Below are 136,364 nucleotides of genomic sequence, written 5' to 3' on the forward strand. Positions count from 1 at the left end.
CTCATCAGACAGAGGAGCTCCAGTTTAGGTTTGTATTGCGCAACTGTCCACGTGCAGAGACATGCCTTCCATCGCTTTGTCATTTTTATGCCCCACATGTCAGAGAGTTGAATTATACACCAATGCAGCCTCATGTAAAAATGGTGGTAATGCTGTATAATGTGTCTTTGAAGGGGTGAGTAAAGATCAGCAGATAGAGGATTCCTCAACCTCCTGAATCACAAACACTTTATTCTGGACGCCCTCATTTTTACCATTCCCCAGTGGCAGTTCCATGAATGGGGTGTTAGGCGAGCCCCGCATCTCTATATGGTTTCACCCGGTTCCTGGGCGTTCACATCTCCTCTGACCTCCCCTGACTATGACACACCTCATCCCAACCTGGTGGTGAAGAAGGTCCAACAACAGCATTTCTTTTTCAGGAAACTGAAACAGACCAGACTTTCCACTACGGTGTTAAAAAAAAACTTCTACAGAGCTACAATTGGAAGCATTGTATGTCTCAATGTGGCATGGAAGCTGCACAGCGGAGGAGAGGAAGGATTTAGCACAAAACAAACCATCAGTCCAGTTCACAACCTATTACATGTTATAAACATACTACTGGTTACATGGGTTTCTGATCTGATGTAAATCAAAGCATATGCAGCTGCCTTGTACTTGTGAAGGTGTATAAACACACTCAATCTCTCAAGAATCGTCTGTTTATACACCCATGCAAATCTGTAACTAAATTCATTGCACAATATTTTAGGCTGCTGGAGGACATCAGGGTCCATTTCTGTCACTCTGCTGAGTTCTCCTACTGTTCTCCAATTTGCATTTTTTGTTGTTATTTCATCTTTTAACTTTTTTGTTCTCTCTCTTTTTTCTTCATAGTAGGTACACCTGGTCTGGCGTTCTGTTAGCTGTGACATCATCCAGAGAAGACAGATCACCCGCTACTACCATCTAATGTAGAACAGATTACTGGATCAATGTGTGCTTCTGTGCTTTGTTTGACCGAGGCAGATGACCGTTCATGCTGATCATGGTTCTGCTGGAGGTTTTTCCTACCCCGTTGATAGGGGAGGTTGTCTTTCCTCCACTGTTGCTTGATGCTGGCTCATATGAGGGATTGCCTGCAAAGCCATTGGGACAATGCAGACAACTCTTCCCCTGGGGCTACTAACGCTTCTCCAGGAGTGAAGTGCTGCTTGTCGGGACTTGATAAACAATCAACTATGGGTTCCCTTGGAGAGGAACTTATATGACCAATCTGTATATCTGAATTTACTTTGGAAAGTGCCTTGAGATGACATGTTTCATGAATTGGCGCTATATAAATAAAATTGAATTGAATTGAATCACATAACTAAACAAAATTATGGTATGTAACTAAAGGTGCTGAAAGGAACAAAAAAATAAAAGGCAAATAAGGAAGGAAGGAATGAGTGGGAGAAAAAAATAAAAGGAAAGAAAGACAGAATAAAAGAAGAAATGAAAGAAAGAAATGAAAGAAAGAAATAAAGAAAGAAAAGAAAGAAAGAAAGCAGAAGAAAGAAAGAAGAAGAAAGAACAAATGCAGGGAAGATGAAATGGACAAAAAGGATAGAGAAAAAAGAATCAAACGGAAGTAAGGAAGGATTGGAAAGGAAGGAAGAAAGGAATGGAAGGATGGTTGGAAGTGAATAAACCAAATAAAGGAGAGAACAAAGGAACAAAAACGGAACGGAAGGGACAACAGAGAGGTCCCGAGGCAAAGGTTAAATAGCAAGGAAGTGACGATCAAAAGATGGATTAGAAGATTAAAAACAAAACCAGATTAATGAATGGTAGAAGGAAGGGACGACAAATTTAAGAAATGAAATAAAGGAACAAATGAAGGCTGGAAGAGAAAAAAAGATGGAGGGTGACTGATGGACAGACGGACGGATGGACACAGCTATAAAACAACAAAATAAGGAAGAAAAAGTGTTTTTCCTGTCTCTATTTTGCTTTCTCCAGACTTGGTGTATCTTATTTCACACTTTTCATGGCTTCCCAGACAGAGTTTGATCCAATATTGAGGATTGGATCAGGAAATCTCTAAAGATGTTTAAGAGCCATCATTTGAATGTCATCTTTATAGTACAATATATGAAGCAATATGGCTAGTTTTAGCTCTGTTTTACTAGCCCACATACTTTGGCAAATGAGACGACGCCTGGAACATGTTGTTAAATATTAAAGATCTTCACTTTCTTTAAAGGCAATTGATATTTAAAAAAAAAAGATGCTACCAACTTCTTAAAACCTGTTTTCCTTTTCTAGTTTCCTAAAAACTATTACAGGGTTTACAGGGTAAACTGATGCAAGTAAAAAAGACCACAATTATGGTCTTAAATCTAATCCTCAGGATCCTTCAGAGGGAAATGAGAGGTGACCAGAGATGATAAAGAATAAAACAGGAAGAATGAACAAAGGAAGAAAAAAAAAACACAAGAAATTCGACAGCGAAATAAAGATAAACGATGGAGAGGGAAAGTACTTTTTGTCTTTCAGTGAGTCATTACAGGCCGGTGACCAGCTGGGTGGGGGTGTTTTATTTCCCCGTCCTTTAAATAAGTGTTGTAATTATCTCCTTATCCGTGTGTGGCTGCAGAGGGAAACCAGAACACCACCGAGGTCCATGAAAGATTAATGCAGCCCGGCAGAAAAGCTGCTACAGACGATAAGAAACTGGTGTTATGTCAACAAAACCTGAGAGTTTTGACTTAAAAAAATGATCTGATGCATAAACGCAACAAAACACGGCCTTCTTCGTACATCCTTAAGCTGCTCGCTGCTTCACGTGCACCACAGCACCGCTACAGCAAAAAAGTTGGAATGTAAGAAAGTCGCCTCATCTTCTTTGTCCAATCCAAGTTCTCTTCTCGGAGGGATTTTCCCGGAGGATGCCCCCCACACCCCACCACCACCACCACGTTGTTATTTCCCTCATGGAAAATGGGTCACCTTCGTCCCCGTCAGGAGAACGGCTCCGACTTCCTGTGTGTGCTTTTGGCTGTGCAGGATTTTACTATCTGCGGGGGAAGGCTGGCTTACAAGCACCGGGAAAATGGAGGGAGGACATTTCTGGAGCTCATTAGAGGAAAACTTCTTGAAGTTTTTTTAAGACGTTCAGCACACAAGGCTGAATTAAAAATTGTCTCGGTCTGATAATTCAGTGTCGGTTCTTTGGGATGTGCAGACGTGTTTCTGCACAGCTTTGGTCTCGCCACATCGCTTCAGTCACGTCGTGGTCTGAACTTTGACTAGGCCTCTTTTCTTTTTCACTCATTCTGGTTGTAGATTTGGGATCATTGTTCTGGTGATGAGCCAGTGTTGATCACCGGGTTCTGTGCTGACCCATGGCTGCAAATCAACTCCACATCGTCGGCCTCCCCCACCCCCCACCCTGGTGCTTGACATTTGCTGTGAAGTATTGGTGCTGAAGTGATGGGTTTGTTCAGTCTCTGTGTCATGCTGACAAATTTGTCATTTAGTCTCAAAGGAAACTGATCCAGAGTTATGCAGCGTATAAGATGGATATTTCTGAATATCTCTGAGCATTGTACAGTCTGACCTTGGGGTGAAATTTGCTGGAAAGTCCAGCAAATTGTGAATAATCCTTATTTCTCTGTAAAACACTGGACTTCAATCCATTTTAAGACAACCTCATAACAGATGGAAGGAAGAAAGGCAGCGAGAGTTGCTGCTCTGAGGGTGTTTTCACACCTGAGGTGTTTAAAACATTAATTCGTTTAAAACAAGCGCAGGTCGTTCCTGAATCGAACGGCTGAATGACCTCCCTAGTCTGCAGCCCTGCTAATGACCTGATTAATTAACTCAGGTGTGTTGGACAAGGGACACATAAAAGGTACAGGACACTGGCCATATAAGGTGAAATGACTTTAAAGGCATTTTACATGCCTGTGCAAATTCTCAGTTCTCCGGGTCGTGGCAACAGCAAACCGCCTGAAATCGGAGGCAACCGGACTTTCGTTAAGTTCTTTCTGAAAAAGTTTCAACACCTATGCAGGAGTCTTCCTCAGGTCTGAGCAACCTGCAGTTGGAGCACTGCTGCTTTTAAACACATGGAGGCCAATTCTTCTAGGTGCATTCCAAGCCAGATGCAAATCAATGACCAGATTTTGGACAGAAAGAACCGACTGGTTGAAAGAGGGTTCAGAGAAGCCATCTTGGTGAAAAGAGAAAATCCCTCACTAAACAGAGGGGAGGATTACGTCTGCAGTACTCCAGTGTTTACAGCTCGGTCCTCCTACACGTTCCTAAGAGATTACATCAGCATCTGATTCATGATTCAGGTGACCGAGTTCTCCATTCACACCAAGCAATAGCTTCTAACGACCCAGGACAGTGACGGCAGGTCATTGATTTGTATCTGACAGGGAAGACGGGCCTCCATGTCCTTAAAAACAGCAGCGCTTCAACCGCAGGCAGCTCAATGCGAGCCGCCAGCATCGACTCCTGGATAGGTGTCGAAAATTTTTCAGAAAGAACTGAGCGAAAGTCTGGTTGCCTCTAATTTGAGCCTGTTTGACGGCTTTTTACACGTTAACCCAGGGCAGCTAGTAAATGCGGCCAAAGCTGGACAAAGGTCAGAGACAAAAACTTAGAAATGATGCAAAGTCTGGCTGGTTACCTGCAGAACCAAGCTATGAGGATTGGTTTGAATGAGTGAATTCAGCTACAAGCTGCACAACAACGAGAAGCAGGCGGAGCCAGGGGTCAACATGAAACACCGCGCCGTTTCCTGGACAGCTGAACGGCGCTCTGGTTCTGGATCTGTGACAGCATAAGCAGGGGTTTTCATCTCCGCTTTCCTTCTGACCTGTTTTTGCGTTGTTCTACTTGACAGAAGGCTCCTCTCTTGTGCTCAGGCGGCGCGCTACGCCGGCACAGCTGAACGGACTGTGAAGTGAACGCTTCACTTCAAAAAAGGTCTCACACGCTGTTCCTGTGCGCCACAAGGGGAGGGGGTGTTTTCATTTGGATCCCGTTAGAGAGCGCTGACGATCTGCGCTTCAATCCACCTGTTAAATCTGAGGCCCGGCTCTGACGCTTCTCCCCTCGCATCAATCCAAAACAACCCTGAGGGGGTTCTGTGAGAGCCGCTTTCAGAGGCGGCGGCATACGCGGGCTGCTGAGAGCCGGAGCAGGAGCCTGTTTGATACGCAAATGTTTGCTGGCATAAAACAAAGGCTCTGAAGTTCCCGCCGCGGTGTGATGGCTCCCCCTTTTTGGTGCCTGTGCCGATAAGCAACAATCACAGAAGGTATCCTTAAATGAAATTTGACATGAAGATGAAACTCGGATAGAGAAGCGTCTTGCTCACAGATGAAATACTAATCCGTTTTTGTTCCAAAAATTACCACCTCCATGAGCATATTTAGGCCATAAAGTCCGCAACCCGCAGCTCAGAACAATGCATGTTACATTTATGCCTACAAACCTGTTGTTTTAGCATGTTTTCCACCTGCATTAATGCAACGTGTGTTCAAGCCAAGTTTTCTATACCCACTTATCCTTACAGGATCACAGGAAGCCTGCCGTCAGTAGGCAGGAGGGGAATTAAACCAGAGGACCGCACAGAGATCCACTATACAAACAAACCATGCACAAGGGCAATTTACAGCGTTGCCAAATAACCCAACCTTCATATTTTAGGAATATGACAAGAAGCTGAAGTACCCGGAGAGAAGCAATACATGCACGGGTAGAGCAATCACACAGAAACGGGATTCAAATGTAGCAGCAAGGCAAACAGGCTAACAACTGCTCCACCCTGCATCTCAATAAATTGGAGTTATTATTGAATAATCGTATTATGCTTCCTTTGAAACATTTAGGCTAGGTCTGTGGGCTGTAAAAATCATGTTCACTACATTTTTCTTTCACAAAATCATTCCTAGATGAAGAGATTTCACCTCCACAGCTCTGCATGTTCAGCTCCTTTCACAATGAGCTGCTTTTAGGGTTTTGTTACTTTTATGCAAATGAGCTGTAGCTGGCCACGCCCCCCAGCTACACGTTTACACTGCACTTTATACATAAATAGGTCCCCTTTAATAAAGAAATGTGTGCTCAATGAAAAGTATGCTTAATACACGTAATACTTTTTAAAGGTACTTTTAATCGGACAAGCGAGCCTCAACTGAGTAGATTACTTTGCTGTATCTGTATCATGAAAACAAAACATGATGATTGTTTTTACAACCTATTGTTTCACTTAAATAAAAAGTTAGTTCGTTTCTGTGAGGAATAGAGAGGTGGTACTGTAAATTCCTCAGTGGAAAGCCTCAGAATAAGTCTTTACCCTGACAGCAACTATTTCATAAAGACTTTAGGATAATATTTAATCTATCTTACTTAGGTTCATGAACACCTTAAGGGAAGACAACTGATCCTCTGGGACAATTTACATATATTTCAAGTGGTGCTGTCAAACGATAAAAAATTTTAATCGCGATTAATCGCATAATGTCGATAGTTAACTCGAGATTAATCGCAAATTAATCTCATATTTTATCCTTTTATTTCTGAAAGTGTAATAGCCTGTTTGGGCATTTTAATATGCAATTTTGCAATAAATGACACTAATAAAATACGTGCTTGTACAAAAAATATTTTTATTTTGTTATTTTCAAGCACTTTCGAGAATTGGAATGAAAACATCCTAGTGCCAAATGTTAAACTCTGGACTATAATGGCTAAATGACTAATCATGACGCCCTGATGTTTACACAATGTGTAAACAAATGTGTAAATAAATACCTGTTTTCATGCCGATATATATTTTTTGCCTCTTAAACAAAGATAGACATGGTATTCTGCACCATGTAATCTACTTTCAGCAGTTATCACCGGTTATTGCACCGTAAACTGCAGAAAATACGGGCAGAGTTGCTCTGTCTGCCTTTACTACCGTCGGCTCCTATGGCGGAGGGATATTTCAGCTGGATACAAAGTGTGCAGGCAGGTCTCATAATAACCGCTGTTTCGTCACTTATTTTAGAGCCCAAATAAGCGATTTCACTTTCAGAAACCTGCCCAAAAAAACCGCAACCCGTGACTCATGAAATTTAGAAGCGCTTTTAGAAAAAAGAAGCCCAAAGTCGCATCTGTCCGAAGGTAAAACAAACTTTGCGCTCACACGCAGCGCGGGTCTGTTTTGCTGCAGTTTATTAGCACTCTTGAAACTACGGAAAGCGCCGAGGGTAAAAGAAACACAGTCCGGAGAGCGCGGCGGGGGAAAAAACATTAGGGAACCGTGTGTGTGACAAAAAAATTGTCGGCGTTAAAATGGGTTTACGTTAACGCCGTTAATAACACGTTTAACTGACAGCACTAATTTCAAGACAAAAAAGAGAAATCTTCCTCAGTAACTTGCTCTTGTATTTAAGTAATATTTTATTAGATTATTAAATTGAGTCAAATGTTAAAAACTTGTAATGTTAATGTGTTGTAAAATGTGTTTTTTTGCTGTTTTGTTTTATCAAACAGGTCTCTCCTGAAAAAAGAATACCTGTATAAAGCTTTGATAAAAATAAATACAATAAGGGCCAAATTTCCCTGAACAGTTCTGCCAATAGTTGTAGATTAGAGAAAACAGTTTGCAACAACGTCTTACCATTTGATGAGATCATGAAATATGCTATTTGCGGATCCGCTCTCTTCCCGTTGAAGCGACTACCGCCAGCTTTCAGGAGACGGTAAACGACGAGTTAAACGGCTCGTCACAAACAACGCCGCTCTTTAAAAATCGGGTGCTTTTTTGCCCCGCCAGTCATCAACAATACCTGTTCACCGTTTCACTTTAGACGGCAATAATTGTTCATATAGACAGGAGCAGAGAGACATTTTTTTATTTTTTGCTTGGCAGTGCAATTCAAGCAGCAAATCTTCTGCCGCCGGTTCTTTGACTTTAAACGCACACGAGCTGGTTCGTAAGTATTGAAAACAATGCAGCACAAACATTAAGTCAATTTTTCCCAACCTGAATACAGCTTTACATCATTTTAGTATCAGCAGCAAATCTAAAGCTGTTTCACATTATAATGTATGTTTTGAAATGAACCGAACAGCTTTATGATGAGGGGAATCGACAGGTGGTCCCTTGAATAAAAAGAAACACGTTGCACTGCAGCTTGCTGCTGATGTAGCAGAGGTGGCTGCGACGACTGCTATTACAGGTATTACATCTGAGCCGATTTCAGCATGAAGTATTGGTAGAAGGTGGATATAGCGTCGAATGAGGCTATCAGTGTTCGGCCTGGTGTTCAGCTGAGTGATTTTGCCACACAGACTGACTCTGAAAGCTTTCATAAGCGCAGGGAAACTGTGAAATATGCGAACATAACTTCTGCTGCGAGGGGGAGGGGGTGTGCAATGTGTCGGAAAGCATGGTTCCTGACACTGGGCTCATCTGAGTCCGTGGGTGTAAAACCAGCAGCGAAGGAGGGGGGGGGGGTCATTCCTCCAGCTGGAGCGTGTATAATGGAATCACATATCGAGTCTTTAAGGCAGGGGTGTCAAACATACGGCCCGCCGAACAATTTAGTCCGGCCCTGTGGCTAAATGCATTATCATTATAAAAAAAAAAAAAATTTTTTTCTTTTTCCAGTGTCCTGTCTGGCAACGCGGCAATAAGATGTCACAAAGAGCTCATCAGATTTGACTTTCACAAGTGGACAAGATAAAAGGAAGAGAATGATAAAACAATTGTTGAAAAAAACATGTACTACGTTTAATTGAAAATCTGCAGTTCCTATATTGTCCACGAGGGGCGTTGTGTTTTAATTAGCAGATTAAGCTTCAGATGTGGAAAAAATTCAAATAATTTCTTAATTTTTATCTGTTTGATGTATTTTGTCATGCAGGACAGTGTTTTTAAGTTCCAAAAAATGTGAATAAATGTTTTTCAACATTGTATAATCACTGTGATCAGTTCATATGCATAATGCACAAGTAAATGTTTAACTGAGTAAAAGTATTGTTGAAATTGCACATATTTTTCTTAAAAACGCTGAGGTTATTCATAATATATTGTGTAAAAGTGAAATTACCTTAATATAAAAATCAACAACAAGTCCACTTTTATTAGTTCTATTTAATCTTGCAATGAGTTTACTCGTGTGGCCCTCTTGAGATCAGATTAAGCTGAATGCGGCCCCTCAACCAAAATGAGTTTGACACCCCTGGTTTAAAGTCTCATGGCTTCAGAGTAAAATATGTGCTGACCGTACCGAAGTGTAGAGGTAGCCCTCGCTGTTCATGGCGATGTAGAGCCCCGTCTTGGTGCTCTGGATGGCCACTATCCTGAGTCCCACAGGAATCAAGTTGAACTGCACTGCAGGACACAAAGACGAACAGATGGTGTTAGGGACAAAAACCAAAAAAGAAAAAAAAAAGCCTTCTCCCCATGTGTTTTAATGTGGCATGAAATGATCCCTCCACTTCCATGTTTCCAACTCAGACGCTCACCCACACGAGACAAGAGCTATGAGACAGCGATAATATGAAATGTGGGGATTAGAAAGGAGGACGGAAAGGCACTGTTGGTGCTGACGGACTATTCAAGCTTGGACGTGGCATCACGGAGAACACGGCGGCTGCAGAGAGAGAGAGATGCTTCAGCCGGGAGCTTCGCAAACTCAATAAATTACAAAGTGACATCTTGTGAGCCTGCTGAAAATTGATTTTATCTTTACTGACACAGTTAAACTCACTCTATGATGCAGTTTACTGGATCCCCTCTTCAGGAACCTTGGGTTCTTATAGCTCTACAGATAAACCCAAAAAGCAATCAGAGCTGAGGAAAATGCCCACAGGAAATTATCGGTATCCCCACAAGCTTATAGAATAGAACCAAAACAAAAGAACTTAACAGCAAAACATAAAATAACATATATAGAAAATAAGGTTTAAGTATAATGAAATAGAATCCAGTAGAGAAGAAAATGAATAAAAAAGATAGAAGACAATAAAACAAAACCAAACAGATTAGAACCCAAAACAATAAAAAAACAGAATAGAAGAGAACTGAATAGAGTCGAAAGAAATGGAGGAGAATCAAATGTAAAAACAAAAAAAACTACAATAAAACAAAACACGATACAACAGAACAGAGAAACAAACAGATCACATCTGGGGGTAAAAAACTGATTTAAACAGGTTGGAACCATATAGAATAAAAGAGAACAGTGAAAACTCTAACAAAGCAGAATAAAATAAAACAGAACACAACAAAACAAGATAAAAGTCAACAAACTAGAACAGAACAGGACATAATAAAATAGCATAGAGAAGAAGAGTAACTAATAGAAAAGGACAGAACAAACAATGGAACATAGTTTTAATCTAACCTTATGCATTCAGTCTCTATTATTGTACTTGACTTTAATTGTCTTTGCTTGAATTGAATTGTCCTTTTGGATTTGGGGTTTCAAAGTTTTGTTTCTGTTCCCCCATAAAGAAGAGACACTGTCTGTATCTATCAGTTTTCTGTTCATAGTTTGCTCCTTCATGCTACACCATCTCATGACAGCTCTGTGGTTGGAGATCATTGCTATTTTCATATCTGTTGAGTGTAAGTCATCTAAAAGAGTGTCTAACAGGGTATGACGCGGTGAACTGAGTGATCCTGACATTTACAGCCTCTGGCATCCAGCTGCTGTGTCACAATGTCATGAAGCACATCAAAACTAGTGCATCAAACACACCACTATAATAATTAGATAAATAAAAGTTTGAGAGTGTGCTGCTCCACTTGTTCTTGCAGATTTGTCACGATGGGCAGAAATTTTATTTTGGATAAGGACGCAGCTCTTTTAAAATGCAACTTTGGGTCGATAAAGATTTTTTTTTTCTTTATCTGCAAAGAGAGGGGTCATATTTATCCAGTCCTGGCAAAAGTTTTATAGCTATAATCCACATAAATAACCAAAAAATTCTCTAAATGATAATCCCCTTGTTCGATTTTGGCCAGAAAGGTAAAGATGATTAAGGCAGAAAACTATTCAAGCTGGTCATTGAAACTGGTAATGATTTTATACTTAATTTTATATCATCATTATTGTCATTCCTTTGTTAAGTGCCTTTTAAAAAGATGATTCAGAACCTGCCATTGCACGGCATTAGTGCAGTACATTATAAGAGCCCAGCCTGGATATGGAGGCACAGATCAAGCTGAGTCAGTCTTCCTGCCCATAACAATCTAAACCCTCCTCTAGTACCTTATTATTACCTTAGATTTGAATTTTGTTTAAAAATGAAGATTGTCTGTAAATGTCAACTGCTATTGGACTGCTGCTCAGTTTTATTTTTAAACTTTTGATTTAGCTCAATAAACTAACTTTAATCAGGTATGTGTGCCCTTTTATCCATAGTTTAGCTCTTAAAATGAGCGAGAAGTTGTACTTAAAATCTTAAGTATTAGTGCCCCTGTCACACTACTGTATATGTGGTGTGACTCAATCATGTACAAGGATGTACTTTTTTTTAGGTAAAACAAACTGCTGCATAGACTTATTCTGCATGTGACACATTGGGAAAGACAAATTTCATCTCCAGCACAATTAGAATCAATATGTTGGACGTATTCTGTGACGTTTTAACTTCAAGATACTATATTTACACATTTTCAAATTCCTACTCAAAAGTATCAATGACCTTAAAATAACATAAATAAATCCCATGCTACGCTATGCATGTACTCAGTCTGCGCTAATGAAGATTCACTCATCTTGGCATGCCAAGTTGAAATAGCTCCAACGGCAGGAGACCCAATCTACTTCCTTTTTAATCCAGCAAATAACTTATTTAACCTCTTGGAGTGCTCATAAACTGTTTACATAATTTCTTCGCAATCAGACTCATGTAAATTGTGTTTTATGTCAGTGAGAATACAGTAAACAGTGCGACTGCAGTCTTAATGTCAGTTGATCAAATTTACCAAATTGATAAAAATCTGTTCTTTAGGCTCTAAGGTGGTTATTTGGTTCTGTTGTATGGCTATGTTCCCCCTCATTCCTGGAACAGAGCCAACGAGTGGAAGAAGAAATGTTATAATAATAATAATAATGATAATAATAATATAATCTTTTATTGTCATTGAAACATACATTGAAATATACATTACAACGAAACTTGTTCTCTGCTTTTAACCCATCACCCTTTGGGAGCAGTGGGCTGCCATGTGCGACACCTGGGGAGCAATCTGGGGTTAAAGGTCTTGCTCAGGGACCCAGAGTGCAGGCGCTGGGAATCGAACCGGGTATTTGCATCCTTCTCTGAGTGCAAGCGCGCTCAGAGAAGGAACCAATTATGGTGTGTTATGTTCAAAACAACACGTAAGAAGATTTACGTGAAACACAAACTTGGTCTAGATTGTTTAGAACTTTCACATAGACACCCGATGAACACACCCTTAAATATTTGGAAACCTGAGATTTTTTTATGCTGCTCAGAAAAGTGTATGAATGCACACAAAAAAAGTCTCCCGTGTTGGCTCTGAAGGATAAAAAGAATCAGCATCCGCTTGATTATTAAAAGCTATTTTATGTTGTTCTGCAGTTACAGAAAAACTTCTACCTCCGGTCTTTGGCTCCTCACAACTGCTATTAAGCATTTTTATTAGGATAAACCTTAAATACACAATTGCACTATCGCTAACACAGTTGCTTGGATCCAGGTACTTCTATACAAAAAACCCTCTCATTAGCTTTAGCTGTCACTTTATACGTCTCGTATTAAATAATATTGTGTATTTTTCAGTGATGTTATCAAGGCGTTGGTTGTTTGTACCTGTAATTGGTTTGTTGTGCTGTGCTTTTTATTTCTCATTTTGCAGGTGTATAAGCAGACAGATGTTACGTTGTTCTCTACTCTTGATCTCCTCTGTTTTAGTCACTTTTCTCCCTCTTAGTCTGTTGTCTCATCTTTTACTCTTCTTTTTTACCTTCTACTTTCCTGTTTCTGTGTCCACTGAACATGAATTAGTCCCAGAATAAAATCTAAAGAACCTTTTTGCACATATAACTGAAGCGGAGCACTTTGGCAAAAGCAGTAATGCTCCACTTGTGAAAGTAAAATCTGTTGGGCTCTGTCTTGGCATTAAGACAACATACTGCCCATTCAGGACACGTTAAAAAAATTAAATAAAGCTATTTTTATGTTGTTCTGAAGTTACATAAAAACAAGAATGAAACATTGTAAAAATGTGAAAAAAAACCCCACTAAAAATCTCTATAAACCCTAACACTGAACAACATAATGTCTGTTCAGAGAGGAAAATCCTTTGTTTTCCGAATTATAACTGACATGTAGATAAAATCCAACTTGGGGATTTATCCAGTTCAAACCCTTCAAAGCATATGGAACATAATTTAAAACCTGAATAAATGAAAACAACCTTGCCGTGGCTTTATTTTGGGGTTCAACAGCAGCGTATTAATCTTTTTTTCTTACTTACCTCTACGGAAAGAAAACCAAACGTAAATGAAAGAGGTTACTTATCTATGTAACAGTTACGATCTTTAAAATAACTCTCAAGGGAAATTTAAAAGTCTAATTCCTCTGGAGCTCTCTTCCACGTTTTATAGTCTTAATCAACAGAAAGCACTTTATCGATTAGTTTAGTTACTCTCTAATGGAAGCATCTGTAATATCCATCTGTAAACGAAATCTAGGCGCAGTTGTTAAAACCTCATCAATTGAAAATTCAAACTTCTGGAAACGTTACAGATTAATGTTGAGTTATGAGTCTGCCGAAACGTTGCCAGGTCTGCCTTTACAAATAAAAGTTTTCCTTTTAAACTGTATGAAAATGGGCTTATCACCAAAGCTATGTCATAAACAAACACTCCCAGGTCTATTTTAGTGGTAAAGTTGGAAAATCACTGCATCTTTGCAGGGAGGTTGGTGACGTTTTTTCTGCAATCGACTGTTTTGTCAGTCTGTATAGTGATGTGTGCCTACTTTCAAGGTTGAAATATTGGTAATAAAACCTGCACATAAATCTCAAACCTGCACCTTTGCTTTCTCTACCTTTCTTCTCTTTATCTCAAGGGCTCGGCTCTTCTATTTGCTCGATCGATCGCTGCATCTCAAACAGCGGGTTTCGCAAATGAACAAGGTGTCACCAAAGAGTGCAGCCGGGATGACAAATAGATCAGAAACTCTCACTCTCTTTCTCTCTCACACACACACATACATACACAAACAAACAAAGTCTCTTTCCTCGGTCCAGTCTTTTCTCCCTCTTCGTCTTCCCACTCAGTAAACTCACAAAGTGCACAAACACATAAAAATCCCCCATCTTGCAAGGCACTGCTGTGCCTTCTTCTTTTAGGAAATAAAAAAATGAATAGAGAACCACTGAGCGTGGCCATACTTCTTACCAAATTGGATTCAGACATGAAATTCTTCAACAAACTAAAGAAATACGTTACAAAGGAAGAATGAAACAAAGCAGCTCTAACACAGGCTACCAATTAGCCTAACAAGCGTACAGTGTCAGTGATAAAATGAAGATGACAGCATTTATAAAGCAACTTAATAACATGAAACGTTCCTTATTCATGCCTGTTGGCTTTTGGAACTCTTTGCAAATTAAAGAGCTGCATGATCAGACCTTTTAAAGAAAGGAGGAAAGTGTCTTTAAACAGAATCTGGAGCTAAGCAGCTCACTCTTATAAAATAAAATAGTGAGAAAGCAATCATTATGTATCTTACTTAAACAGATCAGACAAAACTGAAGTTATGTGACGTATTTGCAAAGAAAGGGGAAAACTCTTTAAAATAGGTTTTGTCATTGGTAGCTGAAGCTAACTAGCTTCTTTTTTTAATGCAAAACCCAAAGAAAGCAACAGATGTCAAGAGCTGCTCCCCCTAAGCTAATTGTATTCTTGGATTTTGTAATTATTTACAAACTAACAAGCAACATAATCAAATAAGTAAAGAATAGAAACTGTCTTTGGATGACTGCTGCTGTTTTCAGCTAACTAGCTAACAAAGCTAACAAAACTGTTAGATTAAGGTGACCAGATTTCTAAAATCAAATCTGGGGACATTTCTTGCTCGTGGATAAAAATCAATACATCTAATCAAGATGAAATTAGGAAACGGGGTAGGTAATGGTTTTGTTTATTTTTACATGTTTATTAATATTTAAACAATAAAAATCAAGTGTAAAAGACAGGAATGTGCCTCTCCAGACCTTTAGTGCATCCTAAGATTAATAAAATCAATAAATAGTGTTATTAATAGAAACTAGAACTGTGTCTCTGGGTTGGGGCAAAGTGGTGGGAGTGGGAGTGGAGGGGTCCAGAGTGGTTAGCAGGGTTTTCCAATTTTGTGGGGCTCAAAGAGCTCTGCCACCCCCTAAGGGGAAAGTGACATGAGGAAAAGAAAAACCAGCAAATACAAACATTTAGCCTGTGGCTGTCTGTGGAGACAGAGTCCCCCAAATTTAAAAAAACTACAACAAATACTCATTCTGTTCACGTCTACATACCAATGAGAAATAGGTTTTTCTGCGTCAACATCAAAAAGTAGCAGTCAAGCCCGCTGGTAAAGGATGATATATGTTTCTTACTGTCAACTGACCACATAAGGGTTCTGTGCATCACAAAGCAGATTAATTTCTCCCACTAATGAGCTATAAGCACATAGAGCACATAGTGGTTAGAACCTGTTTGGGACAAGACATTGTCCAATGGATTGTGGTGATGTGAGGTAAAACAAAGGCACAGACTTGGAAAACCCCTTGACATGAATGCAAGTGATTTTGTGTGTAGTGCAGCATGAGCATGTATAAACTTACATAAAGTGTGTATAACTACATTATGTGTATGGTAGTAGTTGATGTGCCAGTATATTGTTTGCTCCTATAAGGTGAGTTAACTCCGGTCAGTGAGTCAGCTAACATGAGATCATCTCTGGTTTCTTCAACGCGTTCTGTGTCTGAAGAGCATCAGCCACGGTATCCAAAGGTCTGGATAAAATAAGAGGAGAAGAGGATATAGTATGTGCAGAACTGAAATTTTTAAAACACAAGAAAAAAACAACAACTAAACTGCCTCTTTATTGTGCCACAGCTAGGGAAGTGCAGTGAAACTCATGTTCAGTGCAGACTCAGAAAGAGGTTATATCCTCAGACAATTGGGCTTCTCAGCTCAAACCTGAGTATATCATGTCAGAGCTTTATCACTTGAACTTTATTAATACTCTAAGTAAATATTTCTCCCTTCTCGTCAATCATTCTTTACATCAATATTCCTATTTACCTCCACTCTCATTTAATCTCCTTACTGTCTTCCTATTCTCTTCCTTTCACCTCTTGTATCAATCTTACATTATTCTAAAACAGAGACATTATATATTTAAAATCACTTCCAAAAACATTAGATTGTACAACATGAAAATGTCCAATTATTATTATTATTATTATTATTATTATTATTATTTCCTCTGATTAAATATAAAAAATGCTAATTACCACATAACTAGGAGATACAAGCAAAAACAACATATTAAATGGACATTAAACAGGTGGTTATCTCTTCCTCCATCGTTCTCAGATCATGTAAATATTTTCTCATTCAGTTTTCCTGTTACTGACTCCTATTTTTTCATGAGGAACTTTCATAAATTCAAACTGAGCAGTAGAAAAGCTAAACCTAAGCCTGGAAGTCTATGCTCATAAATCACAACCATAAATCAGCAAAACAACTTGTAATAATAACTCTACTAATAACTAACTATCTGAAATATAAAGTAAAGGTCACCAATCAGTTCTAAAACATCTTTAGAAGAACCCTTGTTGATCCCTGGAGAACCAGCGAACCAGATTAGCGCCTTACAAAGAGTTTTCAATCATTCTGTTACATTTTATCTGAGAGTCTTTTACTCATGTGAGCAGCAACTCGTGGTCTTGTCTTACTTTTTATTGATTATTTTTTAACCTGGAAAAAAAAAACATTTCTCACAGGATCAGCTTGATCCAAATAAAATGAATCGATTAACACACTTACCATAACACAGCAGCTCCCCATCAGTTGCCACCAGTTGACGACTTTTCACTTCTTCTTCTTCTGTTTTAAAAGTGGTGCGCTCGTCTTCTTCTTCTTCCTCTTCGTGTTTTAATGGCATCTGACATCCAAAAGGATCATTACCGCCATCTAGTGGTGCGCTCTGTTCCTCGTCTTTATATTATCAGCAGCGCAACCAGCTACCGCAACACATTTTCCCCCTCGGTAAAATCGGGGACATTTCCGGGGACAGCTTTAGCCGGGGACAGGTGGTCCAAAACGGGGACAGTCCCCGGAAAACGGGGACGTCTGGTCACCCTATGTTAGATAACAAAAGCATAACTTAGCAAGGACTATATGCCTCACTTAAGCAGAAAAATGGTTGCATATTGTAAATCTTTCTAACAAAATTAATATTCAGGTGTGTAAAAAAAGGAGAAATGTGTCCTTCCCCAAAACAGGCTGCAAACTATCTCATCAGAATCTGCTTTATTTGCCAGGGCTGTGTACACATACAAGGGATCTGACTCTGGGTTGTACAATGCTCATGATGTACTTATACAATAATACAATAACACAATAATACAGAAATAAAAGTCAAACAGTCTGCAGCAGCCTATGGAAAACATGTGAACAGGCTATAGATGAGAGGATAGATTGAGACAATAGAGCAATGTTGCAATGAGCAGAGTGCAAATGCAGGAGTGAATATTATTCCCATTGTTATTGTTGACTACATCTTACACAACATCATCATTTGGCCATTCACAAATTACTACACAGTAATCTTAAGATCTTTAATATTCCAACTTTGAATAATGTCAACCCTCATTATTCTGGATTTTGACACCTACAAATAATTTTAGTAATCATAACCAGCCAAAAACTTGACTAAACTTAACTTGATTTCAACTCAGAAAGTAAAGAAAAAAAGGCAATGTGTGATTTTATATGACTGTAAAACATCTGATTTTCACTGTAGTTTCATCTGTGAATAAAAATGTATTGTCAAATTTGTGATTAGGGTATAAACTTTGACAAGATTGCAGCTCTATCTTAACTTTAAACCAGACTTTTAGGGACACTTTAGATGTGTTTTCAGCTCAGATGGTCTCTGAGCAGCTGTGTGTGAAACTGGGGCTTCACACACATAAAAAGTAGTAATTAAACCATCTGCAGAAACAAAGAGGGCAGCTCGCCACAATCTTTCATTCAATAGATGTATTTTCTTTTGTTTTAACTGTATTAATGTAGAATAATTGAATAAGCATTTTTATACTAGTCATCCACTCAATACTGCGTCTTTAATTTTGCAAAAAAAATCCCTGCTTACCTTCTGCTTAATTGAAATTTAAGCACCTACGTAATAAATATTGCAGATATTAAGGTATTACATATCACAAGAGATTTTTTTCACACCCAACAAAAGGACGCGTACTTAACGCATGGCTCACATAACCGTCTAAATTATAAAAGCATTAATTCTCCCATCGCCGTCTGTCCTTATGTTTGAATTATCTGCTTTCCTTAAGAGCGAAAAGGCGACTCCGGGTTTAATCAAAAGTCTTCGGAGGGAGGGGAAAGGGAGGAGCGGGGCAGTGAAATGAAGGAGAGGGAGTTGCCAAAACAATCCCCCGAGTCAATTTGGAGCCTGAGATCACCTGTATAATAAATAAACAAGGAGAAATTGGATGAGAGAAGGCAGCGCACAAGGGGAAGGCTGTACAGCGGGGCGGTTCGGCCTTCCAGAGGACGTTTGTGGGCCTGCATGCTGAGCTGCAGCTCTAAAGAGAATTTAACGCTCGGCACAGTTGTTCTAAGGTGAAGCAAGATCATTGTCACGTGTGAAAACCTCAGCTCACTATGTTGCTTCTTGTGTGAAACTGAGCAGATAAGAGGATTGTGATTAAAAAAAAGGCAGGAGAAAAAACATCTAAATGGACTCGCTCCATTTTTTTTATTTTTTTATCTGGACACAATTTTTCCAGCACTTTTTCCAGAATGAGCTGAAAACACATTGATTGGGCTCATTGGGATGCATGGTCGAGTTTAAAAGTGGCCAGGCCACTGGTGAGTCAGCACATCAGGAAAAATAACCTTTAAGACGTTATCTTAAAGCAACGGGACTCTGTGGAGCTCAAGTAGTCAGTCTCTGTAGCATGATTGCTACACCTTTTTTTATTTTAAGAGCCAAGGAGAGACAGATGAAAGGAAAAACAGATGGATGGACAGATAGATGGATGATGGACGAACAGACGGATGGGTACAACCTTTAGACGGCGGGCGTTTACTGTCATCTTCACAAGGAAACTCAGTTTTGTGTTTGAATACGGAAGCAGCAGCACAACGGCGAGAACCACGCTCCGTGTTTTCACCACTTTCATGTTTCATCCTCATCCAGACCTTGAAAATACTCAAATGAAATTTGTGACTTTTCCAGACCCAGGTCCAGGTCTTACCTGAAGTGGACGCCATCTCCGTCAGAACAAATAAAAAGATCTCAAACAGGAAAACTCCGCTAATTGGTAAGTCCAATAGTGGCCAGAAAGGCCAAAAGCGTAATTACTGACCTTAATTGAGCACTCTATCTGCTTTTGCACAATGTGTTTATGTGATTATAAATGCGGACATAAACCAATAAATAAAGGCCCATTAAAATCCTTACCTGAGAATTTTATCCTACCAGTATACGTCCATGTTTTCCCCCCTATAATTAAAATTCATGATATTTTATTTACTTCCTGATTCTCACTGTATAACAAACTGAAGTTGAGTCTCCAGGAGAGAGCGCTGGGGTTATTAGAATGAGGCCGGAACAAATAAGGAAGGAGAAATAAAGGCGGGTCTGGGTTGAAAACGGCTCTGTTTGCTAATTTCTGTCTAAAACAGCTGAGTTTTACATTTTGACTTGAGGCTGAGCTTCATGCCTGCTCTGTGGCTCTGAAGACGACAGCCTTCACTTTCCTGGTATTTACCTTCAACGTGCCCCTCAGGCTTTCTTCCTCAGAACTGATCATTCTGAGTCTCAATCTGTCTGCCTGTCATTTCCATCTTTCTCTTCAGTCTTCTGTCTCATAAATCAACAGCATATTTCCTAACTCACTACGTTGTATTTTTCATGTAGGGTACGCCATTCCCTTTTTCGTCGCCTTTTCATTCCCTCCGCCTTGTGAAACCGGTACTTTTTATTCCCATCCATTAATCGTTGTTCCGCGTTTGCCCTGCAGCCTCTCCTGCCTATCTCTTTGTAAAAAATTTCCTTGTATTTGACTGGTATCCTCACTTGATATTGTGATTGTTCTCTTTCTTCCTCTCCTTCATATGCCATAGCTTTATGCTTTTTTCACCCCCTCTGGAGGTCTGTTGGTTGCTGACAGAGGAATTTCTATTACTTGCTTTTAGCAGCTTCCCTTTCTCGCCTCTGATTAAGAGCAATATGGAGGTATCCCAGCAGATAGACTAAAAAAACGAACAGAGTAGACTTGTTCCGAAGCATGGTAAGAGAGACAATGCCCTGTTGATGTCAGAGGACAATCGGCAGACTGCTTTCAGAGGAAATAACCACTCGTTACAGCCAGCATACGCGGAGCTACCTCTCTGAAGAGACCGGACGTTGAGCCTTGAAGTAAATCGGCGACCACGGTCCGAAATTAACGCTCGTCAGACGCCAAATGCGAGTAGATTTTCCTGCTTGGCGAGGGCTAGCTGCCACATGGCGAGTAAATGATGCATCATCATTTGGGTGGATGCTTCTTTATGTTCCTCTGCTGTCAGCTCTTATGACGGCAAAGGTGCACGTACGCAAAGACTCGCACACGTGACGCGAGAACGACAGCAGCTACGTCATGTCCGTTTGCTAACAACTAGCTTTTAGCTCAGGCTAATTACGTAGCGGGATTATGTGGAGATATGTAGCAGGAGTCAGTCAGATTTACCTTGGCCGGTAAAAAATATGTTTGGCCGGTGAATCAGGAAGTTCATTTTGTCAACTAAGGACAGGCAAACATTTCACACAGACTCGCCAACATTCAACAGGAAATGATTGGGAAAACATGGCCTGGACTGGAATTTGCTGTAAACAACATGAACGCATGGATCCGTCCTACCCTGTTTCAATTTTAGAGCACATTTTGAGTCGCTTCATATTAGGTGAACACTGGTCCATCGTTTTACTATCATCAATGTACCCACCTTCTGAAGGTCAGGATAATGTGCCATATCTCACAGCTCAAATCATCTCAAACGGGTTTAATGAACACAACAATGGCTTCACAGCATTCCAGCTGCCTCCACAATCACCACATCTGAATCTAGCGACGCATCTTTGAAAATAATGCCCAAAGATCTCTGAGGAATGTTTCCAACGCCTCGTTAAATCCGCCTCTCAAAGAGTTCTGGCAGTCCTGAAGCCTAGGAGGGTCCAACCGGGTGTGCGACTTTAAAAGTGTACTTTGAAATCCACAGGTGCAGAGCGGATTGAGGAATTCGGTTTATTTAATGTCGCATAAGATATGACATGTGAAGGATGTCACTTTTACTTTCTTGCGTAGTTTAGCTAGCATGATTCAAGAAAGCCTTTGGGAAAGAGGATATTGGCGGTGGAGCTCGCAGGCAGGAGGAAAAGAGGAAGACCCCAGAGAAGATCCATGGACATACTGAAGGAGGACACAGAGATGGTTGGTGTAACAATTGCATGGGCAAAGGATAGGGTGGGATGGAGGTGCGGGAGGCACTTTGGCGCCCCCTGTGAGGGTCAGTCGAAAGAAAACGACGACCCAGGAAGATTTTTTGGTAATAAATCTCTACCGTATGATTGGCAAGATGCAGACTTCTTGAACCTGCATTGGTCGGGAGCTACCAAGTCCCGAGACTATTCAAGTTACCTGGCACCCATGTCTTGAGGAGGGAGTAGTTGTCGGGGTGCATTATGGGACATGCAGTGTGATTATCACGCAGCTTATATAATGACCTAGTGGCCAATTAGATATATGAGACATATGAAAGACATGAAAGGCTCTCACACATCCGATTTAACTGGGCTAGAGATTGCCATGTCTACAGTTGATTAACTGTGAGATCATTTATCCATCAGATCCTGTTAGTCATCCTCTAGATACGACTAACAGATGCAACCCATCGCCTGTTGATGCTTTTCAGGTTGCACACGTCTTCGTTTTCTCTCACACATCCACCTCTTTAAGAAAAAAGCCTGTTTTACACAACAGCTACAGGGAATGGACTAAAAATAATTTTTAAAAAAGCTACCAAAATCCAAAGGAAAACCCTGAAAGACCTCGAGATAACCCCCAGAAAGCCACTTTAAAACATTAAAAGTAAGGTCGGCTATTTAAAAGAAAACATAATGCCCCATATTGCTTTTGCAGGAGCTGAAGTTAAGCTTATTTGAATTTTGTGCAGCTGCCCATCTGGTGGCATAATTATACATTTAAGTTCCTGAAGTTTAGGGTTTGGTAATTACTTTAGAGCACAAAAGTTCATCAAGAGAAACTTTTCTTCTTTCAGCTAATTATGGATATTATGGATAGAAAATCAAACTTGAAGGCTCCCAAATGAACAAAAAACCTGTTCAAAGTGGACTGACGCCGCCTTCTTGTCCGCTTTTCTCCAAAACACAGTTTTACCGTCGCAGTCCCAACCTCTCAGTTATCTGGACCAAAGCGAGCCAGTAGGTGAGGAGGAAGAAAAAAAGAAAGGAGCAGAAGCCCTGAGGGGAACCGTTGGAACAAAAAAGGCGATGGGAGCTGGTTTAGTGCAGCGCTGCTTTAGTTGTAGCGCTTTTTTCATTCTTTTTTTTTTTCCCAGGAAGATCCCCCCCGGGGGCTTCCCTAACTAGGTGATAGTTGTCACAAAGCTGGAAGTGGCGCCGCGTTAAAGCACAAAGTGAGACGGGGAAGGAAACAAAAGAGCAAGAGGATCAGAGAGAAGGGAAGAAAGAAAGAAAGAACGGCTGGAGGAAAGCAAGCCAGCGAGACCAGACGGGTTGGCAGGGGAAGAGAGAGGAAAGTAAAACAAAAAATTAAGGTGAGAAAGATGGAGAGGAAAAGAACAAAGAGACACAGCAGCAGGTATGAAGCTGATGGCTCCTCCATCACTGTGTCTCCCCCTTCTGTTGGGAGGTCAGAGGAGCTCCCACCTCCTTCCCTGCCCTCCTCCTCTCTCCCTCCCTCTTCTTGGCTCTTTCAGGCTGTTATGTAATCGAGCAGAAAGAATAATGAGGCGAGGGAAGAAGAGGGAGACTTCTTCTTTTTTACTTAAACAGAAGGCACTTTTTTTTCTCTCCCACTTTTAAGTTTCACCTTAATTACTTTTTACCCTTATTTCTGAGAGCCGAGCGGCGACGGCTGACACGTTTCTCGACGAAGTGGGTCACGCTTTCAAGAAAACCCGCGTCCCGAACAACAGAGCACTTTGTCGTCTGCCGCACATCAGAAAACGCACGGCACAGGAGAAAGTGCGTTTCGCGTGTCTGTGGGACGCCAGTGAGATGGAGCGCTCCTTCAGATGCAGGAGATCAGACAGCATGTTGGAGATGAGCGGCGCCGCTTGATGCCAGAGCAGCAGGGGGACTCGGAGAAGTCGCTGTAGCTTCCCTGGTCTGTGCTGTCTCTCCTCCAGCCCGGTTGTACCGCAACAGTTTTTACACAAGACCTCTCACCGCCGTATCCGGAGATCCAACGGAGTCGGGACGCTTTGGCCTCCTTTCACGTTTCCTCTGTGTTCGCTTCGTTGTCGAAATTGGGCCTAAGAGACCCAAAGCGTGCCGTAGGAACATCTCCCCAACCGTTACACCTCCTTTTTGTTTTTTTTACTCACACTAAACGTTTTAAATGATCAAACATGCATTAATATCAGGCAATCAGGCAATGATAACCTAAGTAATTATAAGAAGCAGTTTTCATTTGATAGGATTTAAAGGATAAAGAAGTGAATGCTGCTTGTCGGGACTTAGAAGCAATCAACTGGTTCCCTTATATAGAAAATATTTGACCAATCTGTATAATATGATTGATTTTGACTTTGTAAAGTGCCTCGAGATGACATGTTTCATGAATTGGCGCTATATAAATAAAATTTAATTGAATTGAATTGAAAGGCCTTTGAAACCAATCTGGTCCTCTGAGAAAATACGATCGCTAAATCATAAATTACAATTTCACCAGCCACACACTAGGCTGATTATTCTCACCGCAGACCGCAGGACAGCGCCGGATTATTGAACGTTTCTAGTTAGTAGATGTCCAACGTTAATGTCTGATTACCTCGTCAGGATCTCGTTTCATGTTTCTTGGATTTCTCTGCCTTGCCAGATTTCCACTAAGCTTCTGTTTTCTGGACCTCCTCCTGGATTTTCCTGCTCTGTTTCTGACCACCTGTGCATGACCCGAGCCTGTTCTCTGGACTCTGATCAAGCCTCAGCCATCCGGCCTGACCGCTCAGCAGTGAGCAGCCAAGAGACCCACAGCAGCTAGTCAAAGTCATATCGAGATGTGGTGTAGCTATGGACCAGCTGTTCATGTTTGAAAAGCCTCCATTGTAGCAGAAAAAAATAAATTGTTCTGTATAGAGGATGGAGCAAACCCTCTTTACATCTTACAAACATTTTATGGCAGTTGTTAAGGGGAAAAAAACTTGTTTGCACCACCGCACGATTCAGTTTTGATACCCCGAGTAAAACCAAAATGCAGTTTTTAAATCACTTTGTTATTTGTGAAATGAAAAGTAGCCATGTAAGCTGACCTGACCTAGTGCGAAAAGCCATTTCACGAATTACGGCACAATTATGGAGCAATTTTACAACATGAAACAGATGCGAACAAGCAGCTTGAGGCCGCACTAAGGCATCCAACAGGTAATATATGGTTCTAATACTCCCCCTACCATTCACGAGGTGTTACAGGAATGCGGCTCTTTAAAGGCGATTTGAGATATTGGAGGAAGGATGACAGCTGCGGCTGAAACAGAAGGCTGTCTGGTTCAAAGAAACACTTTACAGCCGACGTCTCCACAGTCTCTTTCATGAATATCCCACTCAGTGCGGCAGAACATGCTCACGCAGCAATTTTTCCCCCTCCTCTTTTAATGTTCTGTGCAGTCAGGTAGATGATTGTGCTGCTGATTGATACCGGTTTCCAATGACGTGAGTGACTAAATAATCCGACTCAGGCAGGAAGGGAACAATTTCCTGAGCTGCGACTTCAGAATACAAAAAAAAAAAAAGGAGGCCACGGGTGGCTCTACATCTCATGCAGAGTCTGATGGAGTTCCAGCCATTATAAAACGAGCCGGCAGAGTGGGACCCACGCACGGCGCGCAGATGCGGGGGTGACCTCCGCTGACTGATGCTCGACGCTCCGCCACGCGAGGGAGCGGAAGCTGAGCGGCGTTACACAACAACAATCTTTACACCTGTCTGGGAAATGAGCCCCGCTCGCCTTCGGATGTGCCCTGCGGTATTACATGATGAATATTTCAGATTGGACATGAGACTGTTTAAAGTTCAGCCGCTGTTTCTCCCCGAGCGTAGGTGTGCTGTTACATAAGGGGCGGGAATAATCAGCGGCGGCAAAGCTTTCCGGACGTGTTCGATCACGGCCACAACTTTCCTCTCATGTCGCTTGACAGTTGCGCTTGTTGTGCGTGTCAAGAACAATATAAAGACATTGCAAAAAAAAATGGATTGATGTCTTAGATCCGGTTTGGTAACACTTCGTCCGCCACATTCTGACATTCTAATAAAGAGGCAGAAACATAAGCTTAACACAGAGTCGGACTGTTATTTCTCCACTCATCGCTGTAGGTTATAAATCTGAAATTGTGCCGACTGGATGTTTTCTGCCTAAAATGTTGTTTTGACAGAAAAAATGAAAAGAAAAATAATCTGCTGCGTTGCCACATAAGGGATATTGCATGCTGTATTATCGATCTGTCAGGGCAGGGCCGAAGGGATTGCTGCAGAGCGGGATACGATGGTTTTTAGTCAGTAATCACAGAGGAGGTGACCCAAAGCAGGCTGAGGTGTGATGATGTGTCTGTATGGAGACTGAAGATGAAAATAAAAGGGAAAAATGTTGATGTTTTATCCCAGGTCTCATCACCATTGTCTAAGCAAAATAATGAACCTTCAATAGTGGGGTGACAGATAGTTTTCTAACCCGTGATGATCCAGAGGTAAAGCCCAGATTTGCAAGAAAACAAAAATCCTCTTTACTTTGTGAGATGGTGCTTACTTATGTTGGGAGATATTACAGATCATCACCCAGAAATCCCTGGGTTGTTAGAGGAAATGGTCATTGAATTAGAATGAATCTGAATCAACCTTATTTTGGCAAGTCTGAGAATACAAACAGGGAATTTGACTTCAGATTCCAATGTTTGCGTTATGTAAAGCAGGAGTCACAAACTTTTTTGGTGTTGTGCCACATGAAGGGCTACCAGTACTGATCTTTGACCAAGAAGAGTCAGAGTTCACCTCAGCTTTATGTAAAATAAACATAATTTTCATGCTTTGTCATAGATATTGTCGTCTGTATAAATGCAAATGTGAATAAACAGGAAGAGTAATGGAATAAAATAAAGTTTTAGATGCAGCTGACTGGTGGATTGTGCTTTTTCTTTTAACAGACTCATGGGCACCGCATGTGGTCCTCGAGGGTTACTTGGTGCCCGCAGACCCCGTGTTGTTGCCCCCTTGATGTAAAGAAACAGGCAGACAAGTAACAGTAAGCACACTGCAACTATAATCTATGACAGAAAAGACATTTTCCAGGGGGCAAAGGACAGAACAGGAGCGGTATGTCTGGGGGAATTTTGTGTAGCTGGCAGTCAACCCTGACTGAAAGTGTTCATAAGAGACACATCCTGGAGGTGAAAACTGGCTCTGCGTCGGCTCCTTTTAGCCGTCATCTCTTTGAAGGACGTTTCCTTACTCTGTTCAGCATTCTTGGCCAGAGTTGGACGACAAGCACCCTCACACATGGATCGTACAAGGATATTTCACCGGACTCATGGCACATCTCAGTTTTTCTGCTTAAAACAAATGATTTTATAGACATCCCAGAATGAGTAACAGAGAGAGAGAGAGAGAGTATTTCAGAGAAAGTAAAGTTTCACCAGTCCTCTACTAAACACCTTTATACTCCCTGCAGAATCTGCTCCTTGATGTTTGTCTTGAACAGAAAATGCCTCTTTACTACCATTTTGTCGCAAAACTATTTTCCAACTGTCTTTGTCTTACTCCGCATACAGAATAATTCACACCACCCTACTGCCAGGCTTAATAATACACACCAACTTTAACAACCACAAGTCAATTCATGTGAACTGGAAAGCGCCTGTACAGAGCCCTGCTACATTTATCGTTCAGGTCTGTGGTGTTATTTCACTAAAACATGGCTGCAGGATAACTTTCCAGACTCCAGCATCTCTCTGCAAGGCTTTCTGACCATACGAGCAGACAGAGATTTAAAGAAGAGTGGAAAGAGCAAAAGTGGTGGCTTGGCGGTGCTGGTGAACAACAGATGGTGTCACCCAGGGCAAGTGACTTTGAAGTTTCGTCTCTGCAGTGTTAGCAGTGATTTTTTGTCCATATTATTTATCCAGAGAGTTCACCTGTGTTAATTTGGCAACAGTCTACTTTCCACGATCACCAGTTCATGACACTGCATCTGATGTCATCACCTCCGTTGTGGATAAACTACAGACACAACATTCCAAATGCTTTTCTGACAATACCTGGTGATTTTAATCATGTCTCACTCTCTGCTACACTTGTAACTTTTCAACAGTCTGTCACCTGCTCTACGTCAGAATACTCTAGAGTTGTTTTATGCAAAATACCAAGGACTCATACATCTCTTAAGGCAAGACCTCCTCTCGGCAAATGAGATCACAGTCTGGTTTTTATCTGCTTAGAACACAAGCCTCTTTTTCAAAGGCAACCTGCATTAAAGAGAACTGTGAGAAAATGGTCACAGGAAGCCGAGGAAGCCTTTAAGGGCTGTTTTTAGGCAGACAGGGATACTCTGCCACGTAGAGAGGACATCATTGCCATGACTGAGTGTGTGACTGACTATATAAACACCATCCCCACCAGAACATTGATGCTTCTCCAACAACAAACCCTGGATCACCAGTGACCTGAAAGAACGACTGAATGAGAAAAAAAGAGTTAGTAATTACCGAGGAGTATAGAGAAGAAACCTGAAGTCAAGATAAGAGAAAGCAAGGAGGTGTACAGGAAGAAGCTGGAGAGCAAGCTCCAGCAGAACAGTATTAGAGATGTGTGGTCAGGGACGAAAAAGATCACTGGCTTCAAGCAGAGGGAGGATCAGACAGATGGACGTCTGGACAGAGCCAGTGAGCTGAACACAGTCTTCAACAGGTTCAGTTCATGAACAAGCTTGGCATCCTTCTCTCCTGCCCACAGCCATCACATCCTCCTTTGACACAAACCTTCCCTGTCACACCTCAGGCGTTTTATGCTCCGCCTCAGCATTACCATCTAAAACAACTGGTTGACGAAATTCCTGTAATATGACTTACACCAGCATTTCAATTTCAATTTGAGATTAATAAAGTATTTTTGAATTTGAATTTACAGAAAGTTCAAATGTTCTGTCTGCATGTGTCGGTTATCTCTGAGTACTCTGGCTTCCTTTATTACAGTAAGATTTGTCCAATAGTTTAATTGCCCTTGATTTGCAAACTGTCCATTACCATCCATGGTAGGCTGCACCTCTTGCCCAATGACAAATGGAGATAATGAGCTAGACATCAGCCCCCCACGACTGTGCACAAATAAGGGGCTATATAGAATTAATGGAGGGATTTTCTCACTGCATTTTTGATAGAATTAATTTGCTATGTCATTCTACCTGGCATAGTGACAATGCAAAAAAAATTTAAGATTCTTAAAGATCACATCTGCATACTTGCCAACTACAACAACCACCTAACTCTCAACAATGACCACAACAACACTTGTGTAATTATGAAAACCAAATAACGCCCAACCACAGCTATAACCAAGCCCCTTCTAACTACAACAAACAACCAACACACAACCACAACTCCTCTTACAGGTACAATTACCTCATTATTGACCATACTGATGGCAACATTCTTAACTTCTATCCCAATACGCCGTCATTTTGACAAAAGTACTTTGATTATATTGCTAAAAGTATTGGATCCTCCTTCAAAGTGGGTGTTCCAATCAAGTATATACAGTCCAGCACCTAGGAATATAAACTGTGGCCTTCCTCTTTTTCGCATTAACTGTAAGTCGCTTCTGGTGACCCACAGACATTTTGAAAGTATACGATTAGAGCAGCGGAGCTACAAAGAATCTCTGTAACCCAAACTCATTGGATACATAGACATTAGAAGTGAGCATGCGCAGCAAGAGGAAACTAGCAAGGACTAAGCATGCACATTGGCATTAGGTGAGCCCGTCACAAAGATTGAGAAAGATCGTCTATCATACCTTTAGGATAGAATATGCCTGTGCAAAAAACCCAGTCATTAAAGTTCCTTGCAACTAGATATGCTACCATCTGCTGTTATTTCTATTAAAACAAAGCCAAAGTGATTGGGACTGAAAGCAACTTGAACACAAAGTGCTGGGTCACATGAAATCCCAAAAACAGGGACAGCGGCTGCTGAGGCACATTGAGGAAGCTATAGTTCTGCAGTCAGTGGCTATGGGAGTCCAAACTTCATGTAACCCTCACATGATACCCAATAACAGGTTGTTTCCAAGGTAAAAAGCTACATACAAGCCTTGCATCATAAATGGACACGTTTGATTTTGGTGGTTGAAAGTAGAACATTTCCTAAACTTTTAATGCTTCGAAAGACATTTTTGGACAATTTCATCCTCTGAATTTTATAGGAACAGTTTGGGGATGGCTTCTTCCAAAGCAAAGCAACCTTAATAAAGACCTGGGTTAGTTTGATGTAAAAGACCTTTTTCTGGTCTTCTCGAAGTCCTGATCGACAGAGGACCGTTGGGAAGAATTCGAGAGGAGATTGTAAGCCGACACCTGTCATCTAACATCAATGATGCATTTTCAAGAAAAAGTTAAAAATGTCCATAAACTCACTCATAAACCATGTGGAAAGGCTTATTGAGCTGAAGCTGTTAAGGCAGCAAAGGGTGGCCAGACATAAAAGTAATCCCATTGGATTAAGCATGTGATGCCAGTCAAGTTCACATGTGTGTCAAGGAAAATGACCCTATAATTTTAGAGATATAGTGGATAGTAATTTATTTTCAGTTAGGGCTGCGTATTATATCCAATCACAATCCTCATGATATTATCAGAACACAGAACATCAATTTCACAAAGCACAGCGTGGACTGCGATTGTTGGAAGGCTGAAATGTTCTAACCAAGTGCCAATTATGCCTTGCATACCAGTAATATGACCAGTCAGATTAACTTCCACTGTCTTTGATGGCCACATCTGGGTCAGATCATAGTGCCTGAGATGATAAAGTACATGGAGACGGTTAGGGCATCACCATGATTGAAGAAAAAGAGAAGACTGAGGCAACAATCATCAAGTTAACCTCACAGTACTGACACATTTTCCTGTTTAATCCTAGAGTGCATCAATGACTGCATCCAAATCTATTCATCTGGCAGCAAAAAATAATTTCTAAACTACTCTCACTTACAAAAGGAGCTGCTTTCGTCCTTTGTGCCTTCCATGGTGCCATCCGGCAGCATCTGGAGGTAGAATCCATGTCTGCAGTAGAGCCGTGTGACGATGCCCTTCAGCTGGGGCTCTGCAGAGCAAACACATTGTTAAAGACACATGTTAGCCTCCCGGACCGAACACACACACACATGCACACACGCTTGTCAGGTGGCATTTCTCAGTGCAAATGCTTAACTCAAAGAGTGGATGTAGACTTAACAGGACAAGACTTACAATTTACTCTGTCAACCATTCAGACTGAAAGGCATGTGTGCAGATATTTTCTCAGACATTATCTACCCAGGAAGACAAGCCATTAGCTTTCTTATTCAGGTTAGCTTCTGTATTTTAAGGACAGGGGAACTGAAAATGAATACGCAAACAATAAGTATTCTGCCGATTGAAAATAAAATGTTATACTACTCTATTAAACCATCTTTTTATTTATCAGAACTAAGATTCATTTTGGCCTCCTTGTGGTGCAGCGAGTAATTTACTTTATTAGCTTAAAATAGCCAACACATCATGCTAACTAAACAGGCCTTGCTCACATTGTTTTCGGAGGTGGAATGTTTTACCCACATTGATATTGATAAATGCAGTTGTGTCAAAATGTTACAGTAAAGGGTTAAAATTCAGTTCAAAGTTTGTTTATTAGCTTCTAAACTTGATAGCTGAAATGCTAACTGTTAGCGTCTGGCTTGTTTAAGTTAGCAAGTTGGCTTTTCTTCTGGCTCATAAGTGCTGAGGAGGACCAAACGGAGGATAAGAAGAAATGTCAGGATGCTGAAGTGTTTCTACAATCAACTTTTAATGGATCACATGAAATATGAAAGAGGATGGAGCTGTATGGGGGCAGCTGGCAGCTTGCCCTCGTTTGACAGAAAGGACGTTTCAGCATGTGGATAAAAAAGATAGCTTACTAAAAAGTAAATTTGCTTATTTAAAATGACAATCAAAAAGTCACAAAATATCTTTATTTTCTTTAAAAACAGTGCATCGAACAGCATCCCCTCTTTACAGATTTCTTCAGTTTTAACTTTTTTGTCAAACCATTTTTTTTTCTTCTTTTTTGTTTTTTACTAATAAAAGCCATCAAATCCAGCCAGGGCAAAGGCAAGAAATGTAATCGCCCAGGAAGACAACTCTGATTAAAAAGAGGAGGTATCAGAAGAAGATCAGAGGAAATGCAAATATAATGCAAGAAAATAGCCCCCTATACCAAAAAAATATTACAATTAACAGTGTCATAGAAGAGAGTAGTATCTAATGAATAAATGTAGTCTTTCTGCCATGTGGACGGGGAAATTAAGGCATTTGCTCAGTTTGTGGTGAAAGGCAAGTTGTTCCTTCAGGCACAATAGATTTTGTGTTTAAAAGTCAATTAAGCTGGTCTATATTATGTTCAAATCAGTTTAATTAAATTTTATTTATATAGCACCAATTCATAACACATCTCATCTCAAGGCACTTTACAAAGTCAAATTCAGTCAAATCAGACAGATTGGTCAAAATGTTTCCTATCTAAGGAAACCCAGCAGATTTCATCAAGTCTCTCCAAGCAGCATTCACTCCTCCTGAAAGAGCGTAAAGCCACAGGGACAGTCGTCTGCATTGTTGATGGCTTTGCAGCTATCTCTCATACTAGAGCATGCATGAAGTGACAGTGGAGAGGAAAACTCCCCTTTAACAGGGAGGAAAACCTCCAGCAGAACCAGAACCAGGCTCAGTGTGAACAGTCATCTGCCTCGACCCACTGAAGGTTAGAGAAGACAGAGCAGAGACACAGAAAGCACAGAAGCACACATTGATCCAGTAATCCTTTCTACGTAATAGTGGATGATCTGTCTTCCATGGATGATGTCACAGCTAACAGGTTAGTTACTCTCCAAGGGTCGACATACCCTTGGAGTTTAACGCTGAAAACAAAGCTCAACACCAGTGTTATTGCAAGTCCATATCCACGATTCACTAAGCAGAGAGAAGAGCTGTCTCTAACTGGAACTAGTCAAGTTCAAGCTGACTTTATTTTATATTTGTAACCGTCCTGCCATGGATTTGCTGATGACTTCCTGTGTTTAATCCCCACTTTTGTACTAAACCTGCGACACACGTTTAAAGGCTTTTCACGGCAGACCGCGTCCTCTGCACTGAGCCTGTGTCGTTATAACCACAGAAAGATAAGAGGCACCATCCATCCATCGCCGGCTGACTAGACACAGAAGGTCAGGCGTGGAGTGTGGTAATCTGTTATGTGTTAATCTCAAATTAAGCCCCAGATCACACAGCGGGCCATGTGCATCTGAACACAGGCGGCTGACGGGCACGGAGGATCTGAGTAGCAAACACGCAGCGCTGACCTTTAACGAGTCTCTGCCGCCACTCTGTGCAGCCCTGTTTGGTAGCGTTGCTGCATTTTAAAACCGAGGGAACGCTTCTCGGACGGCAGTGAGTGCACAACATCTGGTGCATGTGCAGAGCTGAAGACTGACGGTGCCACACCCTAGCCCTCCGCACTTAATCTCTCCAGCATGCATCTTCTGAGCTATAAGGACGGGAAAATATCCCTAAGCCACAGTCAAGCTGGATTGATAAACTGAAAGCTTTTGAACATAAAGATTTCCAGATTTCATCATGTCACAGCCTCAAACATCAGGTATTTTTTATTGGGCTCTTTTGAGATAGACCAAAAATGATTTAAACCATTTTTAAAAATAAAATCTGCCTTTGCATTCCGCCCGCTTTTATCTGATACCTTTAAATAGAGTCCTGAGCAAACAACTGCTTCTAGCCAAGAGGTCCCAGGTAACTCCACAGGAGTTGCGGACATCCACCCCTCAGGTGGGAGAGTTTGTTGACGAGTATTAATCATCCATCCTCAAATCTGTCCTTTGATGTTTTTAAGAGAGGTCAGTGGGAAGCCATTGTTGAAAGCAGTCATGTTTGTCACATGCCGTGTAGGGGACACAGCAACCATGTGGCAGAAGGTGCTCTGGAGATGCTGAGACCGGATGTGGACATTTCGGCTCGCATGCCAGATACAGGTGGAAAACCGAAACCGCTCGTCGCCCTGAACGTCCCCAACCGAGAAGCATGGTGGTGGCAGCATCATGGCGCCAAGGCCAAACCCAAATCTCATCAAGAATCCATGGAGACGCGTGAAAATTAACCACCGATGCTCTCTGTGCTAACTGACTAAGCTTGAGCTATTTTACAAAGATGAAATGTTGCCGTTTTCACAAAAGCTGAAGTTATGAAAGGTGTCAAGTCTGAATAAGTGTAACCGTTCAACGTAATCAGTGGTACCAGAACCAAAAAGTCTGAAGAATAAACACGTGTTGGATTCATGAAGAGAGACACACGAGGAGCCGTGAGAAAAGTACTGGCTCCTCTTTGGATGCTCACAGGCATGCAAAGAGAGTCAAGCAGCGATCTTAATAAAGAAACAGGGATTAATTTCCCATATTAAGAACTATAGCCATCGAAGTCACTCTGAGCCCTGAGGCCCCGTAAAGGCCAAAGACAACTGCGCTGCGGCTCATGTTATTTTTACCGCTGTGACACACTGTTGTTCCCAGCGTGTGAGTTTAGGCATGTCCAACAGTTCGGCTGAAAGCAGGGATGATCACATCCGTTATCAGACGCTGTACACAGAGCTAGGCCAAGAATTAAATCAAGGTTTATTTCCAGGAACAGAAAAGAGAAGCAAGAAGTGAATCAAGCTGTTCTTTAGTGAATCTTTGCACCACAGGAGAGAAATGAGCAACATTGGGGATTGCGCAATACTTTGTCTTTGATTTGTAGGCTAGCCGTTTGTGTTGTGCCGTTCAGTTTAAAAGACTTATCAAAATTTCTTTTCAATTTTTGAAACTGTTTTGTCCACTTTTTAGGTGCAGTTTCTGGTCATCTTTACGGGAATATTTGCTTAAAGGAGCAATACGTGGTATTTCACCACTAGGTGGTGCTTCAGAACTGTCCGTAGACCAAAACAAGATGTGTTAAGGTGCGTTTACATTGAGGTATCAGGCCGAGCCACAGATTTACCTGACATCCATATGCACAGGTGCCACACGGGAGCGAAGTGACGCTACGCAATGCTAAGCGAGGGTGCAGAGGCAATTCTAGCAATGCAAAATGCATGATTTTGCCGACTGAAATGACACCAGGGTGACACAACACCTCCGATGGATGCAAAGCGACAGTTGTTGGAGTTGAAAAAGCGGAACTTTTGTGTCTTGTTGCGGCACGACAACCGATCAGGAGCTGGATGTTGCTGTGACGTGGGATGTTTGACAGCGGAGAACATTTTTGATCTGCTGTGGGGCCCTCGCCATGTTGCTCCAACGCTGCACTGCTCTGGTAGTGGTATTTCAGGGCAGGAAGGGGCTAAGCCCTGAGTGGCAGCTGTTCACGTGCACGTACACGCTCGCGCGCGTGTACACACACGGTCCGGTGCAGCCATGTAAAGAAGAGACTGGAGAATAACGCAGACAGCTGCGGTGTGACGTCATGCCATTGTCACTCTGAAATATCACCTTTAGTTCTTCACATGATAATTTTTTAGTTCCTTCTATCTAAAATAATGACATTTTGCTTATTGCTCCTTTAAGTCATGACTTTGACATTTAAGCAACAAATAGGCTCCTCAAGGGTAGAATACCAAAAAATGCAACAAATAAATAAATAAAATTAAAACTTAAAACTGGTTTTAAGGCATTTCACGACAAGGAGTTCCTTTTACCAAGCATTTAGAGCTGGGAGGCCGATTGTCCTCTCTGTGTGATTTTCAAAACAGGCGAAAGGGGGGCTCAAGTCAACCCGCTGTTGTTACCTTCTGAACACAGTGAATGTTAACTTATGTGAAGGTCAGCTGGGTTTGGGCCTTAAGTACGGGATACAGCGATGACAGAGCACCTGTTTGATCAACCAGCCACCATATTTAAGGTGGCGTTGCAGGGGCGTCTTTTCGACATGGCCCCCATGGCTCTCTGCTCAGGGCAGCAGGGCCTTTGGGGCGGCATCTGTCAGCTGTGCCCCAAAGATTTTGATGCTGCTTATTTGCAGCGCTGCTCGGTGAAGAGTTGCCCCCTTTCAGTGTTGTGTGCAATAACCCGCGGCTAACTCATCATGCTGAGGCTTGTATCTGTCACTGATTGTGATTTGGTGCTAAACTAAAGAGACATTTCTGTGTATTTTTCAGGAATGTGCGTCGTATGTCTACACTGAACAGGTCAAACACTGAGATTTATAAACTATCAACTAAAGGGGAAGGCGACTCTCAGCTCGTATTTACTGAAGAAATTGATTTAAGACACTGTGCATCTGCAGAAGACTTGTTTGAAAATTGCTAAATTTGTAATGTTTAACATAACACAGTATGTATTGCACATAATTGGCAAATCATCACCTCTTGCAATAATAGTCTTTATATTTGAACTTTTCTCTACCCTCCCTCGCTCTCTCTTCCTTCTTCCTCTCTGACTCATTTTTCCGCCTCTTCCCTCAGTCCCTTCATCATCCTCTGTATTTTTTTCCCCCCACCTCATCCCAAAAACTGCATACCTAATCTGCAGGGAAACCCCTTACTGTCGCTCTTTTTGAATCCTGAAGAACTGACGCAGTGGGGAAAAAGCGGCAGCACTTAACAGCTGAATGACAGACCGTCACTCAGAGGAAGTAGGAGAGAGGAGACGGAGGACTCGGAGGAAAAGCCGTCTGAGATTTCACCTAAACGTTCAAAATGTGTTTTAAACGGGCTTTTTGGTTCACCTCAGCGTGGTGTACTAATTCATTTTCAACCCCCCCACCCAGTCAGACCACTTGAAGCTGACGGCTGATTGCAGATTATTATACGTCCATCTGTTTGTCGGGACGTCTTCAGAAGCACTCTCCATTCTGTCAGTGTCAGCAGCCGAGCTGCCGCTCCCCGGGGAGCCCAGATGTGCAGCAGCGCTGATGAATTGTGATCACTGTAGTTCAGGAACAGTTTAAGGGTTTTGGCAGAATCAAATACAAGCCGTTTCTTACAGAAGTTGTTTATGATTTTTTGCAGTTAAACTGAAAATAAAAGTTGCATACACTGCATAAAAAAACCCACATTTCTCTCACTGTCTGACCTTATATTCAACGAGACAGCTCCTGTTTTAGGCGAGTTGGGATTACCAGAATAATTTTATTTATTTATTCATTGATAAATGCCAGAACAGTTGGAGCAGAGAGAGAAATCTATGATCAGGGGTCTCAAACTCAAATTGCCACAGGTTCGGGGTCTGGTAGCTTTCACATGTGTTCCTTACCCTGCAAACCTGGAACAAATTGCTTAATAACCATCATTATCATGGAGTCCAGCCCTAATATTTGCTCTAATATCTTAGCCAGGTGTGTTGAAGCCGACTGGAATATAAGACCATCGTTTAAGAGATTTAGTGATTTTTCTGTTTTACTTTCTCCAAATTTATGCGGCTAACCTACAAATCAAAGACAAAGTATTGCAAAATCCCCAATGTTGCTCGTTTCTCTCCTGTGGTGCAAAGATTCACTAAAGAACAGCTTGATTCACTTCTTGCTTCTCTTTTCTGTTCCCGGAAATAAACCTTGATAGATGTGCAAATGTACTTAAAGGAAACAGCTGAAACAAACTGTTTACTTGTGTGACATCATGAAAAGTCTAAAGAAATCCGCTATTAAATATATATATATATATATATATATATATATATATATATATATATATATATATATATATATATATATATATATAAATTAGCGGATATATATATATAGCTGTTCAGGAGCTGGCTGGTTCAGGGTCCAAGCAATGAATATGTTTTGGTGTGAAAAACTCAGGTTGGATCAGGCCATCACTCCATAAACAGCATTAATAGTCAGATTAGAGTTTATAAATCATGAGGAAAGAACAATATGTGGAAATATTGAGGCAGCATCTCCACTGTTTGCCAGGAATTTAAAGCTTGGACACAAGTGGAGGACCCAAAGCGTACCGCCTAATGAGCTGCAGAATGGCTTAAGGACAACAAACTCAATGTTTTGGAGCGGCTATCACCAAGCAATTACATCGGTTCTGTCAGGGGGAATGAGTCAACTTTACAGCAAACTATTGTTATAATGCCAAATAAAACCACCTGTTGTCCCAAAAGTCTAAAAACCGCAGTTCAGCTGAAATTAAAATTGAATCCAATGTTAAAACGTAGCATAGATTTTAGTTTGTTTTTTTTTATCCTGGAAAACTTTATGACCCAAACCTACATAGTGCTCCATATTGACCACTCAAAGCACTTCAACATAAGGCGTGTCAAGACAAGGCAAGTTTATTTATACAGCACTTTTCAGTAACAAGACGATTCAAAGTGCTGTACACGAACAGAAAAACATTACAGAGGGAAATATTACATAGAAAAAGAGAAACAATACATTAACAAAGGAATGACTTAAGTAAATACTTGACTTGACGTCGTTAGTCCAATTCACATAAGTCTCATAGCAGACTTTCTGGACTCAAATACGAACCCTCTAAAACATAAAGACTATTTGCTTTAAGCTTTTTAGGAAGCGTGTTAGTCAGTGCAATCAGCTGATTTCATTATTATAGATAGATAGATAGATAGATAGATAGATAGATAGATAGATAGATAGATAGATAGATAGATAGATAGATAGATAGATAGATAGATAGATAGAAATGTAAGGAAATATTATGTCTGTTGCAATGTTCGACCCCCTTTCATCAGGTAAGCGCTTCAGAAACATTAAATCAAAAACAATTAGACTCAAAACCAGCTTACTTCCAAAAGCTGTAAGGGCTATTGTCCCCTTCTATGAAGTTTGTGATCTGTCACAATAACACTACTGTTATTTGCACAGATATATATATATATTTGCACAGATATATATATATATATATATATATATATATATATATTTATATATATATATATATATATATATATATATATATATATATATATATATATATATATATATATAAAACCTCTCCTCCCTAAGAAGCTATACAACCATTTCTGGCTTGAAACATCATCAAAACAAGTAAATTAACACTAACTTTATTCCCACGTCTCTCCTTAACCTGTTAGTTAGCGTCTGTATTGCTAAGTGCACCCAAAGACACAAATGACAGTGCTTTTTAAACAGCTGACGGCTGGAAAAACAACAGTTATTGTATGCATTGGGTTCATTTAGGGTGTTATAAAGCATAACCTGACTCACAGCAGTGTGAATAATGCATAAAACGAACTCTGTCAACAACCCAAACAAGATCAACACTAGGTGCCAACACCACCACCGAGGTTTTTCTATCCAATCTCTAAGCTGCCAGACTGAATTGAATAGTTAACACTGCACCTGAGACAACCACTGTAAGTCAAGTTTGCACGCTGACAGATTGCTCTTTGTGCGCTGCGACAGAAGGAAACAAAGCATAGTTGACTTCTTCAAGTAATTACTCCTCCAGGCAGAGCAGGACTAATTTACAGCTGCGTGCTGCTCATGCAGTAAGAGAGTAATATTTCTGCTCTCTGCCCGTGCTGTCGCTGCTGCATCACACAAACACACAAACGGACACGTTGCATATTCATCTCCTCACTGGAGTCCTGCGTTCATAAAGAGCCTAAAAAAAATTGACGTCTAAGTCGGACCATCATCAGCCGGCTGACAAACATCAGTTCACTGTAATTCCTTCGTCAAATAAAGCTTTGTGGGCAAATTCCTGCTTGGTTTCTGCTGCTTAACATGCCACGTCTCTGCACACTGGTTCCAGAAAAATCGTCTCTCTCTACAGTTAATAAGCTTGTTACTCTCCACTGACTGTAATATTGTCTTTCCCACCACTTGCCTCAGAGCCCGAAGCCATTAATCCACGGACATATGGATTTTACAACTAGTTTTTCATCTTTCATTTAATTCCGGCCAATAGTAAACGCTCAGTAGAAACCACAAAGGATCTATCATATCCTGAAATGGGAAGGAGTCCGAGTGGAGCATTATGAAGCATGTTTTTGCAGTTCTACCGAAATTTTTATAAAAAACATCGGGACTGAGGGAAGAAAATGCGTAGAATATTTCATATTTCACGTCTCACATTAAGCGCACTTATACGTTGCATAAATCCATGGGCTCGCAGTGTCCCCAGCTGACAGTGAATAATGAGAATAAAGGCAGGTTGAGCCTATATGGTAATGACCGTATTTACAAGGATCATCAATCACCTAAAAATCACCCGCCACCTCATCCCTTATAGGACGCAGAAGTAGAAAGAGGCGGGACACCTCCAAAACAAACCGCCTCTCCCTCTTTTTCATTCAATCTTTTTTCTCACTACAGTCGAGCCTTGGCTTTCAGGAGAATCGATATTGATGAAAGTGACAAATAGGAGTGCGTGACTGAATCTCGACAAAAGTTTGGCAGAAGGTAACGGCGACTATGTCGTGGTTAAAGAGACGGTTCAATTTGTTTAAACCGCGGTCATCTGGAGTTAGAAACGAGCAACAATAAGAATAAGCTTTACTCCCCAAGATTGTGTTCACAAAAAAGGATTTTGACTTTTGCTTGACAGCAATCACACTGCACAGACGTTAAGTCAAAATATAATCTTTAGAAGAAATAAAATACAGGACAAAGGGAACAGTATGTGACCGGGAAGACAGCTGGGAGGGAGTGTCTCTGTAGTTTGTGTCCAAGACATGTGGGCTCTGCAGAGATGTTAGCTGACCTTTTTCCGACACCAGTCCTGATGCAGGGAAGGTCAGCCATGATGATCCTCTCCGTAAACCTCATTGTTTGTTGCCGTCTGGACCTGTCCAGTTTTGTGGATGAGCCAAACCACACAGGACTGACACAGGAAGTACCGTCTCTGCCATGCCTTCTTTCCATCAGTGTCTAGGTGTGAGGACCAGCTCAGGTCCTCACACCTGAAAAAGTGTAAACCAACAGTGATCCACAACAGAAGGTGTGGTTGAGGATGACGAGGGGACGCTTTCTTTGGAAGTCCACCATCCTCTCCACAGTCTTGAGCGGGTTAAAGTCTAACTCTTGGACTGAATGTATTTTAACGCAGATGCATTCAAATAGTCCCCAGAGTAAAGAAATGTATATTATATGTGAATTATGTGCGCCGTTTGGAAGTAATTTCGATAAAACTTGCTGTATAAGCGAAAGAGCCCGTACATTCCTCAATCGGGAATGTCCGGAATGTGACGTCACAAACAGAACTAGTACCGTGCATCCGGCTGCTAACACTACGACTTTCGCTACCGACTTATTAAATTTAATTAATAACTCTTACTCTACGCGTACAAAAAATTAATAAAAAAAATTTCTGATACATCTTCAAACTCCTTCAAACCTTAAGCATCGGCGACTCCGATACCGAATATATATACAAAGAAACGGAGTTCGAACAAGGTGAACCTGAGGAGACTATACCTAACGCTGCCTAAGACATAGAGCCCATGCTCCATTGTAGGTACCCCTCACAATCCTCGCTTGTGAAATGTGAATTGCATAAAACACTTTTGTCACTTGAACTGACGTCACACGTCGGAAATGGCCGATCGTAAATGGAGGCAGCACTCAAACGTGGAATACCATAATCAGTGTAAAAAATGCGCAATATTTCATATTTAAACTTAATTTGAACACTTTTGATACATGAATAATCAAAGTTTATCTTGTTCTGGAAGTTATTCAACGGTTTTCAGGATTTTTTTTTCAGTCCAAGAGTTAGACTTTAAGCTCCAGGCGGTTCTGACCAGTGGATCCGCCCACAGATCTTGTGTCGGTATGCAAAATAGTCGTTGTCCTGGATCAGACCCATGTCAGCGGTGTCAATCTGCAAACCTCAGGGGTTTCGCAGACAGGTCAACCAACGTGCCGTCATTTGTGTACAGAGAGAGGATGAGCGGGGAGACAATGAAACCACAGCAGTGCTTCGGTGTGGACGGTTCGTGTGCAGGCGAAGATGCTCTCCGGTTTCACCTGCTGCTGCCGGTTCTTCAGGAAACTGATGATCCACAGGCACTGTGAGCTGGGTGAGCTTCTGGTAGAGGATATAAGGTTGATGGCCGAGCTGAAGACCACAGACTGAGCCTTGGGTGGTTGAGGCGGTGCAGAATGAAGGGTAGTCCCCAGTTGACGGACTCATGTGTCTAAGCACATGCATCAGACGGCGAGTCTAGCAAGGGGGCCTGTAATGTCCTTAAGAGCATCTAAACTCCTGTCAATGCTTCTCAGAGTCATGTCAATGGTTTCTTAGAGTACACCTAATAGCCAAACGTCTAACACTACATTCAGTCATTCACACAGTCACACACTGATGGTGGTGAGCTACATTGTAGCCACAGCTGCCCGACGGCAGTCTGACAGAACCAGGGCTGCCATACAATTGGTGCCACCGGGCCCTCTGCCCAAGAGCAGCAGGCAAAGTGAGTCAAGGGTGTTGCTCAAGCACGCGACGAGAAACCAGCAAACCACATACATGACGAACTCCTAGCTCCTGAGCCACTACTCTCACCCCATAGGTTGCTTTTGTCTGTCCATTCAAACCGATAACTGGAACATAATTAGTTTAGGGTTGAGATTTGACTTTCCCTTTAAATTGTCCTGTTACGGAAATATGCTATACTAATAAACTGTCCTTGCCGATTACTTTAAATTTCAGTTTAAAACTGACTTTTAAAATTTTTCAAAGTAGGCTAAAAATCTACATGGGTTACTCAAGTAATCATAACAGGTATACTTGCTATTAACACAATATACCGTGAAAGATGTCCAACAATTAACTAATCCTGAAAAATAAAATTGTCTTTTTTTTTTTTTGATACTATCGTATTTTTCGTACTATTAGCCAAGCCGGATTATAAGGCACATTAAATATTGTTCCCAAGTGTGTAATATGACCCCCCTCCCCCGCTCACGTCCACAGCTCTCTATCCGTCTCTGTCAGGAGGACAGAGTAGTTGGACTACACTGTTTCTAGCATATAGCCAAAATAAACCTAACTTTTATATTTAATTAACTTACTAGGTTTATTGTTGCTAGCACGTACTCCGAGCGTGGGCTGCCTTACATAAATGCATTTCTAGTTTAGACATTACAGTCAGGCAGTCTTGTAGACAGCTCAGGGGTCCAATCAGGTAGTGACACAGAATACCGTCATGCTCTGAATATCCATTGAGTGTTGCTAGTCGTACTTACACATTTTAACTGATTTTTGAGCGCATTGCACCATGTAAAATTGGTCAGTAAGCACAACAGTAATCATATATAAGGCACACCATCAGTTTTTTTTAGAAAAATGTAAGAGTTTTTAGTGCGCCTTGCCGCCTTCTAGTCCGAAATATACGGTATATGTAACTATCAAGACTAGCAAGGCTTGATGTTTATGCTTCTATCTAAATATAAGTGAGACAAAGCTGTGAATCAACCTGTCACAGAGAGTGTCACTAAGGTTTTCTGTGCGTATTTAAATAATTTATAATTATTTTACATGAATTGTATTTCTTAACCATAATGTTTTTTATGTAATTGGCATTGTAATTTTATCTTGTGATTTTATACTTGTGATTATTTTTAAGGTTGCCTTTTTTACACCTGGCTGGGGGACTACCGATGAAAATTAGCACTCTTTAGCTAACTCGGGTACATTTACATTGTTTTAATGTTGATTAATGTACACTGTCCCCTTTTAAATAAAAAAATAAAGTAAAAGTAAAGTTGGCCAAAACCTTTAGGCTTTCTAGGACTACTACAGGACCACAACAGAGGCTAAAGCAGAAGTTGGATCCACAACCAATCATCCAGGTTGACTCATGAATCACCAGACTATAGTTTGAGATGTTCTGGATCAATTACATAGTGGGTAAACTTTATCCCAGTGTGTTGCTGCAGCTTAATGATTTAAAACATTGATAAATGACCCACTGATGGGAGTCGGAAACAAAGGCAGAGAAACAATAGGAGCTGTCGTCCAAAATTAGTGAGCGAGAGAATATGGAGAGCAAGATAAGGAGAGAGGATAAAAGACTGAAAAATGGAATGAGAGGGTGGAAGAGTGGAGCAATGACATGGGATATCAATCAGAAAAACAGTAGAGACAACAAAGACTGGGAGGAAGATGATACACAGGGGGTTGAAAAGGCAAAGATGCAGAGAAAAGAGTCACAACTAAAGGCAGATTTTACAGAAAATCCAGAAAAAGCTGCCTGGCCACCTTAGCTTCTGCCAGCTCCAGAACCTGTCAGGCATTTTGTACCCATTCCTCCAGCTCTTTAAAACCAAGTAAGACCACTACACCACTCTACTAGACAGGAATGCAAAACATAGCATTTACCCAGAAGGAATTATGAGTCAAAATTAAGAACAACAAGCTCAAGCTCAATCAACATAAATATGTTTAGGTTTAGAGATATGTGTTTTGTGAATGGTAGTCATCAGTGTTGCCAGATCATGCAAGAGAAAGAAGCGACGAGCTCTAGAAAACAAACCCAAAAGAAACCCAACAAGCAAACACACAGTAATGCAGAGGCTGCTTCAGTATAAATGTACATTTATTGTGGAATTCATACACGCCGGGAGATTTCGTCTTCATAAAATGCTTGTCAACAGGCCATTTTTGGCAGAGCTCCTCAGTTTTTCATATATATATATATATATATATATATATATATATATATATATATATATATATATATACTGTATATAGAACAGGCAGATACACAATACTATCGCATCCCCACTTAAAGAATATTATGACCATTGGGCTAAAATAGATGATATAAATAAAGATATTGGTGACTGCCATAAAAATATTTTTAATCAGTTCTGGGAAAGAAAAAAAAACTATTTCATAAAATAACTAATGTGTACTACTTTATATTCCTTTAGTGCTCTGCAGAAGACCACTGCTATGTGCAAAACTACTGAGTAAAAGCCATAAATATGGGCCTTGTGTAAGTGCAGCTTCACAGCCACCAGGACGACAAGCTGCGGATCCCATGCACTTAGCAAACGTTCAAAAAGTCACTTAATGTAACCTTATTTTCACTCATCCACAATTTGAATGCTAAAGCTGCAGGTTGCTCCCAACACAGAGACACCAAACAAGATGGTGCCCTTTGGGGGTGTAATCCACTCCAGTAAAGCAAATGTCATGAATTTTTGACAACGCTGACCTAAATGCAGGGCATAATGTTCACAATGTGCAGTAAAAGAGTTAGGGTAAGAAGTGGAAGAGCAGAAAACACATGAGACAATTCTGTTTCTTCTTCAGAAATTATCAAGGAATGACAAAATCTGAAGTACAAATTAGAACTGATGCTTCTTTGGATTCTTATAAGTTGGATTTTATTGCATTTAATTCAAAACCAGTTGCAGCAAAATGCCATAGAGGAGGCAGGATGCTGTGTGAGCCACACCGTGCAAAGGTTTTCAACAACCCAGGACCAAATTTTACTGAAGTTAATTACAACAATGATCGACAGCCAGACCCTGCTCATGCAGTGTGGCTCAATGATTCAGACCAATATAACCTGAGGTGAGGTGGCAAAGAAGAACAAAGAGATTAGTGTTAGGCAAAGACAGCAGCTGGAGGTCTCTGAAGATCACAAGGTTAACTACCAGAAGTAGAACATTGACTTGGATCTTTCGGTTCAGGCTGTTAAGCCGTTTATACATTCCTTTACAGTGTGAGTGTCATTTGTTGTAGTTCTATGCTTTGCCTTTGGGCGGCAATGGAGAGGGACAGAAACAGAAAGTTGCTGCTATGAAGCTTGAAAGGGGCATGTGACTTTGCAATGCATTGTGGGATGCGGTTGCCATTTTCCAGGCAACCGCATCCCACAAGGTTTGTTATGTCGAAAACATCTTTAAGACCCGTGGGATTGCTCCAAATGAGCATGATTAACGGACAAAGGATTAACATGACCGGCTGCTGCCACCATTCCCAGAAGCTGAGCTTGCTTTCTATCTCATCCTTGGAGTTAGTTTTCATAATGACGATGAATTCAGAAATGTTACGTCTTTAAGGGCTCATGGACAAAGCAGCTTTGGGTGGGTCCAGGATCTCTGATTTTTTTTTTGTCTTAAAGAGAAAAGTCTTTATAAAAAAGTTGTAGAACTACACACCTTCACCTCACAGTGCTCCTCCTCCGCTACAGTGTCTGCAGGACAAATTTGTTTAAAATTATTTTAAGCCTGGCATCCACTCTGGATTTATGTTGGAAGTATTTAGGGGCTCATCAGTTAATTTATTTATGAAGCAGGGACTATTCGCAAAGGATCTGCTTTACTTTCATTTTGTTTGCTACCCTTAGCTAGCTAGGCTAGGCTAGCAGCCTGCTAATAGCTCCGTGTGAAATAGCATAACAATCTTTGAGACTTACGCATGCCTGTTTTTACTATTAAAATTACATCAGTTTTAATGAAATAGCACAGATAACCTCCAAGGAGTAAGGGTAAGTTATAATGTAAATTAATTTCCTATGTATGGAGGAAATAGAGATTCTCCTTTACTCCAACTTTTTTTGATAGCCTCAGCAGGCAAGGCAGGTGCTAGCCGCCTACTAAAATTTCAATGTACAAAACAAGCTTTGATTCAAACATACTAGCATGAAAATGTATTTCCTTAGAGTAGCTGTGTCAAAACATTTTAACACATGGGCAAAATCACCAATATTTTAATTTGTTAGTGAAAATCTCTCCCTGGGAATTTTAGATTGCGTAATTTTCCATCATAAACCTTTTCTGGTGGGCCAAATTAGTACCACTCTGGAATTGGGATTGAGGGCTGCACTTTTTTTAAAATCCTTCCTTTTTTCTAAGGCAGCAGTATCTAGTCAAGTATTTTATTAAAGAGAAATGCTAAGAGGAGGTAAGATGCTCGCCTTGAATTGAAACCATCCATTTTTGTTTTGCATACTCAAGGTGGAGCAATTCAGAGGCACGATTTTAAAAATGAAGGTAAAAAGAGAAGGAGTGAAGGAAAAAAAATGAAAGGGAGGATGTACATGGGAAAACCCTGTGAATGTCAGAGAAGGAGGAGTGACAGGAGAAGAGGAGAACAGAGATAGAGATTAACTATCTGAAAAATAGTATAGAAGGAGGAGAGAAAATCGAGCCTGTGAATTAACAAGAGACAAAAGAGCAGTGGGTGAATGCAACAGGAAAGAAAAGGCTGCGAGACCAATGGAGAAATCAATCACCAGCAGCACTGGTGTTGTAACGCTGAAAAAGAGTCAATGGCCAAGAACCAAACTTTCCACCCACACACTTTTTCTCTCTTCATCACCATCGTCTCTCGTTCATACCTTCAAAACCCCCAGCATCACAGTTTATTGCTTTCTTCCTCCCCAGTCTCTAAACAACGTCTTACATCTGCAGCATTTTAGCATCATGCCATAATTCTGCTCCACCTGGTAAGTGCTGACCCATACGAAGACAAACAGGTATATTCCCTTAAGAGCCATTAGAGCCTGAAAACAGCCAGTTTCCAGTCAACAGAGGGCCTCCGGATGACACTTCAAGCATATTATGGTGTAGCTCACAGTAACACACACGTAGAGGACGTAAACATTCCATATGAAAATTTGAAAGAAGATTGCAAAGCGGCCAAATTTACAAAATTTACAGCTCTTTGATAATAAACGTCTGAAATGTGGAGATTTAGTCCCTGAGGGGAAGTTCTTACCACAGTATTAGTGAGTGTTTACGATTCACAAAGTGGTCATGAATTGCTGTAGTACACTATAAATACAAGTTACAGTTGATACGGAACAAAATTAGAGGTAATATCACATGTTTAAAAAACCAAGCAGATGTTCATGTTCAAAGAAAGATAACGCTTCAGACTAGACTTAAACTTAGACTTTCTTTATTGTCATTTTGTATACACAGAGTGCATACAGAATGAAATTTCGTTTTCACACAGCTCAGAAATATTGCAGTAACTCTACAGGATAAAGTCCTAGGGTTAGAGTTATTAAGGTTTAATAACAATCCGTATAGTTTCAATCAAGAGGACAGTAGTGGTCCAACCTAAAAGCCATAACTATGATTTATGACCGTGATGTTGATTAAAAATACCCTGTTTAAATCCAAAATTTATCTTACTCAATCTTAAACACCCTTTAGGCCTATACAGTAGGCTAAATGAGTCTGAATGAATGACGTTCTTCTTTCCTCGCATGAATGTGACTATCAAAGACAGAAATATATATAAAAAAGAAGAAGAATCAGAGCATGATTTTTAATGTATTTTCATAGGAATTCAAATGGAAAAGTAAAAGAAAAAAATGTCAAAAAACACCTGGAGATTTACAAGCAGTCAGTAGCTATTACCAATGGGTGCAGAATTCGGGACTTTTATAGTAGGTACCAACCGAATCCTGTCGGTACTAGCGAGTACCCATTACGCTCGCTGCAATATTAGTGAGGTGAAGTGCAAGGCCAGCAGGGGCAATACTTGTAATCTAAGGAAGCGCCGGGTCACTGCTGACAATTTAGCAAATTTCTCGCCATATTTAGCGATTTTTCAGACCATCTAGTGAACTAGGAAAAATTCTAGTGACTTTCTTTAGCGTTATTGGGGACTTCCCGAGAAAGCACCAATCGTTTTGCAGTTATTGTCTTTGGAGAGCGGTCAGTGCTGCTGTGAGCGTCTTTCCACTTCTCTAAGCAATGTCTCGTAGACAGACAGCTGCTGCTGCCTTGTCGTGAAACTCGACTGTAGTCAGAGCAAAGAGTGCAGCGAGGAGAAACCTCCCTTTTCCTTCATTGCAAATGTACAGCTACTCCGAGGGTCTAGCTAACAGTAAGTGAGACAGTTCAGTCAACAGTTACCCAGTGTCCACCAAACAGCAAGTTTAGCTCCAACCAATAAATAGTCAAGGCCCAGTCTACATCTAGTTGGAGTCCTTCTGACAGGTAATCAAGAAAGTCCAGCTAACTATGGGTAAAGCCATGCTAACAGACAATGAAAGTCCCGCTAAAACCTAGTCATAGTCCAGTAAAAAGCTACTCAGGGCCTGAATAACAGCGAGCCAGATTCTCCATTTAAACAGCCATTCAGAGAGCCCAGCTAACAAGAGTCAAGTGAGTAGCTAGTCAAGAACTAGCTAACAGTTTGTCAGGGTCCACCTACCATACCAAATAGTCCAGTAAACAGCTAATCTGGGTGTCCAGCTAGGGGCTGGTCAGGAAGTCCGGCTAATAGTCAGAGCGCCTTTAAAGATAAATCGGGCTACGGCAGGCAGCTCTTAACTGCTACAACTTCTACTCAATGAGGACAGCTACGAATGGGCAAAGATGATCAACACTGGATACTTTCTAGAAGTAACACAGTTTGCAAAACGACACAATTATTGTTTAACAGAGAAAATGGAAGCAAACCAAGGAAATGAGATGTAAGAAACTACTATATGGCTGGAAAGATGAGCTACAATCTTTTAATTTTAATTATCTGGTATCTCCTTATGAGAGTTTGTCTGATTCTCCAAACTGAAAACAGTATATCTGCTATTCTTGCCGGATAAGATCCTGACAGCTGACTACTACTCCTCAATACCCTACCAAATAAAAACAAGTTCAGTATGTTTTTTTGTTATTGTTTTTGGCAGTCTGACAGAAGTGAACGAGCAAAGTAAGCCCTGCCAGGGACTGGTGTATTTCACGTCCACCGTCCTCATTGAGGCCATCAGCATTAAACATTCTGTGCATCATGGCCTGCTGCTATTCCTCAACAAATGACCACAGTCAGCGGCAGATTTTCCACCCTTAGGTGAAGACGATGAAAGTGTGTCGGAGCAGATGGGTAATGGGCTGCAAGAGATGGAGATTTAAAACAAACAAGACGTTCTTCTATCAGACCTTATCCAAGTTAAGTCAGACAAAAAAAAAAAAGAGAAAGCCAATTTGCTTTGAGACTAAATCACAAAGGTATTCTTTTCCTCTGGATAATTGTCACTGTGATACATTGATGTACTTTGGATAATAAAACACAAGTACCAAAACATTCTTTCTTATCCCAGCAGCTGTTGGACTTTATAAGATAAGAATTCCTTTAATGTCCCTCAATGGGGAAATTCAGGTGTGACAGTGGCAAACACACACAATTATTATTAAAGAAAAACATAATACAAGGAAAAGAAAAGTAAACTGTCTAATCTAAAGTTAGCTCTAAAGAAAACACCAAGAGCAGACTATGAGGGTAAATAAATAAATTGACCAAAGGAAGAACAAAGTTATTTGATGGTGGAAAAATAACTCCAGCCTATAGACCTAACAGACGACAATAGAGTATGCAATATTACCATATATACAATTTCCATAACGTACAAAGCTTATGCAACATCCACTGTGCATTAGAGTCCAGCAGCATCCCAGCTAAGGCGTGTGCAAGTTACCTTAGCATTTGGGTACAGTGTAGACAATTAATAGCTGAGTCAGAGCCTGTGCAATGATATGCATGATGTAGACAGTTTTCTTAGCAAGACATAACCGTTACTGCTTCCAACAAGCTCAATAAGCTTGTAAACCTCTGTTGATTGCTAACAGCAGAGATTTATACATCTGTTATGCAAAGATATATAAATATAATACTATATATATATGCATGCTCCATTTGCATATCACATTGCTGCTAGTACACCACAGTGGGATAATAAAGGATAGTTAGATTTCTATTTCTTGGAAATGTAACATTATTTTATGTATACAGCTGGAATTTGTATGCCAAAACATTGAAATAAAACAAAACGTACAAAATTAAGCCTGATGCTAAGTGAAATCAGTTCCTCTTGTGCTTTCTAACTCATGCAGCCGATGTAAGTCAATAACTTGTGACCAGTTGTCATCCAAAAAAAGAGATTACACAGAAATAGGAGGGAGGAAACTAAAGCTGACAAATGAATGAAACAGGAAGAATTGTCACAAGTGTTTTAGTGGCTTTGTGTATGTAAAGGTGAAGAGAAAGTGGAAAGTATCTCAAGTAAATACTGTCAGAAAATAAAAACACTGATCCTTGGATTTAAACATGAATATAAAAACTCTGCATTCTCCTATTATAATACCTGGTTTGGTGAGACCAGTATAATTATTTCAAAATGTCCCTGTTAATAAATATTGCACAAATCAACCAAAATGTGAGGGAGGAAGTGTAAAAAGTAAAAACGCATTCTAAGTCTGCACACCTTTATGTGTGCATGCTAATACTTTGTTGTCACACCTTTTGGTTCAGTTTCAGCATCTTTGGAAGGAATCTCATCACCTTCCCAAATCAACACTAACACTGTTTTCCAACTCTGCTTTGCAAAGGTTGTCCAAATATATCAGATTATGAAGAGATTGTTTGTCCACAGCCCTGAACAGGTAACCCCACAGATTGCTGGTCAGGTGTAGCTCTAAACTTGCCAAGCATGACCCAAAAACGTGTCTTTTGTTGGAAGTCATTCCTTCGTATGCTAGGACTCACAATGATGCTGAAAGTAAAATCCTTCCTGATCTTCAGCTTTCAACTAGACTCCTGATTGTGTTGGGTCAAAGCTGACCGATACAAAATCCATTCATAATTGAATTTACCTTGACAAAAAGTTCTAAAGGTAAGCCCAGACCACAGTGCTGCCACACTCTAGGTCGGATGTTTTTCTTTTGAATGTTTTTGGATTGTTTTTCAGATGAATTGTGGAGGATATACGTCACATTCATTTTTCATGGTGTCTTTTTCTTACATCATAACAGCCTTTATTTTGTTTAAACAGCCATGCAAATGTTTGAGCGCCAAAATAGCAGTTCAGGGTAGAAAATAAATACAATAAATAAATAAATTAGTGAACTGAGAGAAATTTGATCAGTTGAATTTATTCAATTTATTCATCTGTTGCATTATGGCATCCAAACCACACCCATTTTAAGATCAACAAGTTAAAACAGTAATTTACAATGATAGAGTCTAAGAAATCCAAGAAATTAGCCTGTTTTAGCTTTACTATGAGGCAAATAGCAACCATTTTATTATAGAAATCTCTAATTTTTAGAAGATGGAGTCATGGCTAAAGTCTGGAAGCATAGTCAATTTTCAACATTCAGTTTTCTTTTCTTTTTTTAAGTCATGAATATTTCCTTAGTTTTCCAGACTTTTGAAAATTGGATAGGAACCTTAGATTTCCTATCCTGCATTTATTTCAATACGTTTGCTTCAGTATTGCCTCACAGCGAGAAGGTCACCAGCTCACACGTGAGCAGGTTACAAAATATTTTCCGTCTACCAAATTAGTCACCCCCAAATTTTAAAGTGCTCCTTCATTTTCTTTCTTCAAACATTTTTTTGGCTCTCCTCTTCCTCCTCCTCCTCTGTACGCAGTGCTGAGTCAGCGCTTCTTTGCCTCATGCTCTTATCTTCCTCCTTCCTGAAGCCTCAGCAGCGAAACACAGGGCACAGCACAGATCAGTCCCTCCAATTCCTCCGCCGCTCTCATTCACAGCGAAGAAGAGCAAAAGCCAAATCTAACAAGAAACCGGAGTCATTAAAAAGAGACAAAACTTTGCCTAATTCTTTAATTCTCTACCATTTCTGTTTATTCCTTTTATTTCACCCTTAGAGCCCAAAAAAGGCAATCAAAAGCTGTATTATTATAATACTGTGTTTTCCCTACTGGTCATAATGGTAATTCTCCACATCCATCTGTTATGTAGCCTCTATTATCTCTCTTTTAAAGAGGATTTACCATGCCTTTTAATACCTTCCTTTTCAAATTTACTTCTCCACTTGTAGTTTTGGCATCCTTTAGCTTGGACTACAAAATCACGGCGGAAAAACATAAAATGGCACATTTGCCAGAAGTCCATGATTGTTTAGTTGCTCCACAGCAAATAGTGATGTAATTCTTCAAAAAAAAAAAAACGTCATAGAGAAAACTGAATGTCTTGAAAAAATGTTTCCCAAAAAGAATATTAAGATATCTACAGAACTTTTGGACGGACTACATTAACACGTTCTGCACTAGAGACGCAACATTGTCCCATTTTAAAGTATCAGATAAAACATTCCCTGAGAGGTTGAGAAGTTTGCAAATATTCATTAGCAAACATTGAAATGTTCAAGTTAATTGGTGCTCAAGTCAAAAAGACGGGTCAACGTCAATTTACAGTAGGAAGTAAGGAATACTGTGCAATTGTGTGACTGTATTAGACAAACATTTCCAGAGAAGCTAAAGTGTGCAAATAGTCATTAGCTTCAATTTAAAGAACTGTAAAATTTGCATGAATGTCCAAACAAACACTAAGAAACTAAGTGTGCAAATAGACGTCATGACGTGAGAGACTTTAAATGGTTCTCAATCAAATCAAGAACCTGTGGAGCCAGTAGGATGTTTGTAAAGATGTGACAGACAATCAACTTAGCTGGTGGTCCATTCGATTATCGGCATTAGCCCACATAGCATTGGGAAAGAAGCTGTTTTTAAGTCTATTAGACTTTTGATTTGATGTTCCTGAATAGTTTACCTGATGGAGATGGGACAAACGGTGCATTGCCAGGGTGGGTGGGATCCATGGCTCTACATGTGGCCCTTTTCTGGACTCTTGTAGCAGAAACGGTGTCTAGATCTTGTAGACGGCATCCTACCATCCCCTGTGCTGACCTCACCACCCATGCTAAATCCTTAATTTCCTGTGCTGTACAGTTCATTTACCACTGTCATGCTAAGAAAGATGCTTTCAATTGTAGCTCTATAAATGTTTTTAGTAGCTAAGTGGAAAATCCAGTCCTTTTCAGTTTTGTGAAAAATAAAAGCCGTCGTTGGGCCTTCTTCACCAGATGGAAGATGCTCACAGTCCAGGAGAGGTCGGAGGAGATGTGAATGACCCGGAACCTAATGCCGTCCACACGCTCCACCTCCCTCTGTAGGCAGGGAGGAGCGTGTTCAGTCTTCCTGGACCTCCTGTTGTCCACTATGACCTCCCTGGTCTTGCTGGTGCTCAGGATGAGGTTATCCCTGGAGCACTACTCTGTCAGATCTTGGACCTCATCTATGTGGTCGTTATCATCATTATTGGGTATGAGACCCACCACTGTAGCGTTGTCTGCACACTGTGAAGAGAGCAGGGCTGAGGACACAACCCTGCGGCGTTTCTGTGCTGAGGATCAGTGGAGTCAGAGCCGTGTGAAGAGCCAACATGACAGCATCCTCTGTAGAACGTTTCTACCTGTATGGGAACTGCAGGCTGTCCAGACCAGCAGGAAGGGCAATCTTGACGTACCTTGGGAGGTTTCTCAAAACACTTCAAACACTTCAAAGCAACAGGATGTAATCATTGAGGCAGGCGATGGTTGTTTTTTTTTTGCACAGGCAAAATGATGGAGGACTTCAGGCTGGCTGGGACCACTGACAGCTGCAGGGAGACGTTAAAGATCTCCAGGAAAACCTCTAAGTTGGTCAGCACATGATTTTAGCATCCGACCTGACACCATGTGTGAAGCTGCAGCCTTGTTGATCTTCAAGGAGGAGGGCATTTAGTGCCGCTTCAGGATGAGGGGCTAATGCTTTACCCCTGACTGGGGGAGAGGTTCAGAACCGCTGCTGCTTGGGGAGAAGAAGCGGTTTAAGGAGTCGGGGAGAGCTGGGTTGTGCTGAGTCACTGTTCTTATAGTCTGTGAAGGTCCTGATGCCTCTCCACATTAAATGGGCTTGTTTCTGTTTAAGCGGTCCTCGTGGCGCTGCTTGTACCTGTGCTTTGCCTTCTGGATGTCATTTTCAGCTTACTTCTAGCCTTGTTGTAGTTCAGTTATTCTCCTGATCAAAATGCTGCATCACAGGTCTTTAGCAGGGACCACCCTGTGCTGTCCACCCATGGTTCCCTGGTGAGGAAATGCTCTTGTTGTCTTTGAGGGTAGGAAACGAGACTAGACTAAAATAGCCCCCATGCGAGAGTTTGAAGGTCAAAACCAATCTCAGATTCATCAAAAGAAAAGTCATCTTGATGGTCTCCAAGAACTGTGAACCGATGAGAAGAAAGTTGAACTTTTTGGAAGGTGTCCCAAGTTATTTAAAACTAACACCATATTTTAGAAAGAGTATGATACTGACAGTTAAACATGGTGAAGGTAGTGTGATGGCTGGGGTTTGCCTTGCTGCTTCGGGACCCTGAGGACTTGCTGTAATTGACAGAATATTGAGTTCTGCTCTTCAGCAGAAAATCCTGAAGGAGAGTGTCCGGCCAGCATTAGTCTGGGACTTTCATCTGAAGAACACACGGTTTAGCCAGGAGAACGATCATCCGAAGCACAGCAATCCGACCGGCCTTGTCAAAGTACTGACTTAAATCTGACTGAGATGTGGCGTGAATTTATACTGACCGTTCACTCTAGAAACCCCTTAAACCCCCCCTTTAACCCCAAATTCTTACACAATGGTTCAAAAGATTCATTACCACTTATTGAAAAAATGTGATGATAGTTATTGGTTGTGACAAAAAAGCAAGAAGGATTCTGCATTTTTATGAGCTATAGCCGCCGTGGCTGAACCTGACCCAGATGTCAGCGACTCTGAAAATCTAGTTTCTAAGCTTTATATCAACACCATTGGACTCCAAAATGAATCCATCATGCAAAAGACGCTTTTCATTCCCTGACATTATGAGTCGCCGCCTGCAGTGTAAAGAAAAAAAAATACTTTTCAGCAATCCCACCCAACAGAGACACTCAGCAAAGCCATGAAAACGAACACACATCCTGCAGCGGTTGTGCAGCAGCATCTCTGAGACCGTTCTAATTATCCTCTCAGCAGCAGACAGAGAGGTTTTCCTCACACGAACCGCCTGAATCAGGAGGAAACATCGAGACAGGAAACACCCTGGGTGCTTCTGCAGAGGAGCCGCCTTGGGACCGGCGTCCTGCTCTTAACCCACAGGCAGCTACAGCCACCGCTTTCTCCCAAAATCGCTCCCACTCTGCTTAACTCCGTCCTCTCTTCATTTGTCTCTGTCCCTTGTCCTGTGTAATCATATCCTTTACACCATCGGCTTCCCATCTAATCTCATGCATCGATACTCTTTAATTAAACTGATCCAAAGAGTCTGTCCTCAATTCATTCGTGCCCCCTCGGTACCAAGAAGGCGGCACGGTGCCTCCTCGCTCCCCCCTGCGTCATCAATAAGCTGAAATGTCACACAATTCACAAAACATTCCTTCTAATTATTTCCTGATTTCAGCGAGGCAGCTGCTCCCCCCCTGTTCGCTCAAATCGCTCTTTGATGGGTGACAACAAACAGTGAGAATCGGCAGCAAACAACCACCCAGGAGGTCTCCGAACGGCACCCGGCTCGGGGCGAGGCAGGCGAGCCGTCAACCGGCTATTGTTCACCGAGTTAATTTGTCAGCGGGAAACTGACTGGTTGGGGAAGCTGGTGAGGCTACCCCAGAGTGAGGGGTTTCATTTTGTTATTGTTTTTTTGTTTTTTCACTTTAAACCCTGCTGTAGCTTATCTTTGCAAACAAGGAGCAACACTCTATAAGACTTTCGACCGCAGCTCCCGAGCCTCGCAGTTTAATTTGCCGAACAAAGATAATAGAAAATGTGAAACTACAGCACGCTCTTCTCTCCTTTTGAATTCCCGTCTCTCCTCACCTGCTTATCTACCTTCCCCTCCCCTTCGTGTCGTTCTTGCTCTGGTTTTAAAGGGATTAAATCCCCCTCCAGCTCGTAAACCATACTATAATTGTGCAAGCTGTTTTTTTTTTTTCCTAAACAGGACGGGTATCCCCCGCTTTCAAACCCGTCCGGGGGGCAACCCCCGTCATCTCCCGCCGGCCTGCTGATCTCCCGCCACGTCTTTCCATGCGTGCACGTCTCCTGCCTTGGTGTCAGCAGGTCATCTCGCCGCTCGTCTTCCCGGCACCGTGCGTGCCGTCTCTCCAGGTTTAAGCTATCCCGGTCACGTTAGATAACCCCACACCCCATGCACAGAGAAGCCTGGAGTCTGTTATAAAAGCAGATTTACAGAACGGGGTGACTTAATGAGCCATCGAGGAGCCGAAGGACAGCGGGGGTTCAAATTCATTACATCCACGTTCATAGAGCGCCAGTAAAAACTGTCCAGTAATGAATGTGAATTCAAATATATACAGCATTTAAAAAAGTCCCTTACAAATTAGTAAGGAAAACTGAAACAACAAAACTTGTGCCTGCACCCTTTTAATGTGTTAGGCCGAACCAGAGACAGGAGGTTTTATTATCTCCCCACGTTAGGCTTCATTTTATGCACTTCTATGATTATAAACATTACACATTTCTGCGCACTGTCAGTGTTGTTTGTCATCGTTCTGTTCCTGTTGATTTCTGCTGTGCCCTTACCACTGCTCTGAGCCATTAAGGATGCTCTCCTCCCTATTATATTATGGAACAGGAGAGCCGAGTCAGAATGACACTGCCGCAGGGATGTTTAAGTGCACTCACCATATTCATTTTAAAGTTGAATTTAAACTGCTCTTTTTTTAAAAAAGATTTACTGGTGCACAAGTTTGAATTTATTGTCGATTGACCCACTCTCACAGGGTCAAACCCATACTTCTACTCTCAAATACACACAGAGGAGCCTAAAATTGGCAGATTTAGATCTAAAACTTTTCTCTTTTGACCTAGAAGGTTTATTTCTGATTGAAAATGAGACAGGCGTCTCTAGGCAAGGCAAGGCAAATTTATTTGTGTAGCACATTTCAGTACAAAGACAACGCAAAGTGCTTTATATGATTAAAAATATAGGAAAATAAAAACTGAATAAAAGCAAGTTGGAATAAAACATAGAAAAAAATAAAACAAAATAAAACACGGGAAAATGAAAACTAAAAGCAAATATTAAAATATATATATTATTATTATTATTATTATATATTATATTAAAAACTGTCTGGCTACAAATTTAAACTAATGAAGTTTCAGTAAAACAGTCAAAGGTAATCCTGAACAAATGTGTTTTTAATCTTGATTTTCTTAGATAGGAAACTTTTTGACCAATCTGTATAATCTGATTTAATTTGACTTTGGAAAGTGCCTTCAGATGACGTGTATCATGAAATGGCGCTATATAAATAAAACAAAATTGAATTGAATTAAATTTAAAAGAACTCAGGCTTTCCGTACTTTTACAGGTTTCTGTATATTTGTTTCAGATAAGTGGATAAGTGATAAGTGACAGCCAGTTGGCGCAACCGAGTCCTCTGACCACCGTGAAGCATCTTGCCCAAGGACATGACGATGACCACAACAACAACGGAAACCCACCAGTTACAGGAAAAACTCATAGCCTCTGTGCCACTGTCACCCCTGTAAAATGAGCATCAATAAAGTACTTTTGATTTACATTTAAATTAAAATAGCTTTTTTAACACTTAAACTGAAAATAACCCAATGTTAATAAGATTAGGTGAATGATTTAATGTTTTTATGGAGCTTTTCAAAATCAGTCAAAGAAAGCAGCACACATTTCAAACAAGAGTAAAGCAGTCTATTTAAAATAAACACACTGCTTTATTAATATTATTCAACGTTAAACAAAATGTCTTTATTGTTATAATAACACTTCCGCTGAGGATCTTTGAATAGGGATAAGGTTGCTAATGTGTGAGGCTAATGTTAGCGTGCTTCCTCTCTGTTTTGATAGGACTCATTGATAAATCACCTCATAAAGTGCTCTCTCTGCAGTTTCTGAAAATACATGTGGATAAAACTTACTGAAGACTGAGCCCTTCCTTAGGACTTTGCTTTGATCGTTCTATTTCTTATTGGCGTAATCGCAGCATACTGCACTGTGCTTATACCAAAGCTATAGGAGTCTGCAGTGACTAATACTGCATCTATGTCACATTGAACATTGCCGTAGAGGTTGTTTTCCACAATAGACTGCTAATTCTCATCTATTCTTAATTTTATTAAGTATTGAGTATTCAATTTTATGACAAATCATACATAATTTTAAAGATCTCCTTTGGACAATGCCAGGATTTCTCTTCAGTGGCAGTTTATCATCATGTTCTAGTTTTTTAAGATCTAAAAGTGTAATAACTCCCAACACTATGTTGCACTAATTCTAAAAAAAAAGCCCTATTTCAATACTCAAAAATCATAGAGCGGAAACTTGGCTCAATCGATCAACATTTACATGTGATCTAAGACGAGTGGAAATTCAGAAAGGTTCAGAATTTAAAACCGTTTCACCTAGCAAGCATGGAGAAACTGGCTAAAATTTGCAGCGCTGGAGAAAAACGAGAGGTAAAGGGCCCTATCAAGGCTTAGATTAATAGTCTTAAAGGCATTTGTCCAAGTTAAAACACAATAAAATTACAAGAATTTATAAGAAAACAGTAGTGTTAAAAAGGAAATAAGACTTGCGACTCTTACGTGCCTGAAAAACATTTATTTTCCTGAGCTTCGATCTACATTGAACACCATCTAAGGCTTATTGTAGTACGCTGACTTTCACAGAGGTCATTAGACAGATTTAAACCCATGACGCTTCAGATGAGGATGACTCACTGAGATCTATCGCTCTCTAATGTAATTCCTGTTCTCCTGTATTTCATGCAATCCATTTAAATCTTCACTGAGATGCAACTCAGAAGAATTCCGTCTTAATAATGAAAGATTATTATGTAGGGTTTCTTGACACTTTTAACACATCTCATCTATCTACTCTAATAGCAGGAGATTTACTTATAATATGCTGCCCTCATTAAGCCTCATATGTATGTTTAAGTGAAACACAATCACATGATATGATCTTCTATCAACAGACAGCAGCAGATAAATTGACCATCTTTTCAGGTACTTTCTGATGATTAATGATTAGATGGAAGTACTTTCTGGATTAAAGTGACCAGAGAGTGGCCTGGGGGGCAGAGAGCAGACAGCGGCCCAGTCTGCAGAAAAATGTCATTCTTTTACAGCATTTCCTGGAGAAGTATGCTAAATACATTTAAGTACATACATCTTGATATTGTTTTTTAAAACTATTTTTTACGAGGACAAAACATAAACACTAACGCAATTTGGTTAAGTTCAATTCCGTTCACTTTTTATAAGCAGTGATTCACAAGTGTCAGTTCACAAGACAAAAACACCTCCACTTCATGCAGAATCAAATTCAATCCAGATGGATATCAGTTTGATCTCATTTAATCCATTTATAACAGAACACCGTGAAGCTCATGTTATGACGAGACAGCAGCTGTGTGCTGAGCAGCACAGAAACCCAGAAGCACAGATCTATCTATCCATCTATCTATCCATTTATCTATCTATCTATATAAATATATAAAACTCTGGACTAGGTGTACTTTCTATGAGAAAAAATGCAATTGAGTATACGTTAGTTACACAAATAGCTCTGACTGCTAAAAAAAATGAGGCACAACTAAACGGCAAGAGTAGTTTCTATGCAGTAAGGGAAGAAATGTACGGTAAATGTAATTACTGGGTTGTCAACCACACTATGAGGTCTTTGCAGGCTCTTGGTGAGGTCTTTGAGCACACAGTGAACTTCCTATTACATGGAATAGAGACAGAGAGTGTCTTGACAACCATGAAGGTAAGCCAGTTCACACTGGTGTGGTATGCTCATTAGATAATATAAAGCAGGCCTGGCCCGACTGGTCTAATGCCAAAGATGGGACTTTATCAAACTAACACTGGGCTGGCTGTGTTCCAAGAAAGTTATTGTAGTGCTCTTGGTACAGCAGCTGCATTAAGGCTTCGAACCGCTGCTCTACGAACCTGAAGCAAGCAATCCCCTATTCCCAGAAAGACTGACCCATACTCAGGACCCTTACAGATAGTATAAGGTATCTATACTGTGTTTATCAAGGAGTAGTTTTCCCAACAAGGGAGGGCGCCCACGCCTCCAAATTGCACCCATCTGCAGTTGTGCTGGTTGCTGGGAGACAAAAGGATGTTTCAGGCTACAATTTGTATCCAAAACAAAGAGGAAAAATTAGGGTAGGTGTATGTGTGTGTGAACTGCAATGTAGAGGGTGTGAAATAAAAATGTAAAAAAGTTCCATTATGAATTGTAAAAATCAAAAAGTTCAGATGAATTGGCTCACTGTGAAGGGTGCACAAAAATATATATTTTCTGTGCATGATTCCTTTAATTGCACTTGTCCAGGTACATCTACAGAGTCCTATGCCAGGTTAAGATAATGTTGCACCGCAGGATGGCACACTTGGAGGTGCTGCCCTCTGCACAGAACCCCCTTCATCAGCATCCACTTATGCTGCTGTGAAGAAAGGAAACTAGCACACACAGGTAAACCACGGAATGCAAATAAGATGCAAGACCCAAAAGCAGCCAAAAGATAGAGAGGAAGAGATGCAAGATAGAAAGATGGGATATAGGATAGAGAGGGAGGAGAGGTAAGTGGGTATAAGCATGGAGGGAGGTGAATGTGGTCAGGAGAGATGAGGAAGTAGATAGTGGGGAGAAAAAGTAGGTGTGTGGGAAAGGATAAAAGGTTGGGTGGAACACAACTGTGACTAAATATGAGCAAAATTGTAAAAAAAAAAAAATAAGAGCAATATGAAGAAAGAAGATAACCGCAAGTAATATACAAGAAAATCATCTCAGACTTTCAGAAGATTGTTTTAGTAAAAAAAAACGCATTTTCCTTCCAGTCTGTTTGTAATCGTCGGCGTGGCTTTGCATTAAAGTTTCAAAAACGTCTCTGATTCTGCGTCTGTGTGTGTGAGTTGCCCAAGAGATTAAACCCTAATGAGGAAAAGATAAGCAGGCTTATTAAGAGGTCATTAATAAATGTGTTAATGAGCTCTCCATGTAAGACCGTAAGAGGGAGAGGGAAAGGAAGATCATGCGTCTCAGCGTTCGTTGCGTTGTGCTAGCTCTCTTTGTGTGTGTGTCTCTCATCGTCCGTATCAGCCGTATCTGCAGGCTGTGATAAGTTATCATTATGAGATGCAGCCTGTGGCACGCACACACACACACACACACACACACACACACACACACACACACACACACACACACACACACACACACACACACACACACATCCCCATTTGCATGAAGAGGGCTTTTAGCGATGCCCTTGTACCCTCAATGACAGTATTTCTGCATAATTTGATGAGTGTGAGATACACACACGCAGAGAGGATTGCACCCATTTAAACATACAGCTTCATAAATATGCATTGTGTATTAATTGTTTAATATATAGATATGGTTATGTGCTCAGGTTTGAAACCACCTCTAGTTTCTTTTTCCTATTATTTTAAGCTCCCAAACATGCTGGAAATTTCATATATTTGTCTTTTTATTAACAGTTCTGCAACCCTTTTTTGATTTGAGTTTTGACTCACCTGCTGTCCAGTACTTGATTATTTGTGTTTGCTTGTTTGTGAACAAATATGTATTCAATTTAGTTTTATTTATATAGCGCCAATTCACAACACGTCATCTCAAGGCTGTTTACAAAGTCAAACTGACTCAAATCATACAGACAGATTGGTCAAAAGTTTCCTATCTAAGGAAACCCAGCAGGTTGCATCAAGTGTTGATAAGCAGCATTTACTCCTGAAAGAGCGAAGAGGTACAGTCGTCTGCATTGTTGATGGCTTTGCAGCAATCCCTCATACTAAGCATGCATCAAGCGACAGTGGATCTATAAATCATTCAGGTATAAAAAGGGCTGTAAATTAAAGGGCTGAACCACACAAAATATTTGAAATATCAGCTTTTTTTTCTCTCAGCTTTAGGGATTTTTTTTTTACCAGTAATGTAATTTGAGAGAAACAATTTTGGCTCCCCCAAGAGTGAAAGGCTGAAAAATCTATTAATGGATGATGTATCTGAGAGGATGTGCGTCAGGATACGTAATTCCTGAGTTTGTAAAAGAGAGGACTCGTTAGATGCCATTCATATGGTGCAGACCAGACACATATTTTACTTCCACTTGTTCCATGCACAGCAAAAAGGCTCTAGGGTGGGTTAGAGTTACGCCCAACTTAAATCTGTGTTAAACTGCTGCCAGCGCCTGCTAGGCAATTCAATACCATTCAGTTTATTTATATAGCATCAATTCACAACACATGTCAAGGAATGAGGAACAAAGTCGGGTAAATCAAATGATACAGACAGATGGGTGAAAAGTTTTCCAACCTGAGGAAATCCAGCAAATCGCATCGAGTCATTGACTTTTAGCATCCATTCCTCCTGAAAGAGCATGTAGGGGTAGTCACCGTGGACTGTCGATGGCATTACGTCCTTGACTTTACAGCAATCCTTCATACTGAGCATAAACGGGGAGACAGTGGAGAGGAAAACTCCCCATTAACAGGAAGAAACTCCCAGCAGAACCAGAACCAGGCTGAGATTGAACACCACGACCAACTGGGGGTTCGAGAAGAGAGAGCAGAGGCAGAGAATAGCACAAAAGTGCTGATCCAGTTTTACTCTCTATGTGAAAGCCCATCCCTTAAATTTGGGATGGAAATATAATTTTCAGGTACAATTTGTAAAACCAAAATATTTTATTTTATTACCAGGGGGCAATTTAATGTCATCCAGAGCGGTTTCTCTTTCAAACACTCCGGTCCAAAGACGACAACTTCTGCCTTGTCTGAATTGAGAAAAAGAAAATTTTAAGCCATCCAGTTTATTTTTTTATTGATTGGATCCATCAGGATTTATGAATAAATATAGATGTGTCATCTGCATAACAACAAAAATGTATCCCACGGCGTCTGATCGTTTTACCTGGTGCAGGAATTGTCAACTCCAGTCCTCGAGGGCCAGTGTCCTGGAACCTTTAGATGTCTCCCTGATCCAACACACCTGAATCAAATGGCTAAATTACCTCCTCAGATTGCAGTCAAGTTCTCCAGAGTCCTGCCAGTTACCTGATTATTTGACTCAGGTGTGCTGAGGCAGAGACACATATAAAAGTTGCAGGACACCGGACCTCGAGGACTGGAGTTGTCAATCCCTAACCTAGTGGAAGCATGTATAGCAAATATAGCATCATGTTACTCCACATATAAGCCTGGAGTTGTGAAAAAGATTTAATATTTACATGAACAAACGGGAATCTGTCAGACGAATAAGATTTCAGAAAAAAAATCTTAACTCCTAAATTCATGGTGGTTCAAGTGCTTCAATGGTAATATTGTGATCAACTGTATCAAATGCAACACTGAGATCTAACAGGACAAGTACAGAAACAAGTCCATTATCTGAGAATATCATTAGTGACTTTCATTAGAGCTGTTTCAGTGCTATGACTAAAACTCTTCAAATAGGTCATTACTGTGTTAATGCTCATATACTTGATTAGCAACTACTTTGTCAAGAATTTTAGATAAGAAAGGAAGGTTGGATATAGATTTGTAATTTATTAAGTCGTCTTGATCGAGAGAACATTTTTCCAAGTAAAAGTTTAATAACAGCTTCCTTAAAAGCCTGTGGTACATATATGTTTACTAAGGATAGATTCATTATATCTAAAATGGTGTGTGTGTGTGTGTGTGTGTGTGTGTGTGGGGGGGGTGTTTAAAGGGAATACTTGCTCAAATAATTTGGTTGGGATTGTATCTAACGTACAATTTAAAGGTTTAGATGAAGCTATTGTTTTTGATAACTCAAAGCTTAACTGGATCAAAACAGTCCAAGCACGGATTAGATTCCACAGTTCTTTCCAGTGCTGGCTAAATATGTCTCGAAGAAAGCCAACAAACTTTGATGTTTAATTTAAATTAAGTTCAATGGAATTTATAAAGTATCCCATGAAGCAACACTTCTTTTTCTTCCACCGCCAGCCTAAGCAACATAACACCGGTCCTGTCTAGGCACCCGCTCTGCTGCTTCAGAGAACAGAAACAACTTGCCCGAAGAAACAAGGCTGAGCTCATTGAGAACAGCGACCAGTCAAAATGTTGTTGTAATGAACGGGGACAGATGGACCCAGAATTCAGACCGACAACAGGAGTGGATGAAAGGAGGATTTATTAACCTCAGACTGGCAGAAAAAGGGATAGACAGGCTCAAAAAACAGTTCCAGTCAGTACATGTTAGCTGAACCCAAAAACAGGCAGGAACAAAGAAAAACTCAGGGAATCCAAAAACACAGGTCCTGGAAAGGCAAAAACTCAGAAAATCCAAAACACCGGTCCGGTCAAGACAAAAACAAGCAGGTAATCCAACAAGCAGGGTAAAACAGGTAAAGAATCAGCTGTCTCAGAATCCACAAAGCAAAATAAGGTCAGGATCAACAGATAGGGAAAAAACCCACTGGATACAACTCACCAAGTAAGCTCATGAGAGGATCTGGCACTGATGTTGGGTCTGGGAGCTGGTTAAGTAGTGGTAGATACAGGTGGAGCATGTTAGAACTAATTGCAGCAGGGGTGGAGATGAGCAGGTGTGTGGAGTAAGTAATCAGAGCCAACATCAGTACCGAGATCCCAACAGAACTGAGAAAACAAATGAACTGCACAGAAATAATACTGAAAACAATGACAGATGTCAAACACCAACAGTACCTAAACTAAAAACAGAACTCAAACTATGACAGTTGTGAGCGTGAATCAGCATAAACAAGCAGTCAGGATTGGTTCAAGAATATCATGAGGTTACCGTCTCTTCTCCTCTGGCTTTGTTTTATTAGCACCTTTCACATTGTTATTTATGGTGCCTCCCAAAGGCATTCACTCCCCTTGATTCTTTGTTCATTTTTGTTCATATTAAAACTACAAGTGTTTTTTTTTTTTATTTGTGTGATAGACCAACACCAATGAGCAGATAATTGAAAAATACTTGAAAAACAAGGGATCTGTGTAATTGTATTCATCTCCTTTCGCTAACACCCCTAAATAGAATTACTTGTTTCCAGTTGCCTTCAGAAATGACCTAATTAATAAACAGAGTATATCTGTGTGCTATTTAATCCCAACAAATTAAACCTCTGAGCAAGAGTAGAAGGAAGAAACCCTTTAGAAGTCCGATTTGCCACCCTGAACACCTCACCCAGATACTGAATTATAGTGGTGGTAGCATCATGCTTTGGGGACGTTTTACTTTATCAGGGACAGGGAAGCAGCTAAGAGCTGAAACAAAATTTGAAGAGAGAAAAGTACAGGGCAGACCTGAAAGAAAGTCTGCTAGAAGCTGTAGAACTTTCATCTTCTAGTAGGAAAACAACCTTAAACATACAGACAGAGCTACAATAGAAGAATTTAGATCAGGCGTGTGGCCCTCTGAATGATCCAGTGTGACTCCCGATAACAATTTAAGAACATTTTATCTACCAGTGCAAGCAATTGATAAGTTGCAACAATGATTTTTGAAGAGAACGTGACCCATATCCTGTTTTTGTTGCTGGGAATAACCTGTGACAGTGGAGTCCAAAAATGAATGATGTGCCTTCATTTTAATGAGGCAAAAAGACCCGTTTTTATATTTCAGCTCCAACATGAATTACTGATGCATTTCATCAAAAAAATAGGACCACAATGTTTCTTTCAATAAAATATTCCATATTAAAAATCTAATATCTGTTGCCTGTCATTACTTACAGCTGTCCAATTCCGGCACGCATGGCAAAAAGTTTTGACATCCCTAATTTAGATTAAAGCATATTCATGACCTACAGCTAAATTCAGCTGAAACTCTGCGTCAGACTTGAAAATCGATGTTCACAGAAGTTTGATCCAATTAGATTAGAGCGTGAGCAATTTAAAATAAAAAAGAAATTTAAATTGAAATCTTCTAGATGGGCAAAACTGTTAGAGACATACAACAAATGAATGTCAGCTTTAAATGGATTAAAATTAGTTTTTCTTTTTAAGTATTGACCTGTGAGGTCTGAATACAAATGCACACCACACTCAGATTTCCAAAATTTTTAATTTATGTCTTATTTTCTTTTCACCTCACAAGTAAGAGCTACTTTGTGTCACACAAACCTACTAGCAGCACAACACAGTTTTTTGGAAATAAAGGGGAAACGTGAAAAGCCCAGGAGGAATGAAAACTTTTGAAATGTGCTGTATGAGACAGAGAGGGGATACTTCAGTTTATGTCATGTGAACAATTTGTCCACAGCGGCTTCCAGAAAACAAGATGTTTCAATGGAAAACCTGTCATTCCCCCTAATACATGCAAACGGTTCATATTTACATCTTTGAACAACTGGGAAACTGCTAAGTTAGACCACGAAGCAGAAACTCGTAGATAATAATCTGTAATGTCAGCATGGTGTGCCGCCAGGAGTTTGTCCTTTGACAAGTTAAGAATGTTTGAACTTTTACACCGAACCAGGCATTTAGCTGGATAAACCGTCATCAGTCCAGCAGCAGAGTTACAGCCAGTGCCGGTATGAATAAACACACATTGATAACACCTAATGTGTCTTGGGACCTGAGAAATGGCCCCCGTGTGAACGAGAACAAACAAATGCATCAAGCGATTTGTCAGGACGGTGTTACGCAGGGGCGTGCGAACTGCAGCGGGATGAAGATGGAGAAATGCTTTGTTGTTGTGCTTAGCAAATAAAGATTCCTCTGAGTCGGGTTCGATAGTCGATGCATGCCGCGTCAGCGCTTCTCGAGTCTGTGCAACTGGGCGTGGAACAAAGGCAGGAAAACTGCAGTTTACGGATAACGTTACTGTTGCCGTACAGCGTACACACAGTGCATCCCCCTCACTTTTAATCTGGGTGTCCAGCCTTCGTCTGCGATTTCTGTGATGCACAACTTTGTCCGGCTGCCGTAAAAAAACACCAATTCCCGACCAGAACAGGCCTATTGGTCTGGTTGTGCTTGTGTTTGCCTGTTCGTGCCGCGTTTTCTCCTTTATTTCACCAGCTCTATGCTTCACGTAGCACTGAGACGCTCTTAAAGGCAGAAAGGTCAGTTTCTCACCGGCACCGCAAAAACAACCACGCCTCCTGAAAACCAAACAAACTCTTGGAAATCCGCTCACGTGAGTGTCTCTATGGGGGCGGGGGGGGGACTTTGCAGCCCAGTCAGGTAACCTCCTCCCTGTAACGTCAGCAGAAAACTGACAGGCAAGGAGAGGAGAAAGCCAGCGTGTCAAAGCACGGTGGTAGCCCAGGGCGGCATTCATGTGCGAGCAGCCGCTGTGCACAACGTCCCCATGACTTCCTGTGCACGAAAATGTCTCGCTAAACTCCTGCTATTAGTGAGAACAAAGTAGCCAAGGACTCCCTACCTAACCCACTATCCCATGATTGCCTCGCCTTCCCTCTGATTAAACAGAAGCCAGGCAGAGACGATGAAGAGGAGCGAATTGACCGCCTTATTGGAAAGCTGCCTCCCTCCACCGTTCTCTCCCTCCCCTTTAACCCTCTGCGAGCTCTAATTTATGGAGGAGGCGAGCCTCCGAGGATTTCAGAGGGAAGCAATTAGCTCTGTTTTCCCTCGCTGCAACATGACAGTAATGATCGACCTGACGATAAGTCATTATGGCTTTGGGTTTGGCTGCGAATCTGCGAGGAACCGGCAAAGCTCCAGTTTAGCCCACTCTCCTGGGAAAGCCGCTCCAGCGCAGTACAGATGTCGCTTCTCTGCTCTTCTCGGACGCGAGCGTTGGGTAAATCGTGAAAGAACGGTTAGCAAACGTCACAAAGATGTGAGATCTGTCCTCAATGTTTGTGCTTTTGATCACCGCCTTGACAGCTTTTAGTTCTGAACAATGTTGCCGCTCTCCATCTTTAACCAGACTAAGACTCAGTCTGGTTAAAGAAATAGAAAAGCCCAAAATTAACTCACTCTGGTCCAAAATGACATTGGAGCACCTAGAAAAGGCTCTAATTCTGCTCAGACTACAGACCTTTCACACGCAGCACGAAACGGCTCTGGGTCCGTTGGCCACTTCTCCAAATCGCACCCCCCATTTTGCACATGAGCATTGCAACGCTGTCCCTGCAGACAAACTATTTAGCACTTAAATCAGTGTGTTTTTCCTTGTGGTTGTGATTTTCATTAATTATACAGATCAGAGCTGCAAAATAAATCAGTTTGCAATATTCCAATAACAGAGGACTGCCTCCGAATGCGGAAGGCTGTACAATGTCAGGTGCCTTATATTAAAATTCTGGTTTTCATCAACGAATTATGCCACCACGGCGAGGTTCCACCTTTCTTTATGCGCACAGCTAATATGGATCCTAATGACCGGGACCAGAAAGCCCGGGAGCAGCGGTGGAAACGCAGTGACGGAAAATAAAGAGAGCAGAGAAGGAAATAATACTGCAATGTGATGTTTTTCTAAAACAGGTAGCTCTGATGGGGAACAGTAATCTTGGAAAATAATCAAATCTAACGCGCAATATATCCAACCGAAGATGTCGGATTAGATAATCTCACTTATTGTGCCTCTCATCCCCGTTTCGGTTCATTCACCCTGAGCAACCTCCTGCTGGTCATATGACCCCATATCCACACAGTAGACCAGGGGTGCCCAGCTCCTCAGGCCTCAAGAGGTACCGCCCTGCAACTCTTACATGCACGCCTTGATCCCACACACACCTGACATTACTACTATCAAAAGAGTGATTGAACATTAAAAAAAAAAAATCAGACGATTGATCCCTGAGTGTTTGTATATCCATGTTGAACCTTCTCAGCAGAGAAATGTATGACAGATAATCTAATGGCTGAAGGAAAATCCAGAGTTTACAGGAATATCCCCTTCATTTAGAAGAGGAATCGCTCCGAAGATGACATATTTTCAGTGTTTTTACCGTGTGTGTGTGTGTGTGTGTGCATGTGTGGAGGTTGCACTTTGGCCGGTCTCCAGCTTTCCAGATTGATGACACGTTAAAGTGAAGGACACGTCATGCAGCTCTGCCCGTGTGAACCACACGGGAGCTGCACACAGGTAGACAAGGTGCTGCAATCAGCAAGGTGTCCCTCACACATCAAAGACACTTGGGCATTCACTGTGAATCTACCTTTCATATACAGTTATGAGTTTTTGTCGCAGCAAGAACAGACGTTCATATGGGCGGTCGGTGTGTATTTGTTCCCCGACACACAACCAGCTCCAAACACCAAACATCAACATAAAAGCGGTAAAAGTAGACATCTCAGAAGCTCATCAGAGCATTTTTACAATTCTTCCTCCAATATTGTGCAATCTCCAGTTGCAACCCAAAAAAAACCTTTCCTGATCTATGCCCCGGACTTTGCATTGCTCTCTAGTTTTTATCATTTGATGGTAATTACCTCCATGTGGGCATCAACGACGTGCATTTGTAACTTTCCATTACAAATGTGTGCAAAACATTGTTGATATTCTGCTAATTTCGATAAAAATCCATTCACACAATTGCGGTGTTTCCATTAAATAGGAAATGCAGTTAAAATTGTACGTTAATATGTTTATTATCTCGTCCATGAGGGAGAAGTATTTGAAACAAATTTTATCTTTTCATTGATGCCACTTTTGCCGAGCTTTCTCTTCTCCACCAGGTATTTTTGTTTCAGCGTTTTCCATTATGAACGTAAGTTTTGCCACGGGTTGTGGAACCCCGCTTCCTTCATGGCCGCTGCAAGATCTTGGTAAATGCTTGCATTTCTTTGCTGTTTTAAATCTATTATGTTGGTAATACCCCTGTCACGAACTAATGTAAAAAAAATATGCCGTCTCCTTGTGAATCCAAACATGCCTCGCCATTGTCCTGCTACGACTTCCTGTCGTCTTCTTCGTCTATTTCACCAGTAGTAACGGCCGGTTGTTGATCACGTGACTCGTGTGATGCGAAAAAAAACAAACTGTTTCCACTGCAGTTTTGCGAACTATACCAATTTCAATGTGGCTGAAAAACCACCTCATCCTAGCCCAAAAACCTTCGAAAAATACAATTATTTTCGAAATTGCTGTGTTTCCATTAAACTAATTTATTTCGGAATTACAGTTTGCGTAATTCGTTGGCCAATGAAAATGCAATTTTGTCATTATGACAAATAATGGACCTTTTCCATTAGTAGCAATTTGGGGGTTACGGTAAAGTAGCTACCGCTTTTTATGCCTTTTCTATTGGTAGCTGTTATGTGGAATTGTTACCATTTTTAGTGCCTGCTTCGACGTGGTTCCAAGCACAACGAGTCAGCCAGAAGACGCCATGTCATAAGGCTGTCGATCAGTGATTGGCTAGGAGGTGGAGTCACTGTTTGCGTGATGAGAGGGACTCCAGAACTGGTGTTTAACCCAGCATATTTAAAACCAAGCACAACAGGGACAGAAGCTACAGGGTGAATGAAGACGGAAGCTCCCAAATCAGTACGTGCAGAAAAATTCACCTCAATTATTTCGTCACACCGCCTTGCTGTGACAACCGTCCCCACATTGGCACCATATTCAGCTGCAATGGGAAACCACCGGTTCTGAATTGAATCAAGAGGGCCCGCAGTGAATCAAATCAAAGTGTCACGATGGAAAAGAGACATAAGATGCTAACAATGATGAGCTAAAATCTATTTGTCTGCTTGAGTGCTCTATAAATTTATTGTCAAAATGATGTAATCAATTTAAGGGTCAAAATTGCTTAATTTAACCTTTGCCTGTTCAAATACATGGCAGAAGAACTGTGCCTCCCCCTAGATGGCGCTGTGTTTTACACACTGACTGATGCAGGATATTAGTGCATGCCTGATTATTACATCACAATCGGCGGGCACCACCCCTCTCTTAGCTACTCATACAAAGCTCCGCCCACTTCATTATTGAAAGAGGAGCGTGTTTGGTCAGCTGGTATTAGTGCTGTGTGAGCTGTACTATGGCTTCTGGATACTTCTGTGCACATTCTCCCAGTCACAGAGAGCAGAGCTGCTGGGCTTAATTTTCCTTTGATGCCAATGCCTTAGCCACATTGTGAAAGTGGTGGGTCCATCCGAATACCTCTATTGGATAAGGACTCTTTAGCCAAAGCGGAAGTGCACCAGTAGTCGCCATGATAGGTGCTGGAGAAAGGAAGCATACATGCTCCTTTTCCTAACAGGGCTAATTTAGCATAGGAACATCTCAATGTCCCTTACGCGCGCTTAGGAGCTATAAAGGTATCCCACAATCCTTTGTGTGACATGACGTATAAGCACAGCCCACCTCATCGAAATGAACAAGAAATGGCTGAAGAGCAGCACTTTGTAGTTCATTTTCGGAAGGCTGTAGGACCGGATTTGACTCGCATCATCCATGTGTGTTTCAGTCACGTAACGACGTCGGAGTTAAAGGCTGACTGAGTTTGGCAAAGTTGCCTGAAGCTCCTTTCCTCCCAGCGATACAGTTCCTTACTGTTGACCCCATGAAACGTCAAAGAACAGGAGCTAGGAGCAAAAATTAAGGAAATTTGGATAGAGCTTGGGTGGAAACATCAAGTTGGGGGCGTGGCCAACTACAGGTTATATGTAAAAAAGTGACAGAGCCCTAAAAACAGGCCATTCTGAACGCAGGTCAAAACAGGTGAAACCGAGCAGGTGAAATGTCCTTATCAGAGAATGTGTCTGTGTAAAATAATTAATGAACATGTTCTCCATCACCCATGGATCTATAATAGCTTCTTTAAAAAAGAAGCGTCATAGGTCCCTTTAATACCATCAGTGTTACTCCATGAGTAGCAGAACAGCAATAAGAAATAAAAATAAAGGTTATTATAGCCATTTGAACACATCTGTTCATCTGACATCTAAGCATTACATATTATTAGATTACGTTATTTTAAGTGCAAGCACAAGTGTTACTTTCTTTTAAAATTAGTAAAAATATTGTTTTTCTAATTTCATTTAAGAAAATTAGGCCATGTACTTTTTTGCATTTATTTACACTTCTTGGTGTAAATACTTTGAAGCAAGGTATTTTTTACTCAGGGTTGTCATACGGTGAGACTCTCAGATCTGTCCGTGCCCAACACTATGTTCTATGTTTGCTCTGGGCCTTGAGCAGTTTTATAAATTGATATTCCCTTAATGAAAGAAAAATTACCAGCTTTTACATTGATATTACATACTATAGCCTTATACAGACATGTCATATGTTATTTCATTTACTGATTATTTCTTATATCATTTTTTTTGTTTGTTTTGTTCTATCGCTTTGCTGCTGCAACCATTTCCTCCTGAAGACAAATCTGAATCATTATTTTGTTCCATTTCCACCACGAGGGACTTCACATTTTAAATTGCTCTGTGTTCGCTGCGTCTCGTCTATATTTTCTGTGGGTATGCACGTGCGGCGAGTGTCCACAGACGGTGCTGGCACCAGAAAATGTAAACCCAACCGTCTGTCTGCGTAATTAACCAGATTTGTCACTAAAACTGTACAATAATATTTGCGTTTCTATATGCAAACAAATCTGGATGCTCGCTGTGCGAACGGAGGAGACGCTGGAACGCTTCAGTCTCTGTAAAAGAACACCGTCAGAGATGTCTTGAAATGGAAACTCTTCGCTCTGCTGTCCGCACAAAACAAAGCCTACATTATCGAGTTATGCCACACCATATGAGCTGTATTTATAGAGCTCTTTAAACAGCCGCGGGTCCAAAAAGCTGTACGCTGAATAAATGAAACAGTAGTCCCATGATACGCTAGTAAATCAAAAAATATAATCAATAGGACCTAAGAAATAACAAAACAGCCTAGTTTTGAAATGATTAAACATTCAGAAACAGAATGAAGGAAAATGGAAATAGATTATAAAATGAATTAATTCATAATTTCATAATCGAGTCTTTATCTCAGATGGTGTCAAATACCAGGCAGAGGAGGTTTAAGAAGGGATTTAAACACAGACACTGAAGAGGCTTGAAGGTCATTACATCCCTTTAACAGCTCCTAAACTATGGAATGACGGAGCGGCTCGGACAGGTAGGGCGGGGCGGGGCGGGGCGGGGCCATTACCTGAACGAGAGACTTTTAAAAGGAACCCTAAAATGTACAGGCAGCCGGTGCAGGGAGCCTAAAATAGGTTTTATCTGGTCAAACGTTTGTGTGCCGGTTAGGAGACGTGCTTGAGAGGATACAGAATGTTATTAAGATGCTTAAATCTAACTAAACGTAAAAATGAAAAGAATAAAGAAAACTTTTAAACTAAAACAAAAGAGTAAGACTGAGATCGATAACCAGTCACTGTATGCAGGGATGTTACAGTTCAGAGTGAATGTTTATTAACCAAGGTTTGTTTTTGAGGCATTGGGATTAAGGTTGATTTATATTTGGTAGGCGTTCAAACAATCAGTTCACAATATGAAGCAGGAGGCCAAAAAAAAAAAAAAAAGATAATTTCCTTAATTACAAAAACTTTGTGGATAGCCGTCTTCATGGACTCACAGGACGGCAACAGACAGCACAGTGATGTCACATCCAGGATTAGCGGTTCAATTTAAAACCACAGAAAAAATGGCAGCGTCATTTAGCAACTCCTTTAAGTGCCATGTGTAACTTTCTAGCGTCTGGAGCGCTCTATATGAATGTATGTATCACCATCTATGTAATTTAGTTGAACTGGGATGTAAGCCACTAGAACAAAGTGTGAATCAGCTCTTAATTAAAATTTTAAACTAATTGAACAGGTATGAATTGAAATCAAAGAAATCAGATTATGACTTGCAACTGGAACGTGCCAAATCGGATTGAACTGGACTGTGTCCAACTTACTTCCAGTAAGTGTGGATCCTGCTTTAATGCATTTCTGGGCTACCATACCATACCATCTTTATTTATAAAGCGCTTAAAAACAGCCAACAGCTGAAACAGATTGCTGTACATTACTACAAGCTAAAACACAGCAATTAAAAAAATAAATAAGTAAATAAAAAGATGATGCATTAAAACGCTTAAAAGAAACAATAAAAACAATTTAAAATGAAAACTAAGTCTGGCTAGTGCTAGAAGCCAAAGAATAATAGTGGGTTTTAAGGCAAGTTTTAAAAGTGAGCAGTAAAGGAACCTCACTTATCTGCAGTTGAAAAGGAATTGAGCACGATTTGATAGACTTGAGTTTGACCTTCGTCATTATCGCGCCGTTAGCTAGCTTTTGTTCTGAACAGGTGATACCATTGCATGAACCAAACAGAATCCCTTCACAGTGCGTTGATACATGAACACTAAAACTCACTGAACACTTCTATGTTTCTTTTCCGGGTACCAGACCATAAGTCTGTCCCGCCTGCTGATCTGTTGCAGCCTGTAGCACCTGTCAGTAATTCCTGCACCCACACCCCCCCCCCCCCCCACCCCCCCTCACCGGGTGCCAGCGTCTCTGTGATCAAAGCAAATTAGCTCGTAATCAGATACAGACGCAAGCAGAAAAGCATGCACACACAGTCGTTTCCCATAAGGCCAGTTTGTTCTGTGGCTTTGCCGGACAGCAGGCTTAAGGAAATGTGTGCGAGAGGTTAACGCACAAACAGAGATGGAGAAGCTCGGGTGTGTGTGTGTGTGGGCACTGTGTGATTTAAAGAGCTGTCTTCTGAACAGCGTTACTTCGGTCAGGGACACTGTGTCAGAGATCAGACTCTCCACACTTCACCGGGATTTGTGTTTTAGCCCAAGATCTGATCCGCAGCGTTTTGTGCCACCGTGTCTTTTTCTAGCTTTCATGCTGCCCCACGTGTGTCATGTACCCCATGAGCTGTCATCGCCATGTAGCACACGCCCCGCTCAGCTGTGCACGCAAACCATGCGGCAAACTGACTGCATGTGAAACGCTAATTCTGGCTTTACTGTCCTCGGCATGTTAATATTGCAATTCAAGCTATAAGATATCGATTAGAGGGATGGCGCATTCTTCTTGTGACATTGAGGACGGCAAGGTTGGGGTGCTTAAGAGCTCTCAAGATGTAGCATGCTTGGATAGACAAAATGTACGCGGCACAATCTCGGCTGGAGGTCACTTCAAGTATAGAGCCACCAGATCCGAAGTCCCTCTGCTTCATTACCCTGCTCTAATTACAGTATATTTGGTATTCTCCGCGCGGTTCTGTGCCGCCGATGCTCCACAAAGAGCCCGAGCGGCTGTCGTCGTTCCTGCCAGAACGCTGGAGCCATCGTAAGCCAAACATGTACCAGTCGACACTCTCAGAAACAGCAGCTGGAGAGGCATAAAAGTAGAAACAAAAGTGGCGCTTTCCATAAATCAGCTGTTGGGAGGGGGGAGGCACCACCGAGAGATCACATTGATCGCCAAATGTTAGTGTCTCCCGATCATTTGTTCTGGGTCTCATGAATAAAATCTGCCGCTGAGGCAGTTTCAGAGGGCAGAACCTGTTATGATCCAGTGAATGTGGCTGACTGATGGCGACGCAGGCCTACAGGATAAAATACAGAGCAGAGGACATCATTTAGGCAAAACTGAAGGTTGGATGCTGTCAACTAAAAACCAACAAGGTTAAAAATAGGATTGTTCTTCTGCTTGGGGGTCATTTCATGATCTGGTCCATGTGTATTCCTTTAAAACACAACAAAAAAGCTTTTTTTTTAAGATTGTTACAATTCATTCAACGTATTTTTTATTTTACGTTGTAATGTTTGTCATTGTAAACCGCTGCTCTCGCCATATAGAGCAAAATGTTCTAAAATGTTCACCCCTTAGATGTCAGTCCTAATTTGCTTCATAAAAAAAATATCTGTTTTCAAAAATCTGCTGAGGCAGATTTTTGCCTCAGCAGATCTAAGTGTGTTAGAGAAATGCATTTTTGGCAGGAGTCAGTGACTAAAAATTATGGACGGGACAAAGGTTGCTTCAAATGGTTCAGGGGTTGGTTTCATCATTTGTCATTTGGCAAGAGGCAGGCTACACCCGGGAAAAGGTGGCCAGTTCTTCACACAGGACAACCACACACTGCGAACAACTTTTAAAGTTATATCTAGGGCTGAAACTGTTGGGTTCTGAGCATAAAATTCACAGATTTAACACTTTCTATCGTTACTTTTTGCCTGCCGTCAAAAAATGTGTTTCCCTTGCTAACAATAATGTTTTTGAAAAAAGATCTGAAAATCTCTGCGTCAGCCATGTGTTACAGAAGCATCACCACGGACAGCTTAAACATAAAGTTCAAGCCGTGCTAAAAAAAAAAGGCAAGAATAACCATACCAACCGGGACAGCACTTTCTGAGTTTCTTGCTCTTCTATTACTCAGTAGGGGTGTAAATGTATACGTAGTCACACTGAAACCCAGCAGTACAGCACTAACATGTAGCACGTGTGCAGTCTATTTGTCTAAAGAGCAACAGTGTAGCAATCATATGATAACCAGTTTTATGGATTCGTTCTACTCAACAAAGTCAAAATCTGCGAGAAGAAAAAAGCATTGAATGAAGTGTTATTCTTATTATTGTTTGAAAGGTGTTGTAGATCATTGTCTATTAAAAAATTCTGCTAAACAGGTCTTAAAAGAACGGTTGTGTATTTTTGAGTCTTTGAGGGACAAACTCAAGTCTGCTCTGAAACACTTTAGGGTAAGTCTTAGTCAAGTCTCATGATATACAAGTAAAGACTTCAGTCTTTAAGGTGCAAGTCCAAGTCAAATCACAATTGTTTGGTGACAGGTCCAAGACTAGTCTGAAGTACTAAAAGGGTAAATCCAAGTCCAGTCTCAAGTCCTTCAAGGAAAAGTTAAAATCAAGCATCTGAGACTAGGATGTCCAAGTCAATTTCTAAATCTCAAGTACTTGAGGGACAAGTCCATCTGCTCTGAAACATTTCTGCCGTACGTTCAATTGACGTCTGAAGAACTTGAGGGGCAGATCCAAGTGAAGTCTTGTGACTCAAACTTGCCTCTTAAAGGAGCAATAAGCAATATTCCACCACTAGGTGGAGCTTGAGCACCGTCTGTAGACCAAAACAAGCCGTGTATCAAGCCACGCCTCCCTCTAACTCCAGCGCTCTGCACCCCTTCCCCTTCTCACCCATCAGTTCGTATGAGCCTATTTGCGAAGGATAAAAACAGAGCAAAACAGCTTCACCCTTCAGAGGAACATATCCATTAAAGATGTAAGTAACTAATAACTTTATAATGCTGTTAGCAAGAGAACGTTTTGATCCGATGGGTGTGATCTCCGCCATTTTGTGCCTGGCGGTGGCATTTTATGGGCAGGGAGGAGGCAGGCTGGTCCGGCAATGTAAACAAGAGATTGGAGAACATCACAGAGAGATAGTTTGTGAAGTTTAACCACTCAAGATGAAAGTGAACTTATTAGTTCACTTTCATCTTGAGTGTATGAAAGTCAAGCCCCAGATTCTGAGTCCAAGCCAAGTCTATAGAACCGAGGCTAAGTCTGGTTTGAAGTCTTTGCTTTGGTGATGATTCAACCAATGAATATTGAAATCATGCATGATCCAAAATTTTCCTTTCTGGACACAGTTACGCTCACCTTTAAAAGCATTCTGCTAAAAATGAGTCGGTAAATGCCCCATTTTCACAATGAAACCCCAGTTACCGTACATGGCATTCCCTCTGTTATTGTAACGTCCAGTGACTGCCTAGCTGGACCAAAGACAAGTTGATTAGGCATGGTGGGGAAATGCAGTGAGTGCAGAGAGACGGAAAAAAACCCGGGACAGACAGTTATAAGAGTCTAGATGTCCTTGAGATGATAAGTGTGGAGGGCGGAGGTAGGTGGGGGGTGGGGTTGGGGGGGGGCAGAAAGGGATCAAGGCTACAGTGAAGAGAGTAAAAAAGGGAGGTTAGACAGAGAGAAGAGGAGCGAGGTGATGGATTGATAGGAAGGAGGAGGGAGGATGTGAGCAGATAAAACGGTCCTCACTAAGTGCGGATTGTCCACGGCGTCCGCCCAGCGATGAGGCAGTAAATTTCCCCCCAATTCAGGGTGTGCTCTCCAAACGCGGCCGCACATTATTGATAAATCAGTGTGCGTTAATGAGAGGAGCCGATGTGGTCTGATGAATCATGACACAACAATGAGCCTTAAACGGACACGCACAAAACGGAGAGTCCACCCCAAGCCTCTGTGTGTGTGTGTGCAGTTGTTCATCGTCCTGTTGTTTGCCGCTCGTCTCCCACAGTCGCGCGCGCCCACAAACTAATTTGCAGCAGCAGGACAGACACTTAGCCCCTGCGCTGCTGCTGCTGCAACAACAACAACTCCGAATGTTATTCCACCCTGTTAACAGCCGCTTGAAGCAGCCACTCGGAGGACAAAACACCGGCTATTCCTGTTTGATATCCAATAGCCGGCTTATCATCCCCAATGGATTTCATCAGACGCGCGCGCAGACGCAAAGCCAGGGGGCGAAATTATCTCTCACCTACACTCCACTTCCTCAATTATCTCCGCGTCTCATCGTTTGTTTGCGTTAGCGTCGGCTGATTTATTAGTCTTCGCGAACGTACGCGGGTGCTGTTCCGTGTCGCCGCGATCCTACGATACCTGCCGCACGCGTGTGTGTGCGCCCTTGCAGGTCGAGATGACCTTGTTATAAACCGAGTGGTGCCAGGGCGTCATTAGTATGGCTTAGGTTAGACGGCGCCCGTGTGCGTTTGGTGAGGTTAGAGGCTAACACGGAAAGGGGGGAGAGACGCCGGATAGACGTAAAAGAGAGAGAGAACCGGAGGGTCAAAAAGGGACAAACAAATTTGTCACCGTCGCCCATCCGTCACCTGGAGGAAAACAACTGTGCAGACACGTGCTGTCACCCAAACACACATGCGTTTCCCTCTCTTTTTCTTTTTTTTAAACAACACCTCCTCTCCTACAATAGCTTCGAATGGCCTTCAACAGCACAAAGGGAGCCCGAACAATCCGGCCACAACGCAATGACGCAGTGACAGACAGCGTTGGATGCATGAGAACATCCACGCACAGTGGAGGGCGTGGGCTGACAGCGGAGAGGACAGATTTGTAGACTGGAATTGCAACACATGTGCTGACACACTTTCGTGTCTGTTTACATTACATGCCGCGCTGTCGAAGGTATTTACCTCGTCACATATTCCTACTGTGCTGTCACGGTTAAACGTTTCCGATAACGGTTGCTTTGCTAAGGGGGGAAAAAAGGCTCCTGTGTAAAAACACAACATGTTAGATCATGATTTAATCTTTTTTTTGTTTGTTTTCTACAAGTGTCTGATTGATACTAGACCTGTAGAAACAATGCAACTATGACTACATGAAGTAGGCGAAGGAACTCGCAAAGCTGCACATCATGGCCTGATTAGAAAAAAATCAAGGAGAGATAAGAAACAAAGTAATCAGAGGTTAAAAATGCAATATAAGCTTATTTTCCACACTTCAATTGCTCATCAGTGACCAGACAAAAAGTTTAATTAGAGAGATCAAAAGCTGCGGTAAATGCTAATGTTTTCGGCCTTTCATTGGTTTCAACACCTCAGGTTTTCATGGCATTTGCTACAAGAGGTCACAAAGGAACCCAGAACTCATTGGCATGGTTAAGTCCCTTTCTGCTTGAATACATTTACAATTTTTTTAAATAATAACAATAATTTATATACAGTATATATATTTGTGTTGTCTCTGTCGAGCAGATACTGAATAAAGTAGAGACTGTTTACGTGAATGCTATGACCTAGCTCAAAGGCCATAACAAAAAGGGAGACACACCATGCAAAGACAGTCCCGTCTTGCGCGACTTTCCAAATCTACCATTTTGGCGTGAAGTTGTTTGAGCAGCTCAGTCACTGCCTCTTGTGATGAAAGTGTCTCCCTTTTTGTTATGGCCTTTGAGCCAGGTCGTAACAGTGAAACTATATTAAATCTATGAATTTCCTAAAGTAAGTCCGTGTCACCAGGGATTAGCTTGTAAAGACCCTCCCCTTAGTCTCCAACTCAGGGTTTGGGCTCAGTCTCTGCCTCAAGTAGAGGACTTTCAGTATCTGTCCAGCTCTGGTTCCATCCTATCATCACTCGTGGACAAGACAAACAGACTAGGGCTTCGTATCTAGTAATGCAGACACTTCTCTGGTCTGTTGTAGTGAAGAGAGAGCTTAGCCAAAAAGCAAAGCTCTCCATTCACCAGTCTGTTCATGTTCTGATTCTCACCTATGATCATGAGGTATTGATCATGGTCAAAATACTGGAGCTGCCTAAATGAGCTTCCTCCAGAGGGAACCAGAGGTTCAGCTATAAGCATGTCCCATTGTTGAGGAGACCCTGGGAAACACCCAGGACTCACTGAGAACACCTTGACATGCCCAGAATGAGCTGGGGGATGTTGCTGGGGAGAGTGATGTCAGGATTTCCCTCCTGGACCTGTTGTCCCTACGACTCAATATTTGATAAGCAGAAGACAGTGGATGGATGGATGGATGGATGGATGGATGGATGGATGGATGGATGGATGGATGGATGGATGCTCTGCAACAACATTAGGTGCTAAATTAATGACTGTTACTACGTCTTGGGTTATGGCTTTTAATTATTTAGGTTAGCCAGGAACACATTTTCACATATTTTAATTTTTCCCCCCTAATGTAAACATATCTTAATGTAGCCAAAAAATCAACCCTAAATCTAAAGTTTTTTTTCTAAGTTATTTAACTTATTAATCAGTACATAATATTGAAGTCACTTAATTTTCAAATCGTTGTCTGTAAATGACAGATGTCCCTTCCTCCAATATAACAACCCAAATGTAGAACAGTTTATACAGCATTTAGTTGCAAGATATTTTTCTAGTCAGCTGAAAGTGGCAAAAGACATATTCTGAGGATTGCTCCATCAAAACAAGACTGCAACTATAAATATCTGGAAGATCAAAAATTGACAAATATTACAAAATTAACACTGATTATGCAAATATTAGAAAATATTAGAAAATTACCCACAGTGGCGTAGGAGCTTCTGTCAGTCTGCCCCAGGGCAGCTGTGGCTACACTGCAGCTCACCACCGGCAGCAGGGCGATGGACGAATGACTGAATTTAGCATAAAGCTCTTTGGGGTCCCCTGGACTTGATAAAACACTATACGAGTACAGGCAAATTAGCATTTACAGTGTTGTTAAATGAAAATGTCATTCAGCACAACATTTAATAAAACATGCCACTAAAAGTCTCTGGATGCAGAGAAAAGCTGCTAGAAATAATGATGGTAAACTGTAAGCAGGCCACTCTGAAGTTCTGCCAGCAGGAGGAAGAAGAGGAGGAGGAGGAGGAGGAGGACACAGCTTAAGAATATTCTGGTTGATTATTCTTGGCCGAGGGTCAAGCGTGGCCTCAGGATGAAGCTCAGCGAGGGAGGAGGTAACTCAAAGACGAGAATCCACACACACATTCATGGCCAGGGGTCAGGAGTGTCCTACATACAGTGGTGTGAAAAAGTCTTCCCCCATTTAAGGTTGTTTTTTTTTTATTTGCTTGTTAGTTATAGTTAACTGTTTTAAATCATCAGAAAATTTTAACACCAAACACACATGATTTGTTTTACCAAGGGGAAAAGGGCTATCCAATCAAACCTTGCGCCTAGCCCTATGTGAAAAAGTAATTACTAACCAAACCGATTGTTGCTCTTGGTGGCAACAAGTGTGTGTGATAACTGGGTGAGAGCCTTGTCTAATGTGGATGACCACTCCTTATTGTGGAATATTTTAATTAAGCTACACTGGATTCTTTCATATGCTTGTTTTTACATGATTCTGTTCTTGAATTTCTTTAAATTGGGGAATGAGTTAATGTGTTCTGAGATCTTTAGCTAAACTAATGTAGTCTGGTGGGTTCTGTTTAGGAGATTTTTTAAATCTGCCAGTTAATTTATGATTTATGTAGGAGACAGATATATTTACATATATAGGATACTGCCGGTTTGGATAGTACTTTCCTGTTAAGGATGTGAAATCATAGTTTCAAAACTGCCTTTTGTATTTACTCGGGATTGTCTTTGTCTGACATAATTTGTTTAATAACTTCAAATATTTAAACCTGACAAAAAAAGAAACTGTCTGAGAAGGCTTACATTTTTTTTCTTAACACTCTATGATAAATACTCACAAACCTCAAGGGAAGGATGAGGACTAATGCTCTCACTCTGTAATTTACACACCGGCTTGCAGACTCAGTGGTCCTTGCGTTGTTACAAATACATAAATAGGCCTATTTTGAATCCAGCCCCATGCATTGTCCACCATACACGTGTAAATTAGACCAAACAATAGGTATTATGCACGTGTGGCCTTTTCTCAAAGAGTCCTCTCTGCCACGGCCTGTCCAACAAATTTTACAACCATAATTACAATAAGAGAGCCGCCGCCTCGATGGCAGCTGCCGCTTCCCCGTTAGAGGTTTCCCGGGTAATTATCATGATGAACTTGGCAACGCTCGGGTAATAAATATCGCGAGACACTCACGACCAGCTGCACCTACACAAGGTGGAAGGGGACACACACACGGGGAACGGGAAAACGCAGTCAGGTAGAAGACGGAGGAGCGGCGACCTCACTCACGGGGCGATGGCCGGTGATGACTCGCGTTAAAAACGGTGAATGAGCAACAAGATGAAGATCTGTTTCCAGGCTTCCAGGCAAGGACTAAACCTCCTCTGTGTGACACTTTTCAATGCACAACATCAGGAATACAATATCATGAGGAAAACACAATTATGAGCCACACAAAAAAAACTGAAACCCTCCAGAAACAAAGCTGCAAGAGACCAGCTCAAACCCAATCACTGTGAAAAGGGAACTAAAAGTAGTAAAATGGTATTTAAGTGAGTATATTTGCCCTTGATTTGAGCAGGAAAGTTTAATCTCCTAATAGAATAACTCATCTCCATCATCTTATTTCAAGTGCAACATATCTAGTTATCTTAGACTTAGACATAGACATCTTTATTTGTCATTTTGTATGCACAAAGTGCGTACAGAATGAAATTTCGTTTGCATACAGCTTGAAAAATCACAGTAAATTGCACTAAATTTCAGGATAAAGATGCAGCAGCGATTTATGTAAACAATTGAAATGTAAACAATGTAAAACAATGTAAACAATGCAGGGGAAATAGACAGTGTGCTATTCACGGTATCCAGGAGAGTATTATTAAAAAGTATTATTATCTCATCTTAGGGGTAGAAAAACTCGTTCCATTGGCAGATAATCTTATTTACCTGCTCAAAATCAAGGACAAATACACTCATTTCAATAGTATTTTAGTTACTTTAGTTAGTTTAGTTTAGTTAGTTTCCTTTTTGCAGGGAGATGAAAACACTAAAAAAACCGTCACACACAGAACACTTCAACATGCCAACATGTATTGTGATGATTAATTTATAAAATTAAAATTAAATGTTACAGCAATGGTCGTTCCCATTGCATTCAGTAAAGTCTGTTAAAAAAAACCCAGATAAATTAGCATGATTATTTTGGTTTCTTTGCCATGTTCAATGGACGAAGGCGATGCAACTAGCAAGAAGGCTTCCTCATCAATATACATTTAAATGTTTTTAAAAAGCCTTCAAAAAGTAAGTAGTAACAGCAATCATTTCAAAATATTATTTATAAAATATTTAATGTTTCAGTTTTTCTCATTGGCATCTAAACTGGAGGCTTTGGTGTTAAACATTAAATTGGAGCTTTAATTTCTACCTTACACCAAACACCAATATGTTTATGGGACTGTTAATAAACTGTTATTTTTCTGACATTTAACCCAACAAAATTCCTGATTAAAGTTGTTATAATGTATTAAACCCATTTTTCTTTGATTAACATCACACACAACTTGTTGACTACCATTTAAAATGCACTGCGAAAACTGTCCATCTAACCAAGTCTTACAATCCTTTATCTAGCCAAAAAGGCTTTTTGATCTTGTTTTGAGATTGATATACTAAACTAGAGCAGATGCTGTTAGATTATAAATCTTGAACTTGGTAAAACTTATTATTTTGAGAATATGCATCGTGATTTCAAGAATTCCTACCGAGTGCAAATGTTTTACTGCACTGGCAGATTATTGTTCTTATTTTGAAAAGATCCTCAAAAGATTAAAGAGCCTTTTTTAGCTAGATAAAGGATTGTAAGACTTGGTTTGATGGAACATTTTTGCAGTGTGGGAATGACTTCATGTAAACTGATATTATTCTTCAAAAAAGAAGCAATGATGTTGTATCTGGATATGTCTGGACTACAGCAATTGTTTAGATTTGATGCAGAATTTATAGAAGCTGGATCTGGATTCTGTCCGGCCTGCAACAACAGACATTGTTATAGTCTGCTCATAACATAGAGCTTCTGCACAATGGTGGTAGTCCTAAAGGTATGTAAGGATTGTTGCAATGAGAAAAGACACTTTGACTGTCTCCCATTACCCCTAGACGGGACCGTCTCGTTGGAGAGAAACGAGCTCAGGGCTCCCACTGATTCTTTGTTGTAGTTTCCATTCACTTCATATTTGTGAAATATATTTTTGAAATGAACAAATTTTTCATTTTCATTTGCTGAATTTATCCAACACAGCTTAAAGGTGGTAGAAATGTATGAAAACACCAACCGACCAAATAGGAAAGGGTAAATTGGCGTGCCCAATTAGCTTAACATGGAACTTTTTTTTAGGACAATCAAAGGAAACTGGAGTACCGGGGGGGGGGGGGGGTTATGCTGTGCAGAAGGAGAAGGTGTAAGCTCCGGGCCTTTCATGGTGTAAGGCTGAAACACCATCCCTATTGAGAGGCAACAGCTGTAAATGCGGTACTTGACTTTTACTTACAGTACAGCACCTAAGACTTGTACTTTATTTTGAATTATTACATAAACACAATTTCTTAATTTTTATAAATCAATCTGAATATGTTGTTTTTTTAATGTAATACAATTTTTTTTAATATTTATTTTCTGTTAAGTGGGAGTTGTTCCTCTCCACTGTCTCCATGTCCTTTCTGAGGTTGGCAGATTGCAACATTAAGACTGAATAGATGTACATTCTTTGGCCTTATTTTTTATTATTAATTGGTATTCTTATGTTTTTTTATTAGACTGTTGAGAAATGATTAATTGTTAGATTAAGTTGGACAGGATGTTGTTGGACTGAATGAGAATATTACTGAAATTACACTGGACTCATTTGGGAGTGAATGTTTTTGGATCTGAATTGAATCACGTGGGCTGTTTTAAATTTATTTGGTGTTAATGACAGGTTTGTATTTCAGGCAATCAACCACAATTCTGCACTGCAAAAATAGAACTAAAAATAAGAAAAATTTTCTTGAAATGAAAGTATTTTTCCTTAAATTTAGGCAGGTAAATAAGACTATTTGCCAATGGAATAAGATTGTTGCACTTAGAACTGGAGCAACTAATCTCCATCATCTCATTTCAAGTGCAGTATATCTAATAATCTTATTTTAGGGGTAAAAATACTCATTCCATTGGCAAATAATCTTATTTACCTGCTCAATTTCAGGGCAAATACACTCACTTCAAGACAATTTTACTTGTTTTTCCTTCTCTTTTTGCAGTGTGGCAGATGTTTGGGTTCAATGGTGATTTTTCTGTTCACAGCATTAGAAAGAAAATGTGCGCAAACATAAAATCTCTTAAATTCTGTCGCTGTTTAAACTTTGCTTACCCCCTAAAACAGGCCTAAAATGAATCACACAATAAGCAAAAGGTTAGATGTACTACAGCAGGAAAGGAAAGATCAGTTCAAATCCGAGGAAATCGAAGCAAAGTTTTGGTTTTCATTAGCTTGTCATGACCAGATTTGTCTCCAGCGTGAAGAAACGTGTATCTGAGCTGCCTTTGACGGAGCCCGGCCTGTCGGGGTCAGAAATGAGACATCTCCTGACGTTTTTATTTAGCCGTGTGAATCACTGTAGCGTGCAGCCAAGTTCGCTGTGTGCCTTCAGATTTACCAGCATGTGTTCGTGTGCCGACACGTGCCCAGAGTGAGCCATCTCTGCAGTCACAACACAAGCCCTGGACGGTGGTCAGTGTGGCACAACCGTGTGCATCAAGCTGGAATGTATTCCACTTCCCGCTGATGCTATTACGGACAGCTGGGAAAGAAGGGATTTGGTCGGGATGTTTTCCACATTCAGATTAAGTTCTGAAGTCTGAAATTAAAGGGCTGCGCATGTTCCTCTGCTGAGGGTTTACAGTTCGGGATTAATCTGTGGCCTGGCCAAGCGAGAGAGAAAAAAAACCCCAACAACTTTTAGTCGTAAAACACAGCGAAGGAAGAGAAAGTAAGTCAACTCACCGGGCCTTTTTTCCATTTTTCTCCCTCGACTGCCACATAGTCGAACTTTTGATATCAATATGAGAATCTGTTTCTGGCAGAGCGACTTGTTGCTCTTCGGGCAGGGCTTGCGCTTGCTGGCAATCTGCCGGTTCGCTTGGGGGTCCTTGACCTCCCTTCGCTGGCGAATGAGGGAGCTGGCGAGAGCGGCCATCTTCCCAGCGCCGAGCCTTACCCCGCCTCGCCGGCCTTTGGCGGCTCGGTGGCGCCGAGGTGTCCAGGGGTTCCACGGGCCACCCCCTCCACCTGCTTACCCAGGGCGATGAAGCACCTCTGAGGGAAAGCTGCAGAGAGGACCAAGGCGTCGGGGTGGAGGGTGGGGGGTTCTGATTCGGGACGGTCCAAAGAAATCAGGGGTTAGGTATGAGCCGGGGCAGAAAATCAGGGCGGACACTTCAAAATCCCGTGGAAATGTGATGACGGCTGGCGAAAGAGGCGAAGCAATCGATTCTTCCTCGGTTCGAAGGCGTCGATCTCCTGCTGTGACGTGCCATGTTGCTCTCCTCTCAAAATTCTCCCCAGAGCACCGCCGGCTCCGGCCAAGTTCAGCTTAGCCAAGTCCGAGAGGACACTTGACCACCCGCCACATCGCCGGACCAAACATACATCGGCTCTGTCCCGCTTTAACCTCCTCAGTCCGTTGCCAAACAGAGAAGACACTGTCCAGATATCAAACCCTTCACCTTCTGTCCTTCACCGATGCAGCCCCCTCCATCCGCGACTGTCAGAGCGAGACGAGTAGATGGAGGAGTCCTGCCCGGCCCGAGTTACCAGGTCTGCGGTCTCTGGTGAGCGGAGCGTGCCTTGATTCCTGGCATCACCCCTCCGATCACTTACGCTCTGAGGGAAGAAGGAAAAGAGACACACAACGGCTTGATGAATCCACTACTGCCCAGAGATAGAGGTGACATTCAAAAGCAAAGGGGGGGGGGGGAAAGAATGCAGAGAGAGGGAGGGAGGTGGAGAGGGGTGTCAAAGAAAAAGAGCAGTCAGTCTCTTGCATCCCCCCTCTTTTTCGTCCGATCGGGCTCTCCAACTCTCTCAGCAGAGCGCAGCGCTGTGTCCTTCAGCCGCGCACGCTTCCTCTCGCAGCAGGGGGAGCGAGGGATGAATGAATGTAGAGGAGGAGACCAGATGAGGAGGGTGGGTGGTTAGTAGAGGGATCCTGCAGGTAGCCGTGCCTCACTCTCGTCCGGGGGGGCGGGAGGGGGGGAGTGGGGGGCTCCACCGGTGGCCGACGGTGGTCCGGTGCGGTCGGAGTGCAAGTGGGTCCACGGACGTGTGGAGGAGAGAGTCAACGGACGGGGTGGGGGGGGGGCACCTCTTAGCCTTCTTGCAGGCTGGTGTGAAGGAGGGTGTGCACGTGTAGATGAAGCGGTGCCACAAGGTGAAGGTGTGTGACAGAGGCAGCATGCATGGAAATGTGTGTGTGTATGTGTGAGAGAGACTCGGCATCTCATTCGTCCCTGTTCACAGTGCATTACAGAGTGTACACACACACTCACAAATACACACACACACACACACACACTCTCTTTAATTCATTTCCCTGAACCCTCCTCTTTCTCCTTCCCATTTCTCCTCCCCCTCCGTCTTTCAGAGCCCTCCTTTCACGTCGGAGATATTATGTCCCACCTACCGGCTGGGACAGGGCTGGGCTGGGCTCGGGGGTGCCCCTGCTCCCCCCCACACCACCCCCTCCCTCCACCACCACCACCACCGAGCTCAGAAGTGATGTCGGCTTAAAGAGACAAACTGAGCCAGCCTGTCGGTGCTGCGCTCCGAGAAGGACGCAAAGACGCCGTGGCACAGTCTGTGATATTGCGTCACTGCTGTCACGGACGTCAACGCGCGGGGGAAAAACCCAATTACGCGCCATCAAACGCTGGTGCTGACTGGCTCAACGTGACAGGTAGTCAGATTTGACCGTATAGGAACAAGAACCTTACACAGAAACTCTGGTCTCCAGAGGTCCCGGCTGCTCGGTGCAGGTACAGCTAAAACCCGACTCTCACGTCAAAAATGTGGATGTAGATGTTTTGACCGACATATTTTCTTTTTGTGTTTTTACCAATCATTGATGTTTCATAATTTGTAAAATCTCATATGTAATGTGTTTGAGTGCTTGTTTTTTGTCCAGGACACCCTCGTAAATGTTATTTTAAATCTCAGTGGGTATTTCCATAATAAAGCAACCAAAGTTTAAAACCACACTCAATTTCTTTTGTCTTTCCTCCAAAGTACCAGACTTTCGTGTGCTCTTATAAAGCAGGTATTTAAACATTTTCTATGGATGCTGGATGCTTTTTCCCTAACTTTCCATCCAGTCTTTTGCCTTAGCATGGCTATTTTATCTTAATTAAATAAAGTCAACCACATTATGAATATTAGGTTTAAGATGTGTCATGCTCTTTATTCTCGTCAGTGCTGGCTTGTGTCATTGTCTCAAGGTCTGCTCATAACTTTCACTCCTGCCCTAGGTCTTTGTGCACGATGTGGTTCTATTGACCTCGTTGAGTAAGGACGTCAAACCAGCACTTTGGAGATTTTGTGGCTGAGTGAGGGTGCAATGAAGATTAAAACCTCAGAGCATGTGGATGTGGTCCTCAGACAGGAACAGTCTGCAGAGTTAGTTCTTCAAGAGGAGGAGTTTAAGGATGTTTTCACGCCAGACGCGCAGTTAGGCAGGGAATGCTGAAGTTTCACAATTGCTTTGGGGTCAGTTCACCTTAACTCTGATGTTTTTTTTAAAGCTGCAGTGAAGAACGTTACGCAGCTCATTGTTTCAGAGGCAGCGAGCAATCCAGCATGTTCTGAAGAGGAGACGAAGGTTGCGGTACACAAAGAAAATCGTCACTAATTCTGTCATTAAACAGGTTTAAGGAAGACTTTTTCAGGCAGACCCATGGTCACTTCTTTGAGCAGATGCCTGCCCAAACAGAGTGGGCTATCCGAGGAAACAAACTCTGGACCATTTAAAGCAGACCAGCCAGCTCTAATGTGAAAGCACCAAAATGCCCTGCACACACGACAAATATCCGTCGGAAACGGGATTGTTGTTCCGTTTCTTTTAACGCAACTACATTGCAATGCTTTAATTATGCACACATGACAGTAGCAGAAATGTTAAAAACTCTAGTAGTTTCACTGCCAAGCCACTAGTAGGCAGTATCTTGTAGAAAAGATTACTGGATCAATGTGTGCTTCTGTGCTTTTTGTCTCTCTTGTTGTGTCTCTGCTCTGTCTTCTGTAACCCCCAGTGGGTCGAGGCAGATGACCGTTCATACTGAGCCCGGTTCTGGTTCTGCTGGAGGTTTTCCTTCCCGTTAATGGAGAGTTTTTCTTTCCACTGTCGCTTTATGCATTCTCAGTATGAGGGATTGCTGCAAAACCATGGACAATTCAGACGACTCTCCCTGTGGAGCTACACTTCTTCATGGAGGAGTGAATGCTGCTTGTCAGGACTTGATGCAATCTACTGGATTCCCTTAGATAGGATTTTTTTTGGACCAATCTGTATAATCTGACTGAATTTGACTTTGGAAAGTGCCTTGAAATGACATGTTTCATGAATTGGTGCTATATAAATAAAATTGAATTGAAATGGATTTGAATCTTCTTTGAAACGCAACAACATTCCCATAAGGCTTAAAAAGTTGCGCCCGCTAAATCCCACTGACAACTTGAAAACAAGTTGTTTTCAAGTTGTGCTGTTTCCAGAAGAAATGCCCGTAGTTGTGGTATAGAAGAAAAGTAAAAACACCACAATTTTTTTCCATTTTCACCCACAAAAAGTCTCAAGGGAACCACACAACACTTTCTTGTGAGATACATGGGCCCTGAATAGAGCAACAGGCAAACTGAAGGCACATCTGCGACGATGTGGATGCTCTGATGGCCCGTCCAAGGAGGAGTTCCTCAATATGAGCAACTGCGCCTTTTATTTTCCAATTTAAGAATTGATTCAAGGTCTGAAAGACCTGATTCAAGGGCTGAAAGACCTTGAATCAGTGAAAATTGTACTAAGATTTCTTTACATGTATATCTGTATCAGCCGCCTTAGTTGGCAAACTAGATTTATGCCATTGTTGTATCGTGATTTAGAGACGCACAACACCCTTCAGAGGCCCACAAGTGACCCCCGGGCTTCACGTTGGACACCCCTGTTTTAGCGCCAAGAAAATGACTGGACCTCATGGGGAGACAAGGCTGCACCCTCAGCCCTCATCAATTATAGCTATATTATAACTTAAGGCACTTCAGATTTGTTGGTTTCATATTTCATCCTCGAAGGTCGTTGTGTAATGCCACAAGTGACACCGGCGATTAGCTCGCAGAACGGCTTTGTACGAGACTCCTTTTCTGCCTTACATCAATGTTTCATCTACAAGGGCTGAAACAAACAGCAGACTGGCATCGTCGTTTTATCTGAACCAAGCAAAACGCAGAATAAGTAACACTGACAGGGGTGTACTCAGTAGTACATTGATGGAAGACTGTAATTTATTCAGGATATTGTGCTCAGTCAGGATACAAGGTGTCAATTTTGGAGTTAAACAAGAGCATTAGATTATATTAGCAGCCATAGGTAAAAAAGAAAAAAAATCACCAAGTGCTCCAATGATAAACTGCCCACACAGGCTTTAATAAAAAAGTGTAGATTAATTTCCGCTCTGATGTTATACAAGGTTTACATAAAGTGAGATGACAGCTAAGCAAGAGTTGTCACCCTTTGGAGCAGCCGGCGCTCCCCCTGGGAAGGCAAAAGTAAAGCGATCGAGGGAACCTGTGATTTGTGGCCAGCGGGCCTGGCGCTGCTCCATTTCCTCTCCTTTTCTGCTGGCCTAGTAGAGAGCTGCAAGAGAAAACCCCGCAGGATACCCCCCCCCCCCCTCTTGCCCCCCTTACACACACAAACACGCACTCACCTATGGCAAGTTTCCTGGGCTGTTAAATAACATGATTATCTCTCCTCGCTCCCATGCTTTTCTCTCACACAGCAACATCCATTCTGGGAGGCATCCCACAACACCCACCATGAGAATAAACTTAGGAAACCGACAACGGGGGGTACCAACTTTCAGAGGCGGCCAGGTTGAGGGAAAGAAAAACTTGCGAGTTTGTAGTGAATGAGACAGCGTTGTTCCTTTGGGGGTAAATCGCCACCCTTTGGCGCGGTTAAAACATTCGGTTCCTGTTGGGAACCCAAGCAATCTGGCGGAGTCGCCTCTTACATCGGAACACAAGAACCTAAATATAGACGTCAAATTCACATTTTATTGTCCTCGGCACATGTTTTCTATTGCTTTAACGTGTATGCGGTCAATTAGGACCCATGCCCCCCCCCCCAACCCCAAAGGGAGACTATTGTCCGCAAGGTGCAGGATGCCACTGCATTTTGAATTTCCAGCATTTTGATTACTTCGGGTTCACCCAGAGGGCCATTCATGCAAGACCAGCCGGCAGGTTGTGCCATTTTGTGGAGGGATATCACAGCTGCTACCCCACGGGAGAAGACAAATCAAAGGTCAAGGGGACACTCCTGTCTTAGTTTTACACCAGGAAACAGAACAAGGTGGTAGGGGCGAGAGGGGAGATGGGATACAGCCCTTGCGAAACAAAAGTCTCAGCGAGGGAAGCAGAAGGCAGAGCTTTGGTTTGGAGTGGAAAATATTGACGGAGGCAGACTGGAATGAAGACATCATTCTGCGCAAACTGGCTAAGACACAGAGGAGGGGGGGGGTGCTGGGGGCAGAGAAGAGAAGAGAATCACGAACTCTGGCCAAGACACAGATATACAGAGACAGAAGGACAATGAAACAAAGAGACCCGGAGAGGATTGGATTAGACCTCATCGGCAACGAGGAGACGTATTTTTCTCCGCAAAGTATTTCCAGTCTTCATGCTGCGTAACACGTTCTCTCTCCCCGTGTCTGTTCTCCACAACACGAATTACAAGATCATAATTCGAGGCCTCGTCGGAGTGGCTTCGATCTTCGCGTTCATCCCTTTCGCGCCGTGGCCGTACGTACGCGCTTGTAAATCAGATTTTAGCATCTGCTCCGGAGACGCCGAAAACGACAGAGACACACAGACTATTAGTCAGGATTTGTCATCTCGACGCTGGCAATTGCATGAAAGGGAGCTGAGGGCGCAGATGCGTTATGACTTCATATTTCAGCCAACATTCCTCCAAGTCTTTAGTGTCACAGACAAATATGTCCAATAAAGACGGAAAGCTTGCACTGTAGGTTTGCCAGAGGATAAAGGGAACAAGGTTGAAGCTAACGCAAGAGAGGGAATATGTAGCCGTTCATCGGTCTGTTTGGACACGTTGCTCCGTCTTTAAGTCGAACCCCGTATAACGCCAGGTCTCTGGATACAGCTGTGAATTAGACTCTAAATTACACCTCTGCGGCGCCGCGCTGTTATAGATAATGTAGTAATGCTCTGCTCCCTCGTGCCAGTCAGGGGCCGTTAACTGGCACCAGCCTGAGACAAATGAGCCCCAAATTGGGACTGATACGGAGGGTTCCTCTGCAGGGGACTTTAAATGAACACATAATGCAGGTATCCGCCACTCTGACTTCTCCGGATGCTGCAAATAAAACCCGGTGACAGGGGGAAAAAAGAAAAGAGACCGGACTGGAATGCAGATATATGGTGGGCAGGTTCTCCAGATTATTTTGAGAGATCCATGTAAATGCAGTGTGAAGGAAACCATGTCCATAGTTTGTACACGTTACTACCAACTAACCAGACTTTGTCTTTGCTTTAGAAGGATTTTAACTAGTAGTTCTTGTGGATTTCTGAATTTCTGGTTCATGTCAGTCTGGCTGGCCAGCCTACCCACCCTTGGCATTCTGTAACTAGTAGAAAAGTCTTGGTTAGTTGGCATTTGAAGTTCAATTCTGGTTCCTCCTTTTATCGTTTACAGTCCCAAAATATGAAAATATCAAAAATATGTGTGAATCCAGCTGTATGTTCTAAAGCAGGGGTCTGCAACCTGTGGCTCCAGAGCCGCATGTGGCTCTTTACACCTTCAGCTTTGGCTCTTAAAAACCAAAAATGCGGGAGGGGGGAAATTGGTTAATATTTCTAAATGTAAAGGTAACTTAAAATTGCTAGCTTTAGGATGCATTTAGTTCTGCAATATATGCATAATATTTGCAGAAAGAAAGAAACTAATTATGTGTATAATATTTTACTATAGATAAATGTAGTAACTTTTTGTCAATAGCTTGCAAACAACTTGCTTTTTCATAATTTTGATGCCATTTGCTATAAAAATCAAATGTCCAATTCAAGAAAATTTATTAAACCTAAACATAAAAATACTATTGGTGAAATAATAACTGTTGATATTTAAATTAAAAAATGAAAACAAATTTCCTATTGTATACCATAAAAACAAGCTCTTGTTTCAAAGAGATGTGTAACTTTTGTGGCTCTAAACAAAATTTGTTTAGCTGGATCGAGGGTGAAAATGACTCGGCGGTTTGTAAAGGTTGCTGACCCCTGTTCTAAAGGCTTCAGTTTAAGCAACGATTGTTTAAATAGAAAAATCTGATTAAAATCTTAATCATTTACATGGTAAATTCACATACCAACATGTAGGTATGTTTTTAAACACTTTTTATATCCTGTACCACAGTATGTCATAAAAGTATTTCACTAAACACACCTTGACATCTGATTGGTTAACCTGCACAGCTGCGGACCAATCACCTTTTCCATGGAGGTTTTAGCCTCACTGAGGGATTTTTAGTTGTAAGGCTGAGAGATCAAACACTCTTATGATGTGCAGATGCACATTAATCAAGGAAAATGCATAAAGATGAAATAACCAAGATTAATTCTTCATCTTAAAATAAATAAAGTAATGTAGCGACCTTGTATGTTACAATGATGGGATGGGTTGGTGTGTGTACGGCCTACAGTAAAACAACTGTTGCCTACACCTTATTTGGTGGATATTACAGTAATAATATCCATTATTTAGTTTAGATAAACAGAACTAAATTGTGTTATTTTGTTCTTGCATGAACTCTATTCTTGGACAAAGTGAATTGGTGTTTGAAGAACAGAAAGACTTCTAAAGACACAGAAGTATGAAAACAAAGTCAAACACAGGAAAATAACAGATGAAACTAAGGGGGGAAAAAACTCAAAACTCACTTATTTTCACCTCAAATTACAATCTGAAGCCACCAAAATAAACACACGGCGCTTAGGCAAAACATTATGACCACCCACGTAATACTATTGGCTGGTAATTACAAAAACATGCGTAATTGAGACGTGATTCACCCTAAATGCGTGCATGTATCATTCAAATGCGGGTAAAGGACGTCTGTCAGAGAGAAGCTGGTTGCTCTGGGAAAATGTTTTAGGAGCAGCTCTGCCTTTGACTTTAGTTTCAGAGTTTGAAGATCATGCAAACCCAGGTTTAAAAGCACGTTACACCCAATTCCTACAACTGAACTCCATGTTTTTACTGTAATACTTGGAAATGTCAGATAAAATTCCTATACGGTCCTCCTGATCATTTTAGGCTAGTCCAAAAATCAAAGCTGCACTGCAAAAACTAAACTAAAAATAAGTCAAATTTTCCTGAACTGAGTGTATTTGTCCTTCATTTGAGCACGCAAATAAGATAATTTGCCAATGGAATAAAGTTTCTGCACTTAAAATAGGAACAATTCATCTCCATCATCTTATTTCAAGTGCAGTATATCTAATTATCTTATTTTAGGGGTCAAAATACTCATTCCATTGGCAGCTCATCTTATTTACCTGCTCAAATCAAGGACAAAGACACTAAATTCAAGAAAATTTGACTTCAATTTAGTTCTGTTTTTGCAGTGTGACACTGTACTGTATGCTGGTGAAGATTCTCAGTCATCCAGGTCATGGTCATTCCAAAAAAAAGTAAAAAAACAAAACGATTGAACTTTTTTCCGAAGTTTGAAGATGTTGCGCTTCCTATCCAGAAAGCGAAATGTCTTCAAACTTCGGAAAAAAGTCAAATTGCTTTGTTTTCTAACTTTTTTGGAATGTATTGTATGCTATTGTTTAGTATTATTTACTGCCATAGCAACTTTTTCCACCAATCAATAGCAAAGGCAAGAATTAAGTTTCAAAGCTCCGCTGTGGAGACTGCATTTAAGTAAATGTCTACACTTAGCCAGCGCTACTTCATCATGCAACCTCGGACCTCTGATATCCACTCGTGTAAAAACTGGTTTAGACGATGTGTGTCTGTGTTTAAATCAGTGTGGCAGCTGCCAACGTCACACAGTCCCACACAAAAACACTCCAAAGCTGAAGAAAACTCGCCACAGACAAAGAAGTCAGATTTAAACGGCTGAAGGCTGGAGGAAAGACGAGCGAGCTGACACCCTCCTTAGTCACTGCTGACTTCTTCACCAGCCCATCAGTTGATTTCCTCTGTAATTTGTAACCGTGCGAGCGGAGAACGGTGCATGTTCTGCCCAGCAAGTGATTATCTGAGTGCAGTAAAGCGTCACTTTCTACACTTTTCTGTCTGTACTACAAGACGAGCAACAAGACTGAAGCTCCCACTAATGATTGTGCCAGAAACGGTCCCGGGCTGCAGACTGGAACCATAACGAGTCTTAGCGTCAGCGCAGACAATCTGAGTCTCCACTAAATGGGAAAGAAAAACTGGAGGAAAACATGCGACCTGGAAAAATAATAGTGCAAATGAATCATTAAAACCCCCTCAAACATTTAAAATCGCATTCAGGCCTGTGATCAGTGTTCAAAAACCTCCAACCCAAAACATGTCTTTATCTTCTGTGTCTCTAATTAAATTTTTTACTTTGTTTTTGTGAAGTAAATTACAGTCAGGGAAGAAAAAAAATGTGTTTTTGCTGTTGACAGCAGACAACAGACTAATGTTTAGTTGATATATTCATAGTTCCCTGCTTGCCTTTTCATTGTCCAGCCAGTATACCTTTATTTTTTTTTTATTTTGCCAGTGGGGGTCATACGATCTTCATAAACATCTAAAGTAGCCCAGGACTTCCAGAGGAAGTAAAATTTATGCATTAATGACTCAATGATAAAAAAAAACTGGTGCCTAAACCTAGGGATGAAAAACGCAAAGCAGTGGACACGTAGCAGGCTTTAATGGTCAATGTAGTTCCAACAGCTTAGAGAAAAAGTATAAAATTTGCTGTTAAGATTTGTCCTGGTATGGATGAGCAATTTTGTTTCAGTTTCCAGACTTTATTGCTGTAAGGCCAAAACTCAAGTTGATTTTCTTCTCAACCCTCAATTTGCTGCTGTTTTACCTACAGGTTTTAGACTGGTTTTAAACTGGGTCGGGTTTTTGTGTCAAACAAATCACTGAAACTCTTAACTTTTTGACTTTTGCAAAAAGAATAAACATACAAAACATTCAACATTGCTTCTTCTGCTCCTGCTTGGCTCCATCCTGCCATCTTTTACTATGCAGATGCATATTTCCTTCCTTCAAAGTGAAGTTTCAAAACATCTAATTTTATTGAAAATGCCTGGATTCAATTAAAAGCTGGAGTTTTCTTTCATTAAATTGCCTGTCTGGCAACGTGACAATAAGAATTGTTGTCTTAATGCCAAAAAGAGCCCAACAGATTTTCACCAGTGGAGCCTTACCGCTTTCACCATAGGGCTCCGCTTGTTTTATACATATAAGAAGCTTTATTATAATTTATGCAGGGAATATTTCATGTTATATAAAAAGGTGAAAGAGAAAGAGGAGAGAAAAGGGAGAGAACAATACAACATCCTCAGTCTTAGGTAATCATCTTTGCATAAGAACACATAATTGTAAAGAAAAAGCATATTCATTAGTCAAAGAGTCAGAGTTTAGACCAAAGTTGAATAATTACTGCTGGTAGTTAAACGATTGATGTTCCCAGATGCTCTCCATCCACTTTGACTTCCCTTAAGCTATTTTTCAAAGAACAATGGACAAAAATGTAGTTTTTGATGTGCAAAGTAAAAATGTACCTCAAAAAGCTCTCAGCTGTAACATTAGCGAAAGTTAGTTCTACAGAGGATCGACTTTTTAAAGCCTTGCATTATCATCCTTCAACTTTACAATAATTCATCCATTACTATCACGTAAAATCAAATGTATTTGTGACTGATCATTTCCTCCCACCTCTCAGTAAAATCTCAGTGAAAAAAATAAATCATTTTGTGGCTGTAACGTAGCAAAATGTGGAAAAGTTCAATCAGAGCTGTCAATCAGTCTCAGTTGAAAAAAAAAAGTCACCGCTTATTAACGGTCGTTTTCAATTTAACCATCAAGACAATATAAAAAAAAAGTCAATGTCAAGAGTGCTGCTGCTGTGTAAAACCCCACAGCTGAGTAGCCTGTAAAGTATAGTTAAATAGCAGGTTTGATAAATAACTTTTGGATTGAATCAAGGTGGGAAATTACGCTCTGACACCACACTGTGCTTGAAAGACTTCTACTTTACAACTCAGTGCCTCACAGAAACGACTCGAAGAGCAAAAGCACGTCTGCGAATCAAACCGACTCGAGCAGGATCCCAGCAGCTTCTGCAACAACCGGCTCTACCTCGCCGGCAGCCTCCGGGACAATTTGTGGATTGAGGAACAGACCTGTGCTCTGTTCTGCACTGCTGCCGAGTTTGATGCACGGCGGCAGCGGCGGCGCCATCTGCGATGCAGTCAATCTTTTCAAAACACACACACACACACACAGGAGCCCCACGTCGTAAACATTGTCTCTTTACACGTGGCTCTCCTGCAGAGCCAGCCCTGAATATTCATGAGTGAGCACAATCGCAGACAAGAAGTCTAAACTCATAAGCAGAGGTTTAAAAAACAAAAAAAGAGCAGGAAGAATTAGTTCATACGGGAAGGATTCGACAGGACAGTGAAAACACACAAACAAGACGGGAGGCAGTGCAGCAGCCAGCAGACATCATGTCCCGAGACAGAAATCCGTGGATGAAGAGCGGACGACTTGAGAGGAAATGAAAGGGGGAGATGACAAAAACAGAAGGATGAGGAGAGAGAAGCTGACAAGGGGCCCACGATGAGAGCCATGAGAACCGACAGAGAGCAGGGGAGGAAGAATATGCGAGCGGCTTTGAATCCTCAAGGAACCGAAGCAGTGAGGAGGAGGAGGAGGAGGAAGGCTGACCCGTTGTCTTGTGGAGCAGACAATCCCTCTGCAGCTCCGAGACCCAAATCAGCTCCTCATTCAGTCACTACATCATAAATGTGTTTTTTTTACATACGCTCAGAATAATGGCAGAAGTGGGACATCCACTGCACTCTCGGCAAAGTTTATTCAAACCTTTTTTTAACATACTACCACATGCCGTCTTACATCATACGTAGTACAGATGCTCCTCTTTTTAAAGTTCCTGATGTTCCACATCAAACGAGAAAAATCACGTTTTCTGCTCCTTTAGAATTGCCTTCAAATCACTAAGCTAAGCCGCGTTAATGCACGGGCTTACCTGGGTCCACAGCGTTACCTTTTTCAGGTTACTGTGATGAATTTAGGAGGACCCAAGAAATACCCGAAAACAAGTGAGTACAAAAATAATATCAGTCTTTATTTTGACGCTGCGGCTCGGTCCCTGGTTCGGCTCGCACTCTGCGACTGGCCGCTCCTGAAGGCAGAGTCTCAGGTTAGTGACCAGCAGATATTAACAGGCTTGTTAGAGAGAAGTGAGGTCACTAACCTGGACGTGCTGAGGGCAGAACTCTGACTCCTTGTTACGAAGGCGTCCGAGAGAGGGTTATCCAGGGCTCTTTTGTCCAGGTCCGGTCCAGGTCTTTGTCAGGGGGAAATCCGTTTAGTTCAGGCAGCGGTCTCCAAGGGGGAATCCAATAGAGCGTCCAGGTCCAGGTCCAGGTCTTTGTCAGGGGGAAATCCGTTTAGTTCAGGCAGCGGTCTCCAAGGGGGAATCCAATAGAGCGTCCAGGTCCAGGTCCAGGTCAATCCAGAAGGCACAGACAGAACAGGGGGGGCAGGCGAACTCGTTTACTCACGGACAGGCTGGGGTCGGAATCACGGTGAGGCAGTCCAAAACTCTGAGGCTGACAGGCAGGACCCAGGCAGGCAGACAAATCCAAAGGGGCAGGCAGGTATCCAAAAAACAGAGGCAGAACAGGTCGAGAGGCAGACAGGCAGACAGGAATTACAAAAATGCTGGAAGCGCTCACCGTATGGCTAGAGACGTTCTGGCACTGGAGGCTACGAGGAGCAGAGCTTTTAAGCAGCCAGGGTGGAGACAGACACAGGTGTGCTGATTGCAATCAGCAGCTCCAGTGCCAGAAACGTTACAGAGCCCCCCCCTCAAGGGCGGATTCCAGACGCCCCAGGTTGGTCTGGATGGGCTCTGTGGAAATCCCTAATGAGGGATTTGTCCAAGACGTGGCGAGCCGGAACCCACTGTCGTTCCTCAGGACCATAACCCTCCCAGTCGATGAGGTACTGGGTGCCTCGACCCCATTTACGGGACTTAAGGATCCTCTTCACGGTGTAAACCGGAGAGCCATCCACAAGGCGGGGGGGAGGTGGGGGCGTGGTGGTGGGAGACAGACTGGAGGTGTTGACAGGCTTGATACGGGATACGTGGAAGGTGGGGTGAACCTTCATGGTTGAAGGCAGACGGAGACGGACCGCCACTGGATTGATGATTTTGATGATGGGAAATGGTCCAATAAAGCATGGCGCCAGCTTCTTGCTGTCCACCCTCAGAGGAAGGTCCCTGGTGGACAACCAAACCCTATCTCCCACTCGATAGGTTGGAGCAGGAACCCGCCGACGATTGGCTGCACGGGACTGACTCTGAGATGCGGCGAGTATGGCCTTCCTGGCCCTTCTCCAGGCTCGCCGACATCTCAGAGCAGAAAGACGGGCGGACGGGACTCTGGACTCAACCTCTTCAGTGGTAAAAACTGGCGGTTGGAAACCGTAAACCACATAGAAGGGAGAGAGGCCAGTAGAGGAGGAGGGTGTAGCGTTTATCGCATGTTCCACCCAAGGTAAGTTCTGCGCCCATTTAGAGGGGTCTGCCTGGCAGAAAAGGCGGATCTTCGTCTCGACCTCCTGGTTCATCCGTTCAGTTTGTCCATCTGACTGGGGGTGGAAACCGGAGGAGAGATTTACAGAAATCCCCAGCATCGCACAGAACTCCTTCCAATAACGAGCCACAAACTGGGGACCCCGATCTGACACAATGTCAGAGGGCAGGCCGTGCAGCCTGAAAACCTCCCTGGCAAGGATGAACCCCATCTCCTTGGCAGAGGGAAGCTTGTTTAAGGGGACCAGATGGACCATTTTAGAAAAACGGTCAACCACCGTGAGGATGACCGAGTGACCGTCTGAGGAGGGGAGACCCGTGATAAAGTCCATAGAGAGGCTGGACCACGGTCGAGGAGGGACTGGGAGAGGATGAAGCAAGCCAGAAGGGGGACGACGAGACACCTTAGCCTGGCTGCAGGAGGAACAGGCTGCGACAAACTCCCCGACATCTCTGACCAGAGACGGCCACCAGAACTGAGACCTGATGAGGCGAATGGTCTTGCTCACGCCTGGATGGCCGTATAACCGGGAGCTGTGACAGAACTCTAGCACCTTAGATCTGAGTTCAGGAGGGACAAAGAGCCTGTCCTTGGGGCAGGCTTCGGGCATCTGGACAGAGACGAGGGATTCCCTTACCTCCCTCTCAAGTTCCAGGCGGGAGACCGCACACCTCACAGAATCCGGCAAGATGAACCCCCGTTCCTCCTCCGGATCCCCCTCGTTAGCCTCGAAGACCCTTGACAAGGCATCCGGCTTGGTGTTTTTAGACCCCGGTCTGTAAGAGAGGGTGAAACTGAACCGACTGAAAAATAGTGCCCACCTGGCCTGCCTGGGGTTGAGTCTTTTTGCTGTCTTGAGGTACTCCAGGTTGCGATGATCAGTCCAGACTAGGAATGGTATCTTGGAGCCCTCGAGCCAATGCCGCCACTCTTCAAGGGCCAGTTTAACTGCCAGAAGTTCACGGTTGCCCACATCGTAGTTCTGCTCAGAACTGGATAACCTCCTGGAAAAAAAAGCACAGGGGTGCACACGACCATCCTCCCCCTGCTGGCTGAGGATGGCTCCGACTCCAGAGCTAGAAGCATCCACTTCTACTATGAACTGCTTCTCAGGGTCAGGAGAAACGAGGACCGGGGCTGAAGTGAACAGCTCTTTAAGGCGCCTGAAAGCCTTGTCTGCCTGTTCATTCCACATAAACTTAGTTTTACAAGAGGTGAGGGCGTGGAGAGGAGAGGCTACCTGGCTGTAGTTTTTGATAAACCTCCTATAAAAATTAGCAAATCCCAGAAATCTCTGGAGTTGCTTACGGTCCACCGGAGTAGGCCACTCCGTTACGGCCCGAACCTTGGCTGGGTCCATGGCAATCTGCCCAGGCGACAGAATAAACCCAAGGAAGGAGGTAGAAGTAGTATGAAACTCGCATTTTTCTGCCTTAACGTAAAGTTGATTTTGAAGGAGGCAGAGGAGGACAGAGCGGACGTGTTGCTTATGAGAAGCCAGGTCCTTGGAATAAACGAGAATATCATCAAGATAAACGAAGACGAACCGGCCGATCATGTCCCCAAGAACCTCATTAACCAGGTTCTGAAAGACTGCTGGGGCATTAGTTAGGCCAAAAGGCATCACCAGGTATTCGTAATGGCCGGTGGGGGTGTTAAAAGCGGTCTTCCACTCGTCTCCCTCCCTAATCCGGACTAAGTGGTAGGCGTTGCGGAGGTCCAACTTGGTAAAAACTTTAGCCCCTTGGACCTGGTCAAAAGCAGAGTTCATCAAGGGAATAGGATATCGGTTTTTAACCGATATGTCATTCAGGCCCCTATAATCAATGCAAGGGCGGAGGGAGCCGTCCTTCTTTTCAACAAAGAAAAATCCCGCCCCAGCTGGAGAGGACGACGGGCGGATGATGCCTGCTCTTAGGGACCCATTAATGTAGTCCTGCATGGCCTGGGATTCTGGAGGGGATAATGAGTAAAGGCGGCCTCTGGGTGGAGCGGCGCCTGGTAACAGGTCGATCGCACAATCATATGGGCGATGAGGAGGTAAACTCGTGGCCTTGGCCTTATTAAAGACCTCCTTTAAATCATGGTATACGGAAGGAACTCTGGACAGGTCCGGGTAAAACTCGTCTGCTTTACCTTCGGGAGAGCGGGGAGGGTGAGCAGAGGACAGACAGGACTCGGAGCACGAAGAGGCCCAACCCGTAATCTCGTTACGCCTCCAATCAATCTGGGGGTTGTGTTTGCGGAGCCAGGTAGCGCCCAGGATCACTGGAACCTGCGGGGAGTCAATAACCATAAAGGTGAGTTTCTCCTTATGATTACCTCCCAAGGTCATCTCCACCGGCTCAGAGACGAGGCGTGATTGGTTGAGCTCGTGCCCATCCAGGGCGAGAACACTGCGGGCTGAAGAGGCGTTCTGTAGTGGGATGTTAAGCTTCCTGGCCAGGCCCTCGTCCAGAAACTCAGTGTCGGCTCCTGAATCAATAAAAACCGAGAGCCTGTGGGACTGTGAGGAGAAAGACAAGGTAGCAGGAATTAAACGGTTAGGTGGGACAGCAAGCTTGGTGTAGCTCAGTAGGGATGCCCCACCCCCTACTGAGCTTGGTCTTTTAACGGGCAGTTCCGGACTTGGTGGCCCACCCCTCCACAGTACAGGCAAAGTCTCTGCTGTTGCCTGCGCTGGTACTCATCCTTGGTTAGGCCCACCTTACCCAATTGCATGGGCTCTGGCTCTGAAAGCTTGGGCGAAACTGGTGACGTAACAGGGGAAGGAGCCGAAACTCGAGGGGGAACAGAAGACGTCGAACGACGTTCCCTTCGCCGTTCCATGAGGCGGAGATCCACTCTGTTAGCCAGCTCCTCGAGCTGCTTCAGGGATTTAGGGTACTCTCGAGTGGCAAGCTCATCCTTAATCTTATCGTTGAGCCCAAAAATAAAAACGTCCATAAGGGCATACTCGTTCCAGAGGCTGTCGGCAGACAACAAATGAAAATCAATAACATAATCTGCCACAGACCTATCTCCCTGTCTCAGGGTCAGAAGCCCCCTAGAGGATTCCCGGCAGGGCAGCAAGGGACTGAAAACTCTAACAAGCTCCGTGGAGAAGTCATGATATGAGTGGCAGATGCGTGAGTCATTTTGCCACTCGGAAGTTCCCCACAACCTGGCTTTGCCGGCTAGCAGTGAAATCACGTACGCTACTTTGGACCGGTCTGAAGGGTATGAGGAAGGTTGCAATTCAAAGTGTATCTCACACTGTGTGAGAAAAGCCCTGCAATGTTCTGGATCACCGGAGAACATTGCCGGCGGGGAGAGACGGGGCTCCGACGAGGATGACGTCACCGGAAGTGACGGAGGGCCAGAGGAAGCGGCTTGCGGAAGTGAAGGCTGCGTGCTCCCCTGAGTACGAAGATGGCCTAAAATCTCCGAGACGCCGGCTTCTAATTCAGAAATGGATTTCTCTACCCCCGCGCGCCACTGGGTTTCGGGTACAGGGTCCATGTTTGGCCAGAACGTACTGTGATGAATTTAGGAGGACCCAAGAAATACCCGAAAACAAGTGAGTACAAAAATAATATCAGTCTTTATTTTGACGCTGCGGCTCGGTCCCTGGTTCGGCTCGCACTCTGCGACTGGCCGCTCCTGAAGGCAGAGTCTCAGGTTAGTGACCAGCAGATATTAACAGGCTTGTTAGAGAGAAGTGAGGTCACTAACCTGGACGTGCTGAGGGCAGAACTCTGACTCCTTGTTACGAAGGCGTCCGAGAGAGGGTTATCCAGGGCTCTTTTGTCCAGGTCCGGTCCGGGTCTTTGTCAGGGGGAAATCCGTTTAGTTCAGGCAGCGGTCTCCAAGGGGGAATCCAATAGAGCGTCCAGGTCCAGGTCCAGGTCTTTGTCAGGGGGAAATCCGTTTAGTTCAGGCAGCGGTCTCCAAGGGGGAATCCAATAGAGCGTCCAGGTCCAGGTCAATCCAGAAGGCACAGACAGAACAGGGGGGGCAGGCGAACTCGTTTACTCACGGACAGGCTGGGGTCGGAATCACGGTGAGGCAGTCCAAAACTCTGAGGCTGACAGGCAGGACCCAGGCAGGCAGACAAATCCAAAGGGGCAGGCAGGTATCCAAAAAACAGAGGCAGAACAGGTCGAGAGGCAGACAGGCAGACAGGAATTACAAAAATGCTGGAAGCGCTCACCGTATGGCTAGAGACGTTCTGGCACTGGAGGCTACGAGGAGCAGAGCTTTTAAGCAGCCAGGGTGGAGACAGACACAGGTGTGCTGATTGCAATCAGCAGCTCCAGTGCCAGAAACGTTACAGTTACAGAAAAATTAAACTGGTCAGTTTCTCTGTCAATCCCCTCAGATGCAGGTCTGTGGCTGCTGATTGTCCTAAATTAAAAGCTGCTCACACGGGCTCACTTATGATCGGGGGCTCTCAACTCTGGCCCAATGATGGTCTTTATTTTATTTAGAGATCATTTGTCCCATTTTGGGGCTCTGTCTAGAATAAAAATATGTTTTATTAGACTAAAGCGGACAGCTGGAATGGACTCAGGACGGTGGGGTTCTGGAGATGAGCGACGATCAGAGTAAATTGTATTTTTTCCAGAAATCTGCTTTAATGGGATTTGATTGTAAAAGCAGCAACCAGGTGCTGATAACCAAAACCAGTTGATGAACTGATTTTTCACGGTGTTATCAAGTCTATAAAAGTAGATGTTTTGGCATTTTTCTGGTCTGGAACATGCCATTCCCTTTAGCACATTGAATTGAATTGAATTGAATTTGAATTTGAATTGAATTTGAATTGATATCTTTATTTCGAACATGCAGGAGAAAGTATATACAAATAAAACTAAAAACTGAATACTTTATTGCCGATTAATCACTATGGGAAGGGTTACATGGTTATTTGCAGAAGTCCTTTGCTGCACCGTATAAAGGTTCAGCACAACTTCGCTTTGCAGAGTTGCAGCTGAACGAACAGCAACACTTCTGGAAAAAGGCCCTTTGGACAAGCAACACCAAGGTACAAATTTCTGGTAGTAATGCACATCGCTAAGTTTGGAAGAAACCAAATGGTTCAGGCTTGGTTTGCAGCAACAGGACCTGCACTCCTTGCAGTCATTGAGCGGACCATGAACGCCTCTGCAAGCCAAAGCATTCAGTCATGCAGACTTTATTGCCGCTAGAGACGGGTCTGCATTCATCAAACAGGGTCTTCTTAGTTTATCACAAAGTGCTTTTGGATCTCTCCAAAGCTGCTCACTTGAATCCTGCAGGTAAACTTGCCCCTTGTACTCCAAACTGATTCGGCTCTGACTCGACCATAGAGGAGCTGTCAAGTTGAGATAAATAGATTACACATATAAAACACAGCAAAGTGATTGCACTTTTAACACCCCCCAAACCCCCACCCCAACATTTACCAATGACATCTTTTAGGAAATTGTCATTAAAAGCTTTAATCTCCAATTAACATTCTGTGCTCGCCAAAGTATTAAAACGGCCCATCAGAAAGAGATTACGGCGTGCACACCTGGGAAATCTAACAGAGGCACAGTTACAGAACGTGCTCTCGTCTTTTTAGAGCACACATATGGAAACTTTGCAACACTTAATTAAAAGTGTTCACAGCGGAGCTCCCGTCAAGACCCGACGCAGGGATAACCTAATAAGGAGAGCAACTAAATCTCAACGCACGTAAAACATAGGAATCATTAAAAACAAAGCGCCTGTAAACAACACACAAAGGTATAGCAGTCTAATAAAATATGTATTTCCCTGTTTAAAAGCCACCAGGTTCAATTTAATCTCCTGGGATTTCATGTGAAACACACAAAGTTCTTTAGAAGTGGGAAGCTTCTAGTGGAGGTCTAAAACCCGAGACACCACTTGAGGATGACAGGAAGCTTTTTAAGAGACCTTAAGCACCTGTGCGTGTCAAAGTTTGAGTTTATGTCTTAGCTTAGGTTCTTTTTTGGTTTGGGTTCTATCTTAGTTTTAGTTCGGTTCGTTCTAGTTTCTGTCTCAGGTTGTTTTTTTGTGTTCATTCTGTTTTGCACTTTACTTCTCAGTCATCAGCTCAGTTCACCTGCCAGTCTGTTTGCCTGCCACGCCCCTTTCACCAGTCACTGACCAATCAGTTCGGTTCAGTCCCCACCTGCCCTTTGATTATTTCCACCCGTCACTGGTAATTAGCACTCTGCTCTGTTCACCTCCATCCTTAAACCCATTTCAGTTCACTCCACTTTGCCAGATCATTACAAGCCATTCGGTGAGTTTTATCAAGCTTTCATATTTCCAATTGAGCTGATGATATAGACTCGACTTGCCTCTGGATATTCTGAACCAGCCTGATCCCTGTTACCTGATTTTGCTGCCTGTTTCTGCCTGCTAACCTATGTACCAGACGCAGCCTGTTTCTGGACTATCTGGGATTGCCTGACCCATGTCTGTTTAACTTGCTAGCCTGTGCATCGACCTGGACTTGCGATCTGACCACCGAGCCTGCCTGAACCCGTCTAGCCGGACTGCCTGTCTGTTTTCAACCATATCTGTCTTATGTAAACCTTCTTTAGATTTACCGGCTTGTCTGGTTCGAATATCGGGCCCTCCAACAGTCCCAGACACGCAGAACAACGACGAACAGCATCCCACTGCAAAAGAAAACTCAGTTTTTCTCCTTGATCTTTGCATAGAACTAGGGCTGGACAATATATATTTTTAAAAAAGGATATTGATAAAATAGAAATCATATTGTTCGATATTGACAATTATCGACAAATTCAAAACATATATTTTAAGTGCAGCCCTGGTCATTTAATGCTGTTGCTTAAGGACCTATTTTTAGATACAGAAGACACGAACACTGAATTCAAACTCAACCCTTTATTCAACCAACATTTTACTCGCTGAATGTTGAAGGGGGCGGAGCTTGGTGATTGAGCGTTCCTGGGTCTGCGTTGTGATTGGTTGGGCCTACATGGCTAGAATGGAAAAGGAAGGAAAACTGTTATTTTAATGAACTTTTTATTTACCCTTTTTTTTCCTATCATCAATACGTCTATCAATTGATATATATTGTTACTGAATTTTCTTCCGGCTCTGGAGATAACTGTGCTTAACTGTTCAAAGTAGAGGGTTTTATATGTTTGGTGAAAATTAATCGCTTCTTTGATTTCAATTTAAATCAGGACAAAGCTGCCTGATTGCGAAGAATTGTTTGTGGTGAACCTTTGTTTCGGTTTACAACATTTGAAACTGAATGGATTATTCCTGCAAATGATGATTAAGTAATGGTAAAAAACTCAATGCGTTTGACGTTAAGCGCACAGAAGTGTGAAGAACTTTGCCTTTTCTTGTTTGAAGGCCATCAACCTGAATATGTCTCCAGAAAGACAAAGAGTCGTCCCCGGCGTCCTTCCAGGTCAACCAGAGGCTAAATGAACCAGAGCTTGACATCCAGAGGGGGAAATGTTTCCCCACTCTTCAGATTGGATGGAAAGTGTCTGTGAATGTCAGCTTTCGGGTCTTGCTACAGATTCCTAATTGTGTTTTGGTCCAGACTTTAACTAGGCCATTCTACCACATGAATACGGTTTGCTCTAAACTCCTGCATTGTAGCTATGGCTGTTTATGGTTGTATGGTGGAAGGTGAACCTCTATTTCCCTCTATCCATCTTCTCATCAAGTTCTCCCAACAAAAAAAGCATCCTGCCTTCACCTCCATGTTTTAAAGTGAGGACGGTATGCCCGGGGTGATTTGCAGTGCTACTTTACTGCAACACACACCGTTTAGCACCGTCTGGAACTGGATTTTAATTCATGGTATCAGAGAAAAGGGGGGTTAAAAATGCGTAAAAAGATCCTCCTTCCACCTCATGATTATGATGTCAGGTCCTCATGTTTGGCTTGTGCTGGTGTGAACGCTTCAGAGCTCGTTCCACCAGTGAAAAAGGGGCAAAATTTGTGGGGAATGTCTAAACAATGCTCTTGGATATAATGGCTTAGACACACTTTTGTCGCTGCAGAGTGGCCAGCGGACAGCCTCACTAAAGCGGCGTACGCGAGCTGATGCCGGCTGGCAGAGCGACGAGCCCAACAGGCTGGCGCCGGTCTGGCCATGGAGCCGTTTGTGTGATATCGCAGCAAAACAGATTGAGATTAGTCTTCCATGATCCGCACGAGAGAAAAGAGGGATAAAAGCAGAAGCCAAGGATGGAGAGGGACACGGAGCTGGAGCTTTCAAGCTGATCTTTTTATTATTATTATTATTATTCTCTGGCTAAAAGTAGGCTGGGAGGGAAGATTTGTTGTTTCCTTTTTTTTTTGTTACCCACGCAAGTAAACTTTGGTTACAACCAGACTTCCCTTAAATCCTACTGAAATAATGTTTGATGGATCTCTTATGTACTATCTCTTAATTCCAAATCTTTTTATTTATGTATAGATGATGTAAATCACTATATTCTACCCTGCCCGGCACACAGGGAGGGCCTTTGATGGTATTAGAGTGCATCTTTTTGTGTGTGATCAAACGTCTCGGGGCTGGGGGAATTTCATCACGTTTCATTTGCCATAAATATGTTCCTTACCGTACGCGACTTCATATGTTGGTATGCAAGTATTTTCTTCATGCACTGCAAAAACGGAACTAAAAATAAGTAATATTGTCTTGAAATAAGTGTATCTGTCCTTGATTTGAGCAGGTAAATAAGATGATCTGCCAATGAAATAAGATTTTTACATCCATCATCTTATTTCAAGTGCAGTATATCTAATTATCTTATTTTAGGGGTGAAAACACTCATTCCATTGGCAGATAATCTTATTTACCTGCTCAAATCTAGGACAAAAACACTAATTTTAAGAAAAATTTTCTTATTTTTAGATCCGTTTTAGCAGTGTGGGGTTAGCGTTTAAAAATGATGACCGTAATGTTGTCAGAAGCCAGGAGACTATCTTCTATGAACCGTGACTGACGGCTGATCACGATGGTGGTAAGGTCCGGAAACAAACAGCGCAGGGGAGAAGCTGCAACAGCCAAAGAATGATTATCGCCACGGTCTTAAATCACACAGTCCTTCCTTGTCATTGTACCGTGTTTGTGTGAACTAGCACGTGCGCTCTCTCTCATCCAAACAGGAAGTTAAATATTTTGTGTGTGTGCTGCAGGTCACCTCTTTTCGGCGCAGTCAGCAATCTTGTTTCGCGAGAAACCCAAGCGTGCAGAGTCTTTAACCTTTATTCTGCATTTAATTACTGTAATAAATTAGCTCCATTAAGGTCTATGTTTAAGAGCTTAAAGAACATTGAAAAGTAGGAAAAGACAACGGCGGTCTAATAAAACCAATAAGACTTGTTGGGTCGGTCAAAAGAAAAGTACAACTCCTGGAAACCCGTCTTTGAAGGTTGCCTCCTCTCAGTGGGACGTGCCTGGAAAACCTGGACAGCATCCATGAAGCATCTCGGTCAGACGTCTAACCAATCCCATGAACCTTGTAGAATCAATGTTGTAGACTTCTTTGTGGGCATGATTGAAATGTCCAAACTTGCTGGTGGAAACCCTTCCTGCCAGGGGGGGATTCTCCATGAGGAGCTGGACAACATGGCTGGAATGATTTATGTTGTGGTTTCCCCCACAGACGGGTTCCAACTGTGTCTTCAGGCTTAGAGGAAATGGATAGATGGCCATATTGGAAGTAGTAGTAACTAAATTGTTAGCTTTTCCAATGCTCACTCAAGTTAGAATGTTGTCTCTTCTTTTTCATAATAAACCTATCCTCAGATGTTGGGAGAAGAGCGCGGACACGGACGCTGCAACCTTGTGATGCAGTTTTTACTGCACATTTGCCCAACTCTGCAGATAGGCAAGGCAAGTTTATTTGTATAGCATGTTTCAGTAATGGGACAATTTAAAGTACTGTACATTGCATTATCACAGTGGAATGATAAACGCAGGTACAGAAATGTTGGAATACAAAGTCAAATGATGATTTAATTAATAGTTTAAGAAGAAAATTCTAAATCAGTTCTAAACAAACAGGTTTTTTTTTTCAGTAAATGTTGCTTCTCCTTGTTTAGTTCTGGTTCTAGGTATGCAGAGTAGGCTGGAGCAAGAAGACCTGAGAGGTCTGGAGGGTTGATACACTGATAACAAGTCTGTGATGTATTTAGGTGCTAAGCCATTCAGGGATTTATAAACTAACAGAAGTATTTTAAAGTCTATTCTCTGAGATACAGGGAGCCAGTGTAAGGACTTTAGAACTGGGGTGATGTGCTCTACTTTCTTAGTCTTAGTGAGGACGCGGGAAGCAGCGTTCTGGATCAGCTGCAGCTGTCTGATCCACTTTTTAGGCAGACCTGTGAAAACACCGTTGCAGTAATCAATTCTACTAAAAATAAACGCATGGATTAGTTTTTCCAGATCCTGCTGAGACATTAGTCCTTTAATCCTGGAAATGTTCTTCAGGTGATAGAAAGCCGACCTTGTAACTGTCTTTAGATGCTTTTGAAGGTTCACCCAGATTTCAGGCCTGATCAGTGGTTCCTAGCTGAAGCAGCTGAAGCTGTGTGCTAACTTTTGATCTCCTTTATTAGTCCGAAAATTATTACTTCAGTTTTGTTTTTATTCAGTTGAAGAAAATCTTGGCACATCCATACATTGATTTCCTCTAAGCATTTACTCAGCGTTTGAATGAGTTCATAGTCACCTGGTGACATGGTGATGTAGAGCTGTGTGTCGTCTGCATAGTTATGCATAGTTATGGTAGCTGATGTTGTTTTTTATGATCTGAGCAAGAGGGAGCATGTAGATATTGAATAGGAAGGGGCCCAGGATGGACCCTTGGGGAACCCCACATGTGATGTTTAAGGACTCCAACATAAAGTTACCTGTTGATACAAAAAAGTCCCTGTCCTTTAAGTGCGCTTCATACACAAGCTATGACTGGATCAAGTGGCTCAATATGTATTTGCCTTGAGGTCATTGAACATCTCAAGGTGTTTAGTGAAGAACTACAGCTATCTTTTTAGATGGGATAAGGTATGACATCACACACCATCTCTCTGTGTTGTTCTCCAGTCTCTAGTTTACATGGCCGGGGCGTGCTGGGCGTGCCCGTGGTCAACAACCCACCTAGTGGTGAAAATTCACTTATTGCTGATTTAAGCAAAGACTGAGCCACTTGAGGCGGTCAGAGGCTGTGTGTAGATCATTGATCTTTTAGGCCAACTTGGTCAGACAATCCTCATCTATGGATAATGGGGAAAAATGTTGATGTAGTAAATCTTATAGCAGTATGCACCTTTTACACCCTTTATCCCAATACCTGTGCACTATAGTCCCAAAACAAGGACTCTTTACACGCAGACAAGCACACCTCAGAGACATCAAGATGTTTCATAAAATGCACTTCATGTTTGGACCCTACAAAGCATGTTTCCATACACACTGGCTTGGGAGGTAAGATAACACACAAGCATGATGGCTGCTTAGCTATGATGTTTGAATAAAACCTCAAGGATTTTAACCCACCTTTAAAACATTCAAACTTCAAGGAAGATTCCCCACGGCAGCAAAAAAAAACATTCACGCATCCCTGAGATCACAGAAATGTTAATAAGTCAGGAAGCAGGCAGCATCTTGTCACCGTTTGTGTGCGCGTGTGTCAGGATTGGAAGAAGAAAAGCTGAAGGCGGGAGAAGAGTTGCTCAAAGGGAGTTAGAAAAGTAGCAGATAAGACGGCAAAGCAATATGAATAATAATCATCTTTATTTGTCATTGGAAAATGCATTCCAAGGAAATGTGTCCTTCACGTCTAACCCGTCCCTTTAATGGAGCGGAGGGCTGCCACTGCGCAGCCGGTCACCATTTAATGACTCTTATTTGGATCGGTTTTATTGTTTAGGGGCAGATGTAGTAGAAGCTCAGGAAAAATAAACATCTGTTCTGGATTTAAAAAAAAAAAAAAAAGATAGCTAGGATAGTTTGAATTTATTGCTAATCGCAGAGATCAGTCCAATGCCTCAAATTTAACCCCGAGACATGAATGCGTCGGTATTTCAATATATTAACATAATCCATTATGTTCATTCTAGGTTGCAAGATCACAATAAACAGAAAGGCACATCCCAGGGTTAGTATATTGTGCTACGTCTGATGCTTTATGTAGTTTGGCAGAAAAAAATATATAAATCTACTAACCACACTGAACAGTTGCTGCATTCAAGCTTATTGTTTATCTCCAATAATTCTGGGTTTTGCGTTTCATCGGTCTGAACGCGCCGTCTGTTTTAGATTTTTCTTGCTATTTTGGTGTGCGAAGGTTACAAATAAAATACAAATCAGCACGAGAGCGTTTGCTGTTATCATCAGAAGATGGCTTCTGTTTCTGCAGGGACGAGCTAATATCATCTGTGCAGGATTTTCCGAGCTATGCATACATAATGCCGCGCTGGAAGGCACGACCTGTGCATTCTCCGCTGCAGCATCTGTGTTTGGTTTGCACTTGGCGTTTTGAACCTTGTGCCAATCGGCGGAAATCACGGAGCGGGAAGTGGGGCCTGGACCCCTCATCTGGCAAAAGACGTAGATTTGTAAAGAAATCCAATAAATAATTAGATGAGCCTATATTTGTTTTAAATAATATAAATCAAAGGAAATCCGACATTCATCTAGGCCAGTGGCCTGCAACCTTTACAATCAAAAGAGCCATTTTGCTTAGAGTCCACTTTAATTAAACTCGTTCAGAGCCGCAAATGTTGCCTGGCCTTTTGAAAAAAGACAAGTTCTATTTTTTTTATAAAGATCTAGAGTAGGAAATATGTTGTCATCGTTAAAGAAACGCCCTTTTACGTCTATTTTGAGGTTTTTTTTAAAAAAAAAGGATGGACAGGATGTTAATAGTGATGTAAAAAAATACATATTGAAAAAATATTGATTTAAAATTAAATATTACTGGGCACTTTTAGCATAATTCTGTTGTGAAAATTAAAAGCCATTATTCCAAGAAAAAACATCTAATCACGCCACATATTTTTCACCTCATTGAGTCTTGCAACAGACCGCAATGTAGTGTCATGTAAATCCAAACTTAGAAATGTTGTTTTTGGGGTCCGATTTGAACTTTTTTGTTCTAGTAACATGATATTTCAGTAATATCTAACTCTCTAAGTGATACTATTTAAAAAAAACTTTTGAGAAGAGCTTGCACATAAACAAGACAAGTCCTTCCTTGATACTGCAACTTATTTGCAATTAAACATCTTTATTTCCACACAATGCAGAGGACTGACCAGTTAGACTGTTTTATTTATGTGGCACGGTTGCTTTGCAGCGATGAAGATCCTGGGTTTGGATCCCAGCCTGGGCCCTGTCTGCATCGAGCTGGCTCCTCTCAATTTCCCTCAGGTAGGAGTGTGACTCTGCGTTGCCCTGTGACACGCTGGCAACCTTTTCAGGGTGTGCCCTGCCTCTCGGCCAATCACAGCTGGAGACAGACAATAGCCCCCACGACGCAAGGATGATTGGGTGCAGACGATGGATGGATGAGCACCTGAACGTCAGCCTGCGCGCTCCTCAATAATGACTCACCTATACTCCAAACTTCAAGGACGAGCTGATTTTGAGTAAAAGTGCATCACCCTTTTCTTTAGAATCACAGCCTGAGAAGGTAATTAGATCCGCCACATTACATTCAGGGTACCGTATTTTTTTGCAGGAATAGTCGCTACGGATTATAAGTCGCTTCAGTTAAAAAATGTGTCATAATGAGGAAAAAGCATGTATATAAGTCGCACTGGACTATTAGTCGCATTTATTTACAAGTTTATTTCACACAATCCTAGACTTAAAAACTGACAGTTAATCTGTTAAGGCAAATTATTCAATTACACGTTTGTATCCACAATCGGCTGAATAATGTGGAACATACCTGAGAGGATGAATGGAGTAAATTAGCACCACAAGGTACCAACTCCAACCGGGAAAGTTCTCATCATCAGAGCATTTCGGTCTAATTACACTGAAATTACACCGTGAGCATAACAGTGCTACGTGCTAAGCTAACAGTACGACACGGATGTTTCTGAGCAACATAAAGCTCAACTACATCAGAGAAGTTGTAAACCGCCAGGACAACAGAGTGTAAGCTAGCGCTAGCTGCTATTAGCTTCTTAGACAGCCCGATAACAGGTTCTCTGTCTCTGTTTCCTTCGAGCTGCACCATGCAACACTTCACTGCATGAATGCAAACTGAAACAGCAAAACAACATATGTGCATGCGTTCAGTCTTTGTTGTTTATAAGTTAATGTTTTAATTCATTTTTAAGTGGTACAGGAGCAGCATAATAGTTTTCACGACCTAGAGCGCCCTCTTGTGGCTGTAGACGATAATGTTTACTCCTTGGTTCATCTTGGTCAGAATGATTTATTATTTAAAATTGATATACAAGTTGCACCTGAATATAAGTCACAGGATCGGCCAAACTATGAAAAAAAGTGCGACTTATGTCCAAAAAATGCGGTATATTGGTTTGTGAATACAAAAGTTTGACTTATTTTTCAAACAGTGACATAAACTGATGGTGAGTAACTATTGTAGTGTACCAGCGATGTCTTGTGTATGATAGTGTTGTGGCATGGTGGTGGCAGCAGGGAAAACCTAGTTGGCCAACACTAAGGGTCATGGCAGGTCTGGTGTGAAGGGGACCTGAGAGAGGAGCCTTTGATGGGAAGATGCCAGTTTTCAATCAAGTGGTCACAGAGGATTTTCACCAGATCGGTTCCAAGGCTAAACCAGCAGCGGTGCTTTACTGATCGCCTCTTCTGTCTACATCCCTCACAGGAGCAAAGGGCTGGAAAAACATCCATCGAGTTGTCCTCTATGTCCTTGTGCATCACTTATATAACCTCTGCCGAAATGCTAAAACTGCACATGGATGCCTTAACCTCTTAAGCCCGAGGGTCTAGTTTCCAAAAAATGCATACTCATACTTTAGAAGGCATTTCTCAATTCGTACGACGCCTAAAGTGCTAATCTTGTTATCAGCTAACATAGAGGTCCTGGAGGATGATGTGGATGTGGAAAATATGAGAGTAAATTATTCAGGGCCTGAGTAAATGAGATTTAAATGGCCAAAAAAAATTAATCCTGCCTCAGGAGAAAAAACAGATGCTTACCTACAAAACTTCTTACTTTTGCTGTAAAGAAGGAAATAAACACAATAAATCGTAACTGCAACATCTCGGTTACAACTGTAGCAAGTTTGGCGTCCACACAAGAGGCAATTGAGAAGTTATAGATGATTAGATTGAATAAAATCCAGGTGTACCCTATTGTTTTTGTGAGATTTTGGCAGTTTTTGAATTTCAGAATTTGTTCTTGAAATGGAAAATGTGGGACGCTATTATATATCTGGTAGATACTGTTGTAGAGGAGTCTCAGAAGAACATCTGGACATATGATCAGCGTCTGTCGGTCTCAGTTAGTCAGCTAAAAGCATGTTATTGTCGCTAAAGAGCTCAAGCCCCCTTGAAAGGGGCTTGCGGGCTTAAACTACTTTTCAATCACATTTGAAAGTAGTATGGATGAAAATCACGTTGTTGTTTTTTTTTTATTATTACATTCCCCCAAATTCTCCAGACTTTCTCATGAAGTATATATTGGGAAACCTTAAAGGTGAAATTATCGATTATTCTAAGATAGCACATATAAATATCTATAAATATATATATATATAAATACATATAAATATCTATAAATATATATATATAAATATATATATATATATATATATATATATATATATATATGTGTGTGTGTGTGTGTGTGTGTGTGTGTGTGTGTGTGTGTGTGTGTGTATATGTATGTATGTATGTATATGTATGTATGTATATATGTGTGTGTGTATTTTTACCTTCAATATGTTTCACAGGGTGAAAAACCTCCCACAGGTATCGATACGTGCCAATAAAGGCCAAAACCTGAAGCCTGATCAGTGTCTGTGGTTTATCATTGTAAACATGGGGCCAATAACAGATTTTTACCAGAGTTCAAACACAGATTTATCAGTTTGACCATGGAAATAGCAATACCTTGATAAAAGTGGTGGCCACAGCTGTCCCTAAGGCCCGCATGTAAGAGGCCTGGGTGTGAGAACAGAGGCGTAGGTGGAAGGTCTGCGGTGATTGATGCTCCTTCAAAGGCCCGGGGGCTTTAGGGACTGCAGCGATGACCTCTGCAGAGGTTGGTGGAGGAGCCGCTCTGCTGTCGATGGCTGCCCGCGTGGAAGAACGCCCCGCATGCCTCCCGCGACCTTCTCCTACGTGGGAGACGCCTGGGACGCTTTGTGCATGGAGGTGAAACTGTGCATCTGTCCTTATGGGGTGGCAGGTACAAACCCGTGTCGAAGGGATATTCCTACTTCGCCCTGCAGAGGTAAAGCGCGAATAGACGAAAGGGATAACCCAAAAAAAACGAACCGGTCAGAGCAGAGCTTCCCCTGTGATTTAACCGTGACGTAATCTCTTGACAAATGTTGTTCTCCAACCTCTAAATGCAAAGATAAACCGGGCAACGGTGGCACAGAGGTGCACAGAGAACAATCTACACTGTTTCATCTTTTGAAGTGGTGCATACCAGCAGCTCTTCAGAAACTCTGAAGGTAAAAAACAATAACAACAGTGTTCTTTTGAACTTTGGCTTGACAATTAAAAGGGACTAGATTTGCCCCCTTGTCTTGAAAAGGCTTTGGGACTCAAATAAACCTCATTAACCACTAATGGTTTACCTGGAGAACCTTCTCCTCCAATTACGACCCATCCAGGAGGTCACAAAAGAACCACAGACCAACATCTGCACACTGGCCTTAATGGAGACAAGAGAGCCCTGCAGAGTTCATGATTAAACAAAGAGGAAAATATAAGCAAAAAGTTTGCTTCCACTGGAGCGCTCCAAGCCAGAACCACCACAGAACCAAAAGAACACAAAGGCTTCTCCTACGTTGGCCACATATATCTTGACCGTAGCCAAGACCTGCTCCATCGGCCTTAAAATAATCGCCGCGTTGTAAAAACATGACAACAGGCTGACAGTCAAACGTGGCGGTGGTGAGATGCTTCTGGAGAGCCTAGGGGGGAATATCCTTTCACCAGTGTGTGACCTTTAAGCTCAAGCACACTTGAGTTACGCAGCAGGACAACGATCTGAACCAGCAGGTCCACCTCCAAAAATATTTTGAAGTGGCTTAGTCAAAGTCTGGATTTAAATCTTGTTGACGTACTGGCTAGACCACAAATGGGCCGCTCATGCTCAAGAGCCTTTAAACGCGCCTTGATTTAAGCAATTCTGCAAAGCTGCGTGGGCCAAAAATGGCTGTACAGCGATGTTAAAGACTCATTAGCAGTCATCAGGAACCTTTGATGGCATCGTTGCTGCCAAGGATGGCAGGGCCAGTTTATTGGGTTTGCAGGGTTTTTTTCACATGGGGAAAGTTGGGTTTGGATAGCTTCTATTTGACCTTCGTGTAGAAAATCATTTGAAAGAAACCTTTTTTATTCACTTTGTTTAATATTAATATTTGTTTAATGGTGTGAAACGTATTTGTGTGACAATAAAGCAAACAAAAAAAAACCTCTATAAGGGAACAGATGCTTTTCAGAGATCTGAATGATGAAATAAGGAGTGATTTTAAAGTCCACTCCCTGTGCCAACTTCTGCCACTTCCCATACAAATCTCCATCACAGCTTGGATTGATAGAAAAAGACAGGAAGTGTTAAAAACTGGCAAAGGGACATGCATTCAGCTCAGGGCGAAGGTCCTGAATCATAATCAGTGGTTTGAGCTTCTCGGAGAATCACAGCAGAGAAACGTACTGATGAATGACTCCATATAGAAGACAGTGTGTGTGGATCTGAGTCGGTGCGGCAGCTCCGGTGAGGCTTAACTCCAAACCAATCAGGAAGTGTCTGAGATTAACCTCGGTGTGATTTAACACCGACAAAGGAAAACGTCCTCTTTGAGCCGCGGAGACATGGCCGCGCTCCAGGAAAGCAATGTTTCTTAGTTTAGGAAGGTTCCTGAGTGAAACTCTTCAGTAGAATCCCAGAGATAGCGATGTTAGAGATGTTATATTTTCATTGTTTATAATGGCACGGCTGCCATCTTGTTTTACAAACATGTTTCACAGCTTGTTTTTAGTTACATTTTGAATTCAGGTCAACTCTCTGACGAAATACTTGACATAAAAGCAAGGCTTTAAAATAATTTCTTTAATTCCTTTTTATGAAACAAAAAGGAGGAAAAAAAAAAATCGATGAATCGGATTTGGTATGATAAAATCGGAGATTTAATTTTTAATCCATATCGCCCAGCCCTAATTGAAAGCAAATCTCCGATAGTATTTTTACAAGGCTTAATGTTTTTCTGTTTGGAAATGACACGAGAATTAAGTCATACCATTGCAACAATAAAGTAGTAATTTTATGAAATCTCTTACAGAATTCTTCAGCCCATAAAGCGCACCGGATTATAGAACGGATTAGAAATTCTTCCCAAGTGCGTAATATCACTCTGCACTGCAAAAATGGAACTTAAAGTAAATTTTTCTTAAAATGAGTGTGTTTTTCCTTGATTTGAGCAGGTAAATAAGCCAATGGAAAAAGATTTTTGCACTTAAAATAAAAACAATTCATCTGCATCCATCCATTTCCTAACACTCTCATCTCTGTTGGGGTCGTGAGGGTTGCTGGTGCCTATCTTCAGCTGTCAATGAGCAAGAGGCGGGGTACACCCTGGACAGGTCGCTAGTCTATCGCGACAATTCATCTCCATCGTCTTATTTCAAGTGCAGAATATCTAATTATCTAATTTTAGGGGTAAAAATACTCATTCCATTGGCAAATTATTTATCTCCCAATTAAAGGATAAATATACTCACTTCAAGAAAATTTTCCTTATATTTAGTTCCCTTTTTGCAGTGCGCCCCTCCGCGTACACAGCTCTCTCCTAAGAGCCAGAACTATGCGTCTCTGTGGGGAGCACAGAGTAGTTGGACTACACTGCCCTGTTTCTAACATAAGGCCAAAATAAACGTTTCTATTGAATTAACTTACTTGGTTTATTGTTGCTAGCGCGTACTCTGGCCGCAGGCTGCCTAACATGAATGCAGTTCTAGTTTAGACATTACAGTCAGGCAGTCTTGTAGACAACTCAGGGGTCCGATCAGGTAGTGACACAGTGTACCGTAATGCTCCGAATATTCATTGAACAGAGCGGCTTTGTTGCTAACCAAAGTCGTACTTACACATTTTAACAGATTTTTGAGCGTATTGCACTGCATAAAATCGGTCAGCGAGGACAACGATAATCACATTTAAGGCACACCGTGAATTTTTGAGAAAATTTAAGGATTTTAAGTGCGCCTCATAGTCCAAAAAATACTGTACAAGAAAGTGCAGTGTCCTCCCTGTAAAAATTAGGAACATCGAGCATCTTGTGAAGTTTTATTTTGGTTTCAGTTTCACAATTAAAGAAATACTAAATCTTTTTAGCAAGTCAGCATCAAATTATTATTAGTGTCAGGGCTTTGAAACAGTTGAGCAAACAACCTTATTCTTGTAATATTAAATTCCCACAAAAAGACTCAGCAAAATTCGAGATCAATTTAACATATCTGAAAAATTAAACGTGAAAGGTTTCTAACGTCGAACAGTTATAAATTTTCGAGAAAAAAAATCATTTTACTATGATTAAAGGCACACATTTGCTTTATTAAACCTAGCATATCTCTGACATTGTAAAGTCAGACATTTTGGATCATCATTTGGATCATCTGCTGACCCCAATGAGACTTGCCACCCCTGCTTTTTTGGGGGGGGGGGGGGGGGGGACCTTTAGATAACTCCTATCCTGCCAGGGCTCTGTAAACAGATCCCAGTTGTTTGACAATATTACAGTCAAGCTGAGCCCAGCTTGTGTGTTAAGATAACGGTGTTTTTGGCATAGGGAAGGTGTACATGATGGACAAACGGGAGGAAAGGTGGTGTGGTACAAAAATGACAGCAGAAGAACCAGCAGTGGGTCCAGAAAACCAGGGAGTAAACATATATGCAGAGGAGGAGAGGAGAAATCAGGAAGAAGACAGGTGGAGGTAACAATATGGCATTAGGAGCAGCTGAGATCACTGAGAGGGGAGGAGGCTCTCTCCAGGCACATTTCTGTGAGGTGGGAGGTGCTTAGACGTCATGTCACGCAAAGGATTGTGGGATTCCTTATAGCTCATTAGTGCTGGTAAGAGACATTATGCTCCTAAGCTGAATGAGCCGTGGGAGGAAGCGTACAGGCTCCTTTTCCTACCTCCTTCCTTACAGACTGCACTATTCGGACATCACTTATCATGGCGACCGCTGACGCACCACCGCTGTGGCTAAAGAGTCTTTCCTCTATAAGGGTATTCAGATGGAGCCAGAGAATACTGATCCAACAACAAATCTGCAACACCAAAAAAAAAAAACATTATTTGATTCTTTTATAATAACATTTCTAGACCCACCTTTTGTTGCAGCTGCAAGTCAAGTATGTCTCCCCCATCTTTGCGCATCTAGAGGCTAAAATCTTCTTTCTAAAAAAGCTCGAGCTCAATCAGATTGGATGGAAAGCATCAGCAAACATCGATTTTCAAATCTTGATGCAGATTCTCGCTTGGATTTAGGCTATGACCTTGCCCAGCGTAGCTCTAGCTCTATGTCAGGCGGGTTTTCTTGCAGGAAGAAGACCGTCCTCCTTTTAACGTTCCACCTCTCGTCCAATCAGCTGGTCTACACCTCCTTTCTTCCTCCCATCTCATTTCCCCAACACAGGCGGGGTGTGGGGGGGGGGGGGGGGGGGGGGGGGGGGGGGGGGGGGGGGGGGGCTGCTCATAAAAATGGATTACCTGCCTTTTTAAATCTTATCTGAAATGCATTTCCTCTGGCCCAGATTTCAGCTCTGCAGGAGAGATTTATAATGAAACTGTTGAGCAAGAGAGAGACTATATACAGAATAAATACAGAATATATAGATAGTATATATGTGAAGGCAGGTGTTTGCAGATCAACGGAATTTGTTCCAAAATAATTTATGACTTTGCTATCTATAAAATAAATTGTGATCAGATAATCAGATCCTATCCTTTCACAAGAGCTGAACCAAGTGAACTTAAATGACAGTCATGACGAAATAATGAAAAGCTGGTCCTAATATGCATGTACCAAAGCGGCAGAGAACTAAAACTTTAAATACAGCAACAAAGTGAAACCACTGTCATTTTTCTCTTCATAGAAGGTACACCTGGTCTGGCGTTCTGTTAACTGTGACATCATCCAGGGGAGACAGATCACCCGCTACTACCATCTAATGTAGAACAGATTACTAGATCAATGTGTGCTTCTGTGCTTTCTGTGTCTCTGCTCTGTCTTCTCTAACCCCCAGTGGGTCGAGGCAGATGAGCGTTCACACTGAGCCTGGTTCTGGTTCTGCTGGAGGTTTTCCTTCCTGTTAAAGGGGAGTTTTTCTTTCCACTGTCGCTTCATGCATGCTCAGTATGAGGGATTGCTGCAAACCCATGGACAATGCAGACGACTCTAGCTCTACTCTTCTCCAGGAGTGAATGCTGCTTGTCAGGACTTGATGCAATCTGCTGGGTTTGTTTAGATAAGAAACCTTTTGACCAATCTGCCTGGATGATTTGAATGAATTTGACTTTTTAAAGTGCCTTGAGATGACGTGTGCTGTTAATTGGCGCTATATAAATAAAATTGAACTGATGAAGCTTGGATTCCTTTACACCATCAACAACTTCTCAAGTAGCTAAAAACAGCTTTTCAATAGCTTTCCACTGAAGGGATCACAATGCATAAAAGGATGAGAAGAAATAACGTGAAGTAGCTGCTTTTCCTAAGTTTTTATCTCTATTGTAGGGCTGGACGATAACGCAATAATGGTATATATCGATCAATAGACGTATATCGATGATAGGAGCCAATAAAAAGTTAATCAGAATAGAAGTTTCTAGTCATGTAGGTTACTACAGTCATTACATCCTCCCCAACCAATCACAAACGCAGACACAGGAACCAACGTTGTCATATTTCATGCATGACCCAGCGGGAGCTAAGCTTCAGCTGTTTGGGAACATTTTGGTAAAAAGAGGCGTTCATGGTCAAATTGGTGACTTGCTGCTTGAGCTTGAATCATTACCGTCCCACCACTGTGCTTGACCCTTGGTATGTCTCTGCTGAAATGCTGTGTTTTGGGGCTCCTCCAAACACGGCGCTAGACGTTTAAGGCCCATCACACTACCCAGTAAAGTGTCTGATTAATCAAAATGTGCACAAGAGGAAACGAGCTTTCCGTTTATGACAGCGGACTCCGGTGCAGCCGGAAGAGAAATGAACGGAAAAGAGGGGAGATTTCTAAAATTATTTTGCAGCACAAACAATCACACAGCGATTATCGGCTCTTCCATTAAACTAAGTGCAGGAATAAATTCAGCTCTGCTGGAGGATTGCTCCATTTTCTTCGCTCTCCCAGCGCCGCCTCGCAGGAGGGAAGACAGGAAGAATGGAGGCAGAGGGAGGGAGGGGGGAAAAAAAGGAGGATAATCACCGAGCGAAGTGGATGTCAGCAAGTTAGTGTGGAGGGGAGGAAGACGGACGGCAGCTCTGTGAGCCGGTTAAAAGCTGACTACTGGTACGAAAACGCAGAAACTATAGAAGTCTCCGCCATCTTTGGTGAGCCGTTAAAGCAATGGGTGGAAAAACAATGATGTGGAAGCATTTTAATTAGAGAACATCTGGAGTTTTAAGAGACACTCAAGTGCATGGGCATTTTCCCCCTCCAGATGGATTTTTATGGGAAATATTGTTTATTTAAATTCTTTTACCTGCTTCCTACCGCTCGGCGTCGCAGGTGCGTCCTTCTGGAGAAAATCCGCACATGGATGCTGTTCAAGACATGTCTGCTGCGTGAATGAATTCAGTCACTTTGTATTCTCCAGCAACTTCCCAAACAGTAGAAACAGATTCATTTAGTTATTTAAAGGAGATGAGGATTAAAAAAAAGTGGTTTAATATTTCATGATGTCATTACAAACTCACCAACAAGCACATAATTGAAGAACTTGTAGCCGTTAAACTTTTTTTTCCACATTTTCTCATCTTAAAATAACAAACCATCGGTCTAAACTGCTCTGCTGGAGCTCTGGCTAAATGTTTAATGTTGCTGGAAGCTGGATCTACCCAAGTTTGTTTGTTTTTTTGCATCCTCCAACAGTTTCTGTGCCAAGATTGTCCATCTTCCCATTCAACGTTCAACGATGCTTCCCCCACCATGCTTTGCTGTGTTATACTCCTCTGACCAGAGCGCCTTCCTTCGTGGCTGTTAGAAAAACTACAACTGGGCTTCCTTTTAGCGATGCTTTGCTTTTTCATGCCTGACATCCGTTCAATCCCCTGATTCATGATGCTGGCTGTGGGTTTGCCCTCGAACTCACCTGTTTACTCATTGGTTGACTTGAAGAGATCACCAGACCAAAACCTTCCAGCACATGTAAAACTCCTTTTCTTCTTAGGCTGACTTGACAGTCTTCCTTCATTTAAAAAGCAGCTGAGCACATTTCTGTTTTTTAAGTGTCCTGTCTGGCAATATGGAAATAAGAATTGTTGTCTTTATGCCAAAAAGAGCCCAACAGATTTTACTTTCACAAGTGGAGCCTTACTGCTTTCACTGAAAATAAGTAAAGTTTTCTTAAAATGAGTGTATTTGCCCTTGATTTTAGCAGGTAAATGAGACTATCTGCCAATGGAAAGAGTCATCTGACCCCTAAACTAAGATAATTAGACATCCTGCACTTGAAATAAGTTGATGGAGATGAGTTCTTCCCATTTCAAGTACAAAAATCTTATTCCATTGGCTTATTATCTTATCTATCTGGACTTACAAGCTTCTGCGTTACATTGATGCACAGTCTGCTGAGTGTATACAGCTTCCGTGTATATATCCTTTGCTTCTTATTTTACTGTATTCTTATTTTTTGTCTGCACCATCAATACCAAGTCAAATTCCTTGTAAGTGCAAACCTACTTGGCGATTAAACTTGATTCTGATTCTGAAATGACGTACAAATACACTAATTTCAAGAAAATTGTAACTTATTTTTAGTTCTGTTTTTGCAGTGTTCGCCATAGTGCTCTGCTTGATTTATACATGCAAGTAGCTTTATTATAATTTATGCGGGGAATATTTAATGTTTTATGGACATTAAAACAAGAAGGTAGAAGAGAAAAGAAATTAGAAAAGGTGAAAGAAAGAGGAGAGAAAAGAGAGACAACGATACATCCTCCGTCTGCTTCTTCACCTGCAAAGAGAGATGTAAAGAGAACAGCACAACCAGCCGATAAAGTATTAAAGATACAATCAACCAAAGCCTTGGTACCATCACTGAAGAATATACATTATTAATCAATACGACATGTATAAAGTGACAGGAGAAGCTGATGTTCTAATCAAACATCCATTTGCTTATATTTCCAACCATTATTATCTTTCTTTAATCTATATCTGTTGTTTTTTTGTGTTTTCAGCCATGTGTAAACGTTGACGTCGTCTTTGTGAAGCACTTTTATGTGCGAACAGCGCTGTGTGAATAACATGTGCTTCTGACCGCATTAGATTTTACTGCAGGGCATCAGATTAAAGGGCCGTTAAACACAAATTATACGCTGCATTGTGTTGACCAGCTGTATAACGTACCAAAGACATGGAAAACTGGAAAAAGATGCCAACGGATTCCCTTAAAGACACAGCAAACATTTTCCCGTCTCTTCCAGCTCGGCCCCGTTAAGTTGACACCGAGCCACTTGTCTCCTGCGTGACGTCCCGCTGTAACGTCTTTATGCTCTTGTCCCCGGTCTCGTTTGCACAAGCAATTTCACTTCAAAGCTACCGAGGCCGTGACCAATCTCCCCCCCCGCTCGTCTCAGATTCCCCTTCTTGACGATAGTAATTACATGCAGATTTAATTAATGTGGGAACAGGAAGGGAGGAGCCGGGAGGTCTTTGAACTGTGTGTTCAGAGTCGATGAGGAAAAAAGAAGAGAAAGAGCGAGTGATTAATGAAGTCACTTGCTTTAGATGGTGGATGCAAAGCTGAGCTGGGGGTTAATAATCTTTAATATGATGGCCGCTTAAAAGTTGTGAGCGTCGCTCTGCTTCAAGCTCCTCTGGGATGGCGAACACCATCCCTCCGTCCTTCCTGCTCCGCTACTTCCTCCCTGATTCTCTGTTTTCTGGGTTGCAGGGGATGGAGATGGGAGGGAAAGACAAAAACAAAAACTCCCGACAGTGAAAGACAAGGCGGGTGTGCTGCCTCAGCACCAGCCACCTCTGGAGAATATCGAAACGTCAGGAAAATTCAGCACGACAAAACGGCTAATGAGAGACGCGGGGGGAAGGAGGGGGAAACGTCTTCATCCAAACAGGGAAAACGTCTCGTGAGGCATATATTAATTCTGTACAGTATTGATAATAACTATAACTGTAAAAATAAGATATTATGCACACTTATCTGTGTTCAAACCCCAATCTATTTACAGTAAATATGGCTTTGACTCTTTCTGCATGGTGTTCTCCCCGTGCATTCGCGGGGGTTCCTCTGACTTCCTCCCACAGTCCCTAGAAGTGACTGTCAGGTTGACTGATCTCTGTAAATTGCCTTTAGGTAATGTGCCCACTGCTATGTGTCTCTGCCTTGCCATGTGATGGACTGCACTGCAAAAATAGACCTAAAAATAAGAAATTTCTTCTTGAAATTAAACTAATTTTCTTTGATTTGAGCAGGTAAATAGGACTATTTGCCAATGGAATAAGATTTTTGCACTTAAAATAGGAACAACTCATCTCCGTCATCTTATTTCAAGTGCAGTATATCTAATTATCTTATTTTAGGGGTAAAAATACTCATTCCATTGGCAAATATTCTTATTTACCTGCTCAAATCAAGGGCAGATACACTAATTTTAAGAAAATGTTACATATTTTTAGTTCTCTTTTTGCAGTGTGGCCGGTCTATCCAGACTGAGCCCCGCCCTCTCAATAACCTCTAGAGATGCCGCGTCCAGATGCACGCGGGCGAGGAGTTGCTGCCATGTGATCGGCTGATTCGCTGTCTGCGTTCAAACGCACAGGGGGTTTCACGTTTAACTTGAGCATGGACGACTGGTGGAAATGCCATCCAGTGTTTTTTTTTGTTTTTGTTCTGAAATGAATGACAGCAAATGGGAAGGTTTGCCACGATATTGGCTGAAGGGGAGGCGGAGGTGGCCAAAGTCTTGAAAGCGGAGCTGACCTTTGACAAAACCTGGAGCGGTGGAGCTTCCTGTCTGCGATTCTGACTAAATGTTGACCAAGGTATGGGTTTCTCCCATACCTTGGTCAATCCAATTTGCAGTACAAAACATATCACAAATGATATATTTGAATTTGGGGAAAAAACGTCTGCTTTTAAAAATGAACTGCCTTTGAGTGTTTTCTGCTGCAATAGTTCGCCGATTCTTTCTAGAACGGCAGCTACACTGGTTTTCACTGTTGTGCAAAAATCCAAGTCTGTCCTCACACCGGTTATGGTCGACTTCGCAATTAGCCCTGACTCAGGTCTTAATAAGGAATTATGTTTTTTGCAGCTCAGGCAGCAAAGGAGCTGAGGAAAACCGCACAGCACTTCCAAGGGCAAAAGGTGGGGAGACACCGACAACGTGTGCTCTGCATCAAAGCAGCTCTTCTGGTCCGTCCTCCCTATCTCGCTCCCTGCAGGCTCCCTACGCGTGACGCAGTAATGGAGATTAATGCACACAGAACAGAAAAAGTTTAGTGTTGAGACAAGGTGGAGGCAGCCAGTGTGTGTGAAACAAGTGTGAAGCAGGACACGACAGAAATCAGGGGAGTGGTGTCCTGACCAGTTGTTACAAACAAGCTATTCTTAAATCCTGGTTCCAGGGGGTGATTAATAGCAGTCAATATCTTGACTGCAGAAGACTGCTGAGTGGCTTCGGTACGAAGAGTGGGTGAGAAATTGAGGTGGGCTTACCCTGGGCTAACACTGAACACGGTGCGGGTTACCGTCCAGATCCAGGGCGGCTTCTCTGCAGACCGCCCCCTCACACTGCTCCTAGGGAAACAGCAGGCAGCTGCAGCTCCGCCCATGGATATAATTTTCTATGGCAAAACCCATTATGAGCACTTTTCATTCTCCAATAGCTCCCCTGTGTTTGTTTTCCCGTTCTGTTTACACTAGCCAAATTAGCATAGGTTGGTGGGGTGATGGTTCTCTCCGGGTACTCCGGCTTCCTCCCACAGTGCAAAAACATGACTGTTATGTTAATTGGCTTCTCTAAATTCTCCTTAAGTGTGAGTGTGTGTGTGAATGGTTGTTTGTCCTGTCTGTCTCTGTGTTGCCCTGCAACTGGCGACCTGTCCAGGTTGTACCCCGCCTCTTGCCCCGCCTCTTGACAGCTGGAGATAGGCACCAGCACCCCTCACGACCCCACAAGGGATAATGGATGGATATTATTGATATGTACAGCACTTTGGTCAACAATCTGTTGTTTTAAAAATGTGCTTTATAAATACATTGGATTTGGATGGGATGGTGAAGATTATCAGTCATCCAGGTCATGGTCATTACAAAAAAAGTAAAAAACAAAGCAACTGGACTTGTTTTCCGTAGTTGAAGACGTTTCTCTTCCTCTCCAGGAAGCTTTCTCAATTCAAAAAGTCTGGAGTAATGTGGAGTAACAAGCTTTACTGACAAACAAAGGCCTTGTAATGGTTTAGATAACATGCAAATTCTACAGAAACAGGTCCACCCCTTAGTAATGGGCGGTCGTTAAAGCCATTAAGACAGCAGACTGAAACTGCTCCACTCCTCTGTAACGAGGAGTTGTTAGGGTTGTTATTGGCTTGGCTTAAAGGAGCAATGTTTTGATCACCCGAATGAGGGTGAGAGTTAAGGTGATGATTGGCCGGAATTAATCCTATAGCTGTATTGTAAGTTTTTGAGAGTTGGAACCTAAGGCCTCCTCCTCTGTTCAAGGTTGGTTTTTCTCCCTTAACGTAGATGGCTTCCTTCACACCCCTTTCAAACCATCTGCCTTCTTTGTCCAAAATGTGAACATTTTGATCCTCAAAAGAGTGTCCTTTGTCCTTAAGGTGTAGGTGGACAGCAGAGTCTTGTCCTGAGGAGGTAGCTCTCCTGTGTTCAGGTCGCCAGTCTATTGCAGGGCAACACAGAGACAGACAGAATCGGAGCAATGAACAGGCACTAAAAGGAAGAAAAAAATGTACCCCCCGCCGCCTGTCCAGTATTCCTTGGGTGCAGAGTTGGCAACCCTATCATACGCGCACAGCACTGTATTCAGTGTGAGTCTGGTGTTAGGCTACAAAGACGGCTTGTCCAAGTGAAGCTAACATCTACTTAACAAGCTAACGTCTTATAGCCTAGCTAAGTTATTTAGTCAAGCTTACAGCCAATCTGAGCTAAACTAACAGGAAATTAACGTCAAGCTAGCATCTTTTTAGAGTCCAGCTAAGTCATTCAGAGTCAAGCCCACAGCCAATCTGAGCTAAGCTAACAGCTACTTAAAGGCATACTATGCAACATTTTTCAGTTAATTAATGTGTTCCATACCGATTTGGATGATTAAATGAGTCATTTCAGGTCGAACAAAGGTTTTCTCTGCCACCCTGGGGGTCTGTGGGTTGAAATACCGCACTTGCAATTGCAAGAGCTCACGGCCCGCACACACAGAAGTCTCGCTTTACGGCGAGAACTCCATGTGTTTTTGTCCTGCCATTCACTATATGCACGCGCGAAAGCAACAACAAAGAACCGCGTGTTAACGTCAAATAAACATGCAAGCATATCAAGTTTTTTTATTAGTATTATTATTATAATCTTTTTTTTTTTTTTTTTTTTTTTTTTTAAGTTGGCGAGACACTACCGCGGCGGCGGCGGCGAGGCGGCGGCGGCAGCTACGGCTTGGCGAGGCGGTGGCGTCTCGCCAACATAAAAAAAAATAATAATAATAATAAAACTGGCGAGGCGGCGGCAGGATAGCGCTGCGGGAAGCTTGATGTTCATACCTTCACTGTGTTAGTCATTGTTTGTACTGCCGTTTTTTTCCACTTTTCGTTGCGTTCGCCTGTCTGCTAAGCTCAAAACAACCGCGCCTGACTTGATGGAGAAACCAGAACAGCTGAGCATCTTTACGACAGTGCACTTTTACTTTCGCCCTCTGGGGGGAGCCTCGCTGGAAAATCAACCTTGGTTGCATAGTATACCTTTAACAAGCTAACAGCTTTTAGAGCCTAGCAACAGTTATTCAGTCAATCTCACGGCCAATCAAAGCTAAGCTAACAGGAAATTAAAGTCAAGCTAACATCTTTTTAGAGTCCAGCTAAGTCATTCAGAGTCAAACTCATGGTCAATCAGAGCGAACAGGAAATTAACATCAAGCTAACTGCTTTTTAGAGTCTAGTGGCAACCTGTAAAGTTCCAGTGAACTCCAGGCCCAAGAGACTTAAGGCAGTGCTATAAAAACGGTGGCCGCTCAAAATATTGACATTGGGCACAATTTTGGATGTTTTCTAAGGATTTTACTCACTTTTGATTTGTTATTTTGAGGGACAGACAAGTTACGCTATTATAAATGCCGTACATTGACTACCCAGTGTCATAGCTTCAGTGTTGTCCCATGAAAATATAAAGCTTTAAAAATATAAGTGGTGTACTCACTTCTATGAGAAACCCTCTCAAACACATTTCCAAAAGTAAAATTTCAATATTACATAGATTCATTAACTAAAGAAAAATATGTCAAGCTCCTTCTTTTAATTTTCATGATTATGGCTTACAGATAATGAAAACCCAAAAATTAGTGTCTCAATTTGAATATCTAGAAAAAAAATTAATATTTGAAACTTATCTTTATTGATGTTATGCAACATAAAACCTTTCTGAGAAACCTAGTTTTTGTGTTTTCTCATCTGTAAGCAATAAACATCAAAATAATAAATTAAGGCTTAAAGTATTTCCATTTATGTATAAGGAATCTATACGAGTTTCACTTTTTGAAATGAGTGACAAAAAATATAAAACTTTTTCAAGATATTCTAGTTTTTTGGGATGCAGCTGGATATATTAAAGACTTATATTAACATTTTGGAAGTATTCTACTCAAAATGCTACATACTGGAACTGCCAATTATTCCCTTACTGAACACTATAGTATGTAAACGGTGTGTTTAGATCAGTTTCACTATTTCAAAGGCGGCGGTTACATCTGTAATACCACCATCCAGAGAGCTCATAATCTGCTTAATAGACATCGACAGATTGCTGCTGTAAATCCGTGCATGTCAGGGGGATAAAGTTGAAACCGATATGAAGCCTGTTTATCTGGAAAAACATCTGCGCTGTCATCACATAAATTAGGAGCTAAAAACTGCCGACATGATCTGAGGACACGAGAGATGACAGTCATTGCCAAACACTAGGAGCCCATTAACATGCCACGTGTTGATTTGGTCATATTTACCCAATCTGACTTGATAATCATCAGATCTATCAGACTGTGAGGCCGTGTCTCGCTCAGAGCTCTCTGCAGGTGTTTTGTAAAAAATTTTTTATCAGATTTAGCTCTGGGCTTTGGCTAGACCATTTGAAGTATGTACTTTTCCTCTCAAGAAGGTACCTTTAGTTAATTTGGATTAGTGCCTGGACTCACAATGACTCACTTCTTCAGCTTCCCTAGCAGTGAAGATTTGTGGGGCCGATGCAACCTGCTCCACCTAAAGATGTATAAATTTATTTCAGGGGTGGGAAACTCCCTTCTACAAGGCGTTTTGTAAATTTTAGATGTTTTCCTGCTTGAATACGCCTGACCAAAAAAATAAAAATAAAATAAAATAGAAGCCTGAGCACAGACACAGGATAATTTAAGGGTTTGAATCAGGTATTGGAGGCGTGGGAAACTCCCTTCTACAAGGCGTTTTGTAAATTTTAGACGTTTTCCTGCTTGAATACGCCTTTTCATACCCTCCAGGACCAATGTTTCCTACCTCCATCCTTGTAAATGATGCTTCATGAGCATTTCTGAGTTTGGATGTGTTGTTCTCTTGCAGGTTTTCGGTCATCTTGGTACCAAGCGTGCCTTTTTTGGAACTGGGCATTGGAAAGGACTTCAGACCATCTCCAAACAAGGCCTGGACGATCGCTTTGGTTGAAAAGGCTCCTGTCTTGCAACTTGCAACCCTGCTTTAATCATGACACGTTGAGAAAACACAAGGCAGCCTCTTATGTTGTCATTTATATATTGCAAAGTCCCACAAATCGGTTCCTCCGTTTCCCATTGCGCTGATTTAACGCTGTGCAAGTTTTTCTGTTACTTTTCACACGACAAGATATTAACATGCCTTAAATTAAGGCTGCAGTTGAACAATGCAAAAGTGGGGGGAAAAAAGTCCTACTGGGGTAAATCTGATTCACTGATGACAGGTGTGACCTAAAAAAAACTGAAATTAGATGAAAATGTCTTTCAATTTTAGTGTTTACTCCAGCTTTTATACATATTTGATCCACCAACAGGCTTAAAAGGTATTTTTAATAATCATTTTTATAAAAGTTTGAGTTCTTTTAGATCTAGGATGCAAGGCTTCAGTCCTGTACCAATACAGAGGCCCCTTGCAACAATCGCTGTGCTGTGGCGCCCTCTGTTGGTTGATTCACGTACCTGCGGTAATATTTCTGATCACAGTGCCTCCCCTTTTCCAACACGACAAAATGAAGGCCTGTTTTCTTTAAATATAGTTATTTATTTCATGCTAAAGCTCAAACATCAATCAATAGAAACCCCCAGAGGGGGGGAAACAAAAAGCAGTAACAAATATAGCAAAAAATTAGTCAACAGTTTTTACAAAAAACAGGAGGAAGAACCCAGGTAAAGACACAGATATGAAGCTGGGTTTTCAAACAGCGGAGTGGATTCAGTCCAGATGTTTATCGCAGCTCCGAGTCGGGACAAGGGACAGATACATTCGGTTCATTTAGTCCGCTACTAATCCACAGCAGACTCATCAAAGCTTCATGGTTACGGAGAGATTTGAAGCCGATGGGAGTTGTGCTTCTTGCAGGAGCTGAATCTGCCATCCCTCCTCTGTCATATTTTTATTTACAGCAGTAAATCCACACTCTGCTCCAGCACGGCTGTAAACGACAGGCTTCCCCAAACGATTGCATATCTTCATTTACAGTCTTCCACACCTGCTCTACGAAGAGTTTAAGCGCACAAATCAGGCATGATGAGAAAACAAGAGCAACTGTTTCCAGTGTCTAAGAGACTTTTCTACAGTAACTACAATGAATCTGATCATTAGTTTTATTATGAACGGCTTTCCAGGGGGTTAAAAAAAGAGAAAAAAGTGCTGGAAACACAGACATTCTGTACCGCATCGACAACACGCTTTGGTTTACATCCGCTTTAGTCCAACCACAGACGGTAATAAAGAGAAAAAACATATTCATTCAGTAGTGAGCACATCTTTATCAGCCGAGGCTAATAGATAAAGACTTATGAGAAATGTTCCACTAAAGTTAAATTACCCACCACAGTCGTATCCTCGCAGCGCTTCATGACAGGACGCAGAGCTTACAGCTCAAGAGTTTAACCATAAATCAGCTTGGAGATCATGTCTGATCATCTGAATCGCGCCGCAGCAACGTAAACGGTGTGTTGGGCAGACGGAGCCAAAAGCTTTTGTTGTTCTGGGGTTTTATGTTTTTAAAAAAAGAGGTCCGTGTTTACAGAAGGAGCTCCGAATCCCTCGATCCAACCACCGTGAACGCACCGAGGGGGGGAGAAATAAATCACCACGCAGCATCTGGAAATACATCCGCTCATTTACAAGATACATGGAGCTCATTAAGAGAGACCAACCAAGCAGAGGAGACGTGGGATGATTATCTGAATCAGTCGAGTCTCAAAATAAAAAAAATAGACTAAAGATTAAAAAAAAAATATTAAAAAAACAGACAGTTTGTCCAATATAAAGTGAACAGATGTGTTTAAACGAACAGCATATGAGGGAAAACTGGGCACTTTGTGGAAAAAAACTGGATTCAGTCAGGATCTAAAGTAAGCAGCCAAAGTCCAAAGAAAATCTTTGAGAAACATAATTTAAAAAAAACAAACAACTTTTAATGGAGTCAGCTTCTAATATACATGTCTGGCTACATGAAAGCTAAAGTATAAAGAAATGCAGAGTGTTTTAAAACTTTTGCACAGTACTGTAGTGTACACAGAGCCTGCAAAATGTTCGCCTGCGCCTGAAACCATCCAACACCATTGTGGAAGTAAATATTTGAGTCATTTGATGCAAATACTTTAGATGTTCTCTTAAATCAAGTTTACAGTCCAAGAACTTTTATATTGACAGCAGAAAATGTCTGAATGATGAGGCAGAGTAAGAACGTGGGAGATCAGCAGGTCATCAGCGTATAAAGATAAACCCTGGAGATAGAGTCACACTTTGCCTCAGTGGAGGAATAACCTGGGGGGGGGGGGGGGGGGGGGGGCTGCTAAGGGTTTGCATAAAATCTTCACGCGAATACAAATACGTTTCAAAACCAAGTTACAGTCGTGTTTATCTTGTTAGAACGCGCAATCTGTGAATCGCCGTTAAATACTAGCAATGATGTTGTTCAGGATTTTTAGTTTATTTATTTTACCCAGCGTCCTCAACACGTGTTCACCTTCCAGGTAAAGATGTGCAAAAAACATTCAAAGTTATTTTTTTTTTCATTAAAAAAAAAACCCCTCCAACCTTTCAAGTTCATTTATTCTGTGAGAACAGTAGGAATCAGAATCGCTGATGCTACAATTATAAAGCATCCCAACGACTCCTTCAAAACTAATTCAACTGAAACATTTCTTCTTCTTTTTTTTTAAGTGTAGTGTAGATATTCCTGATTGTTTTAGTCTCTCCTCGAAAAAACAGAGAAGAGGAGACGCAGGACTTAGCAGAAAGTAGCCGCTCGCCTAAAAGTGCTCATATCTACAGCGAGAGCAATAATTGAAATGGTCGAGTAACCTGTGCATGGCGAGGAGGATGGTACGGAGGAAAAACTAAATCTCCAGAGATTCTTTCGTCCTTTCCTGGTACCTGCTAGGATATGTCGACGATGTATTTGTTTTATGTGGCCGATACGTTCAAGGACAAAGATTCTTCAGTGCAGCTACGGGTTAGAGCTCATCAAGCTACTGTAATCATGACCGTAAGACAGATGCTGGATATGTTAAACGTAATTAGTAAATAGCAGGTTCATTTAACAGCTGGTGACTCCGGGTAGTGATGTGACGCCACCCCCGACCAAAAGGTGGCGATAACGCACCAAGATGTGATATCTGCGGCAGTGATTCCGTGTTTAACTTCTTTTTTTTTTTTTTTTAACGAAAGCGTTGATAATGTGAACCGACTCCTCTGAAGTAATAGCAGCAGCGCGGTTTTGCTAAAGCAAACCTGTCTGGTTTAAAACCTCTCATTTAAAGACGGGTTTAAAAACAGCATTTTTATGACGTTCCTGAACAGGAGGAGACGCCACACAGTAGCTACGACTAAATAAAGGTTAAAGAGCAGCAGCTGTTTCGCGTTAAAGACTTCAAATGTCTAAAAGGCGAGGGAGCGGCATGGTTTGGTTCTTCGGTGCGCAAACCGATACTCACTGAAAAAGACATTTCCTGCCAACACTGTTCAGAAAACCGACTAAAATCACTCCATACGTCCTTTCCTGACACGCTTAAAGACAGTCGCCTCGTATTTCTACGACAACACTAAAGTATTTTGGGCTTGCAGCCTTTTGAGAAACAGGGAGAATAAAGTAGTGAAGCACGCATCGTAAAAAAGGCCTTCAGGGCCTTGACTGGGAGGCTGTTTGTGATTAAGTATTTATTATTTACGCCCTGAAAGCATCTACTCTCTGGCATTAAATCAGCCAGTTTTATTATAAGTAGGTCTGCGCTGATTATCTGTAACCTGTGGTCATTTTCTACCTGGATGAAATTGGGTTAAATGAAACCTGGATGTGGACCCGGACATGTATTTCTCATAAAGAGACATGTGTTGGGTTGTACTAGCAGGACACGACTACACCTGTGGGTTAAT

The 136,364-nt window shown here is 41.9% G+C and overlaps 1 protein-coding gene across 1 annotated transcript; it reads right to left on the reverse strand.

Moving 5' to 3' along the window:
* Positions 1-7,678: 7,678 nt before the first annotated feature.
* LOC118565947 (fibroblast growth factor 11-like) lies at positions 7,679-88,310 on the reverse strand. Its single transcript, XM_036147053.1, has 4 exons — positions 86,988-88,310; positions 30,756-30,866; positions 9,270-9,373; positions 7,679-7,723 (listed from the first exon to the last, which is right to left on the reverse strand). The coding sequence occupies exons 1-4, from the start codon at positions 87,178-87,180 to the stop codon at positions 7,679-7,681; spliced, it is 453 nt and encodes a 150-aa protein (XP_036002946.1). The 5' UTR covers positions 87,181-88,310.
* Between the last annotated feature and the right edge of the window lie 48,054 nt (positions 88,311-136,364).

The sequence above is a fragment of the Fundulus heteroclitus genome, chromosome 14, assembly GCF_011125445.2.
Source record: "Fundulus heteroclitus isolate FHET01 chromosome 14, MU-UCD_Fhet_4.1, whole genome shotgun sequence".
NCBI lineage: Eukaryota > Metazoa > Chordata > Actinopteri > Cyprinodontiformes > Fundulidae > Fundulus > Fundulus heteroclitus.

What these genes read in the sequence shown, in the direction of transcription:
- LOC118565947 (XM_036147053.1), bottom strand. Translation starts at nt 87,180, where the DNA reads ATGGCCGCTCTCGCCAGCTCCCTCATTCGCCAGCGAAGGGAGGTCAAG. An exon ending in AAAAATGGAAAAAAGGCCCG is followed by an intron (nt 30,867 to 86,987) that starts GTGAGTTGACTT and finishes TTTGCTCTGCAG; the next exon opens with AGCCCCAGCTGAAGGGCATC. An exon ending in AGGGCTACCTCTACACTTCG is followed by an intron (nt 7,724 to 9,269) that starts GTACGGTCAGCA and finishes GTCTCCTGAAAG; the next exon opens with CTGGCGGTAGTCGCTTCAAC.